The sequence below is a fragment of the Gossypium raimondii genome, chromosome 12 (genome assembly GCF_025698545.1).
Source record: "Gossypium raimondii isolate GPD5lz chromosome 12, ASM2569854v1, whole genome shotgun sequence".
NCBI lineage: Eukaryota > Viridiplantae > Streptophyta > Magnoliopsida > Malvales > Malvaceae > Gossypium > Gossypium raimondii.
This window is the reverse complement of record NC_068576.1, coordinates 42,848,132-42,969,202: the sequence shown is the minus strand read 5'-3', so window position 1 is coordinate 42,969,202 and position 121,071 is coordinate 42,848,132. Positions and strand designations below refer to the sequence as shown.

At 33.3% G+C, this 121,071-nt stretch overlaps 10 protein-coding genes, 1 long non-coding RNA gene and 1 other non-coding gene across 14 annotated transcripts; 8 read left to right on the top strand and 4 right to left on the bottom strand.

The window, feature by feature from the left end:
* The first annotated feature begins 18,492 nt into the window (after nucleotides 1-18,492).
* On the top strand, nucleotides 18,493-19,683 carry LOC128035510 (uncharacterized). The gene has a single exon (XM_052625277.1). The coding sequence runs from the start codon at nucleotides 18,493-18,495 to the stop codon at nucleotides 19,681-19,683; it is 1,191 nt and encodes a 396-aa protein (XP_052481237.1).
* Nucleotides 19,656-20,994, top strand: LOC105762193 (uncharacterized). The gene is made up of 2 exons (XM_012580089.2): nucleotides 19,656-19,788; nucleotides 19,883-20,994. The coding sequence occupies exons 1-2, from the start codon at nucleotides 19,732-19,734 to the stop codon at nucleotides 20,981-20,983; spliced, it is 1,158 nt and encodes a 385-aa protein (XP_012435543.2). The 5' UTR covers nucleotides 19,656-19,731; the 3' UTR covers nucleotides 20,984-20,994.
* Nucleotides 20,995-23,836: 2,842 nt separating this feature from the next.
* LOC105764273 (transcription factor bHLH90) lies at nucleotides 23,837-26,786 on the top strand. Of its 2 annotated transcripts, none has more exons than XM_012582799.2 (8): nucleotides 23,837-24,228; nucleotides 24,303-24,479; nucleotides 24,575-24,662; nucleotides 24,909-24,977; nucleotides 25,072-25,572; nucleotides 25,660-25,884; nucleotides 25,957-26,133; nucleotides 26,534-26,786. In XM_012582799.2, the coding sequence occupies exons 1-8, from the start codon at nucleotides 24,128-24,130 to the stop codon at nucleotides 26,606-26,608; spliced, it is 1,413 nt and encodes a 470-aa protein (XP_012438253.1). In that variant the 5' UTR covers nucleotides 23,837-24,127; the 3' UTR covers nucleotides 26,609-26,786. The 2 variants fall into 2 exon arrangements, with proteins under 2 accessions (XP_012438253.1, XP_012438254.1); XM_012582800.2 differs by having other exon boundaries at nucleotides 26,526-26,786.
* A 1,195-nt stretch (nucleotides 26,787-27,981) lies between these two features.
* On the top strand, nucleotides 27,982-30,055 carry LOC105764272 (probable inactive poly [ADP-ribose] polymerase SRO2). 2 transcript variants are annotated; one of them, XM_012582797.2, is made up of 5 exons: nucleotides 27,982-28,529; nucleotides 28,610-28,854; nucleotides 28,959-29,086; nucleotides 29,168-29,263; nucleotides 29,786-30,055. In XM_012582797.2, exons 1-5 carry the CDS (start codon nucleotides 28,090-28,092, stop codon nucleotides 29,891-29,893), a joined length of 1,017 nt encoding a protein of 338 aa, XP_012438251.2. In that variant the 5' UTR covers nucleotides 27,982-28,089; the 3' UTR covers nucleotides 29,894-30,055. The 2 variants fall into 2 exon arrangements, with proteins under 2 accessions (XP_012438251.2, XP_012438252.1); XM_012582798.2 differs by having other exon boundaries at nucleotides 27,983-28,529; nucleotides 29,770-30,055.
* A 6,619-nt stretch (nucleotides 30,056-36,674) lies between these two features.
* TRNAT-AGU (transfer RNA threonine (anticodon AGU)) lies at nucleotides 36,675-36,748 on the bottom strand. The gene has a single exon. It is a non-coding gene; the product is annotated as a tRNA-Thr (tRNA).
* A 23,337-nt stretch (nucleotides 36,749-60,085) lies between these two features.
* On the top strand, nucleotides 60,086-62,894 carry LOC105764271 (uncharacterized protein At4g28440). The gene is made up of 3 exons (XM_012582796.2): nucleotides 60,086-60,249; nucleotides 60,827-61,057; nucleotides 62,280-62,894. Exons 2-3 carry the CDS (start codon nucleotides 60,838-60,840, stop codon nucleotides 62,468-62,470), a joined length of 411 nt encoding a protein of 136 aa, XP_012438250.1. The 5' UTR covers nucleotides 60,086-60,249; nucleotides 60,827-60,837; the 3' UTR covers nucleotides 62,471-62,894.
* Nucleotides 62,895-64,402: 1,508 nt separating this feature from the next.
* Nucleotides 64,403-69,179, top strand: LOC105764270 (uncharacterized). The gene is made up of 8 exons (XM_012582795.2): nucleotides 64,403-64,766; nucleotides 64,854-64,956; nucleotides 65,140-65,237; nucleotides 66,653-66,783; nucleotides 66,886-66,994; nucleotides 67,687-67,878; nucleotides 68,071-68,207; nucleotides 68,693-69,179. The coding sequence occupies exons 1-8, from the start codon at nucleotides 64,425-64,427 to the stop codon at nucleotides 68,979-68,981; spliced, it is 1,401 nt and encodes a 466-aa protein (XP_012438249.1). The 5' UTR covers nucleotides 64,403-64,424; the 3' UTR covers nucleotides 68,982-69,179.
* Nucleotides 69,180-73,274: 4,095 nt separating this feature from the next.
* Nucleotides 73,275-75,058, top strand: LOC105764269 (uncharacterized). Its single transcript, XR_008192136.1, has 2 exons — nucleotides 73,275-73,772; nucleotides 74,634-75,058. It is a non-coding gene; the product is annotated as an uncharacterized LOC105764269 (long non-coding RNA).
* Nucleotides 75,059-83,217: 8,159 nt separating this feature from the next.
* On the bottom strand, nucleotides 83,218-85,538 carry LOC105764266 (equilibrative nucleotide transporter 1). Its single transcript, XM_012582792.2, is given in 2 exon segments — nucleotides 83,218-84,175; nucleotides 84,936-85,538. Coding segments are annotated over 2 exon segments (1,263 nt in total). The 5' UTR covers nucleotides 85,468-85,538; the 3' UTR covers nucleotides 83,218-83,444.
* A 15,218-nt stretch (nucleotides 85,539-100,756) lies between these two features.
* LOC105764264 (benzaldehyde dehydrogenase, mitochondrial) lies at nucleotides 100,757-104,657 on the bottom strand. The gene is made up of 11 exons (XM_012582791.2): nucleotides 104,450-104,657; nucleotides 104,191-104,328; nucleotides 103,228-103,370; nucleotides 102,993-103,146; nucleotides 102,650-102,879; nucleotides 102,380-102,469; nucleotides 101,957-102,130; nucleotides 101,738-101,875; nucleotides 101,433-101,570; nucleotides 101,284-101,345; nucleotides 100,757-101,190 (listed from the first exon to the last, which is right to left on the bottom strand). Exons 1-11 carry the CDS (start codon nucleotides 104,502-104,504, stop codon nucleotides 100,917-100,919), a joined length of 1,596 nt encoding a protein of 531 aa, XP_012438245.1. The 5' UTR covers nucleotides 104,505-104,657; the 3' UTR covers nucleotides 100,757-100,916.
* A 1,251-nt stretch (nucleotides 104,658-105,908) lies between these two features.
* On the bottom strand, nucleotides 105,909-109,612 carry LOC105764263 (sec-independent protein translocase protein TATC, chloroplastic). The gene is made up of 4 exons (XM_012582790.2): nucleotides 109,255-109,612; nucleotides 107,224-107,525; nucleotides 106,448-106,738; nucleotides 105,909-106,283 (listed from the first exon to the last, which is right to left on the bottom strand). Exons 1-4 carry the CDS (start codon nucleotides 109,526-109,528, stop codon nucleotides 106,074-106,076), a joined length of 1,077 nt encoding a protein of 358 aa, XP_012438244.1. The 5' UTR covers nucleotides 109,529-109,612; the 3' UTR covers nucleotides 105,909-106,073.
* Nucleotides 109,613-110,413: 801 nt separating this feature from the next.
* On the top strand, nucleotides 110,414-115,640 carry LOC105764262 (uncharacterized). Its single transcript, XM_012582786.2, has 7 exons — nucleotides 110,414-110,606; nucleotides 110,920-111,062; nucleotides 111,555-111,604; nucleotides 111,709-112,292; nucleotides 113,411-113,491; nucleotides 114,620-114,682; nucleotides 115,424-115,640. Exons 1-7 carry the CDS (start codon nucleotides 110,553-110,555, stop codon nucleotides 115,478-115,480), a joined length of 1,032 nt encoding a protein of 343 aa, XP_012438240.1. The 5' UTR covers nucleotides 110,414-110,552; the 3' UTR covers nucleotides 115,481-115,640.
* The last annotated feature ends 5,431 nt before the right edge of the window (nucleotides 115,641-121,071 follow it).

Sequence of the window (121,071 nt, the reverse complement as noted above, 5' to 3'; positions counted from 1 at the left end):
GTAATGTTGCCAAACTTCTAATGCCCTTACCAAGGCATACAACTCTTTATCATAGGTCGAATAGTTCAAATGTGCTCCACCAAGTTTCTCACTAAAGTAGGCTAGTGGTTTACTATCTTGCATGAGGACGGCACCTATACCTACACCAGAAGCATCACATTCAATCTCAAAGGTCTTTTCAAAATTAGGTAAAACAAGAATAGGAGCATTACACAATTTATCTTTAAGTTCATTATTTGCTAATTCTTGCTTATCTGTCCAATGAAAAGATACATCATTTTTAATAAGTGCAGTCAAAGGCGAAGCAATTGTGGAAAAGTTACGAACAAACCTGCGGTAGAAACCAGCTAACCCAAGGAAAGACCTTACCTCAGAAACAGTTTTAGGGATAGGCCATTCTTTAATTGCCTTTACCTTCTCCTCATACACATGGATTCCTGTAGAACTTATCACAAAACCCAAAAAAACAAGCTTATCCATACAAAAGGTGCATTTTCCAAGATTAGCAAAGAGTCGTTCATGCCTTAACACATCCAATACTAATTTAACATGCCCAACATGATCATTCAAAGTTTTGCTATAAATCAGTATGTCATCAAAATACACAACAACAAATCTTCCTAAAAAAGGTATAAGTATGTGGTTCATTAATCTCATGAATGTGCTAGGAGCATTAGTTAAGCCAAATGGCATGACTAACCACTCATACAGGCCATACTTAGTCTTAAAAGCAGTTTTCCATTCATCACCTTGTTTCATTCTTATTTGATGGTAACCACTTTTTAAGTCAATTTTAGAGAAAATGCATGCACCATTAAGCTCATCCAACATATCATCTAATCGAGGAATTGGATATCGATACTTTACCGTAATCTTATTGACAGCACGACAATCAACACACATTCTCTAAGAACCATCTTTTTTTGGGACGAGAAGTACAGGGACCGCACAAGGGCTTAGACTCTCACGAATCAACCCTTTCTCTAAGAGATCTTCAACTTGCCTTTGCAACTCCTTAGTTTCTTCAAGATTGCTTCGATAGACTGGTCTATTCGGAATACTCGAACCAGGCACAAATTCAATTTGATGTTCAGTCCCTCGTAAAGGAGGTAATCCCTTAGGCATTTCAGAAGGAAATACATCCTCAAAATCCTGCAAAAGATCAACAAAACAACTAGGCAAATATGTAATAGGGTTAGTCAAAACAAATTTTTCCCTAAACCTAATAATTACAAATGTTTATTTTGTACAAAGAGCAAATTTGATATCTCAAAACCTAGCGAATAAACTCACTCTCTCATCTTGTGACTTGTGTGTGCAATCACTCACCAATGTTGGGCCTTTAAGTTGGCTTTTAACACTAAGGGTCTCTTTACTCTTAGCCTTTTTCAATGATTTTACCTCACTTCCCTTGCCCATCTCACTAGCAAGTTTGAGTTGATCATTGTAGACTTCTTGAGGAGGAAGTGGAGCCAAAGTAAACTTATTTCCAAGGAACACAAAGGTATATTGGTTAAGAAAACCATCATAATTTACTTGTCGATCAAACTGCCATGGCCGTCCAAGTAATATGTGCCCAGCTTGCATTGGAACAACATCACATAAAACTTTATCAGAGTATCTACCAATGTAAAATGAAACTAAGCATTGGTTAGATACTTTTACCTCCCCACTATCATTCAGCCATTGCAAGCGGTATGGCCTTGGATGCTTCACACAAGGTAGGCCAAGTTTCTCAACAAGGGAAGAACTCACCACATTGGTGCAACTTTCACTATCGATGATCAATGAACTAGGTTGTCCACCAATCAAACATCTCGTGTGGAAAATGTTATCTCTTTGTTCGCGCCCTTCCTCTTTAAACTAGACATTTAAAGCCCTTCGAGCAACAAGTGCTTTCTCACCATACTCTAAGTATTATTCATACTCATCATAAGTATGCACATCATCAGCATTTTCCAAAGGAGGCATCTCATCTTCGTTATCAGACTCAAAATCAACCTCGCCATCTTCTCGAATCACCAATGACTTTTTATTAGGGCATTCTCGAGCATAGTGACCCCTTCCTTGGCATTTGAAGCAGGTAATATCTTTTGGCTGCTTAATGGCACTAGGAGAAGTAGAAGAAGAAGATGGAGCTCGATTAGTAGAAGTAGAACATTTAAATGAATTAGGCATACCTCTATCTTTGGAGTAAGTTCTAGGCTCATTTGGCTCGAACCGTGCATCTCTCCCATTCCACAATCTATCATCTTGTTTTTGTCAATTTCCTCTCCAAGCAGGATTAGAAACTGAACTAGCACCACTCGTTGTCCCTTTCTTTCGTAATTGTTTTTCAATGGTGAGTGCGGTTTGAAGCATCTCTTCAACATATATGTAGTGTTGTAACTCAACTCGATTTTCAATCTCAGGCTTTAGGCCGGCAAGGAATCTAACCATAGTCACCTCAGCCTCTTCAACAAGATTGGCTCTAATCTGAATAGTCTCCATCTCTTTGTAGTAGTCATCCACAGATCTATCTCCTTGAACAAGATGTTGGAGTCTTTGATGGAGTTCTCGATAATAGTATGGTGGAACAAACCGTTTTCACAAGATGCGCTTCATTTCAACCCAAGTAGTAACAGGTTGCTCTCGATAAAGAATCTTGCTTTTACATAATTGATTCCACCATGTTAGTGCATAATCAATGAACTCAGCGACAGCGTATGTTACCTTTTTTTCATCAGAGTAATTGTAACAAGCAAAGACTGCTTCCATCTTTTCCTCCCAATCAAGGTAAGCATCAGGATCATTCTTCCCTGAGAAAGAAGGAAATTTTGGTTTAGGGGTGTCATTGTTTCGTTCCAACCTTTCTCTAGGTACATACTCGGACTCAAAGTCATCATCAAAAACATGATCCTCCCTTCGTTTAAATGTTCGATCTTGCGAATTTGATCGGCTTATAAAGGCTTCGTTCAACTTCTTGTAATTATCGGCAATGTATCTCTCTTAAGTTGTAAGTTTTGTATCAAGATACTCCCTTTGCTCTTGTAACATCTGGGTCATGCGATGTTCGAATTGAGTTTGCAACTTTTTCATCTCTTTTTGTAACAACTCGACCAAAGGATCGTTCTCTCTTTTTTGCTCATCCTCTTCATTTTTACTAATTCGGGATCTAGTGAGCGGCATGGTATCTGTGAAAGATCAAACCAACAGGAACAAGAAAGAAAAAATAATAATAACCTCACTCGCTAGCTCTCAAAAGAATAACACTCTGAATGATTCAAAACTTGTAAATATGTTTGGAGAGAGTTACTAATTAAGATCAAATAACGGAGGTGCAAACATCAAAGAAACAATGAAGACCCTAATTGCTCTAAGAGGCCAATAAACTTGACGAGGCAATTTGTAATGGAGGCTACACGGATGAAGGAATTGTACGTGCCTTTAATATCTACTAACATAAGAAGAAACAAAGTGTTAGAAAGCGTAAGAGAAAAAAAAAAAACGTAGACCTGCAACGATCCCTAACTCTAGAGTCAAAGAAAAGCTTTAATAAGAAGAAAACTTAAGAAAACTCTACCCAAATTTAAAAAAAAACAAAAATCGGAAACGTTTGGTGTCTTAAGATTTTCAAAAATTGAAGCTTTAATTATACTTGAGTCAAGAAAAGAAGAAGGAAAAGAAATTCAATTTTGGGAAAAATAAAATTAAAAATAAAAATAATAACAATAATAGGAAAAGAAGAAACTTACGTATGAAAGGTAGGCAACTTTTTTTTTAAACTTGCTCTTTTTTTTTTTTGTTTTTTAGCTTCAAAATAACAATCGAATGGCTGAAATCGATACCAACCGATGCGAAACCGGATCTAGACACAAGAGAAACACAAATTAGAAATAAAACGAGAATAAATAAAATTAGTTAAATAATAATAATAATAATAATAAGAAAAAAAATAGATTTGCCCTATGGAACCCTTGGGTAACTTGTAACCAAAAACGCCAATGATTGAGCAGCTCCCTACGAAACCCCTAGAAGAAGAACCTCTAGAAACACAGATGAACGGGAAAGAAATTTGAATATTTGTAACTCCGAAATATCCTCGAAAGTAACAAACTCCAAACTAAATAGCAAGAGAAGAATCACTCTACTCTCAAAAATTTGCCTCACACAAATTTGGAAGAAAACAAATACTCTCTTTTTATTCGACCTCCCCCCAATGTGTAGAAAGCAAACCTATTTATAGGCAAAATATAAGAGTAATTGAACCCTAATAAAAATCTTTAAAATTATCTAAGAAAATAAATAAATAATAACCTAACAAATAAAATTACTTAACTCATAAGTGATGTGTCCCAACCAATGAGAATTAAGTAAATAATAATAATAAGATACATAAAAGATTAATCCACCAATTTATGGGCTTGCACTATTCCAAGATTGGTCCAGTGAATTGCATTCCCGTATTTGTCAACGTCACGAACATGATGAATTAAATTTGTAGCAACAAAGTCATGGACAAAAGCATTCATCTTTGATTTTAATTGTCGTGCCTTGCTTCGAGTGATTGGACCACTAGGAAAAACAACCCCTTGAGTGTCACCTCCTTGGCTCGTATCAATTTATTTACCGAAGCTAAAACTGGATAGTGTGATGTGGTCTCCCATGACTTTCAATCCGAGCAAGTCTCTGAAACTTTATAAACATAGGAAAAATACACAAAGTAACCTTTGAAAGCTTAGTAAGCCATAAGCAAATAATTTATCACAGTAACATATATAATTCAATTCGAATAGACTGAATTTCATTAATCTCATACACATATACAACCACTTTTCTCATATAATCCATATTGTCACATTACACAACTTCACTTACCTTATTTATCAATGAACATATAAACCATGCTTTAAAATTCAACCATTTCAATCTCATTTATCAATTCAAAATTCAAATGAACTACCATACATCAAAGTCATATCACACATGCTTCATAATTCCACTATTATAACCATACATACTCCTCATTCAAATATATCACATTCGGTCATAAAAATACATAACTAACAATTCAAAACATGCTTATTTAACTCTTTCACATATACATAACATATTTAATAATTTAACCTTATCAATAACATTTATCTAATCATCTTTCAACCCAAACTAGCAACCTCAAAACCATGTTTCATGTTTCATAAATCCCATGTTCGAAACATAGGACCACAATTTCATGGTATTCGAACTCTTGAATATAATTAAGCTTATTTCATTACAATTTCATATAACGAGCATATGTATCACAATGTTCATTTACGTACATTCATTTCATTCATTGTCATGTATTTCATATATCGTCATTTGAAACATACTCACCTTTCATTCTTGCATATCATATACACTTCGTACGTACCTGAATTGGATATACTGTAACACCCCTTACCCGCATTCCTGATCGGAACAGAGTATGAGGTATTACTAAATTTTTTAAAAAAATTTCGACAGCATTTCTGCTTATTTTTGCTTAGACCTCCTGCAAATTTTCAAACACAATTCAATATTCCAACCAAGTTCAGTTGTATAAACATACACAATTTAACCATTAATAAACACTACATTTTAAATTGAACCATAACATATATTTACATGGTGACGCCACATTACATAAGTCGTCTATACATGCCATAATTTTTGGAATACTAGTAGCAAAATACCCAAACGTGGATGATAGTGTAGATGATTGTCTGACTCCGTCCCAATTCCGAGTTAATGGAAATCACTATACTCAAGGGAAAAATAAAAACGAGTAAGCATATAGCTTAGTAAGTAAACATATGACAAATAAATAAATTTCTCACATGACTACACCATAGTATAAATTTATTCACAAATAAATTTCATTGTTTGTGTAATTTCCAGCAAGCTGGTTTTCTGCATTATGACCACTAATTTATTTTTATCCAGATCTACAGGGATCCAAATTGAATTCTGTAAATTTTCCCTAAAACTAGACCCATATATATTTCTATCATAAAATTTTCAGAATTTTTGGTCATGCCAATTAGTACAGTTTATTCTTTAAATCTTCCCCTGTTTCACTGCCCGACTGTCCTGACCTCCCCTTACAAAAATTCACATAACTCTCTGTAAAAATTTCAAACAATGTTCTAGTTTGTTTCTATTAAAAATATACTCAAAAAGGAATCCAGGCATATAGATTTCAAGCCATAATTATTTTTTTATAATTTTTTGTGATTTTCCAAAGTTGGAACAAGGGATTTCGAAATCAATCCAGCCCTGTCTCAAATAAATTCAAATATCCCCAAATATAAAACTCTTTTGCTTGCTCTGTTTCTTTCATATGAAAATATACTCACTCAGATTTAATTTCATATATTATTCAACCTCCAATTCAATTTCCACCATTTATGGTGATTTTTCAAAGTTGCCCAACTGCTATTGTTCAAAACAGTTTTATATTTAATTTGCTCTTTTGTAGTTTTTGATACTTCCTCTTACCTTATACATGGGTTGACTATGTATCAAACCCAATATTCCTCCCATAAATTTGTCCACCATACATAAATATTCACCTTCCCAATTTCCTCGTTGAACACTCGGAAGGTTAACCGTTATCGGTGGATTCAGCACTTAGCAACCACCAGTGATTCGGGGAATCAGCACTTAGCAACCCCTTTCACATTCAAAGATATGGTGGAATCAGCACTTAGCAACCACCAATCATTCGGGGAATCAGCACTTAGCAACCCCTTGGGGGAATCAGCACTTAGCAATCCCCTTCACATTTAAGATACGGTGGAATCAGCACTTAGCAACCACCAATGAATAGGGGAATCAGCACTTAGCAACCCCTCGGGGGAATCAGCACTTAGCAACCCCCTTTCACATTTAAAATACGGTGGAATCAGCACTTAGCAACCACCAATGAATTGGGAAATCAGCACACAGCAACCCCTTTATATGCAATATGCTCCGGCCTATTCCGAGTGTTCAACCAAAAACCGTGTTTTGCAACCCCTTACCACCTTTCCCAATTTAACAACATTTTTGGAATCTTGCCAAACATTTATTTTATATTCAAATAAATCTCAACACATATCAAATAATATCAAAATAATACATTAAGTCACATGTTTACTTACCTCGGTGCAAAATATCGTAATTTTGCAATTCACTCCACTATCTTTTCTTTTCCTCGTTTGAGATAATCTTCCCGTCTCTCTTGATTATTGAGCTTGGAAGCTTAAAAACCCTAACTATGGCTTCCCCCTTGCTGATTTCGTTCACCATGAAGAAGATGAGCACATTTTGCCATCTTTTTTCCCTTTTTAATTCTTTTTATTACTAAATGACTAAAATGCCCCCATTTAAAAAAAATCTATTTCACCCATTTCTTATGTCTATTTTTGTCCATCAATTAACTAATGGTCTAATTACCATATAAGGACCCCCAATTTATAATTTCATAACAATTAGACACTTCTAACATGTAGAACTCAACTTTTGCACTTTTTACAATTTAGTCCTTTTGACTAAATTGAGTGCCCAAACGTCGAAATTTTTGAACGAAATTTTTACGAAAATTTTCCGTAAAATTTTAGACCATGAAAATATAATAATAATCATATTTTCTCTTCGGATTTGTGGTCCCGAAACCACTATTCCGACTAGGCCCAGAATCGGGCTGTTACATATACTTTCACATAGTCATTCATTTCTCGATATTGCCCGTTGAACCGTTCGAAATCAATAAGGATACTCGGATAGCTCAGAAGCTCTTATAATGCCAACATCCCAGACGTGGTCTTACACGTAATCAAATATTGATGCCACTGTCCCTGACAAGGTCTTACACAAAATCGTATACAATGCCGATGTCCCAGACATGGTCTTACACGTAAATCTCAAATCGACGCCAACGTCCCAAACATGGTCTTACAAGATAACTTATATCGGAATCCTATGTCATGACATATGTATCCTATACTATTCCTATGGTTAGTACAGGGCTTTCGGACATCATAATTCGATCGATTCAAGCTCGTAACTAGCTTTTCAATGCTTAATTCATTTCGGCATATACACATATACTTAGTATAATTTAATTCAACACATATAACACACATACTTTCGAATTTAACAACATTTATTTACTTATGAACTTACCTCGTACGGACACGAACGAACTGGACGGTTATTCAAAATTTTTTTATTTTTCCTCGATCCAAATCCAATTTCTTCTTTTCTTGATCTATTTCAATACAAATTTGACTCGCTTAATCATATATTTATTCAAATTTATTCAAAAACACATAAATGAGTAAATTGCATTTTAGCCCCTAACATTTCACATTTCTCAATTTAGTCCATATTTCAAAACAACTCAAAATATTCAAATTTTCAACATACTCTAGGTCGGCCAAATTTACCTTAGGTCCCTAGCAGCCCAATTCTATCGTTTATTTCACATTTTAGTCACATAATTTTAATATTTCCCAATTTAGTCCAAAATTGACATTTTTATCAAAAATTCATTAACAAAACTTACATATCTAACAACAATGATTTATTTTCCATCATTAACTATCAAAATACTCATGCATTCAACAATGGCAACATTCAAATACTTTAACAGTTTTGAAATCGGAGATACGAGCTAGCTAGATTAAGCTGCAACTATCTCAAAAACGTAGGGCAATGAGAGCTTTGCCGAATGTTAAAGCCAACAATTTCTTTCTTCTCATTGAATTCTTGGTGAAGATGAATAGTGGAAGATGACAATGCATTTTTTTTATTTAATTTAACATATAATTGCCTTTTTACTTATTTAACCTTTAATAACATTAATAAATACACCAAATGCCACTTCACTATCATCCACTAACTCATAAATGGGCTATTTTCCACATAAGGATCTTCACTTTTAAGTTCTATAGTTATTTAACACCTTTAACTAATAGAACTCAACTTTTACGCTTTACACAATTTAGTCCTTTTATCAAAATTAAGCATTTAAACGGTAAAATTTTTATACAAAATTTTCACACATATAAATTAACATGTTGTAGACACCAAAAAGAATATTAAAATATTTTTTGACTCGAATTTGTGGTCCTAAAACTACTATTTCGTCTAGGGTCTAAACCTGGCCGTTACATTTATACCTATGAAGTTTATTGAAAATGTCGATAATTTTATAATATAACGTATATTTATATTTTTATCAAGGTGTGTTTGGAAAGGTTAAATGATATTCGTTAACAAGGTACGAGCGCGATATTTATTCCTACAAGATTTAAAATAAGTGTCGGTAAATCTTATATACAATAATACGATTTTTTTACATATGAAAACAAAACACCTGAACTTGATGAATTTTAAAAGCAAACACGGTAATGTATCAACTAAGTCTTGAGGCATCTTTAGCCAAATATTAAAATGTGAGCATACTGTTTGCAATCACTAAAAATTGGCACACAATACGCATAGTACATAACCTTTTCTAGCCTTACAAACCACGTATTTGTGTGCATATATTCCATAACCACTAACACTATAAGCAAATCTCTTCAAAATTTATGATATTCGTTAATATTTCTCACCTTTGCCAACATTGGTTCCTTCTCCAAAGTTCACAACCTTACCAAAATTCATTTTACCAAATTGGATATTTTTCATGTTTTGCTATGTGTATATATAATCATTCACGACCAAATCTTCAATAATATGGGCAACACTCCTTTACTCGACCTAATCGTCAGGTCCGAGTAACAAGATGTCATATTTGTTGTCAGAGCAACTACCGTCAAATACACTGTAAATAAATCAATTAACATTCAACCATGTCATAAACACATTCACATTATGACACACAAGTAAATCCAAGCTTAATTGAGCTTACGAAAGCTCTTTTGTAGACCCTAGCATGAAAAAGGACCAAATTGCAAAGTTTTCAAAATTTTAGATTAGGCATTGATTCTTCTAAAATGGTACGGATACCTCTTTTGAACTTTAAAGTAAGAAAAATCATTCATGTATCATTGGTATTGATACCTATAATATGGTATCGATACTTCTTCTATAAAGTATTGATACTAATTTTAGTACCGATACTAATTAGCGGTTATATTTCTTTTTGTAAAACTAATAAATGTTAAGAGTACCGATACCTTTGTAAAGTATTAGTACCATGAATAGAGTATCGATACTTTAGCCAAGTATCAATACTATTTTGACAATCTGTTTGTTGAAAAACGATTTGAAAAATGCTAGGTACCGATACCTATACCATGGTATCGATACCATAGTGCCAAATATGTAAAAAAATCTCCCATTTTGGTCCCTTATCATTCTTAAATCACAATTGACTCAAATAGTTCCTTTTGGCACATTTAGAACCTGTACAAAATATGCCAAAACACACACCAACATCTTACCATATCATCACCATTCAACCAATTCAAGATATCATATATTGAACTTAAAAACATATCAATTTAGTTTATTGAAATAAACTTCATCTATTATACCTCAATTTGGCACCATATATCAATTCAACCTATTGAATCACAATCAATTCAAACATATAGCTTACATTCAATGTCATCACTTTAACCTTGTCAATTCATTCTCAACTATGCCATTTCTAATGTCATATATATAGCTTAGCATATCACCAAAATATACACACATAAATAAAAACATTAGCCTTCCCAAAATCAAACATTAGCTAGGATTCAACCAAAGGTATCAATACCAAAACATACTCTATCCATTTGTTCAAGCATACATCATATCAAAAGCCACCTACATGTCTCATATGATCATCAATACACACATCAACCTTTATATCAAGAGATACCAATTCAACTAGCTAATATCATTATGCAAATCACACACACATATATATAATATGTTCCAAACCAACATTTACAAGACATCATGTGCATGCCACATAACTAAACTTTTAAATAATCAAAAGACTATGAACCGATATCAAGATAGTGTGAGCTTTGAGGCGATCTGATCAACACGTTCTGCAAGTTGGCAATCTACAAGGAAAGGAAAACAACAGGGTAAGCATTACAAATACTTTGTAAGTTCCACATGTAAGTACACAGGTATTTAAACAACAACTTACCTCAATTACAACTGAATTCGATAAGTCACTAGATTTATGAGTTTGCCTAAACACAACAATCACATATCAACAAGGTGAGTATCAACATATATCGCATCGTATAGTAATTCAAGCTATGACATTCCCAATCATTTATAATCAACATTTATTTAATTCAATATCAATTTCATATCATTTTCCATCTATTATCAACAATAAATCCAATTTCAATATAATGCCATTCACTATCTTGTTTCATTATTTGAATTTCGAATCAAAATCATTAATTCGTCACATTTCCATATCGGTCCTTCGGGCTCGTATAATAAGTTTGCATGATCTTTCATATGATGTTGATATTCATAAATCACAATATGTATGTGTATCACCAAATCACATTATCAATTCAATTTGTATATAATTTATCTCATTTACATTTTATACCCCTGTTAACCTGACTCAGACTCAGACTCGGACTCGAACGGATACATGGATCCAACCAACACAACAATTTGGCACCCAGTGCCTCATTGGACAATACCGAAGTAAATAGTTTGTGCCCAACGCTCATCGATGTGTTTGACACTTAGTGCCTCACCAGTATAACCGAAGTAAAAGTTGTGCCCAACACTCGTCGGCACGTACTCAATGTAACTCGTACTCTAACTATCCTATGACATGCCAATCATATCTGACTCTGCTCAAACAATTAATAGAGTAACAATTACTCCATTTCGAGTTTAACCCAATTCCACATCTCACCATTTTTTTCATCAATCAAATATATATATAGAGAGAGAGAGCATGAATCAACCCAATTCAAAATCAATTTCGCATTTTCATCAAGATTCAATATTTTTAATCCTATTCAATTTAGTCATCTATCTCAATAATTGATCATATTCACACCAATACAATTTGATCAGTAATAATCAACTATTAATTCATCAAATGTCTCAAATTACAAGTCATCATTTTCAATTCATCATTTCTTTATGATTTAGTCAATAGTCAATATCTCACCTTTTGCACCAAATTGCAAACAATTTAAATTACTATTAATCATACACAAATTCATAATTCAAGTATATAACAATATAAATTCAATCACACCATATGAACTTACTAGGAAAAACAACAACCGATCAATTCTTTAAGGACTAATCAATAATTTTGTCTTTTCCCTATTAATTTCGATTTGGGCCAATTCCCAATCTATACAATTATTCAATTTAATTTATCAATTTTAAACATCTTATATCATCATATTATAAAAATATGTTAGTTAAATTTCATTTTCGAATGGCTCTTAAAGTTTTTCATTTTATTAAATTTAGTCCCTAAAATCGAAATTACAATATCTTTCAAATTTGAGCTTCGATTTCAAAACGATCTAAATTTCATCCTTCAATAACCCTCTATTATCTATAAGTATAGAAATTTTACTTCAATTTTAAAATTTATGCACTTTAGTTCCTATGTTAAAAACTAGCAATTAAACTTTACAAACTAGTCCTTTTTTTCATTTCTAAGCTTAAAATTTAACAATTTAATACCAATATCATCAATGGAAGCTTTTGAAAACTTTAAGAGTTTTACAAATAGGTATACGGGCTAGCTAAATCAAGCTCCCAAGACCTCAAAAATATAAATATTACAAGAAAAGGACTTAAAAATGCTTACTATGCAAGGGACTAAATTTGAAACTCCAAACCATTAATTTCTCTTCAAATTTTTGGCCGTGGTAAGAAAGAGATGAAAAAGAAGATGAAAATATATCATCTATCTTGTATTTACCTAATGTACATATTATACTATTATAATTTAAAATTTTAAGATTATTTTAATTAAACCACAACCAAACCATCCACTAGAAACATAAATGGTTTATTTTTCATTTTATGCCTTGGTTTAATTACTATATAAGTCCTTAAGCATTTGGTCCAATTATAACTCTATAATTGTAGAGTTTTACAATTTAGTCCTTATACCGAAATTAACTATCAATTCACCAAAATTACTGGACCAAACTTTAATTAGACTTTCTACTAACCTCGTAAATATTATGAACTTGATCATCAAAAATGGGGTTTCAAAACCACCGTTTCTGACACCTCTAACTTTAGGTCATTACAATATGTATGTAAATCCAAGCTCTATCAATTTTCAATAGTCCATGACCTTATGCCTCACAAACATACATTGGATATACCCTTTATCAATCACTAAAACTTGACACGTCTAACATTGAACACACACAAGCTTCGCCAAAATTATTACCTTAGCCAAATTTCTACCTAGGCCATAATATACCTATTAACTAATTAAATATGCCAACTATTAGGAAAAATCCAATTCGAAAATGGTTTTCTTGCACAGCGAAAAATGAAAATTTTGAAAATCGACCCGGTTTGAGTTATTTATAGCAATAAAGCTTAGACCGAATTCGTACTTGTGTTTTCAGATAGACAGATCCTTGTTGTTCTCGACTTTCAACCAAACAATCTTCTCCTCTGTTCTCGTACCACGAATTGCTTTAAGTGTAGGCTCAAACAAATTGAATCAAACACATAAACTAGAAATAGTTTTTTTTTGTGAAAATGAAAATTTTCTTCTCAAATAAAAACCGACAGAATTGTTATTCCGAAAAAATATATTTAATAGTTGAGAATAAATTCTCTTTATTTTTCAGCAGAGTAATAATATCTTAAAGTGTTGTGTAAATAGCCCTACCAGTGCCATCTATTTATAATGAGAGAATGTAGAATCCTTATTGAATTGTAGAAGTTTATTTCAACTAGAAAAATGAAATCCTAGTTTAACTAGGATGTAGGGGGCAACACTAGGGTTTGTCGTCCCACCTTATAACATGAGGGGCTTTTGGGCTTCTTCCATATTGGGTCCAATTACAAGTACTTCTCAGACTATTAACCCAGTATTTTTATAATTTGATCCAACCCAATATTTTTTTTTCTATTTCTCAAAAATAAACTTCAATATATTTCCAATTAAATAATTTTATCAACTCAATTCTAATTTCGTTAAAATCGTGACGACTTTACCGTAAAAGAATCTATTGGAAAATATATTTAATATTTTTGCATTCAACGGTTCATTATAACCAAATGATTTATTTCCATTTTCGAACTTCATTTAATTCAAAAATAGACTTTTAACCCAGTATTTTTATAATTTGATCCAACCCAATATTTGTTTTTCTATTTCTCAAAAATAAACTTCAATATATTTCCAATTAAATAATTTTATCAACTCAATTCTAATTTCGTTAAAATCGTGACGACTTTACCGTAAAAGAATCTATGAGAAAATATATTTAATATTTTTGCATTCAACGGTTCATTATAACCAAATGATTTATTTCCATTTTCGAACTTCATTTAATTGAAAACATAAATTCATTTTTTCAAGTCATTTTCTTTTCTTTTCTTTTTCTTTTTCATTTTGGAGAAAACCACATTCATTTTCAAATGATTTCATTTCTCCATATTCATTTTCATTTTGGAGAAAACCATAACCATTTTCAAATATTTCCTATTTTTCCATTTCACCATTTCTATTCATTTATGTTCATTTGATTCAACATGCAATTACTTTTTTTGTTTCAATAAGCGAGTGGAGAGACCGATTGGACATATGTAATTAAGGCTCAAATGATGTATAATTAAGTTCCAGATTTTCGCCTATTAATTATAAATTCATTAAGTCATGAAGTCATTCCACTATAGTTTATGGGTATCGATTCCACCAATATAAACCTACGCCTTAATTTGCAAATTATGCAGTATAGGGAGTAGGGCCGATCCCTCAGAGACTGGTTTACTGTAAATTGTTGCTTTCTTGACCAGATTTATGTCGGGGCAGCTGTCGTGCCCAAGAAATTCGGGGGGATAAAATTTGATGACTTGAAATGAACAGAAAAATAACGTAAAAGGTAAAAGTTGAAAACAAGATAATAAAAACAGTGAAATAAATATGAAGAAAAATTAATTAGAATAAGCTCAGCTTTAGGCATGAATTTTCCTCGTCTTTGAACCGATCCTCGAAATTGGATGAACTCCTCTTTTCCAATAAGCTAGTTATAGCTACCAAGGACGCCTCGGACACCAACTCTTCCTTTTGTAAATTAGTTATCGAACGTCCAATAACTAACCCTTACCGATCGAACAACCACGAAACGTTCGTGATTTAGAACTCCGGCAGCTTTGCATTCTAGAAGAACCTAGCTCGAACCAATGCCCTCAATCGCGTGGGACATTTAAATCCAGTTACTACTTCCCTTGACGGAACCAAACAGCAATCTCCACTTAGCACGCCAATGTGTTTACAGAAAACCGATTAGAAACGTTCTTTTCGGAATTCCAACTGTACGTCCAATCACACTAAATCAAATGACGTCTTTTTTGACTTAGTATTGATCTGACTTTCTGAGTTGACAAAATCATACTCTTAATCTGGAGAAGTAATAAGTACTGAAATTTTAGGAGTCAAATGGCTCGGGTTCATACCTCATGGGTTTTGACGAGGCTAATTTCGGCCTAAAGCTGAAAATGGGTTTAGTTGGCTAAGGTTTGGGGCATGTTGGTATTGGAATAATTAAATAAGATTGAATAAATGAAAAAAATGAAAGTGAGTGGTGAAGGTGACGCAATGTTGGAAATTAATTGCTGACAAAAAAAAAGAAAGAAAAGATTGAATTGCAAGAGATAAAAGCTTAATTTAAAAACGAAATGATTAAAAACTGGATGGAAAATTTTATGAAAAAACTTGATGAAAAACTTTAAAAAGAACTTGCTGCAAAACTTGATAAAAAACTTGGTAATTAAAAACTTGATAAAAGAACTAGATGAAAAATACTTGAAGAAAGAAAAACACTTAATGAAAGACTTAATTGAAAGCTTGATTTATGAATTGATGATTAAAATGAACAATGTAGCCTCTATTTATACTAGTGGCCTTGCTAAATTAAGAGCCAACTAGTATAGAAAATCAAGGAAAATATTCCATAATATAAAAAATATCCCAAAATAATCTCCCACTAAGTCAACAATTTCAACTAATTAATCTTGGAAAATTTCTTCTTTGGCCCTCCTTCTTTGCTTCTTTCTTCAATCTAGCCCAATTGTTTCCTTTTTCTTCTTTTTAGCCCCAAATTGTATTCCTGCACAAAATTCAATATAAACATGGGAAAATTAGTGGTGCACTCTCATAAATTAACCAATTTAATTACATAAAATATGTAACTTTAGCATTTAATCAATAGTATCGTGACTAAGCTCTCCTCAATGACATACCATTACGAAATTAACTCGATCGGTGCTTATCCAATGACCTTGTCATAAGTGTGTTACCCTCATAGACTATCCTTAATCTCTTTGGGATAATATCTGTTCTCCTAATATGATCCTATTTTATCTCATGGTAATCATTACATCTTACTTTATGAAAGGTCAATTACTATCAAATAGTAATCAAGTCGTCCATCAGAAAGACAAACGACCTGTGACCATGTTTACTTTTCATCAACCATGTAATTCTAATGAGAGGATATCATTTACCCATGTCTTGGGCTATGAATTTCACTATTGTGAATGGCACTACATATTATAGAAGCCGTACACCTAACACACGATATTTTGATTCCTTATCTATTCGAACTCATGGTTTTACTTACATTAAAGTGTATGAGTCACGCATACATAGTCTGCCATCCACTTATGATTTAGGTATGTCACACGATGAATGTCACAAGTGAATAAATCCATAAACTAATTTAGGATCTATTCTTTTTGGGTCTAGTCTGATGTACTATCAGTCCAGTCAGTCACATCTATGTCTTTATCTTTTGGGAGTCATCCACTCCGATGCCCAAGACAAAGCATCTCCCAAATTAGACTTAATAGTCGACATATTAGTTTTTCAATCGGTTTGCTCATTTTCGATTAGACTAAAGACATGTTTAGGTTCGTCTACTAATATAAGTTGTATTTCTGTATTACGATTCGATCACGTAATACCACTTAGTATTAGTAAAACATCAGATAACCAATGAGCAGCACTTGCTTCTATTTTGCTTTGTGTGCAAAAATTATATGAGGACAATTATACAAAGTATTAATATAATTCATGATTAACTTTATTAACCAATCTATTCGAAAATTTACAAGTGTATTTAATGAAAATGCTACACTTAGGCACCAAATCCAAAACCAACATTAAAGGCGTTTAAGAAACTCAAAATGGCAGTTTTATGAAACCCAAAATGGAAGAAGTTGCAAAAAAAAAAGTTTCATGCTAATTAATCAAGTAGATATATTATATATCAAACAATAGAATCATTCCAGAAAAGCAAAAGGAAAAAGATACATTCCTTAACGTTGTGTCCATTGTCTTTAAAAAGAACATATGCTACTTTCTTTGCGTTATAAATCATAAAGTAAAATTATTTTCTTGTATGATGAGAAATATGCCTACTTTAGAATCCATTCTAAGAAATATAAATTAGTTATATAAAATATTATCTTAATCTAAAAACTCTACCACATATGTGTAAAAACTATGTATTTATTATCTTAAAATTCAAATTCAAATTTGAAAAACTATTTGTACTTTTTAACTATCAATATTTTCTTCGTGTATATATATGAGAGGGATACGTAAGGGTGTATAACACTATAACTACTTTAGAGTTATATCGATGTAAGTGAATCTCTTCCTTATATATATATATGATTAGTTAAAAGTTTTTTTTGTTTGTTTTATGCAAATAAGGTTTCCTAAGTAAAAATTATTTAATTATTATTTTAAATATGATGAGTTAGTTATAATTGAGTTAGAATTGAAAAACTTATTTTTATACTTGAAAAGTTGGTTCCTTGTGTGTTCCTCCATCTCTAGGTAAGCAAAATGCAGGATGGGATTGTTAGGTAATGTTTTGCACTCTGTTACATAGTATATTTAAATATTAATATTATAAAAGTTCATATAGTAATATATCTTCTACTATTTCAAAGAAGATTATAAACTTTTAACCAGTAACTTTCAAACACTAATTATTTTTTTAAAGGCTAATTCTAGTAAAATACATGATAGTTTATATTTAATTAACCGACAGGTTTATATATTATTATGGACAATATTAAGATACATCACCAATAAATTAATAAATAATTATTTGAAAGCTATTAAATATCTTTCAATAAATGGCATTTTATCAATGATAATAATAAAGATTGAAACTGAAGTGTCTATTAATTCCTACATATATACATATATATATATATTACTTACAAATCAAATGTTAACGTTTCTTCCCATATTATCTTTTATCATTTAATCTTATCTTTGTTTGAGATATGGAGATCAAACTTGCCAGTCATGAGCATTCAATGGGCTATCATTGTCTCGATGATGAGACAGATGATAAATGGTGTGATAAATGCAGGGAGACCATCTGTGGTGCAGCCTATGCATGTGTAAGGTGCGAACTCTGGTTGCATGAATTGTGCGCCAAAGCTATACAATATCTGCCTCCAGAGATTACACATCCTCTCCACTCACACCACCATCTTATTTTAGATTGGTCTGGATCCGGTTCTTTCGGATCATTTACCTGTGATCTATGTTTGAAGATTCCTTCGGCCACCTATTACAGTTGTTGTCGGTGCTCCTTCGAGCTCGATTTAGTTTGCGCTTTTGCAAGCAGTGATGATCATGTAGCTAGGAAGAAGAGGCAGAGATCCAATGCAGATAGGGAGAAACAGATAATGCAGCATTACTGCCACATCCATCCGCTGATCCTCTACAAGTATAGCAATGAGGGAGAACATGATTATAATTGTCGTTGGTGTGACAAGCCATTGACGGGCATTTTCTACGGTTGTAAAAGTTGTGGCTTCTTCCTTCATGAATTTTGCAGTGATAAGATACCCAAAACATTGAACCATCCTTTCCATCCATCACACCCTCTTCGCTTGGATTTCGTTGACGCAACTTGCAATGCTTGTACACAACAGATTAAATTGAGTAATAAAGACTTCTCCACCGCTGCCTATGGTTGCCAAATTTGCAATTTCAACCTTGATTTTGGGTGTGCAAAACTATTACCTAACCTTAACCATGAGGGCCACAACCATTGCCTCACTTATGTTGGTCCCACTTTCAGGGATCCAACTAGAAAATATCATTTCCAATGCAGCTCCTGCCGTGAGCTGTGTTTAGACACCTTTTATCGTTGTGTGCAGTGTGATCTCAATCTCCACCTTATTAAATGTGTTCCAGTTCCACCTTTAGCTAAACATAGATATCATAGACATCCACTCCTCCTTAATCAACCAATTAGAGAAGATGAGATTGGAGAGTATTACTGTGATATTTGTGAGAAAGAACGAGATCCAACACATGAAGTTTATTATTGCCAAAAATGCACATATATTGCTCATATTGAATGTGTCTCAATCAGGTCGCACCCTTTCTTTAGTTTGCTTTACTTTTATATATTACTTTATTCCTCGTTTTCTAATAACGGAATGTTTGCTGTACATTAGGAGGAAACATCAACAAAACAGGACTCATCATCCTCCCCTCCCATATCCATGGATCCTAAAGCTTCGGAGCTGAAGGAAATGGAGCAGACTGATGAAACGATTCTGGTTGTTAGTAAACAAAGGAATTATATATATTGTCTTTACATATATTTAACATGATGAATTAACAGGTTTGTTGGTTGTTTATTTACACGTACAGGTCCGACCAGTCCTCCATGAACATCCATTGAAATTTTGCGAGGTAACTGAAAACTTGGGAGAAAGGGTTTGCAATGCTTGTCGTTTAGAACTTAGTGGTCCAGGCTACATCTGTCAAGGATGCCAATATATCCTATATGAAAACTGTGCTAAATTACCCGATAAGATACAACACCCTCTTCATCCTCAACATCATCTCAACCTCTACGCTAGATATACATCGCTGGACGAAAATATATGTGATAAGTGTCAAGAATTTTCTTTCGGTTTCATTTATCTTTGCGAGCAGTGTGATTTCAAGCTCGATCTGAAATGCGCAACTCGAGCACCCTCTGAAAGTGGGCGCACAACGTTGAAAGAGTCGAAGAGGGAAACTGAGCTATTCCATTTCACTGACAAGCACAAGCTACTGTTTTGCAATTTTACTGACTCTGTAGTTGAAAGCCGATGCAATATTTGTCAACTGCAAATCTTTGGTCCAGCATACCATTGCAGGAAATGTGGTTGGGTTCTTCATGAATCTTGTCTTAGGTTACCACAAGAAATGCAAGCACCTATTCATTCCCAACACACTTTGACTCTAAGCTACACGAGATATGGAGGGTGCCATGCATGTTCACTAAAGCTGTTACCATCTGGCTATTTTAAGAGTTATAACTATGGTTGTAAAGATTGTGGCGTCAACTACCATATTGCATGTGCAATTTCCCTAACACGGCCTCTGAAACTTGACTCTCACATGCACCATCTTTATTATTTTGGGACGGACTTTGATCGATTCTTTGCCATGTACCGTGACTTCATTGATCACTATGCTGCACTATTTTGTAGTCACTGTTGTCAAATTTGCAGTGGGCAATCTTTCTATCGTTGTCTTGAGTGTTTCGTCAATTTCCACATAGAATGTCTATCCTTACCTCAAATTATCAAATCCAAATGCCACACCCATTCGTATATCGAAGATGATTCAGAGGAGCATTACTGTGATGAATGTGAAGAAAAAAGACACCCAAGCCATCATGTTTACTATTGTGAAGAATGCCCAGGAATGTTTGTTGCTCATATAGATTGTGCACTTTCTAAGGTAAGTTTTTATATATAAATTTTGTTTTGATGAGGTTAAAAGAATTTTATTATTGCTAAGCGATTGAAATCAAGATGATATTACTAAACTTGTGGAAGGAAAGGTTGATAAAGAGGATATTAGCATGTATCAAACTAAAGGAGTTGTTATCATTCTTGGTTCCTAGGGAGATCATATGAAGAAAATTAAGGAGGAGCTTGACTAGGGGAATTTAACTTTGCATATCTTCTCCTTCATAAAGTATTTCATAATACATTGGACTTCATTGTTTTAATTGATAGTAATTATTAATCATATATATAAATGTCCAAAATCATTTTGGGCCGAATATGTACCCTACATCATTTTAGACACTTTTTACATTTTTATTTTGGTGGTTGACACACTTAGTCATTCTAGTTTGCATCAAATAAACACTTATGATTGATAATGATAAAACCATCTTCGATTTAGCTAATCTAAGAACTGAGGTGTTTCAACTGTACTTGAAACATATATAATTGAATTTCAGTTTAATTTAATTTATAATTCTTTTAATTTTATGATATAAAAATATTTGTTTGACATTTAAAATATTTTGAAAGTTTTCATAAAATATTTTTGGAAGTTATTGATTTTTTATTTGAAATTTTATGTTTTTAAGAAATATTTATGAAAAAACTTGAAAATTTTGTGAAATAATATTCAAAATTAAAAACAAAATTCATTTTCTAAAAAATTAATATGAAGAAATCAAGAATGAAATCCAACCAAATTATGATAAACAATTAAAATTCCAGAAAATGTAAAATAGGTGTGTATATTTGTTTAAAGTTATGTTTTTTTCCTTTCATTTTTAGCAATGGATGGAAAGAAAAGTAATTTTCTTTTCAATTTTCATTTTCCTATCAATCATTTTCAATCTTTCTATTTTCCCACTCTTTTAATTTTCCATCTTTCCAAATTTTCTTTCCACCCTATCAAACAAAGTCTAAGTCTAGCTAAAATTCTATCACACTCATTTGAAAATCATGTATTTAGAATACATATGTTTAAAAATAACATACAATAAATAAAATTAATAATAACACATAAGTAATACATACAAAATTAAAATGAAAATTTTAGTTTAAATATGCAAGAATATAATTTATTTCAAATATGTAAAGGTAGCTTAGTAATTTTTGCAACCAACTTGATGTCCGGTTGACTTGAGATACCAACTCAATCAAGGGTTCAAATAATAGTATAGATGCTAACAATGTGGGTGAAAATCATGGTTATTTGAACCGGACTGAGCCAAGTGATCAAACTAATTGGACCTAGAACCGATCAGGGTATTGGTCTGGAGAAAGGCTTTGGACCAATTGAGTCGGGAATCGATATAGACTGGTTCAACCAACTAAAAAACTTATAGAACTGCCAATTCAATCGATTTTTAATATTTTTATTTTTATAATTTTTAATTGTTTATTTAATTGAATCATCTAAACCAATCAAACTAACAAACCAATGGCCTATCCGGCTTGACTATCGATCCGATTATAAAAAGCTTGGTGAAAACTATTAAAATGAACAAAAATAATAGAAATGAAGCTTTGGTTGTAGTGCTAACGTTGAGGTATTGTGCATGTTAATGGCATAGGTTTGAAGCTTATCATTTTCTATTTTTTATTAGTTTTATTTAAAATATAAAAAGATGGAAGTACCCATATAAAAATATAACTTGTTTCAAATCTGTAAGACTAATTTGGTAATTTCCACAACTGAGTTAGTGTCTGGTTGACTTGTTACAGTAATTCGGTTAGGAGTTTAAATAATAGCATGTATAGATATAAAAATAATATGAGTGAAATAATCAGTACAATAAAGTTGAAATCTATCAAAATTTCAAAATAAAGCTCTAGTTGAAGCGATTAAAAAACTATAGATGTTGACTACATGGATTTAAATCTTAATATATGTTATTTTATTGGTTTTAAATAAGTAAAAGACATAAGTATCCTCATAATAGTATAACTTGTTTAAAATATGTAAGGTTATTTGAGTAATTTTCTTAATTGAGTTGGTATCGAATTATCTCGTGACATCAATTCAGACACATACACATTTAAATAATAATATAAAAGTATATGAAAAATGGAACGTCGGTAATGACAATGTATCGCAAAGAAAAATAGAGAAAAATAAAGAACACACAGATTTTACGTGAAAACCCTTTCGAGAAAAAAATCACAGGCAGGAAAAATAATTCACTATGTCGAATTCGAATGATTACAAGAGGAGTAGACTATGTATATTTATAGGCTTGTAAAATCATATTCTAGCAGGAGTGTAGTAAGATTGAAACACATTATTCTAATCAATATCAAATTGATGGAGCTCAATAAAGTTTAAAAAACCTTATTCTAAAATAAAATAAAAGAAGTGTAGTTTTATATGGATTTTACTTTTATTTATTTTAGCAATATATTTTATTTAAATAATGATTCAATTACTTAATTCTAACAGTATAGATATGCAAACAATGCAGTGAAACAATTTATGTAAAATATATAAAAATATTAGAATAAATTTTATTTAAAATGATAAATAATAAATATTAGAATATAGATACTAATAGCAAATGCAGTCGATATCGAATTGGTAAAATATTTTTTTAGTAATCTTGGCCTTGTCTAGTGTCCGTGTAATGCTGTCTGTTTTCTTCTTACTGATGAAGAAAAAAATATAATGGATATCGAAGTGGTAAAAGACCATCCAAATCTGTAATTGATGTCGATTTCGATTTCATCTTGCACAATATCCTCCCCTTGCTCCTTATTAAGAACAGGGTAATAAAATTGTAGTAGTAATGGAAATGGGATAAAGCGATTGCAGGTACAGGTAGCTGTCACACACACACCATTAGAATGGTAGTTTCAAAGACTCAGGGTTCAGGTCAAGTAGGCTGCCCAAAATAGTTAAAACTGCCTCTGCCAGCTTTTGTACCCGATTAAGATTATCCTTTTTTTCCATCTCTCACTCAGTACCAATTCAAAGCAATAACAACAGTTGGTTACCCTCGTCTTGTACGACAATTCCCTCCAGCTTTTTTCTTGTGGTTATATTATTTATATATATTGCAAGTAAAAAGACTATGGAAATCAAATTTTGGGGTTTGTTGTTGAAAGGAGAGAGACGATGAGAGGTTTTGAGAGAGCAGTGGAATGGCTTAGATCATTTGTTTATAGCAATGCTTGGGATTTCTGCGTTGTTTGGAAATTGGGTGATGATCCGTCTAGGTACTTTCAACCTCCCCTTTTTATTTGGAGCAGATGGATTTGAACTCTAATGAAGCTTTCTTGCTTGTTTGTAGGTTTATTGAATGGAAGGACTGTTGCTGTAGCGGTGGTATAAATGTTAAAGTAGAACAAGATAAACTTCAGCTTCAGGGTCCTCCTCTATGCAGGGATGCTCAGTTCCAGCATTCCATAAGATCAAAGGCTTGTGAAGCCCTCTCCCATTTTCCTTTTGCCGTGTCTCTCTATGCTGGGTACACTTTGATTCTTCTCAAAAACTCTCGTCTTTTCAGTTTTGGACACACATGATAGCCACGGCACAATCATTCTGATTTTTTTTTTTTTACAGTGAAAACAGGATTCATGGAGAGGTGGCTATTTCAAGTCAACCAAAGTGGCTTAACCATGCCAATATCTCCACTTCCCTTTCCTCAGAAGTGAGCATCTCTTTTTCAGTCTCAAATTCTTTTTGTCACCCAGAAATTTTCAAGTTCATGCTTTTGGCTATGATTTTGTTTGCTTAAAAATCCCCCTTTGATGCTTTAGTTTAATCAACTAATTTCTGCGGTGTATGTACACAAATGTGTTTATACAAGACAGTCACATTCATGGTGTATCTTATCATCTAAAAGTGTTACATCACCTGGTTTTCTACTTTGAAATGGTCCATGTTATTTTGACAGGAGACAATGGGAACCCAAGTTCTGATCCCAGTTTTTGGCGGTCTCATCGAGCTCTTTGCTTCAAAGAATGTAAGGTTCCTTTGACTTACGCAGTTTCCATTATTTTGCAATGCAATTTGTGTCTTCCAAGCTTATAAACATGTAAATTTGCCCTTTTGATCAGATACCAAAAGATCAAAACATCGTAGAGTTAATAAGAACTGAATGCAATGCACTTTTAAAAGCAGAAACTACAACAGCAGAAAGCTATAGAAAAGCAAATCTTCACAAATGGTATCTCAACACATTGCAAGAAAAAGACTTGCCATTTTCCATGAGCTTGTCAACCGTGAATCCCAGAATACAATTCATTCCCTCTATTGGACATCCCCCCTTTTCTTCAGCTTCTGCCTATATTTCTCAAGATGAGCAATTGAAACAGCCAATTGGCACATATTATGGAACAAAAAGACTAGGATGCAGCCAAAATGTGTGTGCGCAACAAACAGAAATAGGGCTTGTTTTGGATTGTAAAGTTAATTCTGTAAATGACAAAATGAGAACTGCCAAGCAGCCAGAAAAAGTGAATTACCATTCTAAGAATCTTATCACAGAGAGGAATAGAAGGAAGAAGATAAAAGATGGGCTGTTCAAGTTACGAGCTTTAGTCCCCAAGATATCCAAGGTTGGTTCACAATTTCCGTAACTTATAATACCCAACTTAATTCTTCTTATTTCATATCTCTAATGCTTTTGTTGTTCAATATTGTAGATGGATATAACTGCTATTCTTACAGATGCAATGGAATATATAGGAAATTTACAGGAGGAGGAAAAGAAACTCCGGAATGAGCTCAAGGAAACCGAGGAAGGGGACTGTGGAAAGAGCAATGCAGAACTGAAGTCTGCGAAGTTAGACTGGCTACATAGGAAAAACATGTCTACCATTGAAGAAAACCATATTCCCAGTGGCATATCTGAAATGGCAAAAATTGAGGTAGATGGTTGTGTTGCCCATCGGAGCAATCATCAATGAAACTCTCGACTAATGTGTTGGATCATTTCTCAGGTACATGTAGAGGTGAACCAAATAACCAAAAGAGAGTTTTGGATTAAGCTGTGCTATAAGCACAAGAGAAGTGGGTTTGCAAAGTTGATGGAGGGTATGGATTCTTTGGGACTTGGGGTGATTGATGCTAATATCACAACATTTAATGGAAACGTGCTCAACATTTTCAAAGTCGAGGTAAGACTCACTGAATGGTTGATGTCAATGGAACAATATGAATTCAGTTAGCAGGGCGAAACCAGAAAATTCATTTAGGGATCGAAATTAAATTGTAATTTTTACTATAGTCAAAATGTAATTTTTAAAAGATTAAATTAAAATTTTATCATTTTTAGAGGGATTAAAGTCTAATTTTACCTTTACTAATTTAAAATTTTAAAAATTTTAAAGAGCAGAAAATTTTAGGGGCTGGCAGGCCCTAGGTTCGTCCCTGTCAGTTAGTCCATTTAGCTTTGCAAAATACCAAAAAACAGTAACTGCAAAGATTGCAGACCAGAAATTACTAATAACTTTGTTTATCTGTTGCCATTTTCTTCATAAGCTTATATTGTCTGTTCCACTTGTGCAAGGCAAACAGGGATTTCGAGTCCAGGCAATTGAGAGACTTGTTGACCCACCTAACAAACTAGATAAACAACGTTATACAGTGTAGAAAATGTACAAAGAAAATGGATAGTTCAGCTTCTTACGTATAGCTGCTCCAACAGTCATGTCTCGGAACTTTGGGCTGTAAAATTTTAGTGGGTTTGATGCTGCTTCTTACTTATAGCTCTGGTTTTTACCAAATTCTATATAAAATTGCTAACTCTATGATTACAATGAAGTTTTTGTTTTCATGTTGGTTCTCTTTCTTCGCCTATGTCGGCTATTTCTTCTTTCCCTTCGCTGATAATTGTGTTCGACATGCACAAGCCTAATTAGCCTAGTAAAAACAATGGCAGGTCAAAAGTATTCAACAATATCATAATAGTTGTACTTGTTAAACCTTACAACATGGGTGAAAAAAATTCTAACAAATATATTTATAAAAAATATATAAAAAATTAAATAAGATTTTGGTTAAAATAGTAAAATTAATATGTTGAAAATCATAATTGTATAATACTGATAATAAAAGAAAATATATATATGAGTTGCCAATCATAATGGAATAAATATCAAATTTATATAAGAAACTTTAGTCCAATGGGATAAATGTCAAAATTTTATGTATACATCATAATAGGTCAATCATTGGTTGGTTTTTTTAAAAAAAAATAAAATTAGGTGCCGTTGTTGTCATTGGTGGCACCTGATTAAGTTTGATTATATAAAATGGCTAGAGACTTGATAAGCATCATTAAAGTATGAAGATCTGATAAAGCAATTACCCTTTTTAGATTGGATGAGAGAAGGGATCACTCTCCCAATTAAATTAAATGTATGAAACTCCAAGGAAATATATAAAAGATTCAAAAGATCATTCAAAATTTTATAAAATTCAATTTAATTAGAAATGATGTGGCTTTAAAATATACCCAAACTTATATTAAATCAAATCACCTAAAATTGTGTTAGAATGTTGAGGCTTAATTTTTTCCTTAAAATATCAATTCTAGTTTATTAGGTCGAAAGAAATTATTTTTTTAAAGTTAGAATGCTGTTTTAAAAGAAATTTATATCATCATTTTAATCAGTTGTTAAATATTTGGATTAATTAATATCGTTATAAAATCAGAAAATCAAATTAAAATATAAAACCTAAATCCCAAATGTGAGCATAGAAGAGGGATGTAAACTGAAATTTTACATTTTTCTGATAATGACTAAAAAATAAAAATGTTAGCAACACGAGTCATTGAAAGAAACCTTTATGTATTGAGGTACTTTCGGTAGAAGGTAAGGGTAAATATGTAAATTCGTAATAAAAGATATGATTAATCCGAAACGTTGCCAGGGATACTTGAGCGACACGACCATAGACGGTTTTATACTGCGGCACGAAAGCTGTGTATATTTCTTTATTCCCCCATTAACAATTTTTTTAAAAAAGCTACAAGGGGCGGTCTATAAATAAATAGCTGCACCTTTATTTCGTCTTTGATTTTTACTTTGTTGCTCCTTGCAATCTTTTTCATACCTTTTCCTGAAACAATGAATCAAATTGGTGCAGAAAATCAAACCTCCATAACTATTGATGATGCTATGTCAGAAAGTAACGAGCTTGATTCATGTTACAATTGTTTCCAGCATTTTGTCACAAATGGTTTCTCTAAAATAGATGAATCAAGCTTTGAAGGTGATATAATCAAAACAAGCTTTTTCTCTAGTTTATCGCGAAATCCGCAGATCTCCTATAGGACGAAAATCGTGGCAATCCATAAGAATTCCAACACTAGTCAGTGTTGGAAAATTCGAGCACACAGTTTTGGTGTTTACGCAAAGGCGGTGGCTGATACGCGTGGTGGAGATGCCAATATCAAGTACGCTTGGTACGGTGCTTCCAAAAACGAGATTTGCGAGACTGTGATGTATGGATTTAGTTGGCGTAAACATAGCATCTCCGTGTCTCCTGCAAAGCATGGTTTAGACAGGTTAGCTTTTTAGTTGAATTGTTGGATGAAGTTTTGGGAGCTTTCTATTGAAATAATGAAAATTGATTCATGTGTTGCAGTGTATTGTGTTCAGGAGTGGATGGAAGTGGCGTGAGGCATTTGTTGCTATGCCGAGTTATATTAGGAAAGCAAGAAGTGGTGAGGGAAGATTCTAGTGATCAGTTCCATCCGAGTTCAATGGATTTCGATTCTGCCGTAGATGATATTTCATCTCCTACCAGATATATCATTTGGAATACGCACTTGAATTATAATATCCTCCCCTGTTACATTCTCAGTTTCGAAGCTCCTCCTTACTTAAGCGGTGAGCAGCTTAATTTTAATTGTCATGTGCGACTCTTAATTTGTTAAGATGCATGCAAATTTTTTTCATGTGCTACTGTTAATTTCTTTGTTTTGGCACCAAAGGGTTAACAGAACCAAAAACCATCAAGCCTAAAACGTGGATAACCTTTGGCACATTGATCTCTATACTTTCGCCCTTTCTAGATCATTCACAAAGGGCTTCCCTTGAAGAGCAGTATACAAATTATCTGGTAAGACTAATGATTTTTCATCCGAATTCAAAATTCCCATATGTGATGTGCAACTTGAGTTGTAATCATTTATTGTGGCAGGAAAAAAAGATTACAAGGCCGCAAATGATACAAAGAGTGAGAGCAATAGCTGGAAACCAGTTGTTATCTGCTGTTGTGAAACTGTACACAAACAAGGTGCAATTTTGGACTTAATGGGTTTTTTTTGTTCTTTATTTGCTGCTCCTTCGTTTTGCTCTTCTGTATACGGTACTTTTGCCTTCAACAACTTGGGCTGCAAGATTTGAGCTATATATTTGGTTAGTTGACTTTATATATTTGATAATAATATAGCATGAAAAAGATTGTTTTAAAACATCACGTCAACGTGTGTTATTTTTGCTGTAAAAGCAAACCATTGATGTCAGGGTGGTCCATCAAAGTCTTATCGAAAATTTCCATTTCTTTGTTTGTTTAGTGTAAAAAATGGGGTTTACTTCTTTGCTAAGGACATGAGTTGATTAAGTTTAAACTTCTAACATAAATGGCAGCTCAGGTTTCTTCTTGAGCATAATTTTCCATTTTGTTTAACAGATATAGCTTCCTGATTTTAAATTTATAGTTTTTACTGTAGTACATCTTTAGTCAATACTAAATACTTATTTAAGTTTTTTAAAAATGCATCTTTTATCCTTTTTTTCTAGATCAATTAATATGCAGGAAATTCAAGTTAGCAGCAGCAACAGGGGTGATGCAGCAGGCAGCGAGATTGATGATGCAGCCCGATTGTTGGGAACAATTTATAGTTCGATGATGCAGCCAGCTTAATTATCAAGTTCGAATGATGCAAGCATGATTGCTCGGAACAATTTAATATTTATGATTATGATGGTAATTTTTTCTATTCTGTAAAAGAAATGGTAAATGTAACATCAATTAGAAGTCAAAGTTCATTAAGTTGTGAAATAACTTTGGGAGCCTTTCTCGAGACATCAGCAATAGCTGAGTTGAACTTGTCCATTGAGTACAATACAATACCAATTTGAATTTGAATTTTACTTATAAGAGGCAGCAAATAAATTAGCAATGCTCAAAGAAACCCTATGAATGAACTGGCATTTTCATCATCAGTTGAGTGCTACATCTTACAATGGTAAAAGTAGGACAAGGCGTGGGATGAAACTTAACCGGAAGATTTGCATCCACGTCGATGGCTTCCATTCTCATCACCACTAGATGGTCGGCAACTTGGATTTAATACTAGGACTATTACTTCATCATCAAGAGTTATTTTTCTTTAAAATTCTCACCTAATATAATTATTTATTTATTAGATAAACGTAATGACCAAGTAATCTTTAACGCTGTAAGTGACAATCAGGTTGGCAGCTGCATAATGGATTTCACAACCATGGTATACATCCAGACTTTTCTAGGAAACTTTTGCATCAACAACTCTGCTTTGCTGCTATCTCAGATAAATTTCGCCAATATACCATACCCCACCAAAATAGTTAAAACCCGAATAAGTGAATATACCTTTTCTTTTTACTGATATTATTTTTAATGTATTGATATTTAGACAAAAATTCATATTATATGTATTAATTGAAAAACATTTACAAGTATCAAATGATCGAGAATAAATAAATTTTAAATATAAAATATGAATCAATAAACTTTATTTATATAATCCATATTTCAACAAAAACAAAAATAAATAAGAAAAGAATTGTCTCATAAATGAAACAACAATATCATATCATAAATTGTTCTAGTAAGTTGTTTTACTTGATTATATACTAGCTAGTACATAGCTAAATGGGATAAAACAAACTTACAAGATTGATAAAATTGAATGTTGATGCATGGCTAGGTAAGAGGAGTGGTATTATGGGTTATTGGGTTGTGTTGGGGAATGAGTTGAGGAGGGCAGTTTTTTTGGCTGCTTGAGCTGAAGCACTGCAAGACTTGGGAATACCGATGGTCCGACCCCGGAAGCATTTGTCCTTCTTTATGTGGTGAAATGTTTGGTCGAGGCATATTTGGCTATGTTTGACATAGACACTGATTCTTAGGTCTGATCGGGTTTCTTGCAGGTACTGATTTACCTATGCCTTGCTTGAAGATATCTACAATTTTGTGTGTTAGTTTTACTGGAAAAAAATCATAGAATAGAGTTTATTTAACTAAAAGTTAGCAAATTCAACCGCGTGGTCGTTTAATTTGACTTTGACCGTAGGAAACACCCGGTAGGCGTAGCCTCGTAGGCAGCAATCCCTTTAATCACAATGATGCTGTCCTAAGAAGTCGCAAATCATCCCATCACCATCAACTCAAAACCCAATCGAAGGAACTACAATAATAAATATAGTCTGCGCCACCCAACACCGTACCATTTTCTCCAAGACAAAACGGTCTACGGCCCTTGGAGTCCGTACGAATTGACCGACGAATGCGTGTAGTGAGTCTTTGGTTTTCGATTGGTGGTTCAAGTAAATGTCAGTCATCGTTTTTCTTTATTTACCACGATTACGGATCCGTAGTACAAGCCAATCGCCGAGCTTAGTAGAAACTTAGGACGGCATGGTAAATTTTTAAGTTAATTTTTTATAATTTATAAAATTTTAAATTAATAACGATAAAATCATATTTTAACCTCTTAAAAATAATAAAAATTTAATTTAATCTTTTAAAAGTTATCAACTTAAATGTTTCTCGACCAAAAACAAAAAGGAATATTGATGTTTCTAAAACAAAAATGCTAATGTTAGTATCTCTTTCCTTTTTCCTTTCCTTTTTTCTTATCAGCTTCAACTTTTTTTATCTTCTTTTTTAATTGGAATTCAATTTGACAGATTTGAACGCTTTTTGTAATTTGTATAAAATCTAGCTTTTCTTAACAGAAAGAAGAAGACATGGGAAGTCAGCCATACGAGTAAGAGGAGGCAATTGTTGCTTTATCCAAGCTAATTTCCAGTTATTTAACCCTACTGAGCCTCTCTTTCCGTTCTGTGAGTTAGGTACTTTCACCGAAAATTGTCATCATTGTTTTCTTCTGTTATTACGACGTTGTCTGAAAGTGGGGCCCAGGTTTTGGACCGTTGCCACCCAACAATAACCGTTTTTTTAACTATGGGCGTCCTTGGTTTCAGTGAGAAAATTGATCTAGCAAAAATCAAACAGATAACAACCGAGTTGGAGACAACTGTCGATCCTACTCAGTCCAACCTGGACAGAAGGATCGAAACTAGTTTCTGTCACTTCAAGAAATAGAAATATCAGTATATCTACTGCTACGGCTACCATGTATAATCTTATTTATGACATAATTGTAAAAAAAAACTTCAATGTTTATGGGTTTTAGGGTTTGAGCCCTTAACCTTTTTTTTGGATTAACACCCTCAATGCTATGATTTTTCTAGAAATCAGCCCAATTTTAATGAGAAACATGAGTTAACTGTCAGTCAACCACAGGTAGATGACATGTCAAAGATGTTTGACCAATTTCAAATATGTCTACCCCTTCTCTCATTTCTTTCTTTCTTTTCCTCTACTCTCGTAGTCTACCCATCTCCAACTCTAGGAAGCCCTCTTCGCTTCCCTTTCTCTCCACACGTCCCAACCCCTACCGCCACCGCCGCCTTCCCTCTGCTCCTCACCGTCTCAACCCCCACTACCACTCCCTTCCCTCTCACTCCTCACTGTCAATCTCACCATAAACGTCCCAAAACCTTTTTCATCTCTATTTCCATCTTAATCCTCCTCCTCCTCATCATCATCATCAATGTTCAGTCCATCTCTCTTAACCCTCATCTAGTTTGCCACAACCAAGCCGGAGGCTTAAACGAATACGACGATTGATTGCGACTGTTACATCTGCAATCGGATTTCACAATCACGATCCCAAAACCTCTAGCATCGTCATTGTTGTCAAAGTCTGTAGAACCACTGCCAAAGTCTTTAGGAAGATGTTTAAGGAGAGGAGGGAGCGAGGAGTCATCTTCATTTTCTTCGTCGCCATCCTTGTAAATCATTGTGGCATAAAGGTTCGATATTTTAAGCAATTATGCCTATTTACAAAAGACAATTTCATCAAACACCCAAAATTCTATGAACCCAAAAAAAATAAAGGAAAAGCAAAATGAGGACTCACTGTTATGACCTATTTTTTAGTATAGCTTGCTCTTCTACAATCCAATCCATGGAAATACCAAAATCAAATCAAACTCAGTCAGCATAAATCCACTAATCAATCTCTCTTAGCTCTTCCAAAATGTAACTGAAACCTCCAACAAAGAGAAAACAATGCTCAACAAAGCCTCAAAGCCTCCTCTTTAGAGTTAAGCAAAACTCGATTCGACTCAAAAAAATAAAAAAAATTCGAATTTCGAGTTAAACGAATCGAGTTATTCGAGTTATTCGAGTTAATCGAGTTATTTGAATCAACTCAATTTTTTTTTCAAATTTCGAGTTCGAATCGAGTTGATTTTTCGAATTCGAATAACTCGAATAATTCGAATAATTCGAATATCAAACTATAATGTTTTACATTTTTACCCAAACTCCCAAACCTTTTTACTTTTCCCTCAAAACTTTTACTCCTTCCCACTTTCCCCCCAAAACTTTTACTCCCCTCCCCTCCCCTCCCCTCCCAACCCCCCAATCTACCCAAAATCCATTTCCCACCAAAATTTTACTCTCCCATTTACTTTTTCTCAAAATTTTACTCCCCAAAACCCTCAAAACCTTTTATTTTCCCCCAAAATTTTTACTCCCTCCCATTTTTCCCCTAAAACTTTTATTCTCTTCCCATCCCACCTCTCATCCACCCCAAACCCTCTCCCCTCCAATTTTTTTTAATGTTTTCCCTCCAAAATTCTACTCCACGTATTTACTTTCCCCCAAACTTTTATTCCCCAAAACTTTTTATTTTCCCCCTAAACTTTTACTTCTCACCCTTTACTCTCAAATAAAAAATCAAAATTATCCAAAAAAGAATCACTAAACATAAATAGTAATAATTTTATTTATATCTACTATTTATATTATTAAATTAAATTTCACATTTTATATTATTTATATTATTGAATTGTTTAGTCATATTGAATATTTATATTAAAATTGAATTATTAATTATGCCATAAAATGTTCATGTTAAAATTTTATATTGGTATCAATTTCACATTTTATTTTTAAAATAACTTTTATTAAAAAATCATATTTTTACATTTAATATATTTTTAATTCCAAAATACATAGTGACAAGAATTTGAAGATAATTGAAACAACTAAGCAAGCAAAGAAGCTAACCAGTATATAAAAAATTAATAAATAAATTATGAGGTGATGAAAGTTAATAAAAAATTTGGTTAAGGTGGACAAATTTTATTACTATGGGTGACAGTGGTTACAAGGATCCAAAATTATTTTTTAAAATTTAACTCGAACAAATATATTCGATTCGATTCGAATTCCATCTCACTCGACTTGATTCGAGAAAACTTCAAATAAAGTTAGGATGATAAAATGATATTCGAAAACTCGATTAACTCAAAAATTTTCGATTCGATTCGATTCAATCGAATGCTCACCCCTACTCCTCTCTATCGTTTTGCCTTCTCAAGAGAACCCAAAATGAAAACAAAAGAAAATCGACTTAAATACCTAGATCTAGTAAAAAAAAAAAGAAAGGAAGAAAAGGATTAGAAATCAATGACTCTATTCTCTCTCAAACACTATAATAAATAAGTCAATATGAAAATTTGATCGATCGATGGTTGGACACAACGGTGACAACGATTAGAAGGGAAGAGAGAAAGAGGAGAAGAACAAAGATGGAAACAAAATGAAAAAAAGAAAAGAAAAGAAGAATTTTGTTAAACAATTTTATTTTTATAAATGATGTCATCTATGACCTCGTGCTTATGTGGCATTAGGGGGTGAGTGTTTGACCGAATCGAATTGAATCGAATGAAAAAATTTTAAGTTACTCAAGTTGAAGAATATTATTTTATCATCCTAACTTGATTGGAAATTTTCTCGAATCAAGTCAAGTGAGAAAGAATTCGAATCGAATCGAATATATTTGTTTTAAATTTTAAAAAAATAATTTTGGGTCTTTGTAACCACTGTCACTCGTCATAATCAAATTTGTTATTAACTTTTATCTCTTCATAATTTATTTATTAATCTTTTATATAAGGGTTAGCTTCTTTGCTAGCTTAGTTGCTTCAATTATCTTTTGATTTTTGTCACAATATATTTTAAAATTAAAAATATATTAAATATAAAAATGTGATTTTTTAATAAATCAAATGCATTTCAGTAATTTGTTCATGTGATTGTACTGTGTATGTGATGAATTATCAGTAACTAATAAGGTGATAAGTAAGAAGTTGGAAAAACTTTTTTTTTTTTTTTGGCTTTAGCTCCACATTCTTTGAGGTATGTTTAATGGGGGAATAAAGCAGGGGAACAAGTTCTGTAAATTTGAACTTTCATCTTAATTTAGGATTCTGGAATATACCAATATAAATGTGGATTTCCTTACCATTCTGGTACATGTAAGGTCTTATGCTTGAGTTCATACTTAATATGATTTTCTTACTTTTGAACAGATTGAAGACACTAAAGAAAGTTTATACATAATATGATTGTCTTACTTATGCTTGAGTTTGCAGTGATTTCATAGAAGAGATATGCACCTGCAAAAACCAAGGTGGAGACAGAGCTGAGTTTCTGGGAGCAGTGTACCAATTGTGAAAAGGTGGTTCATGGGTGTACATATCTATTATAACATCTTTTTGCACTCTAACACATTACTATAAGATTGATATATTAATATGGTTTGGAACAAATTGATGCAGGAGGCTGTGAATGAATCTCTGGGGAACCTATTCACATATCCATTTGTGAGAGAGGCAGTGTTGAAGAAAAGCCTTTAGTTGAAGGGTGCACATTATGATTTTGTTAATGGAAACTTTGATCTTTGGAATCTCGACTTCAATCTTACACCCACTCTAGCTCTATGAGTACTTTTGCACTTTCCCCATACCTTCTCTTGCAATGCTGCTTTGTATATTTCTTCATCAATACCATTCCCAGGGAATAAACCGACCTGATTTTGGTCCACTTTGTGTTTAATATCATCTGAGAAAAAAAAACTGAAACATGAATGTTCTGTTTTGATGCACAAAAGAAAAAGCCGACTTTTGCGTTTAGCCCCCCCTCTTTCTTTCTTTCTTTTTGTTTTTTTTTGGTTGACAAAAATCTCGTAAGAACTTACTTTTAAAAAAATATATGGGGTTTAAGCTTATTTCGCAGTGTTTTTCTCAAATTGTAGCTGCTATTGTTGAAGAGTAAATGTGGAAAGAAGGTTGGCAGCAACTTGAGAAACGGAAATGATTGCAAATTAAATGATGGGTTTTGAATGTTTAAGAGATGATATGAACCAACTGAATTAACTCAAAGTTTATATTTCCATGATTCTTCAAAAATTATTACCAAACAACATATGTGAATGGAAGTAGTATGCAATAGGATAGAATTCAGAAATGAGGTTCTTTCCTTTTATTTTCTATTGCAAAAAATAATAATTAATCAGCCTTGCTTTCATTGAGAGTCGAACTCAAGACCTCCCGCTTACTAAACGGGTGCTCTAACCAACTGAGCTATGAAAGCCACGTTGAGGTTTAGAGCTATTTTTTATTTATATATAAATAAGTATAAAGTAAAAAACGGAAGAGAAATAGCAGAAATAGAGGATAAGTGAAAATCTGGACTTCCCTGAGTCTGCTACTGCTACTGTGTACCTCATATTATCAAACTTGGAAACTTCCACACCTCCATATACCCAACCCTGCATTTCATTACTAACTTTGGTGGTGCTCCTCCCTGTGAATACTGCTGCTACGTTTCTCTCTGTTTTCCACACAAAAAACAAGCATGAAGAAAAGGTTACAGAAAATGAAGTGAAGAGTCCGATGTAGTCAGTTGAAATGTGGCTTCCCCTAACTTATGAATTATCCCACCCCAAAACCTCACTGCATTAACTTATTATTTTGTTACGGGAATCATTCAATCTAACTTCAAAGATAATATGTACTCGAAAATTTGAACAAATAAAATAATTTTAAATTTGATTGCGTATAACTTTTATTAAATAATTAATAAAAAATTATAACATAAATCATTAATTTACTTTAATTTATAACCCTGAACCGCGATTGTTTTTCTTTAAAGCTTCCAATAATTCATTAACCAAAGGATACATACTTAAAAGGCACATAAGCCCAAACAAGACCAAACAAGCTAAGCCTAAGGGGAACAAACCTTAGACACCACCACACAACGAGTCGCTGAGGTACCCAGTTCTAGCAAGTCTGTCGACAAGGAGGAACCCAGGTTGTCGTCAACATAACGAAGCTCGTCAAGGGAAAACTCACCAACTGAGCTTTCATTCCAAGCCTTCGAGTGGACGTCAACAACCGAACAGCGAGGGTCTAGTGCAACTTGATTGACATTGCCATGTGTGATCCTTCGAGGACAAACATCAACTATGATCCACCTTTCGCTGGGGTCTTATTAAAATGTTCAAAACATAAGCCAATTATACTAGAACCGATCCATTGGCGGGGAAAAAACAAGTCACCATCTTCCCCCCTCAACGAAGAGTCAAAACAAAAGGGGAGGTGGCGACTTGAGTTATTTTGCCCAAGAGAAAGGCGAAAAGAAAAGACCAACAACCATAGCCAGAGATGTGAGTGGCACCGGCCCGATGGTCGGGTAGGCGCTCATGGAAAAACTAAAACAGTAAAAGACAGGCAGAAGAAAGGATTTTGTTGAGAGCATTTAAGAGAGACTTTTTTATTTCAATTAAGTAAGTAATATAATCTTGTGCCATGGACAGTGATTGTTGTAATTGTAATAGAGCATGCAGGATCTGTCGTAATTTGATATATTAAATTAGGCTCTCTAGAACACTTCATGAGTTTGTTCTCAAGTAATTTACAAGTCTTTTCAATGTTTTTTTTTTGTTGATTTTTAGTTTCTAGTGTTGATTAAATGCTAAAATTACATATTTTATGTAATTAAATTGGTTAATTTATGAGAGTGCACCACTAATTTTTCCATGTTTATATTGAATTTTGTGCAGGGGTGCAATTTGGGACTAAATAGAAGAAAAAAAACAATTGGGCTAGATTGAAGAAAGGAGCAAAGAAGGCGGGCCAAAGCAGAATTTTTCCAAGATTAATTAGTTGAAATTTTATGTTGACTTAGTGGGAGATTATGTATGGATTTTTATATCATGGAATATTTTATTTCCTCGATTTTCTATGGTTAGTGGCTCTTAATTTGGCAAAGCCACTAGTATAAATATGGGCTACTATGTTCATTCATGAATCAAGTCTTGAATCAAGTCAATAATCAAGTTTTTAATTACCAAGTTTTTTTTATTAAGTATCCATTTCAGCTTTAGGCCGGTGTTAACTTCGTCAAGATCCGTGAGTTACGAACCCGGGCAATTTGACTCCTAAATTCCAGTACTTGTTATTTCTCCGGATTAAGAGTATGACTTCGTCAACTCACAAAGTCAAATCAACACTAAGTCAAAAAAGATGTCGTTTGAGTTAGAGTGGTTAGACGTACAGCTGGAATTCCGAAAGGATCGATTGTCTAATCGGTTTTCTGTGAACACATTGGCGTGCCAAGTGGGGATTGCTGTTTGGTTCCGTCAAGGGAAGTAGTAATCGGATTTAAATGTCCCACACGGTTGATGGCATTGATTCGAGCTAGGCTCTTCTAGAACGCAAAGCTGTCGGAGTTTTAAATCACGAACGTTTCGTTGGTTGTTCGATCGGTAAGGGTTAGTTATTGGACGTTCCATAACTAATTTACACAAGGAAGAGTTGGTGTCCGAGGCGTCCTTGGTAGCTATAACTAGCTTATTGGAAAAGAGGAGTTCATCTAATTTCGAGGATTGGTTCAAAGACGAGAAAAACCCGTGCCTAAAGCTGAGCTTAGTTTAATTCATTTTTCTTCAGATTTATTTAACTGCTTTTTATTATTTTATTTTCAGCTTTTACTTTTTACGCATTTTATTTATTTCAAGTTTCAAATTTTATCTCCCCGAACTTCTTGGGCACGACAACTGCCCCGACATAAATCTGGACAATAGAGCAACAATTTGCATTAAACTCAGTCTCTTAGGGATTGACCCTACTCCCTATACTGCTTAAATTGCAAATTAGGCGTAGGTTTATATTGATGGATTCGACACCCATCAGTTTTGGCACCGTTGCCGGGGACTGGCAACACTTACAATTGTTCTCGAGGAGCCTAGAATTGAATAACAGGTCGTCGAGCTAACGACGTTAAACAAAGCGTTGTTGGGAGGCAACCCAAACTTTTCCCTTTATGCAAATAAAATTTTTAGTAAAACGGAAAATAAAAATGCATGTCGAGGATCAGTTCTGTCTAAGGAAAGACTTGGTACTTAAGAATGTCCATTGTGACTCACCTCTCTTTCCTGGAAACTTACTTGGTGCATTTATCACGACTGTTTTACCAAATCCCGTAATCTAGGTTTTTAATAATTTATTTCTCGAGTTTATAGCTTAGCTAATAAATTCAAGAAATAAAAAAAATACACATTTTAATTTTATTTTTTTCTTATTATTTATTTTTATTATTTATTATTTATTTTTATTTTTGTAGGGAGACATTCCAAGAAAAAATTAAATCCCTCATGTCAGCCCACAAAATTCTTTTAATTTCAACCAAGGTCCAATCCACCTACCCACCATTTAACACCGTTGACACACCTACTAGGCAACCCTCCACGACGTTGAAATACATGGGGAGTTTCTTTTTCCTTTCCCTACTTACCTTTACTTTTTATCATTTAATTCAATTCAAATTACATTAGGGACAATGTAAAATAAGTAGAGGGGAAGGGAACATATATTGGTTCTATTTTGCTTATCCGTTGTCACTGTTTTTGCATATTTTCCGTGAAAGGTAACATTTTTCATTTGATAAATTGGGATGGTACACTTATGGTTTGACCTATTTAGCTATTTAGTTCTTTACACATAAACTTTTCAATAGCTTAGACTTAGAGGGTAAGAAATTTTTTTTTTAGGAATTATGAGTTTGACCTACCTTATATCAGATGTCAATTTTTTGTCTTCTCTTTCTAAAACAAACAGAAAAAAAGGAATAAATAAATAATAATACTCCTCTAATACGAATGTTAAGAGTGAAAAATTGGGGTTGTATATCGGGCCGAGTAACCGGAATGTGGTGCTTGGGTTGTCATCACATCTCGTGTAAAAAGGTTCGTGTGACTGTCTAATTTCTTTGCACTCACTCCGTTAACAATCTATCATGAGTAGGGCGAAATAACCCGCTTAGAGACATCCGAATCGAGTAACCGGAACATGGTTCTTGGGTTGTCATCTTGTCTCGCGTAAAAAAATTCGAAAATGTCCTAAGTATACAAAAAATTATTATTATAAATAAAAAATAAATTAGGGGTAGGTCTATCAAGCTCTAATAAATTCTGAAATATATTTACTTACTTCTTAGGCTAGGGTATTTGAGATGTTAATGTGCTAGGATTAAATTGTTGAATTGTGCAAACCATGGGGGTCAAGTCCTATTATGGGGAAATTTTTCCTTTTTCAGATACATACAAAATGCTAGAGGACTAGCATGAACTAAGTAGGGCGATTTGATTAAATGCTAAAGTTACATATTTTATGTAATTAAATTGGTTAATTTATGAGAGTGCACCACTAATTTTTCCATGTTTATATTGAATTTTATGCAGGGTTGCAATTTGGGACTAAATAGAAGAAAAAAGAAACAATTGGGCTAGATTGAAGAAAGGAGCAAAGAAGGCGGGCCAAAGCAGAATTTTTCCAAGATTAATTAGCTGAAATTTTATGTTGACTTAGTGGGAGATTATGTAGGGATTTTTATATCATGGAATATTTTATTTCCTTGATTTTCTATGGTTAGTGGCTCTTAATTTGGCAAAGCCATTAGTATAAATAGGGGCTACTATGTTCATTCATGAATCAAGTCTTGAATCAAGTCATTAATCAAGTTTTTAATTACCATTTTTTTATTAAGTATTTATTTCAGCTTTAGGCCGGTGTTAACTTCATCAAGATCCGTGAGTTACGAACCCGAGCAATTTGACTCCTAAATTCCAGTACTTGTTATTTCTTCGGATTAAGAGTATGACTTCGTCAACTCACAAAGTCAAATCAACACTAAGTCAAAAAAGACGTCGTTTGAGTTAGTGTGGTTAGACGTACAGTTGGAATTCCGAAAGGATCGATTGTCTAATCGGTTTTCTGTGAACACATTGGCGTGCCAAGTGGGGATTGTTGTTTGGTTCCGTCAAGGGAAGTAGTAATCAGATTTAAATGTCCCACGCGGTTGAGGGCATTGGTTCGAGCTAGGCTCTTCTAAAACGCAAAGTTGCCGGAGTTCTAAATCACGAACGTTTCGTTGGTTGTTCGATCGGTAAGGGTTAGTTATTGGACGTTCCATAACTAATTTACACAAGAAAGAGTTGGTGTCCGAGGTGTCCTTGGTAGCTATAACTAGCTTATTGGAAAAGAGGAGTTCATCTAATTTCGAGGATCGGTTCAAAGACGAGAAAAACCCGTGCCTAAAGCTGAGCTTAGTTTAATTCATTTTTCTTCAGATTTATTTAACAGCTTTTTATTATTTTATTTTCAGCTTTTACTTTTTACACATTTTATTTATTTATTTCAGGTTTTAAATTTTATCCCCCCGAACTTCTTGGGCACGACAACTGCCCCGACATAAATCTGGTCAAGAGAGCAACAATTTGCAATAAACCCAGTCTCTGAGGGATCGACCCTACTCCCTACACTGCTTAAATTGCAAATTAGGTGTAGGTTTATATTGGTGGATTCGACACCCATCAAGTGTTTATGGTGGTTTTTCTTACGTTTTGATCCTTTTAATACTCAAATTGGCAAAACTATGACATTAGGAATCTAATGGTTTATTTGAGCTTGTGTACAAAATAACTATGGCCAAATCCTAAAGAAATATCAACTGCTTTGAGTGTCACAACACTGATACATGTATGTCGCAACACTAACCCTCCATCACCTCAAAGGAGCAAAAATTCAACGAAAAACCAACTTGGAGTAGGCTGTCAAGATATTATAACACCAGGTGTGCTATGTCACAACACCAAACCCTGATGTCTCGATTCCAAGCCTTCGAGGTTGCAACTCCACTACTGATGGTTGAAGTGAAGGAGTCAAGGTTGCAATTGAGGGTGTAACGACACCAACTAAGCTATGTCGTGACATCAAGAACCCTCAAGACAAGATTGTGCTTACTACCGAGGATGTTTTGACACCAAAGCTTAGGTGTTGTGTCACTAAAGCTTAACGAGATGAAAAAAACTGTAAGGGCAATTTTGTGTCTAACACCAACTCAAGTCAACTCATGCACTCCAAGGGAATTTTTGTCAAATAATAGGGTTGTAAACTTGAATGTATTAAAGGCACACTTGATGCCAAACATAAAAAAAGCCTTTTTGATCATCTTTTTAGTTATCTCTTTTATTCCTTTAACCATCTTTTAGGTTTTCAGTTTTTCTTAACTTAGTTAGTTAGTAGCTGGTAGTTCTTCATTTTTACTATAGCTTTCACTTCCTTTCAATTAGATACCGAACTTTCTTTTGTTATTTTGATTTCTTTTTAAAGTATCCTATAGATTTTATCTTTGAGAACTTTCAAAAGTGTAAAAATCTCAACTTTGATTGTGCTTTCATTACCATTAGCGTTGCTATCATCTCCAACAAAGAATCTCTCAAGAGTCATTAAGATTTTTTCAACCTTGCCTTTTTATTTTTTCTTTGATGAATCATTTAAGTATGAACTTAACTGATATTTATATGTTAAGATGGATAGTTACTAAATCTTTTGGTGGTTGGTTGATTGAAATGTTGCATGATGAGTTTTTGGGTCAATGACTAAATCGAATAGACTTCAAAACCTAGAACTAAAGTCTCTAGGTAAATATTTAGATAAGTGAGACCGAGATGAGAACCTGTTGCAAAACAATTTGATTGTTCCAATTTAGTTTAGCGAGATCGAGAGATAAACCAGATTAAATTGTCTAATTGGCTAAAATGGTGATCGGAAGGTAAAATTGATCTAATTAGAAGTTTATGGATATCAACCGACCACTTTAGCCCATTGATTTGATATTTGTGCACTTTTGACTATTATGCAATCTAGTCCCTTTAGATGTAGTTTAGTGTAGTTAGTATTTGGATGATTTGTCATAATATGACACTTAGTTGCTTGCATTATCGTGGTTAATCACCTTATCACCCAATATTTTTTTGGGTTCGATCCTTGGAATACTTGAAGTGTTCCGTTGTAATACTTACAAATATTACAATTGGCCTGTCACATTTTTAGTTAAGCCACCTTAATTCTTGATGTTTTGTGTTGATTCTTTGCTCGACATTCATATGTCGTGATACAGCCAATGCACTTAGATTTTAGGCATATGACATTTTTAGCCTTCAAACTATACCTAAAAAATCATTTTAACTCTCTTTTACAATAACAACAATCTCTTCCCTCGTCAGTTCAAATAATGTGTAACAGCCCTTTTTCGATAAAACTTAAACAGTGGTTTTGGGACCACAAATCTGATTTTGGAAGAAAAAAATATTTTTATATTATTTTATGGTCTATAGCATGATAGTAATGTCGTATAAAAATTTCGTAAAGAAATTTTACCGATTACATGTTTAATTTGATAAAGGACCAAATTTGCAAAAGTTGAGTTCTAATAGCTAAAAGGACTAAATAGCTATGAAATTCAAAATTTGAGGTCTTTATATGGCAAATAGACCGATAAAAATGCTTAGTGGTTAAAGATGATGATCCATCCATGGAAAATAAAATAAAGAAAAGGATGAAATTGGAAAGTGAAATAATAAAATATGATAAATGATAAAAATAAATAAAAAATATCATCATTTATATCATCTTTCCCAAATTAAAAGCATGGAAACCCTAGCCATGGAAACCTAAGCTCAAGCCAACTTATTTTGCTTGATTAGGTAAGTATTCTTGCCCGTTTTTAATAATTTTTATAATTCTGATATCATAATAGCTTAATTTAGCTATCTCGAGGGTTAATTTGCAAAGTTATCTAGGTACTAGGGTTTTTTCATGGATGAACATAGATGAATTATGAAGTTTTATGGTAGAAAATGAAAGGTTGTTGATAGATAAACAACTTTTGTAAAGGGAATTTTGATGAAATTATTATTTAGAAACTAAATTGAAAAGATGTAAAATTCATGGAAAAATTCTGAATTTTATGAAATACATGGGCTGTAAATTTTACATGTAAAAATCGGCTAGGCTTGGAATAAGGATTAAATTGCATGAATTTCATTTTTTAAGCGTAGGGACGAAATTGTCATTAATTAAAAGTTTAAGGGTAAAATGATAATTTTTCCTAATATGTGAATTGATTGAAATGAACATGAATTAATGTTAAATTCATTCATATAGATTTAGATAGACCAAATTGAGCTAGAACGAAGAAAGAGAAAATATCATATTAGTAGATTTTACGTACACAAACATTTATCGAGGTAAGTTCGTGTAACTAAATTATGTATATTTATATGCTTGAATTAAATGTTGTGTATGCAAATTGTATAAATGTCGAATATATGAAATTGGTTACATATCTAACAAAACCTGATAAATATTAAATCCCGTTTGAATAATGAAATTCGATGGATACAGGATTTCCCAATTGGTTGTGGTCATGCATGTGTTGCGGATACAACATAGCTCCTACGAGCATCCCATTATAAGCCCTCTCGAGCTTCCCGTTATACAGTTCATGCGAGCATCTTGATCGGTAGTAATCTTGCGGTGTTGCAGACTACCGCAGCTCTTTGTGAGCGTCCTGTTATATGATCAATTGTGATCTTGTATATATTGTAGACACAAACGCAGCTCTTTGTAAGTGTCCTGATATGGCTTGCTTCAACCTCCCGATATATAGCTATCCGGAGCTCCTGATTGAAGGCTCTTCGTGAGCTTCCTGATTAAAAGTTCTTTGTGAACTTATGATTATGGCTTTTATGAGCTTCCTATTATATAGCCTGGCTAAGCTTCCTGATAGGCTCTTTGTGAGCTTTCTGTTATATGGCTTGAGAGAGGATTTCCCGATTATAGAGGTGTTCATTCGGTTAACCGACCAGAAATAACATTAACCGAATTCACCGACCTTTCAAAATTTTTAACCGTTAACCGAACCGAAATTTTTTCAAAAAATTAACCGAACCGAAATTTTTTCGGTTAATTCAGTCTGTTAACCAAATTAATCGAAAATTATATGTTTTTTTATTTTTGGTTAAAAATTAACCGAATTAACTAACTTGCCCGAATTACCCGAATTGAATCACTACATAATTAAATTATTTTTAGACTTTTAGACTTTAGATTTAGTTTTAGTTTTAGAATTTTATTTTTATTTATTGAATTATTTGTAATTTTTATGATTGGGTTGGGTTGGGTAATTGGGTTGGGTTGAATACTTGGGTTTGGATTGGGTTTAGGTGAATAGTGGGCCTATTTATATATTATAATTTTATTTATTAATTTTTCGGTTAAACCGAAAAAATTTGGTTAATCGACTGGTTTCGAACCGAATTAACCGTTAACTGAAAAATCAAAAAATAATTAACCGACCCCGATGAAAAAATTTGGTTAACCGACCGATTAACCGAATTCGGTCGGTTAACCGATTTTTTTGGTTTTACATGAATTTTGCACACCCCTACTCGATTATGTGCTTTAAAGAGCACTACTGAATCTGAATTGATGGATTTCTGATTTGTACACTTCGAGTGTACTACCTGTGTATCCATCAATGTTTTCAATAATTCAATGGACAAAATCCTGACATGAGAAAATATGAACATGAAATGAATTAATGCACGCATCTGCATGAAATACATGAAAATGATGATACATGATATATGGAAATACGAGATGATAATATATATGAACATGAAATTTGTTTGATGAATATGTTCATCCATGATTATAGATTTGTACACCTTAAGTATATTACGCGTGTGACACCGACATTTCAAATGATTTAATAGGCAAAGTTTCGACATGAAATAATCTAAACTCGAGACGAATTATTATGAAAATGTACTTGAAATATAAGGATATGATTTGTATATGTTATATGAATACATGATGTGGAAAGTATATGTACATGGAAATCTAATTATTGTTGAGTCCATACATGTTTCTTGATATTTATATGAAATATATGACTAATTAATAAGGGTGATGAGGATGTGTGTTAGGGTTCGTGATCAAGTTGATTGAATATGCCTTGTATGTTTATATTGAATTTAAATAAGTGGTAAGTTAATTACCATGTTATACGAACTTACTAAGCATTTCATGCTTACTCTGTTTTATTTTCCCCTGTTTTATAGTAATTCGGAGGCTCGTTGGATTGGAAGCTTGGCGGAGATCACTCACACTATCTATCAGCCCATTTCGGTATATATATGGTAAATCAATTATGGTTATAATGGCATGTATAGGTTAATTGGCCAATATCGGCATATAAATGCTTTAAGTGTAACTAGCCATTGGAATGGCCTGTGATGGATACGTTTGGTATGTGTTTGAAATGATTGATTGATAGAAATTATATTGGCATATTGATGATTGAATTAAGTTAGCATATTTGATAAGATATGCATATATGCGAATTTGGTAATTTAAATAAGTGTGTATACTTGATTATATGAGGTATTATATCATGTATAGGACTTGATTTTGAGTTGGGTTAAATGACCTATAATAGCTTGTAAGTGTGTTAAAGTGTTGGTGTAGGAGGATGACAAAATGGGGTGAGAAATATGGCTTGGAAAATAGTAATGCGGTCGTTGAAAGCACCAAAAATATCCTATCCCTAATAAATAATGAAAAGAATAGTAAAAGGGAAGTAAGGTCAAATCCTCAGGGACTGGACTTGCACAATATCATGTTCCGTGAAATGCCAGGCAGAATCTTGGAAGAAAACCTGCATTCCTAAAAAAAATAAAATAACAAAATAACAAAATTAAAGGTTTGGATCTGGAAACAAAATAAAAATAGAATTAAGAATATTGAATCGAAAATTTGAGAAATTAAAAATAGAGTTGAGAGAAAGGAAATTCTTATGGGAGATTCCAGCCTCCAGTTGTCTCGTTCCGCCTTGGGTTCAATCCTCAGCTTTTAGATGATCCTTCCCAAACCGAATAAGCCAGTTATAGTGGAAGAGGACGCCTACGACCACCAGCTCCAAGGATTTAGACTTACGATTTAGTGGAACCTGACTCTAGCCAACAATCGCTTCTGTGGGATCGTCTTATGCTAGATCAACGCTTCTCAATGGCGAATCCCACGCCATTTTGTCTCTTAGGCTCGCCAACCTCTGACGCAGTAAGCTAACGAACCGACTGTGGAACCTTCCCAAAACATACAAAGCGGTCGCCTTTGCATACATTGAAAAGCTTACTTCTTAAGGGACATGGACGGAAGCGTCAGCCTCGTAATGCGGAGAAACGATGAATACTCTTTGAGAAGGCTAAGTACGAATTCTAAGCCTCATGAACCCTTTTGGGGATTTTCGACAACCTTTGGCTAGATGGGTTTACTGGCTCATGGTTGTGGCGGACAAGAAAATAAATATAATAAAAATAGAGATTTTATTGAAAGGAAATATAAGAAGAACAAAAGCCTAGACTTTTGGGTAGAGAGTGTTTACAGAAAAAGATGGATCTCTTTTGAGTTACTTAACCCCCTATTTATAGTGCTAGGGGAGATAGTTTAATCCTACTTAAATTCCCAAAAGATAAATACATTTAATTGAAGATAAATAAAGATAAATAAAATTAAATCCTAAAATTAAATAATCCTTAATAATTATCTTAATATTAATTATCCTAATATAATTAAAATAGAGTCAGATAGAATAAAATCTCTTCTTTTTACATTTCAACCCTTGTATCTTTCATGCTTGCACTTTTGGCATCAACTTTTCCTTGTGTCGCACATTAGCCCATTTTATATCTAAATTCACGCTTTTGGCCCTTAATTTTGCTTTTGCCTCAAATTTAGTCCCTATGAGATAAAAGATCATAAATAGCCCAAATTAGCAGGATCATACTCAGAATAAATACATAATTAATACATAAAAATACGTTATCTTAGAGTGTTATCAAATAGCCTATTTTCATCTACACGGACAGAGACACAGGCATGTGTCTTAGCCATGTGTGACACACGGCCTAGCACATAGGCGTGTGACCTGACCGTGTGTCCCCTGCATCTTTAAAATTTCAAAACAGAATGCCCAAGTATTTACTCATGACATAGCACACGGGCGTGTGGCTTGGCCGTGTGACCCAAGTTAGAGAGTTACATGGCCTGAGACACGGGCGTGTCCCTTGGCCATATAAACCACACGGGCGTGTGACCCCTGCACTAGGAAAAATTTTGAGATTTTGCAAAAAATTCTCTGAGTACCCAGTTTAGTCCCGACTCGTTTCTAATGCATGTTTTGGACCTCGAGGGTTCATATAAGGGACATTATGTTTGATTTTTGACATGAATACTATATATAATGAAATATCTGTTTACTTGATTTGTATATTCCGGTAATACTTTGTAACCCTTTTCTAGCGACGGATAAGGGTTAGGGGTGTTGTAACAGCCCAATTTTCAGTGGTATCGAAAACAATGATTTTGGATCACTACATCCGACAAGTCAGCTTGAAAATTTAATAAATTAATAATTATGGGTCATGTGTGAATTTAGAAGAATTTTTGAATTAGTGAATTTTTTGATTTAAAAAGAATTTAATAGGTAAACCGGATCTAAAATGAGGTATCGAGACCTCGAATCCATAAGTTGACCCATAAATATTTTTATAAATATTTATGGAGTGCCGTTGAGTTAGTATTAAAGCTTCATCAGAAAATTTTAACGTTTTGGCCGTCAATTAATTAAAAAGGACTAAATTGAAAAGATGCAAAACTTGCTAAAGTGATTAAATAGCCTAAAAATTAAATAAGGAAGGACTAAAATATAAAATGGACCAATTTAAGTGGCTGAGGCGGCATACTGTTAAAAAAAATCAAAGATTTTTATGTATTTAAGGACAAAATTGGAATTACAATAAAGTTTATGTGGCCAAAATTTATTTTAAGGATTTCAAAACCATTTCTTCTTGAAATTTCGGTGGAAAACAGCCATGGAAGAGGGTTGAGAGCTGGTATTTCATATTTTAGCTTCAAGTAAGTTCAATTCTTGTTTTTCCCTTGAAATTTTTATATTTTTGGGCTTTTACAATTAGGTCCAACTTAGTATTCTATTAGTTTTTGATTTTGTTGAAAGTTTTGGAGGATACCATTGATAAGTTCATATGATTTTTGTTATTTGGTGATTAAATTGAGATGTTAATGGATGTTTAAAGGTGTTTTATTAAAGAATTTTGGATGAAAACATGTTTTAGGAATTAAATTGAAACGTATTGAATTTGTGGAAAATTTCTGAAATTTTAAGAAATCCATGGGCTGTTATTGATATGTATGAGAATTATTAGGCTTGGATCAAGGCTTAAATTGAAATAATTTCATTTTCCGAGCCTAGGGATAAAATCGTCATGTATTAAAAGTTTAGGGTTAAGATGGTAATCAATTTATTGCACTAAAATAGTTTTGGGCAGCAGCAGTGTTCTAACTTTGAAAAATCACTAAAAATTGTGGGAATCAAATTAGAAGATGATTAAAATATGAAATTAAAACTTATTGAGCCTAGTTTCTCAAAGAAGAAATGGTGTAAGCAATGGAATTGTAAATCATGAGATATAATAAATTTTGTGAGACAGAGTCAGAATAATTTCGGAATCCCCTATTCTGATTTTGTAAAATCATTAAAAATTGTACAAAAATAATTATGAGTTATAGTTTATATGTTTAAAATCCTGAAAGAGTATATTTTCAAGAGAAACAAACGAGAACATCATCCGAACTCTGTACAATGAGATCATTAATTTTTAGTGGAGAGAGGTCGGAACTGTCAAATAGTGAAACAAAGGAGACTTTAAAGAATAAATTGTACTTATTGGCTAAGCCAAAAATTCTGAAAATTTTATGGTAAAAAGATATATGAGACTAGTTTCTGGGAAAATTAACGGATCTTAATTTGGAGCTTCGTATATCGAGATATAAATAATTTAGTGACTCTGACTCGGATAGACAGCTTTAAATTTATATATAAGTAAATCGTGAAAATATAGTTAATGTTATTTAAGCGTGTTATATACATTAAGGATGTGGAATGGAGAGGAGGAGGAGGAAAATTGGAAAATATATGAATGACTTGTGTATGAATTGGTCATATGCCCGATTATAATCGATAAACATTGAATTAGAAATGATATAATGTTTTATTTCAAATAGTTATTATGAAATTATGATCATCATTATGTTACAAAATTTAATTGTAAGTTCATATGGCTGAAATTTAATGATTAAATGTTAATTTCATGAATTATATAATGTATGATGGGATATAATTGTTGATGAATTGAGAATAAAATAACAATGCGAAAACTGAATAAATGATCAAATTGAGTGGAACGTCAGATTTGAGTACTTTTGATCAGTGACGAGTGACAAGTGATATATGATTTCCGTGTAAGACCATATCTGGGATATGGCATCAGTGTGACATGTGTTTCTGTGTAAGACCATAGCTGGGCTAAGGCTTTGGTGTGTGATATGTAACGATGTGCAAGTGTCACGGGGCTAGGCCTTTCGTCTCGCAATCCGTGCGGCCTTAGGCGATCCGTTCGTCCAAACTCGCCCAAGTCAGCCTTAACTCCCAAAAGAGAGGATTCTTTTAGAACTCCTCCAAGGCACCAATTTGTATAGCGGAAGCGATTGTGCCAAAAAAAGCCACAAGAGAACAACAGAAAGCTAAAGAAAGAAAGCACACAAAGTGTTTGAGTAAATGCTCAAGAATTCTATCACTCTTAAGAATTCAAGCTACAATGGATGATTTACAAATAAGGGGGAGGCTCTCTATTTATAGTTGAGCTCCCCCAAAACCGACGGTCAAGATACATTTACATCGACGGACGAGATTCACTATATCCCTTGATTTTAGGGATTTACAAGATTTGCCATATCAAATCTAATCTAATCTTACAAGATATGATTCTATTCTATCTTCTAAGATTAGTTACCAAAATTGCCTAAGTTGCCATGTCTTCATCATTGGGCCAACCAGGCTTCAATCTGATAGGCTTCTTTAGCAGCTCTCTGAATCGGGCCAGTTCTTGTGGGCTAAATGTCCCCCATCTAATCGATAGACCTCCATGGGGCGCATCTTGTGCCATGGTCACGGGCTTTGCACTTTGGCCCGTGACACAAGACCATAGTTATACTATGGCAATGTGGAAACAAAGTACTCAATTTCGTAAGACGTTCTCTAATTTGTCAAATTGTGGTAAGTGTTAAGCAAATTTTATGTGATAAAACATATTGAACAGTGAAATTGAGCTCAATTATGTGATCTCATCATTCAGAGGTTGTGTTTGATAGGTTATGTTAATAAATTATGTGTATGTGAATTTAAGTGATAGAAATTAAACAGCTAATGATATTCAGCTCTTTTACATGAATCTGTCATTTGAAATTGTGGTTGACAGAAAGAAATAGTGAATTGAATATGAAAATGTGAATAGAAAGCACGAACTAAATGGTCATGATATAAATAATGGCTCAATGTGATAGTAAATGATGTTATCTAATGATAGTTAAATTGAATTGTAAATGACTTGAATTATCCGAAAATGTTCTGTAATCTCTGGTAATTCTTCGAAACCCTATTTCGGTGATGGATACGGGTAAGGGGTGTTACATGTGATACATAATGGCATTGTTAGACTCCACTTGTTTCTTCCCTCTTGAAATCCATGATCAGTTCGCTTCAAAAACCATTAAAATCCATGAAAATAAAATCAACTATTGAACTACTCAATCCTCGATCTCTTTTTTTTTCGGTCGCCCAATCATAGCTTGTAATAGCCCGATTTTAGGCCTTGTCGGAACAGTGGTTTTGGGACCACAAATTTGACGAGGAAAAATTTATTTTTATTATATTTTTATGGTCTACAATTTCACGGAATGATTTCATAAAAATTTTGTTCAAAAATTTCGACGTCTGGGCACTCAATTTAGCCAAAAGGACTAAATTGTAAAAATACAAAAGTTGAGTTCTACATTTAGAAGTGTCCAATTGTTATGAAATTTTAAATTGGAGGTCCTTAAATGGTAATTAGACCATTGGTTAACTTTTTGGACAAAAATGGACAAGAGATAAGTGAAATAGGATATTTTTAAGTTGGGGACATTTTGGTCATTTAATAATTAAAAGAATTAAAAAGACCAAAATAGCCAAAAATTTGTCTATCTTCTCCATGATGAACGAAAATAGCAAGGGGGAAGCCATGGTTAGGGTTTTCAAGCTTCCAAGCTCCATAGTAAGTGATTCCAAGCCCCGTTTTTAATGTTCTTTACGTTTTTGAAGTCTCGGAAGCTTAATTTAGCTTATTCTAGCAATAATTTAACCTAGGGTTTATATTTGGAAAAATACTCATAGGTGAAATGTGTTTATTTTGATGTTTTATGGTAGAATATGAAGCTTGAAATTGTGTTAAACGCTTTTTGCTAAGTGATTTTCAGTGAAAACAAGTGAAATGGCATAATTGGTAAAAATTATTATTGTTCATAAGTGCATGTTAGAGCAAGAATTTGATGTTTCCATAGAAGGGAAAAATGTTCAGTATGTCATAAAACATAAGAATAAGAGATGAAGTTTAATTTTCGAGCTTTGGGGCAAAAGTGTAAATATGCAAAAGTTTAGGGGCAAAATTGTAATTTTTCCAAAGTTCGAGTCAAGGACTGTTTTGATGAATGTGAGTGTTAAATAAGTCAAATGTGTTATTATAGATCAAGAAAGAAGTGGAATCGACCTTGATAGGAGAAAAGAAAAGATTAAAGACTAAATTGCTAAATTTATATATTGTTGCACCAAAGTAAGTTATGTGTAAATAATAGCAATATATTTTTATAAATTGTGAATTATATTTGATATGTGAATTAATATTGAATGTGGAAGGAAAATTGTTCATGAATTATTCAAGTGATAAAGTGTTTAAAATAAAGTGTTAAGTGTAAATTCCCGGTTGAACTTAGAAATAGAAGTGGATACAAGTGACATGTCACTAGAGACCAGTGTTACAGTGTTACAGTGAGTCCCGGGTGCTGGGTAATCTAGCATGTGTTGCAGACACTGACGACTTGTGTGAGCGAGCCCATGGACATTTCGGTGTTATTGATCGGTGGTAGCTTGGCTACATTTCATGGTGGTAGCTACGGCTACATATCAGTGGTAGCTTCGGCTATATTACAGTGGTAGCTACGGCTACGTATCAGTGGTAGCTTCGGCTACATATCAGTGTGGCACTTATGTGCTAATTCTCTACGTATCCGTGTATATTCCGAGTGTTCAACGGGAAATTGACTAAGTGAAAATACATGAGATCATGTAACGATTGAGTGTAATTTAATGATGAATATATATGTGGAATTGAATTGAATAGTGGTTGAAAGTGAAAAAGTGAAATTATGAAATAGTAGAATTAGCAACAAAATAGTTTTGGACAGAAACAGTTGTGTGACTTTGAAAAATCACCAAAAATGGTGGAAATCGAATTAGAGAGTGAATAAGATATTAAATGAAAGATTAATGAGTCTATTTTTACATAAAAGAAACAAATCAAGCAAAAGACATATATTTTGAGATATTTTAAGTTTAGTGAGACAGGGTTAGAATGAGTTTGGAATCCCCTGTTCTGAATTTAGAAAATTGTTAAAAATTGTAGAAAAATAATTACGGGCTAAACTTTATATTTTTAGAACTCTGAATGAGTCTATTTTCAAGTGAAATAAACATAAGTACCATCCCAATTCTGTATAGTGAGATAATTAATTTTTAGTGAAGAGAGGTTAGAACTGTCGAGCAGTGAAACAGGGGAAACTTTAAAGAATAAACTGTACTTATTGGCTAAGCCAAAAATTATGAAAATTTTATGGTAAGAATATATGTGAATATAGTTTCAGGGAAAATTAACAGATCTTAATTTGGAGCTCTTTAGATTTAGATAAAAATGATTTAGTGACTCTGACTCAAATAGACAGTTTTGAATTTAAATATAAGTAAATAGTGAAATTATGTATAATGCTATTTGAGCATGTTATATACATAAAGGATGTGGGATGGAGAGGAGGTGGAGGACAATAAAGTATATGAATGAATTGTATATAATTGGTTATATGCCTGATTACAATCGATAAACGTTGAAATAGGAGTGATGTTTACATTGGTGCATTACTGGTCATGGTAAGCTCATAAGAGAAAATTAAAGTTTCATAGCATATGTGTGTGGTATATTTGGCAAGAAGTGATGTCATGAGTGACTCATGAATTAACTCATGTTGGTAAGTTGATGCATAATTATAGTATTCAAATATATACATATTTGTAATATTTTGCTATGTGATTCTTAAAAGGGTAATAAACAACATAATGAAAATCCGACCATGGTGCTAGTTTATGTTAAAGGAATGTTTTATGGCATATCTTAAATAATGGAATGTTATAAATTTTGAGGTTAATTTGCTAGTCAAATAAATGACAAATGAATTGATTGCATATTCGTAATTTTGACATATGCTTGGTATATGAAACGTAATAATATATGCTTGAATAAACTTTAAGTATTCGAATGACATGGATTTGATGGTGATAAGAATCGAACATTGAATTCATGAAGCACAGGTGATGTATTATTGTTGTGTGATAGCTTGGTTCGAAAAATTGATTAGGTAAATGGTAAGTGAAAGCATTTATAGATTTAGAAGAAAATTTGGAATGAACATGAAATTTAGCTCAATTAAATGATTTCATCAATTAAACATTGTGTATACCAGAATGTGTTAGTGAATTACATATTTGAAAATTAAAATTGAAGTTCGGTAAGTGATATATGAAATTAACATGAAAAGATTTATGATTGTTATTAATATTGATTCTAACATAAAGTGGATTCGACATAAAGTGGATTCTTCAATATTGGATTGATTTAACGGATATAATGAGCATATGAATGGGTATGTATTGGGCTTCGTATACCCTAATTAACGACTCGAAGATAATAAATTGAAAGTTTTTAATTTGGATGAAATTTTATAACTCGGTTTAATATGTCTATAAGTGTATTTATTCTAGTAATACCTCGTATCCTATTCTAGCATTGAATACGGGTAAGAGGTGTTACAATGTGACATCACCAGATTCGGCCTTAATGTTTAGGCCGGATTTGGAGTGTTACATAGCTAGCTTCTAATATGTGTTTCCTCTTGTTGAGGTCTCTCCTTTCACAATTTGAATTGTCGAACAAGCACTAGGTGACCCTCCGATACCTAAGTTTAGGTTTTGAGGTATGGGTTTCCCTTATATTTGTCAAAGCATTCACTCCACAATAGTAGTAAAGCGGATCACCTTCACAGTCATAACTCACTATTCTATGGCATGTATACATTTCCTCAACTAAAAGATTAGTCTACTAATTTTTGCATAATATGTAATTTACCATACATAGTGTGTATATCTTATTTGACATACTTTATATACAAATTAATGTAGAAACTAGAAACACCAAAGTTGTTGAATCTCTTAGAACTCTCAATAACATCTTACTTTTTCATTCCACATTCTATAAAAAATTCAAAATTATTTTGACTTTAGTACTTATTCAATTTAGCCAAACCCCAAAAATTACGTAAAATTTTAATACAATTAAAAAAAGCTAAAATATTACATTTATATTTACTCTAATTATCATATATCATAGTAAACTTACATGATAATGGACTTTTCTCCAATTTGCTACCTAAAACTTACAAGAATGATAAATATTATTCCAAATTGCCATGTGATGTCAATATATATTGCCACATCAAACTTTTCAAACGGAGGTAACGACAAAAATAAGACCGAATTTTTAAATTTTCAAAAGTTCAAGTATTAAATTTTAGCAAATTGGAGTAAAGATACTAATTCCTCAAGCTTTGCATAGTGCAAATGTGAAAAACAAAATTTGACCCTGAATAGATTGTAATTACATATGATATTTAAATAAATGGCTTAATTTTATGAATTAGCTCTTGAAGTATACTCGTTTTCTTATTTTAATGCTTAAATATTTTTAGGTTTAATTTAAAGTATATTTTTATTATGATTTTGGTTTAAAACGTAACTAAAGTTAAAAAATATTCAGCCAATAAAGAATGCCACACAATAATTTTATATTTTCATAAGATAATGTTACTTAAATTATTTTTAATTAAAATACATTTATTGTTGTGCGGAAGCGTGTAAAAGAGTAAAATTATTGTACTAAAAAATCACACTAAGTTCAATTCCTAGGAAAGAGAGATGGATCACAAGGATCGCTTAAGTACCAGGTCTTTCCTAGCCAGAATATCCCTCAATCGTAATTTAATAGCACAATAAATCACTACAATCACACACACAATTCATGCAGAATAATACAATAAAGAACACAAGAATTTAACGAGGTTCAGCAAATTTTGCCTACGTCCTCGGGCACTACCAAATATATTTCACTCCAAAATACAAGTGAGAATTTACAAAGAGAGAGAGAGAAAACAATGCCTTAAGTAGAGAATGGCAAGTTTGAGATACAGAATGAGAGATGGTTATGCCTCTTTATAGTTGAGGTTCCGGGATCAACTTGCAAAGTCACTTTACAATTAGGGACCATATATTGCAAATATCTCAGATTTTATTATGCCAATATCTCGATACCCATATCTCTGACTTTCCAATATTTGATACCCATATCTTTGACTTTCCAATATTTGATACCCATATCTTTGACTTTCTATTATTTGATACCCATATCTTTGATTTTCCATAAATATGGATAATTCCCAATATTTATTAAATTAAATTAATAAAAGTTTTTTTTATTCTCTTTCTTTCTCTCTCTCCAACTTCATCTTCTGACTTCTCCCCAACACAAAAATCTTCTTTTTCCATTATCATAGCCATATTCATACCATAGAGATAATCTCTATACAAAAAAAAAAATCGATCCAAATTTTGGCCAAAGCAAGATTGGGTTTTCTTGGGTATTGTTTGCTCGATTTAAACAGGAAAAGCTTATGAAGAAAGGAATAACATACTGAAAATTGAAGATAATTTAATAGTGAAAAAAATCTAGGTTTGATATTAAAGTTTCGATATTTATTTGTAGATTAAAAAAAATTAGCGATTTTTGGTAAAAATAAATGTTAGAAACAAAAAGAAGGGGTAAAAAAGATAAATGATAAAATTTGGACCCAAACAACTACTAATGAACCATGGCTAGCAGTAGAGCATGTGGCCGGTGGTGGCGACCAAAATCTAGAAATTTTTTGTGTTTAGTTTGGGTTTTGATTTGAAAGTTAAAAAAAAAATCTTAAATTTTAATTTAATTAAAGTAAATGTAATCAAACAAAATTCTAGTTAAAGGAAATTGTAAACAATTTTGGATTTTTTTTACATTATAGTTGACAAATATTTAACAGGTCATAATTCTTCTCTATTCTCACTTGAAGAACATGATGAAGAACACCTAGAAGTTTTGTTAGATTTTTGGGTTAAAAATATTTAATTATTTATGAAATTACTGAGTTATTATAAATTTTATTTTCTATTCTTTATAATTTTTATTTACATATATTTTTATTTATTTATTTCTATTTTATAATTTTAAAGTTGATATATAAAAATACGATAAATATATATTTTAATTAAAACGCCTCCTGGCATGTTTATATTGGTCACGTATGTTTTTAAATGGTGTTAAAAATTGGACAAAATATATAACAGAATAATATTTTAGATACTAATTAAATTGGGAAATAAGTGTATTTTAAGTACTAAATTGGGCTGAAAAAATTTAGGCACCAAAATGAAAAATGAAAACTTCGAGAGACAAACCGTGAATTAAGCCTAAATAAAATAATGCCTATAGTATACCTAAAACAATTATTTTAGTTTTTCCCTAATCCATATTATATTTAAGGTTTTTTAGTTAGTGCCACAAGTTAATTTTACATCAACTTAGTTGAGAATTGACTAAAATATACAAAGTAAGTTATATTATTATTAGAGTATTTTTGTCTTTTTATATTTTTGAGTTAATACATAATTTAGTACTTGAGTTTGACATTTTCTTTCTAATGTGGTATCTGTGTTGTTTTTTGGTCCAATGTGGTACTTGTATTTGACAAAATGCATGTATTTTGGTAATTGAAGGTAACATGATTAACTTTTAGTGTTTAATTTAGGTTTTAGAGTTGATTGATGAAAATTCATAATTAGTGATAATATTAGCAATTAGCTTTTAATCAAATCAACCCTAAAACTGAATTAAATCACAATCATCTTATTGTGTTTGACAAATTAATACAAAATTAAAAAAAATTTGCAACTAACACTAAATTTATTCTATTAACAAAATTATGAAAAATTCAAACTTAATTATATTGGCAATTAACTTTCATCAAATCAACCCTAAAAACCCTAATTAAACACTAAAAATTAGCATAGTTACGTTTGGGGTACAAAATGTATACCTTTTGTTAAATATAGGTACCAAATTAGACAAACAAATAATACAAAACCATATTAGAAATAAATGTAAAACTTGAATATCAAATAATATATTAAGCTTACATATATATATATATATATATATTTAAAATCAATAAAAAACTTATGTAAAATTTGAATATAAAATACCATTTCAATTAAAACTTTATTCACTTATTATATAAAATTTAATAAATATATTTATTACGTAATTTTGCACTCACATAACCGACCATAATTTTAGTTTACCTTAATTTCTTCATCAATTTACATAGTTGAATTTGATATTGTAATGCTAAAATAGATAACAAGCCTCAAATTCAACAAATTATTGAGTTATATTGGAATAAGAAAATATTCATTTTTGATATACTATTTGATGGCTTCTAAATATTTAAATTAGAAGATAATAATTATTTAATGTACTAGAATAATAATAGTTTCAGCTCAACTAAACCTCAACTAAAAACATATTCATTCTTAAATTAAAAAATAACTCAATTTTTATATTTATTTTATAATATCGAGTATTTAATTTATATACTTTTTATGTAAATTGATTAAATTGTTAAAAAACTATTTTATTTAGTACCCTAAACTCAAAAAATAAAATACATCTAAAATGTTTTAAATCCAAAATTACTCAAATCAAAATAATTCAAATTAAAAAAGGCTAACAGAAATTATCAAAAAAAAAACTCTTGATAATTGACCCTTAAGTCTGAGTAAAAAATTGACCCAAACCAAAATATTTAAATAATTTATGGAATGTAAGTTCAAAACTGTGATTATTCAAAATCGAATTAAATTGTATTTTTATTTAATATAAACTTAATTTTAATTTTATGATATAAAATAAATATTTTATATTTAAAATAATGAAAATAATTTAAAAGCTCCTGAAAAATTATTGTTTGCTAGAAATATTTAAGAAATAAAAAAACAAAAAACCGAACTCAAATAAAATTAGGAAGAACGATTAAAATATTTAAAAATTCAATCCAACGGAATCAAATCTCCCTCCTCCCACGCCTAGGCTCTAATCAAAGCTTTAATCCAAAGTAAGGAAAGCCAAAAAGTGAAACGACACCGTTAGAGAATAGGTAATTTAGGTATACACAAATACAATCGGAAATCTACGGCTAAAACCTGTTAGATTCAGCCGACTTGAAGTGGAGTGTTTCTTCTCAAACAAATCTTCCTTTCTTTTTTTAACTCTCTTTCTCTCTCAAATCCTCGATTCCACTTCGCTCTCCAGATCTCCCCAGGTAACATTCAAACCTTTCTTATGTTTTTTTTTTCCTATTAATCTTTAAATTTATCATCTTTTTAGTTTGCACTTCTTTCTCGTTTGTATTTCATCTTAAAATTTTAGTATCGTTCGTCACCATTCTGTTAGATGATCAGGAACCAGGATAATCGGACTCTGATTCCTTAGATTCGATTCAACTTATTCTCTCGTATGCCTGTTTTCTTACCAAAATGTAATTATTCCGGGGAAAGTCTGGGATTTTACTGTTCTATCTGAAGTTATTGATTATGATTAGAGTTATGCTTTCTTGTTAGATAGAATTTCAAGTTACAATGATCGAAGTATTGCCTTTGGATGTTAAATCTAGCTGTTTTCATCATTAATTTTGTTCTGACATCAATTGGAATTTCGCAGGTTTTTTTTTTTTCAAAAAAACGATTTAGCTTAATTTAGATTCGAAAACATTTTAAATGTGGAATAATCTGCTGTAATTTGTCCCATGGTTAAGACGCTAGTTCTATGTGGTTTATTTTTTTTGTCAACGCTGGTTTTCTTGTAGTTTTCACCATCTATTTCTCTCGGTATTCTTTCAGAAGTTATTGAAATGGCAGAATCGAAGTCATTGAGGAAACCTGTTTTCACCAAGGTGGACCAACTTCGCCCTGGCACTAGTGGTCACACTCTTACTGTCAAGGTTGTCAGCACAAAGATGGTATTGCAGAAGGGGCGTGCTGATGGTCCTCAAGTTCGTCAAATGCGAATTGCGGAATGCCTGGTAGGAGATGAGACAGGAATGATTATCTTTACTGCTAGAAATGAACAAGGTATGTTCTTCATATTCTTCTCCGGATGCAGGTTTTAATTGGGCAATAGTTTTACTTTTGTTATGGCTAGAGGTTTTACTTGTCATGCATCTTACTGCATTTGGTTAGTTTTATGTTTTATGGTTTTATCTTTCTGGCATTTTATATTTAGTTCTCTTATTCTTTTAGACAATTACTGCAACATTGGTTTCCTATGACGTGATAGTATTTTTTGTGGTAGTAGTGATAGCATTTGTGTTTGTCAAGATTCCTTTAACACGGTTTATCTGAAAAGGTCTATCTTTGGGTTGCTGATAGTGTCGCAGAGTGAAATAAATGCTAGTTGTGGGTCTTATGATTACAAACTATTAGCTTATTGGTAAATTGAGTGTTCAGATGTCATGACTGATGTAAATTCACACACTTTTAAACATTGTGCATCTTCCGATTTTATGAATTTTAACAACAGAAGGTTTTCTATACATAATGATTATTTGATTACTGTATGTTTGATCTTGGCTTTCTGTTGCTAAATATGAATTGGAATAAAATGAATGCTAGTTGTTCATTTGAATCGCAAGAATGAAATAAATGCTAGTTACGGCCTTTAAAAGACTAATTTAGTAATTTGGCTGAATTGAACCCTTATATCATTAGGGAATATAACAGAAGAACTACAAATAGTTTGAATAGAACATTATGAACTGATTAATAATACATTTAAGAGGTATGTTAAAAAAAAAAGGCTCTAGTAGCTGCTAGTCTCTAGTTCCTTGAGAGTTTGGTTGTCCAGAGTGTCGTCTAGGATTGCATTCTGTGCTGTCCATGCAAGTGTAATAAGATTGACTAAGGTGTTTTCCCTTTGAAATTGTTGATCACTCAATTACGCTCAGTTGACCGGCTATCATGTCCTTGCTGTATTAGAGGTCTGTAAAATGCTCTGCCATAACTACACGAAAGAAAAACAATTCCATACAGTCATTACAAAGAATGCAAGTAGTAGAGTTCACGGACCAGACTATTAAAGAAAACTTTACACATGTAACCAAATTCACCAATATGAGCATTGATATCTCATTTATATGAGATCTTATGAGATTATTGATTATGAATATGTTTACTCGATCATTTCAAGATCATGTTTTCATTACATGGAGTTGTTTGATGGTGAAGGCAATAATACATGCTTTTTTGTTGGAAGATTACAGTGTTTCTTAGAGCTAAGACAATCTTTATTTTGTAGTGGACTTAATGAAAGAGGGTGCCACTGTAACTCTCCGCAACGCGAAAATAGACATGTTTAAAGGATCAATGAGGCTTGCAGTGGACAAGTGGGGTCGTGTTGAGGTTGATGAACCTGCCAGTTTCAATGTGAAGGAAGATAACAATCTGTCACTGATAGAGTATGAGCTGGTGAATGTTGTTGAAGAGTGATATTTTGTGGGCAGTGTTTGCTTTGCTTCTGAGCCAAGAATAAAGTCCAGTGCACTTGTTGCCCTAATCTTATGCTACATCTCAATCTTCAAAAGGGTAATGGAAGTGCAATTTTAGGAAGAAGAAATCTGGAAACTAGTGTAGTGCTCAGAGTTGTTTCTCATCGTTGCTGTAAATCCAGCAGAACCATTTGGTTGGATCTCCAAACAGACATTTTAGAGCTAAAAACAGCTAGCTTTTGGTACTTGCTTTCACCTGTTTACTTATTTCTTCTATTCTGGGTAGCAACTGTTTATTGCGTTTAGATTAGACATGAGAAGTTTAATATTATGTAGGCCTGAAGTACTTCATAATCATATATTTCTTGCTGGTCGTATCTTTTCAAGTTATAATGAAGTGATTTGACATAGCCTCTTTTTTTTAATCTTCTTTTTGTTAATTTAGGGGAAATAGTTGCATGCGATTGAGTCATATACTCATGGCAATACCATTCATTTTCTTTGCATTGTTTTATTTAATGGCAGAACTAAATGCCTTAAGGTCACTAGACAATTAAAAACTAGTGGTTTTTCTTGATGAAGGAAAAAAAATTGACTTATTAATCTCAAATAACAATTTGAAATAATGGAAAAATGTTTACTTAAGATCTTGAATTTCAACCCTAACCGCAGCAGATTTAGGGTTTATAGTGGTTGCATATATGTATTTTTTTAATATTTGTATTTATATAATTACTCAAAATTTTAATCTAATATGCATTTAGTTCTACCTTCAAAACAATATGTATTAAAGTCAAATCTTATTAAGTATTTGGATTATGTTTGTTGAGGGGAGATTGATTCAATCGGGAGAAGTTTGTAAAGTGTCAGTTTCCTAACATTGACGAGGGTTTGAGTATTTAAAAAGGTGATGGGTTCATAGAATAAAAATGTTTCATCGGGTGCCTAAATAGGTGAACCATGAGCATGGATATATAGTCACCCATCAATAAAATCTTATATTTGCGCATGGTAGCAAGCTGTAGCTTGATTTGCTCGAAAATATGGGTTCAAATTTCATCAAGTACAAATGAGAGATTTCCTTGATGCTTGTCCATTAACAACTTGTATGGTTCGCCTTCTCAGATACCCTATGAGCACACTTTCACTTTGTGAACCCGCCGTCCCTTTAGACATTTAGGCTCTCACTAGAGTTGGGAGACAAACTCTTCATTGACAATGATATCGGATGTGTTAAGAGGTTCATCGGCTCTAGGTAGACGGTGGTTCGATATTATTTCTGGTGGGGGAATTTCGTATAATAATTGAGTTCAAATCCCGTCAAGTGCAAGTATGAGATTTCCTTGATAAGTGATTATGCGCAAAGTGTATGATTTGCATTATCAAATACTTGATGGGGTACTTCTTATTTTGTGAATCTGTTACCTTTGTTGGCACTTCACAAATTTATTTTAATCAAATCGACCTCCTTTCAAAAAAATAAATAAAAAAATAAAATCAAGTAACTTGGAATAAGTGAATCCATTATTTATTAAAACAAAATAACTTTAGATAATAAATTCGAATGTTTGAACTCGTTATTTGGTAAAGTAAACTAAACTTAAATAATAATAATTTAAGAAGTAATATCATATTTGTTTCAAATTTACTAGAAATAGTGATTATAATCTAAATTCTAATATTATTTGATTTTGTAATATCTTAATTTGCAAGAAATAAATTAGTCTAAATTTCTTCCAGGTGATTAGTCCAAAGTCTGAGATATATTCTAATTATTAAGAAAAGAAAATTAAAAATGGTTCCCCATAAAACGTATCTTACATATTTCATTTCTACTCTAATTTCCATTGGTTTTTTCCCCTAACAAAAAGAGCTACGACGTCGTGTAAGATGATAGTATCGGAAACGAAACCCTGATAAAAACCTGGGATTTTCAGTAAACAACAAAACACAAAATGGAGATGGGTTATATGTGGATGAGGCGAGTCCGATTCGGAGTTAACCCTCTCTCCCTCGCTATGGCTTATTCCTCCTCTGCTACTACACTTCCTTGTTTCCCCCCTCACCCTCTCTTTTCCTTCACTTGTTTCAAACCGCCTCACCTCATTTCCTTACCTTCTTCCCATGGCCCTCGCTCCATTTCTAGTTCCACCCCCTCTTCCTGCTCTTCTGCAGCCTCACTACTTTCCCTCCCAGAAAACCATGATTTCCCTGATTGTGAACGTGGCCAAACCTATACACATCTGCCCAAGGGCTCCAAGGTGCTTCTCAAAGGGCTGAATTATGCCGAATTTCAAGTGGGTATTTATTTTATTTGAACAATTTATGGTCTGAAGTTTGTATTTTGAATCCGTGTCTAATCTTATTGGGGGTTTCTTTTTCAGGAATGGGTTCAATCACATGGATTCAGGCCTGGTCAGGCTTTAATGTTATGGAAGCGTCTCTATGGAGACAATATCTGGGCACATGATATTGATGAGCTAAAAGGTTTTTTTTTTTTTTTCTATCAAGCTTACTTCATCCATTAGAGAACCATGGTTTTCCTTCTTTTTTTTTTGTTCTGTTTTTGCTTTTGTAATCTTGCTAAGGAGCGAACTGATTTAGTTCCCGTGTTATTCCTGTAACTTTTCTTTTGTACTGATTGAACTGATGTGCAATCGTGGCTTTTAGGATTAAACAAAGATTTCAAGAAAATGCTGAGTGAGCATGCTGAACTTAGGGCCTTGTCCTTGAAAGATATTCTCACTGCATCTGATGGCACTAGAAAGGTACGCATAATCTAATCATGTGCAATCTCTTGCAATGTGATTAGACTATTTGTTTTGATTCGGATGCTTTTCATCTCTGTAAAACCTTAAATTTGTATATCCACCTTGGGTCTAGGGGTGAGCATTCGATCGAATCGAATCGAAAATTTTCGAGTTAATCGAGTTTTTGAATCTCATTTTATCATCCTAACTTTATTTGAAGTTTTCTCGAATCGAGTCGAGTGAGATGGAATTCGAATCGAATCGAATTGAATATATTTATTCGAGTTAAATTTTAAAAAATAATTTTGGGTCCTTGTAACTATTGTCACCCATCGTAATAAAATTTGTCCACCTTAATCAAATTTTTTATTAACTTTCATCACTTCATAATTTATTTATTAATTTTTTATATACTGTTTAGCTTCTTTGCTTGCTTAGTTGTTTCAGTTATCTTGATTCTTGTCACTATGTATTTTAGAATTAAAAATATGTTAAATGTAAAAATATGATTTTTAATAAAAGTTATTTTAAAAATAAAATGTGAAATTGATACCAATATAAAAATTTAACACGAATATTTTATGGCATAATTAATAATTTAATTTTAATATAAATATTCAATATGACTAAACAATTCAATAATATAAATAATATAAAATGTGAAATTTAATTTAATAATATAAATAGTAGATATAAATAAAATTATTACTATTTATGTTTAGTGATTTTTTTTTGGATAATTTTGATTTTTTATTTGAGAGTAAAGGGTGAGAAGTAAAAGTTTAGGAGAAAAATAAAAAGTTTTGGGGAATAAAAGTTTGAGGGAAAGTAAATAGGGAAAGTAAAATTTTGGAGGGAAAATATTAAAAAAAATTGGAGGGGGGAGGGTTTGGGATAGATGGGAGATGGGATGGGAAGTGAATAAAAGTTTTAGGGGAAAAGTGGGAGGGAGTAAAAATTTTGGGGGAAAATAAAAGGTTTTGAGGGTTTTTGGGAGTAAAATTTTGAGAAAAAATAAATGGGAGAGTAAAATTTTGGTGGGAAATGAATTTTGGGTAGGTTGGGGGGTTGGGAGGGGAGGGGAGTAAAAGTTTTGGGGGGAAAGTGGGAAGGAGTAAAAGTTTTGAGAGAAAAGTAAAAAGGTTTGGGAGTTTGGGGTAAAAATGTAAAATATTATAGTTTGATATTCGAATTATTCGAATTATTCGAGTTATTCGAATTTGAAAACTCAACTCGATTCGAACTCGAAATTTGAAAAAAAATTCGAGTTGATTCGAATAACTCGATTAACTCGATTCGTTTAACTCGAAATTCGAATTTTTTTTCGATTTTTTCGAGTCGAATCGAATTTTGCTCACCCCTACTTGGGTCAGTTGCTTGCCTTACTTTGAGAAACTTCTCATTGATTTTGAAACTCACACAGGAGGTTGCAGATATTGTTCGCGCTGGATGACGGGTTGGTAATAGAAACAGTTGTGATACCTTGCGATAGGGGCAGGACAACTGTTTGCGTTTCAAGTCAAGTGGGCTGTGCCATGAATTGCCAATTCTGCTATACTGGCAGGTAAATTATATTTTCCTCAATTGGCAATTTAGATAATTTCAGACTCTTAGAAATCTTTTGTCAATAAGGTGCATGCCTTTGATTCATGGATCCATATTGTAGGATGGGTCTGAGGAGGCATTTAACAGCAGCCGAGATTGTAGAGCAAGCAGTATATGCTAGGCGATTGCTCTCTGGTGATGTTGGTTCTATTACAAATGTTGTATTTATGGTATGTTTATTGTAGATTTCTAGTGTTCATTGAGTGTAATGCTTGAGAAAATATAATTGCTCTCTTGCCTGTTGGGATCTGCATACTTTTTCTTCTATCTATTAGAATGTATACTTATATTAATAATTTGGCATGTTGTGTGTCTACTAGATGGAGTTTTGTTGTTCTGGAAGCATCAAACTGGTCTGTAGTCATAAAGTGCTAGTTATTTGAAAGTCAGTTTTTGAGCAAAAATTTTCAGTTCTTTAAGGAATAATTGCAAGAATTCTGTTTTGGCGTTTTGTTATTGCGTGTTTTAATTTTATATAGCAAGTAGAGTTGTCAACCCTTTATATTGTGTGTAGACACTCAAAAGAATTTCCCTTTAAATGAACTATTGTTGTTCCAGTTTTCTTTTCCACATCAGCTTCTTTCAATTAATCTTGTGGCGAACAATGTAATCTTGTGGGTACTTAATCCTGTTTTTACTGTAGTAAACTCAATGGGTTTTGTTAGATTATATGGTAGTTGAGTAGTCAATGGTTTCCTGCTTACCTGTTTTGGTCGTAATAAATGAAAATATTGTGGGAATTTAATCCTCTTTCTATAGAATACTAGTGGGTTCAACAGGGTCGTCTTAGATTATCTGGGAGATGGGTATTCAATGATTTTCAGTGAAACCCTAATCCTATTGTTGCTTCGTGAATTTGTAGGGAATGGGTGAGCCATTTCATAATATTGAAAATGTCATAAAAGCTGCTGATATCTTGGTGGATGAACAAGGCCTTCACTTTAGCCCTCGCAAGGTCACTGTTTCTACAAGTGGACTTGTCCCCCAGCTGAAACGTTTTCTCCATGAATCAAAATGTGCATTAGCTGTTAGTTTGAATGCTACAACTGATGAGGTACTTTATTATCATATATATTCTTATTGCTGCTCCTCTTTCTTACATAAATATACGCAGACATGCACACACACATAAGGGAGAGAGGAGTGCACTTGTGTGGATACTCGCACACCAAAGGAAGGCACAAATAAATGTAGAGGGGGAGATCTAGACAGTGGTAGACTGACATTTTTTTGACAAATCATGCAGGTCAGAAATTGGATCATGCCAATTAATCGGAAGTATAAATTAAGCTTTCTTCTTGAGACCCTTAGGGAGGAACTAAAGTTCAAAAATAACTACAAAGTTCTATTTGAATATGTGATGCTAGCGGGAATCAATGACAGGTTAGATAACCTTTCCCTTTTGAGCAATATTTCATATTGTTTAAGTGTTTGGGTATGCGGAGTTAGATTGTATGCAATCATCCTTTCCCCTAAAATATTGAAACTTGTGGACTGTCGATTAATGTGTGTGTATCAATTTCAAGGGCCAGTTCAAGTGCAACTGAGATTTGGACAATATGATTATATATAACACATTGTGTCTCAAACATTTTGCTTTATCTTTGACCTGAAGTATAGATTTTGGGTCTACAGATTGAATTTCAGTGGGTCTCAATCCGTTTGTCTCTGCAGTGATGTAACCTCAATATCCTACTTGTTGGTCTATTGTAGAACTCTAATCAAGCTATCATAATATCTCTGTTGTTTTTGAATCGTTGATTGCCATATTCTGAAACCACTAAGGTGTTTATTAGTTTTTGCAATTTTAGTTTGAATTGATATAATTCTAACCGCCAATGGGACTTTGATTTAATTTCTATCTGCAGCATTGAAGATGCAAAGAGGTTAATCGATCTTGTGAAGGGTATTCCTTGCAAAATCAATCTTATTTCATTTAATCCTCATTGTGGTTCTCAATTTAGACCGAGCAGCGATGAGAAGATGATCGAGTTTAGAAATATTTTAGCAGAAGGTGGTTGCATTGTTTTTATGCGCTTCAGTAGAGGCGATGATCAGATGGCTGCCTGTGGTCAGCTGGGGAAGCCCGGATCAAGTCAAGCACCATTGCTCCGTGTTCCGGAGCAATTCCGGGTGGCTCTAAACTTGGGCATGTGATTTCTTGGATTATAAACAATCTGGATTTGCTTAATCTTTCTTAAAAGATGAAACAAAAATGAGGGGACGGTAATCATTTCTCAAGCCTCAGATTAGGGGAGTAGGAACGAAGGCATGTTAGAGCCTATTGTATTTTTTCTATTCTTCTTCTCGTCGTATACAAAGTGGATTGGTTTAATGAAATGTGCTTTTTCTTTATGGGGTTAAATTTAATTTTACATTTTCCTTGGTAGTATTTTAATGGTGGATTGAACAGGTAAGCTAGAATAGACATTTTTCAAGTACTTTGACCTAAAATATATGAACATGATATGGGATTATATGATGAATTGTTGGGTTTAGACAATAATGCTAAATGCTAATATCTTGGTGTAAAAAAAATTCTAATTCTATCTACGACCAAGAAAAAAACCAACTAAAAGAAGAGCTTTTTGAAGATCGAAGAGGAACATAAGATTGTTTTAAATCCTTGAGGGGCTTCTTCAATGAAAAGGTCCATGAAGTAAACAAAGAGCTCAGAATTTTATGATCATTGTTTGCTGGGGAGCCTGCACGGCAAGCATCGACATAAAACCTAAGGTAAAAGCGAAGCATGTGCGACCATGTCCACATATATGCTCCTGCTAGATTGATTGTTTTAAGCATAACTAGGCCCACAAGTACGCGTAGCTCTTTTTTGCTCTTCGCTTTCTTATCCTTGTTTCCTCGTAAGACTTTCTCGTTTTAAGTGAGACTATTAAACATGATAAAACCTGCTGGAGGTTGAGACTGAAATATACTTTTTGCTGTTGGAGATATGGTAAAGAATGGGATGAGTTGCAGGAAGCATGTGGTTTGGGATAAGAAGACAGGGGTGACATAGTAGCAACACCTTTGGTTTGGATCAATAATAAAGCATTCCATCAAAAATTCTTCTCTAACATTGGCATGTCTTCCTAAGTGTTTAGTGACTCTTCCCTCAAAAGTTTGTCTCTTTAAATCCTCTCCATACAGTCAATGCACCACTTTCCTGGCAATTGATTCAAGAGACATGTAATATCTTGTACCTCAAAAACCCAAACCTGTATCTTTTATCTCATATTGTTTAATTAATCCAAAATTGACAATCTTTAGAGGAGCTAAACCAATACCATGTTTAGATCAGAATGAACGAGCCTTTTTGTGATGAATAAGCCCTTCAAGTATCACCTGGATGTAGCACTGTACATCCATTTCTAGTGTTTTACCACCATACTTATTCATCAAGCCTAGTAGACTTCCTCCTCGAGCATATACAAGAAACCTATTATAAATCTCCTAGCTCAACACTAGGCTTTGAACAATATTAACAAATTGTAGAAGGATTTCTTCTTCCCTTCCTTAGAGAAGAAGAGTATTCATTATTGGCAGACATCAAGCCATAAATTTGATTATAACAATTTTCACCATTTGGAAAAGGGTATTATTACTTGATGATAAAGTGAAGATAAAAAAGATGAATTAAGAGACGAAGCCAGTTTAAACTTTTTTTTTGGTAAGGACAATTTATTTATTTTTAATTAATATCATAATTTGTATAAAAATAATGTTGTTATATAATATTTACAAACCCGAAATTCGGTCCGCATGTAATAGCCCATTTTTGAATGATTTTGGGACCATAATTTCGATGAGTGAGTTCGTAAATATTATTTAATATTTACCAGTTAAATATAGTGTTATTGTGAGTTTTGATTTGATAGATTTTATTAATTGGTCAGTTAGTCAAAGTACAAGTGGTTTATATTGAAGGTTAGTGGTTTTGGAAAATGAGGTATCGGGATAAGATACAATTGACATGCCAATAGGGTTGACTGCGCGCTAGTAGGGGATATGTGTAAAAGATGATGTGGAGTAAAAGATTTGACGGAGATATCACAATTTATGCCGGAATCCTGCATTTGTTGTGGAATACCGAGCTTTGCACTATGGTGCCTTGGTGTGGTGTAGTTAACGCTCTTTTGAGCCATTTGGTGTGGTGGAGGGATGAAATATATTACATGATAGGATATTTATGCATACGAGCTTTGCACTACGATGCCTTGATGTGGTGTAGTTAACTCTTTTTTGAGCCATTTGGTGTAGTGGAGGGATGGAATATATTACATGATAGGATATTTGTGCCTACGGGCTTTACATTACGGTGTTTGAGTGTGGTGTAGTTATCACTCTATTGAGCTATCTAGTGTGGTGGAGTTACCCGCGTATCTATATCTTATTATTTAGTTCATCGGGCTAACTGTTTAAAAGAAAGAGTATTGATTGATTCCATGAGATACATGGAAATTGATATGTTTGAAATGCATGAAAAATGGATATGTTTATATTGTTATTAAAATGTTATATGATTGAATTGAACAAATGATGAGTAATATGTTTAACAGTTACTTAGAAATGATATCGAAATGAATGGATAGATAATAGTTTATATGTATGAAATGCTCACATTGTAAATGTGATATGTTGTGACAGAGTTAAATTAGTTAAATTCAGTATACATTGATATGATCTGAGGTAAGTTATTGTTTTAATCCTATGAACTTACTAAGCTTATTTAAAGTTTACTCTGTTTCATTTTCTGTTTTTGTAGTTGATATTTTGCGAAACTCGACAAATCGAATCATCCTGAACATCACACTATCCAACCCTTGTTTTGGTAGACCTTTAATCGTTCAACTCAGTTATGTGGCATGTAAAGAAGAGTTGAATTTTATTTATGTGTTGGATTGAAAGTTAAGTGTTTAATAGTATTATATAAACTATGTGTGCTTGTTGGCATGTGGATACGATATCTTATGGCTTGGAAATGGTATTTTGAATGTAATTGTTAAGTATGTGAAAGGATGTATATATTACCATGGGGGTTTTGGTAGGTTTGATGATGATATGGAATGATAGAAAATGTGAGATTTTGTTGGTGGCTATGGTATAAAATTTTGATGGTCAAATTAGATGTTATTAGTATTACATGTGAGCTTATGCCTGTTGTCAAATGATAGGTTATTAGATTGACATTATGATCAATTTTTAGATGATAGAAAATTGGTTTGTTGATTACATATAAGACACATGAGTGGCTATGTTCTAATTTGGCATGAAATGGGAATGTACTTTAGAATTGGTTAATTTTGTACGATGATGCCTTGAGGGATATTGGTTAGAAGTAGGAAATGGTTTTGTGCATTTTGAACAGATATAAGGAATGCTTAAGTGCATACTCATGATATAGTTAAAGGTTTGGTGGTATATATTTGCACATACGATTTATCACATGGCTCAATTTAAGCTCGAAATTGTATGCAAAACATGTATGTTGAATGATTGAGATATGATGAATGTTTTGTTAAAGTTTTGAATCAAATTCACATGTTCCTGTTCTATTTATTACTGTAGCATCTCGTAATCTGATACTGGCGACAGAGACTGGTGAGGGGTGTTACACAGTCCGGGTGATTCGGATCTTAACCTAATCAAGGAAAGGATGTCATTCAGCTTGACACCCCGCTAGCTCGCCACCCCGCTAGCTCGCCACCCCACTAGTTTGCCACTCTGCTTGCTTGCCACTCTGCTCCCAGCTTGCCACCTCCCCCAACTCCCATGTTTGCCAGCTAGTTGATCTGCAGTTCGTCACCTCCCTGTTCGTCGGCTAGTTTGTTCACCATTCTCTAGCTCCACCTCCTAACTCGCCTACTCATGAGAAGGCCTCTTCAGAGATACCTTTGAGGTTATATGTCAAACCTAGAGGGGTAACATGTCATTATGCATGACACCTAGTTGTTTCCTAACATGTCCCATCAAGGAACTGTGCCTTATAAATATGAAATTAGCTTCCATGGGAAGGGGACCAAAGGAAAAAGCCCTCAACAGATTTAAGTTAAACTGTGCCTTATTTTGCTTTGCATTTACCTTAAATCTTCTTTTTTTTTTTGAAATAAAGACTGGGTATTTATTATATATATAATAAAACAAACCAAACAACCCAAGTCAATGGGCCCAAAACAAAAAAACAATCAAAAAAAGAAACCGCATAATCCGGCCTAAACGAAACAGAAATGAAAACCTCTTAGAAAAAAACAACTATCTAGTAACTTACTAACTTAAAGGGGAAAACAAAAAGCATTTAATGAAAATAAAAACCGATTGAAAAACCTACCCCAGTAAATTCAAAACAGCTGGATACCATAAAGGCTGTTGAAAAGTCATTTTCAAAGTCCCATCTGTTATATCGATAGCTCTTCCCAAGGGATTTAACATAATTAAGCTATCTGTATTGAATACTGCTCCTTCAACCATTTCTTCAATCCGGATTCCTTTGCCAGTTTCCTCCCGAGACTAAAACATGGCATTCCAGTTATTCTCCCATCAAGTAAGTGCTTTTTTCTTTAACTAGAGCTTTCTTTGCGAGACTATGTGCATGTATGTTCTCTGATCTGTGGATGTGCTGAAAAGTAAGTTCTTGAAAACAGGATTTCTTAGTCTAAATATCTCTAATAATGGCACCGATCACAGATTTGTCTGTTGAAGTCGCCTGGCTCTTTTTTATAACTGTTTTAGAGTCCCCTATGATTCTAACTGATTGAGTTCTTAGTGCAATCCCTAATTTTGTGCCTTCTAAACATGCATATGCCTCTGCTGCGAATGGTGAGGGGATATTTCTATGGATAACCGTCTTTAACACCAGTAAGTCCCCCCTCATATCCCAACCTACTAAGCCAATCGCTGATTTAAAGGTTCTACTGTCCAGCGCTACATCAAATTGGATCGTTATTCTAGGTATGTCCTCCTGAATTCTGTAGCCACTATAAATTCTCTCAATCTTCTTTACGACTTTTATTCCTTCACATTCTGCCATGTGTCTTTGAATATTCTGAGCTAACCCACTTCCAGTTGTATTTCTCCCCTCGTGAATGAATTTATTTCTAAAGGACCATATCAACCATAGCGCATAACAAAAGAGCTAACATTTGTTGTTGTTGCTACTCTTGAATCACTAAAGAAGGGTTTCTATTTATTGCCTTAGTTTGAAAAATACCATACCCTAACGCTAGTGTACATTGTGCCTAATTCAAGTTTTTACTTATTAAATTGCTAAAATAATCCCTCGAAAAATTAACACTATTATTTACCTGTTTCAATTACTTTGATAAAAAAATTAAAATATTCTAAAAAATAAAATAAATTAGAAAATCAAATTGAAGCTTAAGAATCAATCTGACGATTACTTCTACGAGGTTGTAGATTTTTAATTAATTAAGAATAAATTTTAATTTAAAATATAAATTTATTAAAATAAAATTTATTTATTTAAAAAGTCATCTTTAAATTATAATGATATATATGATATATTGTTTTTTTAAGAAAACAAAATTCATCAATCGATATAAACAAATATTACATATAAAGACCAAACTTACCCTAACTAACAGGCTAAACCCCGTACACCCAAGCCTTAGAACCCTTCTACAGTGGTTACATTGTGACATCATCCATGACAATATCACGTAAGCACAGAGGAATAGTTGCATGCACAAGCGAGTTAGCATGGAAGGAAGTCACCCGACCCAACTAATGAGCAACCTGATTAATGACTCACTTGACCCAAGAGAAACTGACATGTTAAAATTAAACTTGCAGCATTCGACAATCATTAACCACAAAGCTGAATTACGAGAGGTTTTCATTGTTTGAACGAAGGGCAAGCACAACTTCCCTACAATCGGTTTCCACGACAATATTGTCCATGCCCTGGTCTTTAAGCCATTAAAAGGCTTCCTGAATAGACATGAATTTAGCGAGGCAAGCATCACAAGAAATGAGGATGAAGCCCGATAAAGCTTGTACAACACCCCATGCTTGTTCCAAACCACCACAACAAAGTGAATAGTCTGCCGATCCAAAGGGATTGCATCGATGTTACATTTGCAGATACCAACTGGAGGAGGTGACCAAGCAGTAGTAGCTTCAGGTCGAGGAGGAGTATGCTACTGCACTAGACAATAAGTTGAATGAGAGGCATGCAACCTTGGAGGTATTGATAAAAAAGTTATAAATTTGTGTCATTGTAGCTTGCTCGTTCTTCTAAATGGATAGATTCCGGAAATAGCATAAGCTCCACAACAACACTCCCACAATAGATATCATCCCTTCTTCGCCATCCTATACCACCAAAGTGAGCCAGCCAAGTACTGTTGACAACGGGGGCACAATCCCGGCCTTGTCCCAAACACCCATCGCCTCCATGCACGACAACAACATATGATCCAACCCCTTCAAATCCCTACAACAAATGCAATTGATTAGGACTAAACACCCTTTCTCGGCTAGTTAACAATGTGTCGGAACAAAGTTCCTATTACACCGCCAAAGAAAATCCTTTACTTTCGGCTATAGGGAAACATTCCAAATGCTCAGCCATGGTCCCTCAAAGTTAAAATAATTAGTACTATTCATCAAATTGAATACAACCTGATAGGTGAATTTAATAATATATATCCATGATTTTCCATGATGCTAAATTACTTTGTCCGGGCGTGGGAAAGGACATTCGAGAGTTGGAGAATGTGGGTGACACCTATAGGAGCCAAAAAACCGTCGATGAGCTCCTTGTCCCAAATTATGCCAGTCTCATTAAGAAGATCACAAGCCCGCAACATATCCAAGCCCAACAAAGAAGTGGGTTCAATGAAAAAGTTAGATGTGTCATCCAACCATGGGTCCGTGAAAACATGAATAGAACGACTACCCCCAAACCTCCACCGGATACCTTGAACCATCAACTCCTTGGCTTTATAGATTCTTCACCAAACCAATGAGAGATTAGTACCCTCTGAAGTATATCACAACACTTCCCTCGAAAAATATCTTGCTTTGAGGATGTGATTGGGAAGAGAATCCAGAATGGAGAGAATCCTCCAACTTAAAACAATAGAGGTTCTGAAAGCCCATACCATCATATTTTTTTACACACAAAGTCTATCTCATAATGCCCAATGCGTGATACCCCACACCTGGTCCATCGACAGACTTGAATACAAGACATCACATCCGTTGTCGGAACAATTCAAACTAATTTGAATGCAAATCTATTAACATTAAACTTATCATTATCATGAAATTTCAATTAATGATTATTCATAGTCATTTGCACATATTATAGATGTGTATTGACTTCATTTATTCATTTTAGTTCCTTGAATTTCACTTATCATGCATTTCATAAACTAGCCATGAAATTAATTTATTTCCTCAATTTAAACACTAATTATTTCTTTCATTGTACTTATTCTTTCTCTTATCACTTATCCATCATTTGACACTTAACTAACTTAACCCTTTATACAAGATCATTTGATCATACATATCAATACACTTCATTTATTATTCAATTTAGTCATTAAAGATTACAAATGAATTTCCTTGCATCTTCTCTTCACATACTATAATTCATATCACTTTCTCTACATGGTTTACAATATTTCCACTACTTTCTTTTCACTCTCACTTCATAATTTTAACGACCCGATTTCTAGTGGTACCGAAAATTATGGGTTCGAGACCCCATTTTCGTAAATCAAGTCTGTAAATATTAAATAAAGATAATTATAGACTTATCATATAGGTGATTTGAATTTGTATAGGTAACTTAGGCGAATTAGCGATTAATTAAGGTTTAAGGACTAAATTATAAAGTCCAATCGCTATAGATTTTTAATTAGAAAATGGCTTAAGGTCTAAAATAGCAATTAGACCATGTCAAAGTGGGTGTTAGTGGCTGGTGATGTTAATAGCGGATTGATTAAATAAATTAAATTTAAGTAAATTGTAATTACTCGGAAGTTAGTAGTATCGAAAAATACAATTTCGAATCCTGTTTCCATAAATCAAGTCAATAAATAATAAATGTTAATATTTATGAGGTTAAACAGAAATATATTAAATTTTGGTATAGTAATTTTGTCGAATTGATAGTTAATTAAGATACAAGGACTAAATCATTAAAGTTCAATTGTTATAGATTTTAAATTGATTTAGGACCAAAAGAGAAATTTAACCACTTTTAGTTATGAGATAGTGGAATTGGATGTTTTCATCCACTAATGTTAAATAATTAAGGTTAAGGTTAGTTAATTAAGTTTAAACTAGTAATTTAAGATTAATTTAATTTTAATTATGGTTTAAAGTTTAAAAGGTAGTGGAATGGAAGAAAAAGTTATCATCGTACTCATCCATTCACCTCCCATGGCCTAAACTTGAAGGAAAGAAATCTTTGAAAAACTTTCACCATTCATTCTTCAATTGCTAAGGTATTTCAAGTATTTTTCTTGTAAATTTTATGTTTTTGAGATCGTGGGAGATGGATTTAGCTGACCCGTGTACTATTTTGTAAAACTATTAAAGTTTCTAAAAGTTTCCATTGATGAATGCTTGACAAAATTGATACTAAATTGTTAGATTTTAAGCTTAGAAGTGAAAAAAAGATTAGATTGTAAAGTTAAATTGCTAGTTTTTGAACATAGGGACTAAAGTACATAAATGTAAAAATTAGTGTAATATTTATGAAATTATAGATAATAGAGGGCTATAGAAGGATGTAATTGAGATCGGTTATAAGATCGAAACTCAAATTTGAAAGATATGGCTATATCGGTTTTAGAGACTAAATTGAATAATGTTCAAAATATGTATGACTTTGTAATTGAATGTGATTTGGATTGATATTATACTATTATAGATTATTATTTATTATTCGTAGCTAAAAATGATGCAGGATCATTGAAAGGAAAAGAGAAGACGAGAGTCGACAACGAGTGACACGAGCTTTTTTATTTCTATAATTCGAACCACTTCAATTGTTGCATATAAATATATTGTTTTGCATGTTAAGATTATGAGGTGAACATAATTTGATAACTCGAGTGAATTGATGCAATTTGATTATTATTTGAGATAGAGGACTAAATTGAATAGATTTGAAAATATCGTATATTGATGTAAATGTAAAATTGACTTCATATTGGGATGATTTATGCTGGTAATTATATATATTGATAATTGGTTGATGAAATGAAAATGTTGAATTTGAAATTGAGCTATATTCGGAATTGTTCAATAAGGCATTTAGTGCCAAATTTGATTTGTTGGTTGAATCTGTGTATCTGTGTAAGTCCGAGTCAGGTTAATAGGGAATTAAAATGTAAAACAGTATAATAACACATGAGATGAAATAAAATGATGATTGGCTATGTTCATCAGATTGTAAGGCCGGGAAATTAAAATGAATAATGTGGCAATCAACCGTTGTGAGTTTTTAAATATGTTATGAAATGGACTATGTTCTTATGCTAGTAAATTGAATATGAATGAGATAATTAATTATGAGGAAGTGGTAAAACATGACATAACGATTTATATTTGAACATTTGACTGATGATTCATATATTTACATTATTTATATTATGTTATAATGTTCAACTATAGAAATACCACTAAGTTATACTCAGTGTACAATTTTGTTCTCCGTGCGTAAGTTAGGTTTTGTTCATGCTTTCAGACTGTGGATCAGCATCCAAACATCAATCCTAAACTCAACAAATTTTGTTTCATGTCTACTTTGTATTAAAAAGGGAATATACCTAAGTTATGTCATTTTGGTATGATTTATGTGTTTATAAACATGTTTCACTAATGATATATGCTTTTGGTCAAATGCAAGTAAAATGCTAGTAGGTAGTATGTGATTGGAATTTGGTAGTTGGATGGAATGGAAATGTTGAATGGCCTACTCAAGGCAAAGCCCAATGAAATGTTAAAGCATGAAAATAGCTTTATTAGTTTGGACATTGCAGTTGAACATGACTTGGATTGCTAATTGCTTACTAATTGAGTTGTGCTTGTGACAAATAAATTATTGGCAGATGAATAGGTATGTGTTAGTTGTGTTGAAATGTTTTGGTAATGTTAGTAGGTACATAGGTATGACAATGATGATTGAAATAGGTTAATAAGTTACATATAATTGATGGAAGTGAAATGGATATGCATTTGGTATGTTTATGCTAACATGAATATGGTTTGAACTTGATAGATATGGATTGGTAAGTGTTTGGAGAATGAATGTGAATCATCCATGTTTAGACAATGTTTGAAGTGTTTAATGTAGGTAATCAGTCTTGACTTAGGCATGAAATTGTAATTGGAAGGTGGAATAGTATTGAGTACCCTTTTGATACACCTTTTTGCCAAAACAACAGGTGACGTCGTTCGAACGTCGTCACGACGAGAAGGCCACGTTGCGATGTCAAATATGAGTCGTTGGGATGAGATTGTGCTCCAAGTCATGGTGCAGTGAGGAACCCTGTCGCCGTGACAAAACTAATACAGTGAATCATGTCGTGACGAGGAATTCCCTCACATCATGCGTCGACCTTGAAATTTTGAAACTTTTCATTTTAGTCCTTTAGTGATTTAATTTTAACTTTAGAGCTTTAGTAAGCTTGTATAAAACTCGATAATGATTATATTTCATGTTGAATATATATAATTGTTTGATTTTAGCATTAAATTACATAGTTTAATCGTGAATTGATCATAGTTGCTTCGGCAATAAATGTGACACACTGTAGCTTAGGCTCGACGATCGGTTCGGGTATCGGGGTGTTACAATGAACACATTAAAACATAATTAAATTATATATTAGAAATCACTTTCTTATGTCTTTAGGTTCCTACTTTCTCATTTGTTTCATGATTTGTCCATGAAACTTAATATTCTTTAGCTATCTTTTCTCCTCCTCCTCTCCATTCCACATCTTATATGTACATGTATATATATGAGAACCTTTGGCTTTTAGCATAGCATGCTTGTATGTAATATTAATTATTCTTTCATTAATTACATTTATACTCTTAACAAGACTGTTTACATAAGTAACAATCCTAAATTATTTATACCTTAAACTATAGAATTCAAAATTAAGATACGCTTGTTGTTTTGAAACTAGACTAAATGAACTTTTTATCATAAAAAATTCCAAATTTTGACAGAAACCAATTAATGCAGTATTTTCTTTAAATCTTCCCCTGTTCTGCTACTAGTTAGCTTTGACCCTTCTCTACTAAAATTTTTTTATCTTTCAGTACAGAATTCGTTAATGTTATCGTTTGCTTATTTTGAAAATAGGATCGTTAAGCTTTTAGAAATATATATTTTATCTCCTAAATAATTTTTTTTCAATTTTTAATGATTTTTTAAAGTCGAAATAGGAGAACCGGACTCAGTAGGCTTAAATTTATTTTTAATGATTTTATTTTTACAATCGACATTGTCTTACTTAGATTTATTTATCTCATAATATACATTTTCATTACTTACACCATTTCTTCTATACAAAACTAGACTCAATAGGCTTCAATTTAATATTTGATTCAACCTCTAACTCGATTTATATAATTTTTTTGTGAATTTTCAAAGTTAAGACACAGTCACTATTTTTTTTCAAACAACTTACATTCTTAAAAAATTGTTTTTCAATTTCTAGAACTAAGTATTAATCATTACCACTTTAGTCCATCCTTTTATAACATACCAATAAACTTAACTTATAAAATAGTTGACTTTAATCCTTTAAAAATAACAAGAAATCTTTTTAAGTACTTATCTTTTTTTAGCTAGAATTTTCACATTAGCAAATTTTATTTAATCAATTTAATAAGTCCATAATTCATACCGTCCACTAGCATGAATATTAGTATGGTCTAATTGTTGTTTTAGACCTTAGGTTAATTGCAATTTATTTCTTAATTAAAAATCAGTAGCGATTAGACTTATAGTTTAGTCTCGAACCCTAATTAAACATAATTTCGATTAAATTAACTATCCAAATTTCAGGTCACATATATAATAACTCTGTAAATATTTTATTAAATATTTACGAACTTACACAAAAATGGGGTACCAAAATCACATTTTCCAACACTCTGGAAATCAAATTGTTGCATTAGTCCCTATATACAAAACTAACAATTTAATATTACAATCTAGTCTTTTTTCATAATCTAAGCTTAAAATCTTTCGATTTCACTCCAAATTCTTTAAGAAATAAAAATGAAAACTTTCAAAAACTTTAATAGTTTTACAAATTAGTACATGAGCTAACTAAATCAAGCTCCTATAACCTCAAAATTATAAAAATTACAAGAAAAATAATTAAATTTGTTTACCTAATAATAACCGAATGATGAAAGCTTTAAAAAATTTTCTCCTTTCCTTCATTTGAATTTTCGGCCAAGGAAGGATGAAAATGATGAATGTTTCTCTTTCCTTCCACTATTTCAACTATTTATATGATAATTAAAACTTAATTAAGTTACTAATCATGTTTAGCTTAATTAACTAATAATTAAAATGCTTAATTTATATGCCAACATCTTCCACTATATTATGTTATAAAATGGTTTATTTACCATTTAGAACCTCTGGTTAATTACCATTTAAGGCTTCAAGCCTTTTGGTCAATTAAAACCCTATAACAATTGGAATTTTACAATTTAGTCCTTGTAACCTAATTAAGTAATGAATAGATAAAATTGATGTGCCAAACATCAATATTATTTTATACCAACCCCATAAATATTCATATTTAATATTTACAGGTCCGGTTTACATAAATGGAATTCCGAAATCGCCATTTCCAACACTACTGAAAATCAAGTTGTTACAATATAAGCATTATCTATATGTTTGTTTCTTCCCTTATATGCTAAATTTTGAATAATGTTGATCGAGTTAGAGCCCTCTCTCACGAAAGTACCACCTCCCTCCTCTACAGCACCGTGTTTGACCGAGCTTGACATCGAGCTTCCACCCAAATTTCCTCTGGCCAACCCTGCTAGATTTTTTACTTCAGAAACTCAATAAGCTTGATGCTATTCGACTTGCCATGGCCAATGGTCTTGCAAATATAACAAATGAGCGGTAGCTGCTCATAACTAAATGAGGCTTCAGGAGGTTCACCACCAGCCTTTTCAAGCTTTTTCTGCCACATAAAAGGAGTAAGAATGTTCAAACGAACTTGGATCCGTTTATAGTTATTCATATTGTTGCATCGGTTGGTAGTGTCATAATTGAGGAACTTACCCATAAGGTTGCCCATTACACGCCAAGCTCTCCGATGCGAAATCGGGAGGCAAGTCATGTACATGTACCCAAAAATCGGCATGACGAAACTCAATATGCTTTGGATTCTCCCCTTGGATAGTTGATGTATAAGAAAGAAACAGTTGTTGAAAGACCACGAACCCCCCCGAAACCATCTTCCCAGATCCACCGCATGGTAAAACTGTATCAAGTAGAGGTGATCATGGTGGCCCAGAAAAAATTTCGGCCTGCATCCCAGGCCTGGCCTGGCCCGAAATATGGGCCTGAAATTTTGTCCAGACCCGGTCCGAGAAAAAATTTCTAAGCTCGAGCCCGGCCCGGCCCATTTTTTTAATAAACACCAAAAATTTATTTTAAAAATAAAAAATAAAAAAAGTATTTTAAAAATATTTTAAAATTAAAAAAATAAAAATATATTTATTTATTATATTCGGGCCGGGCCGGGCCAAAAAAGTGGTGCCCGAGGCACGGCCCGTTTTCTAAACGGGCCTCATTTTTTTGCCCAAACTCATATTTCGGGCCTATATTTTTACCTGAACCCTCCCATATTTTGGACCGGGCCATCGGGCCGCCCGGCCCATGATCACCTCTAGTATCAAGTACAGGCCCATATCCCCAATCGGTTTGATCATTGCCCTTTAAAGCAGTCTCCAACAACAAAGTTCTTTCCCTTGCCGGGAAATTAATGGTCCGCTTCTTGAGAAACTTCCTCACCAGACAAAGCTCATAGATGATATCATCCTCAAGATTGACGTTCAACTCTACCACTAATTTCGTGTCCTCCTTCTCAGCCAAGGAAAGATTACTAGAATCCAACTCCATGACAAAACACCACCCAAAAGAACAATGAAGCCTGAACAACTCATTCCGGCAAACTAAGAAAAGAGGAAAGAGAGAGAGAGACTGTTGTTATAATTTACAAAAGAATTTTTTTTTTTCAAAATTTTATAAGTTTACGTTTTATTTCTTGTTTTACTTAAAACGTAAACTTAAGTTTATTACATGACATGCAAAGAAAGTTTAGCTACGAAATGCCAAATATATTGCAACTCCGAAAAAATCTATAAAAAGCAGATAATAGCCAAATGTTTCCATTTTTTCTTTTTCATGTTTTTAAGATACAGGCATACATTGAGAGCAGATATGCACACTTCAGGCACAGTATTCATCATACAATTTGAAGATAAACACTGCTACAAACGACGGCTTTTAGATAAACTTTACAAAGGTAAAAACATCATTAGCACAAATTCATAGCGGCCACCTGTTGGAGAGATCTTGGCTGATGATCAGATGACCCAGAACCAAGCTATGACTGATCCTGATGCCAGACCAACTACTAGAAACAACACCATAACGATGCCAGAAGTCTCTGCGTGTTGTATCTGGACAGATTTGGGAGCCATGATCATTAACACACTTGTCAAGTAGCCATTAGTTAGACCTAGAAGGCAAGTCAGTAACGAGACTGGAAACTCTGTTCGGAAGAGCTGAGGGCCGTGCAAGCAACCTATGAAGAGAGGAAAGAACAGTAACCTCACAACACAAGCGGAAATAGCAACCTTTGCATTTTCAAGGAGATAGACTGCAGTCAACGATTTGCCAACCAGGTCAAACACATTGTAGCCTGTTATAAGGAGGACCAGATACCAGTCCTTGAGAACCAATGAGTGCACATCCTCTGTGATGTATCCTGGAAATATTGATAAAGTCACAACATATATGAGGACGATCCCAAATCCATACCACTTGACTGTTCCTACTATATTCTACAAGGTTGCTCTCCAAACAGGCCCGGTCATGGGACCTTTCTCTGCTTTTTCCTCCTTAACAGCCTCAGCCTTTAACTCCTCATAGTACTGCATAATCGGAAGTTTGTGTGCCACATTGTACAAGACTATGCATATGACCATAAACACAATGCTAGTAAAAAAGTAAAGGTAGGCACTCTTTCTCAGGCCATCAGCATCTTGTGGAAATACAGCTTTGGTTAGGATCCTTAGCATTGAAACAAGGACCCCTGCGCCCAACAATTTGACAAATTAAAATTTCATTAGACGAGGAAGCAGCACAGTTCTTCATATAATATGATTCAATACAAAAGATAAAAAATGAAAGAAATGAATTTTGTATCCAGGAATATTCAAGTGAAACTACTGACCACATGGGTACTAATAGTAACTAAGGTTTAATTTCTATTACACCATATAAAAAGCATAGCCATAGACCATATGTGGTAGAGGAAAAATGTTACAAGTGGTTCAAGATTCAGAGTTCATAGTGTCATCAAGAGCTTTATTACATACCTGGCGAATCAAGGCAACTTTCAAGCTGTTAAAGCAAAACATACCTTGAAAACAACTAACATATAATTAAGCTATCCTTGAGTCAAACCACTGGTTGGGCTACTTCAGCTATAATAATTAGTATTTACTGAACAGCTCGATGCCCTTAAGCAAAGTCTTGAATTTGAATCTTATGGATGGAGAAAACCGCATAGAGGGAGCTTGCCCCCAAAAATGGAGTCAGACCTGGGTCAACTCTGGACTTAGCCGAGGCTCTTGTTGGTACCGGAAACCGGAGGTCACAGACCAGAACAATACTAAACAGCTAAATTTCTGAGCCTTCAAATAATGAAGAACAAGTTCCTTAGAAATAGACCAATGACTCCTTTAAGTACCAATCTTATAAACTTCACCAACTTTCAAGAATTCATGGATCAACAAAATTAAATTAACATCCATATCTACAGTTAGTCAAAAAGTTGTTCGTTAAATTACCAGAACCGCCGGATCCCGCAACGATAGCCTGCATGTAGCGTTCAGGCAATTCCCCAGCCGCTCCAATGAGCCCACCTTGAACAAGCGCATCGCCTATACCCGCCAGAGCGAGAAGACCGACAGTGACGTAGAATCCGTCATACAATCCGACCCGACCCTTAATATAAACCGCATCCATAACAGGCACGACGACCAGGGAAACCACGAAAATGCCCAAACCAACATTGATCCGCATGTAAGCTTCACTCTTGTGAGCATAAAATACAATGACCAAGAGGCAAGCGAGGCCGACGACCATGTAAACGACGGCGAAAACACGGTCGACGGAAGCTTCCGGGTAGAGGTAGGAAAAGTAATCGACGGCAGTGATGAAGCTATTCCATGGGAGGAGAAAGCCAACGCCCAAAGTGAAGTAGATGATGTAGCCCAAATTAAATTTGTCTTCTGGTTTTAGGGATGTGCGGAGGAGGAGGGCGGATTCAGAGTCGGGTTCCGGGCCTCCGCCGATTGCGGATGCATCGGGGAAACCCATTTCTGTTTTTGCTTGGTTTGTTTTGTTTTTCAAAATGCAACTAAAATTGGAACGTCGGGTTACCCTTAATCCCAATAAACAGGTTTGGTTTGATATGTTGGTTGGCGGAGATTTTTCTTGCGTGGCAAATATGATGTCGTTTTTCTTTCTTTTTCTTTTGGGTAAACTATCAAAATAGTCATTTTTTGTTTGTCTCAAGTTATATTTTAGTCACTTATATTTGAAATGCTTCGTTTTAGCCACTTACGTTATCGTGTTGTAACATTTTAGTCACTGAGCCATTAATTATCGTTAACGGTGTGATAGTAAGCTGACATAGTACGTTAAATCATCGTTTCAAATAAAAATTTTAATTTAAATTCTACAATTGGTCCTCATATTTTTTTTCATTTTGAGCAATTTAATTTTTTCTTTTATATTCTTTTAACTTTCCTTTTTTTCATTATCTTTTGTTTCTCCATCTGTTTTCCTTATTTCTTCATTTCTTTTATCATAGTTTTCTATGTTTTCTATTTGTTAAAACTAATCCATAAGCTTGCCTCACTCGAAAAAAATAAATTGTTCAAAAAATAAAAGCATAGGGACTACTTTTAACAAATGGAAAAAATAGAAAAAATACGTTAAAAGAAATGGAGAAAGGAGGAAAACAGAGGGAGAAGCAGAAGAAAATAGAAAATAAAGAAAAAAAATGTTAAAAGAACATAAAAGGAAAAAATTAAATTGCTCAAAACGAAAAAAATATAGGGACCGATTGTATAAATTAACCTAAAATTTATGTTTAAAATGATGATTTAACATGCCACATCAGCTTACCGTTACACCGTTAATGACAATTAACGGCTCAGTGACTAAAATGTTACAACGTGATAACGTAAGTGACTAAAACATAACATTTCAAACATAAGTGACTAAAATGTAACCTGAGGTAAACAAATGTGGTTATTTTAATAGTTTACCCTTTTCTTTTTTGCTTTTTAACATAATTACATAGGATTAGGGGTGAATATTCGATCGGATAAAGTAAAATTTTTTTGATTTAATCGAGTTGATGAGTCCTATTTTATCATCATAACTCAATTTGAAAATTTTTCAAATCGAATCGAGTGAAATGAAATTTGAGTCTAGTCGAATCAAGTGAAATTGTTCGAGTTAAATTAAAAAATTAAGCATGTAAAATTCAAATTTTATTACAAGATAATTATTTCTATGTTAGAGCACATAAATTTGAAACCATATATATTTGAAAACTTTTTCAAAGCAAATTAAAAAAATACTTTAGTATGATAAACTTGAATTATTAATTAATTTATTTTTATCCCAAATTATTTTTTAGAGAATTTTAACATTCTTTATATATTCTTTAGATTTTCTAAAAAATTAAAATGTAAAATTTAGAATTTTTATAAATATTTTGAATTTTAAAAATTATTTTGAATATTTGAAAATTATTTTGAATTTTTTGTAATTTCATTGAGAGAGATACCAATTTGCTCATTTTTAAAATTGACAGGGACCAAAGAGGTATTTACACCAATATATTATACGAATTATTCGAGTTATTTGAATTGTAAAATTCAACTTAACTCAAACTCGAATTAATTACTCAGGTTGACTCGAATAATGTAAATAACTCGAACAACTCAATTCGATGAACTCGAAATTTAAAAAAAAAATTTGATTTTTTCGAATTGAATCGAGTTTTGCTCACGCTTAATTGGGATAAGACATAATTAATAATGAAAGCATATTTTATTTTTAATTAAGTGTTTATCATGTGCCTAAAATTTAATTAAACTTTTAGTAATGAGTTGATATTATAAAATTTTGATATGTTAGTAAAAACGCAGTATTGAATATAATTATATAGTTTGATAAAATAAATTTTAATTTTTAAAAATGATTTATTTTATAATTTTAATATATTATTTAATATTATTTTGAATAGTTTTAGATAAAAATTAAATAAATATGAGTTTTAATGGTGTCATTCTATCCTCCTCCCCAATGTTGTAAGGATAAAAAAAAAGTTAAATATAATGAGTTTTTTTTATAAAAATAATATAAAACAATTAATCATGAAATTGATATTGAATCTTGATTATTTACGAAAATGAAGTGTTTTCAACAATAGTTTTGCGTGCCGCCTAATAAGTGGTTGGCTAAGCCATTCTAAATTTTCCCTCACTCATCAACCAATCATGATGCTCTAAAAAATAAGTTTTTAAGTAGTGTTGTCTAACACATTGGTAGCACAGATATTAATTTTTAAAAAATTACTTGTATTTTCTCTTAACTACAATACAAAAATAAACGACAAAAAATATGTTTTTATTGTGCCACCTGACACATTAATGACACCAATGTAATTTTTTATAATAAAAAAAGTAATAAAAAGGGGAAAAAAAACCTGAAAAGGCGAAAAAAAATGCTAACATAAAGATTTATCTTTTCTCTACTTCACCTCAATTTTTTCCTAGATAATTAAATTACCTCATGTTTATTAAATTTTCTTCTTCAAAAGCATTTAAGAAACATCATGTCAATTTTCTTCAAAAAAAAGAAAATGTATTTATGATTAGACCTGTTTATGTGTCGGGCCGCTCAAAAAAATGGAAGAGTTTGGGTAAAAATATAGACTCAAAAAATGGGTTTGGACAAAAAAATAAGACCCGTTTAGAGAACGGGTTGGGCCTCAGGTAAGGCTTTTTTGGCCTGGGCCCAACTTGAATATGCAAAAAAAAAACCTTTTTTTACTATTTTCTTGTTATTTTTTACTGTTTTGTTGTTATTTTGTTGTTGGTTTTTTTTTCACTATTTTGCTATTATTTCACAATTATGTTACTACTATTTTGTTGTTATTGTTTGGATATTGTATAACTATTGTTTTATTTGTTAATTTTGTTACTATTTTAGCGGCATTTGCTTGTTAAGTTACACATATCTTAGTCTTATTTAAGTATAAATAAATTTTTTTTATTTATTTTCAATTTATTGGAAAATATTTATTTTAATGTTTTTAGTATTTTTGATGGATTATTTTAAAAAAAATTAATACGGGCGGGTCGAATCTAGGTTTTAGCATTTTTATCCGAATTGGGCTTGGACAAAATTTGAGGTCCATTTTTCGGGCGGGGGCCCGGACCTAGCAAACAGGTCTAAACTTTTGGTTAGGTTTAGCCCATGGACACCTCTATTCATGATTACCATTATGTCAATTTTCCTAAAAAAAGAAAAGGTATTCATTGTTACATTATGTCAATTTTCTTCAAAAAAGGTATTCATGGTTACTACGAAAATAATAAAGGGTTGGATATTCTATCATATTTTGATTTGACTTTTAGAAATCTACGATGGTATCGATGTATTTTCTCCCTGCTTTTTTTTCACTTTTTTTTTATTATAGACACTTTTTTAAAAAAATTCATTGCGACACCATTAAAAATTTATCGTATTTCATTTCTATCATATAAATTAGAAAATACATGTATTTTTTTAAAAATTTATACCGATGCTGCTAATATGTTAGGCAACACCACTTAAAAAAGTATTTATTTTAACTGTATGATTGGTTAAAGATGGGGAAAAAATGAGGGTGGTGCCGCCAACGTATTAGGCGGCACCTAGTGTTACTATAGAAAACACTCCATTTTCATAAATAGTCTAGATTCAATACCATTTTTATAATTAATCATTTTTATATCATTTTAATAAAACCCAAATATACCATTTTATTTTTAACAAAAAAAATTATATATCTAAAGTATGATTTAAAAAAAACTTAAAATTTGAAAAAAACATCTTTTTAAATGAAAAGAATATTTTCAATGATTTTTCAAACACATCTTTATTTAAATTTATGATAAGTTACTAGATTTTAAATTGTTTATAGGATAAATTGAAGTCTTTTTCATTTTGAGTCATGACACTTATCCTTTATTCAATTTTTTTTATATGGCTATTGTTGGGAGTTTTTTTACTTGGTCATTCCATGTTCTGTTAAAGCGAGAATGAATTTTTTGCTTGGGTTGTGGGCTGTTTCGACCTCATGGGTGTTTGACGTTTTTTGGCTTATTAAGGAGTGACATGTTTGATAAAACAACAGTTGGTTTTCAGCTAGGATTCTTTAGTTCTTTAACTAGTCAAATTGAAAAGTTTAAAGTGAAGATAATATTTATCATTATCCTTATCTCTTGAGAGAGTTTTGGTGCAGTTCAAAGACTGATTTACGAAGACTTTTATTTGATAAATACCCAGGATAATTTATGAGATAATTTCAGGTTATAAATAGGAGTTTAAAGCTTATTAAAACTCTATTGGATGGACTCTTATATCAGCCTATAAATAGGTTGCTTGTGGCATCACTTAGAGAGTAGTTTTTTAGTGTATTTGTTGACAACTTTAATGTGTTCTTATGGTTATTTTGTGATATTCTTTTAGGTATTCTTTGGAGGGTTTTATTGGTTGTATTGTGAGGTATTTGGGAGAATTATTTGTAATGGATTGTAAATACCAGTGTGTGTAAAAGGTAGTTTGGGATTTAACCAATAGTTGTACCAGACAAATTGTTGAATCAAATCACTCTTTGAGTGAGGCTCTATAGATGTAGGATTTTTGTGTTTGAATTGTACTAACAAACATTGCATGTTATCTCTCCTTACTTTGCTCCTTACGTTACTTTGCATTTAACCTTTTTGTTCGTTTATGTTCTAATAACAGTTGGAATGAAACTAGTTTTCAAGCACAAACTAGAGTTTTTTTTTTCTATTGGTATCAAAGCAGGCTTCAAGAGTTGTTTAAAGGTGATCCTGTGTTTGGTTTGCAACTATGGAATTCATGAGAGAAAGTAGTTTGATTACTCGACAGCCATTGCTACTTGGTTCTAAAAACCATGCATATTGGAAGGCTCGTATGAGAGCTTTCATCATGTCTAGTAATGAAGTTGCTTAGGAAGCTATTGAAGATGGGTGGAGTCAACCTATTGTGACGGCTGTTGATTGCACCATACGTCCAAAAGATAGAAGCAAATACATTGCTTAATAAAGAAAGGCTTCTCACGAAACCTCACAAGCTCTAAATGAGATATTTAGTAAAGTTTACATGGAACAATTTAAGATGATTTCTACTTGTGAATGAGCAAAAGAAGTATGAATTATTTTCAGGAATTTTGTTGTCCAAATGTCGAAATTGCAAATTTTGATAACCAAGGTCAAAAATTTAAAAATGTTTGAAAATGAAATCATTTCTAAGTTTTATGCAAGATTATGTGAGATTTCTAATGAGGCTTTCTGTTCTGGTGATCATTTTTCTAAGGATAAATTGGTTCGTAAAGTATTGAGGTCTCTACCAGAATAGTTCGACATTAAAGTCATAGCAATAGATGAGGCAAAAGATATTACCACTCTCAAGTTGGATGAGTTAATAGGCTCACTTCAAACCTTTGAGCTAAATCTAAAAGAAGGAAATCATAATAAATTGACACCTGAAAAGGACATTGCCGTCAATATTCAATCTGTTGTTCAAATAGGAAAGCGGACTGGGGAAGCTATTAATGAGATTAAAAAAAATTAACCTTGCTCACAAAAAGCATGAAAATATATTCTAAGAAAGGAAATAAATCATGTTTTAGTGGGACAATGAAGACTCAGATGAAGAGGGAGAATTCACAATAAAAAAATAAGACTATTCAGTGTTTTGAGTGCAAATAGTTTGGCCATATTAAGTTAGAATGTGCAAACACTAAGAGAAAATAGAAAACTTTGGTCACCACTGAGTGTGATGAAGTGTCAGATTTAGAGGAAAAGGCAAGTCACAACGTGGCGTTTACTGTCAAAGTTGATGATAATGAAGAAGATGATGATGATATAAGCTCCATTGAACATGCATATTTTCAATTACTAAAGAATATGGAATTGCTTTGCGAAATCAACGAAAATATACATGGGGAAGTGTGTATTCTCAAAAGTGAAAAAGAAGATTTTGAAAAAGTTTTTAAAAAATATCAAATTATCAACAAGGCCAACAAGGAGCCAGATGAATCCAAAATGACTTTTAAGAAGTTTAGGGGACAAAGTACAAAGCTGTATAAGATATTAGCTACTCAAAGATTTGAACCATGCCATAATGGACTTGGCAACATCAGTTAAGGTAAAGAACTTAAAACTCCTAAAAGTTATATTAAAACTAAAGAAGTGAGTTCTTCTTCTTTTGAGACAGACAAAAAGAAGAATCAAAATCATATTTGTTATCATTATGGAAAGGGTACATATTAGATCTCATTGTTACTAGTTGTAGGATAATCAAAGGAGAAATGCGAAGCATGTTGCAACATTTAATAAAACAATAACTAGATGGCAACACAAAGGTAACGTGATGAAAGGAAAGCCCTTATGTATTTACTATGGGAAAGCTAACCATATCGGACCCCATTGGTTTAAAATAATGATGGATTGGAAGAAGTTCAAATATGCTGCACAACTTGTTAGAAAAATGAATGGAACAAAAAGACCACAGAAAAAGTTTATTTGGGTAAGAAAGGATTGAACACATTTGAGTAATAAAGATTAACATTTGATTTTGTTCTCGTGTGAAACAAGAAGTCAACTCATGATACCATGTTAAAGATCTATCGAGGATTGGAGAAATGTCATCTAGGTTTCTTGGAAAAGATTATTGTTGTTCCATAAGCTATAACTTTTCTTGTTGATAAGGTATAATTTGAGCCCATCCCCATTAAACAACTTGATGGAAGCTGATAGTGGATGAATAGAGTGAAGGGGAGTAATAATGCTAATTTGGTGATTCTGTTTAATTTGATTTCACTTAAAGTTGATTTTTTATGGTTGCACTTTTAACATACTTGTCAAAAAAGGGGAGAAAATGGTAGCAACAAATGAAATATTTTGTTATTAGTTATGGTTCCTACATTTCACTTTGTCAAAAGGAGAAATGATACTGATTTTTTAAAAAGATGATGCTGAGATGTTATTATTTGTTTATGACATTGGTGTATACTTAATTGATTATGTGATCAAGTATGATTCTACCTCTTAGGGGGAGATATATTCTAACTCCTTTGTTATATGACTTGTTTGGCTTGTGGGCTAACCATTTGCTGTAGGGTTTTGTCAAAAATTCCAAGGGGGATTGTTGGGGGGGTTTGAACCTACTCGTTCCATGTTATGTTAGAACGAGAATTGAATTTTCTACTTAGGTTGTTGGCTGTTCTTGGCCCATAGGTGTTTGACTTTTTTTTTCCTACTAAAGAGTGGCATGTTAGACAAAACAATAGTTGGTTTTCGCCTAGGACTTTTCAGCTTTTTAATTGGTCATATTGAAAAGTTTAAAATGAAGACAATATTTATCATTATCCTTGTCTCTTGAGAGAGTTTTGGAGCAGTTGAAATACTGATTTATAAAGACTTTTATTTGATAAATACTCAGGATAATTAATGAGACAATTTCATCTTTTAAATAAGAGTTTAAAGCTTATCAAAACTCTGTTGGATGGACTCTTATATCATCCTATAAATAGGCTGCTTGTGTTGTCACTTAGAGAGTAGTTTTTGAGTATCTTTGCTGAAAACTTTATTGTGTTCTTATGGTTATTTTATGACACTCTTTTAGGCATTTCTTAGAAAGTTTTGTTGGTTGTATTGTGAGGTATTTGAAAGAGTGATTTGTAATGATTTGGGTTGAACTTTGGGGATACAAATATTCGTGTGTGTAAAGGGTAGTTTAAGCTTTAGTCAATAGTTGTACCAGATGAATTGTTGAATTAAATCATGCTCTAAGTGAGGCTCTACAGATGTAGGATTGTTGTGTCTGAACTACGTTAACAAACATTGTATGTTATCTCTCATTACTTTGCTTATTGCATTACTTTGCATTTAACTTTTTTGTTGTTTTCTATTCTAACAACAGTTGGAATGAAACTATTTTTCAAGTGCAAATTAAATGCTTTTTCAGCTACAAATACTCACTTAGATTTTTCAATAAACATTATTTTTCATTCATTCCATTATGTGTTTTATATTCGCATATGATAACCACATATGGTAACTAAAGTGTAAAACCTCCTACGAGTCAGATTTTAACCTTTTATACCTCTTTCTTCTCCATGCATTTTCAATGGTTGTTTTAAGCATTGTACTTAATGTCGACAACACCACTTGCACCACTAGCGTGCAATTCAATCTTACCATACAATTACACATTAAACTTATTGTCTCCCAAAACTTTATAACATAGAAAGATGGAATTTCTATGTTTATGAACAATCACAATTTATTTAGTCATCTTGATGGCTCTTCCTTTGCCTTCTCCAAAACCATAATATATAATAACCAAAATGTACCTAATCCAAATTATTGAACTTAGTTCCGCGATACCAGCTCATCTAGAATACTTTATTAACATCAATTGAACCAACCTTTACTTTTATGGTTGTTATTGCCTTGTTTGTTAACCAAGCTTGGATAACACTAACACTATGTTTGTTAATAAATCACAAACTAGACTTTTCAATCTTCACGATTAATAGCTCGAATTTAAAAAGATGTTCAATCTATTGTTGACTATCTTTGAGATTTTTGCTCCTTGCCAAATGAACTTGCCACTACTAATGCCCTTATCAGCAATGATGAACTCAAAGTAAAGATCTTAAGTGGTCTTAGCCTTGAGTTCTATGATATTTTTGTTACCATTCACTCTTACAACACACTTTTTATTGGAAAAAATTCGGTTCGAAAATGGTTTTCTTGCACAGAGAAAAATAAAATTTTGAAAATTGACATGATTTGTGATATTTATAGCAAGAAACCCTAGACCAAATTCGCACTTGTGTTTTCAGATAGGTGGGTCCTCATTGTTCTCATCTTTCAACCAAACGATCTTCTTCGCTATTCTTGTACCACAAAATTCTTCGAGTGTGGGCTCAAACGATTCGAATCAAAACATAGAACTAGAAATAGTTTTATTTTCTTTAGTGTGAAAACAAAAAATCTCTTATCAAATAGAAACTGGTAGAATTTGTTATTCCAAAAAATAGATTCAATAGTTGAGAATATTTTTTCTCTATTTTCGGGAAAAGTAACAACATCTTAAAATTGTGTAAATATCCCTATCGGTGCCATCTATTTACCGGGAGAGAAGGTGGAACCCTTGTTAAATTGTAAAAGTTTATTTCAACTAGAAAAACAAATTCCTAGAACTAGAAGTATAGGTGGCGGCAACCCTGATTAATATTACTAGGGTTTGTAGTCCACCCCTTTTAACATAAGGGACTTTTAAGCCTTTCCCATATCGGGTCTAATTACAAGTACTTTCTGGGGTTTTAACCTAATATTTTATAATTTGATCCAACCCAATATTTATTTTTCTATTTCCCAAAATAAACATCTCAATATATTTCCAATTAAATAATTTTCTCAACTCAATTCTAATTACGTCAAAATCATGATGACTTTACGGTAAAAGAATCTATGAGAAAATATATTTATTTTTCTGTATTCAACGGTTCACTTGACCAAATGATTTATTTTCATTTTTTAGCTTCATTTAATTCGAAAAACATAAATTCAATTTTCAAGTCTTTTTCATTTTTCATTTTCATTTTGGAGAAAATCACAATCATTTCCAAATGATTCCATTTCTCTATTTCCATTTTCATTTTGGAGAAAACCATAATCATTTTAAAATGTTTCTCATTGCTTCATTTTCACCGTTTCTATTCATTTGATTCAACATACAATTCATTTCTGATTTCAATGAGCTAACGAAGGGAGCAATTAGGCATATGCAATTGAGACTCAAATGATTTATAATTAAGTTTCAATTTTTATTAATTATAAATTCATTTAGTCACGAAGTCATTCCACTAAGTATCGTAACTGAGCTCTCCACAACAACATACCATTATGAAAGTAACTCGATCAGTGTTCGTCCAACGATATTGTCATAAGTGTGTTACCATCATAGGATATCCTTAATCTCTTTGATATAATATCCGTTCTCTCAATATGATCATATTTTATCTCATGGTAATCATTACATTTGCATTCATGAAAATTCAATTACTATCAAATGGTAATTAAGTTATTCATCACAAATACGAACCACATTTACTTTTTATCAATCATGTAATGCCAATGAGAGGCTATCATTTACCCATGTTTCGGGTTATGAATTCCATTGTTGTGAATGACGCTACATATTACAGATGTTGTATACTTAATGCACCAGTTTTTGGTTCCTTATCTATTTGAAATCAAGTTTTTACTTACATCAAAGTATACAAGTAACACATACATAGTCCGTCATCCACTTAGGATTTAGGTATGTCAAACTATGAATGTCACAAGTGAATAAATTCATAAAAAAATTCAAGATCTATTCTCTTTAGGTCCTGTCATATATACTGTTAGTCCAGTCAATCACATCTATGTCTCTATCTTCTAGGAGTCATCCACTTCGATGCTCAAGACAAAACATCTCTTAAATTGGACTTGATAGACGACATATTAGTCTTTCAATTAGTTTGCTCATTTTTTATTAGATTAAGGACATGTTTAGGTTCGTCTACTAATATAAGTTGTATTTTTTGTATTATGATCCGATCATGTAATATCTCTTAGTATTAGTTAAACATTAGACAACCAATGAGTAACATTTGATTCTATTTTGCTTTGCGTGCAAAAACCATATGAGGAAAATTATACATAGTATATTAATGTAATCAATGAATTTTTTATTAACCAATTTGTTTGAAAAATTACAACTTTACAAACGAATATACTACACTCAAGGCACCAGATCCAACATTTTTCACATACGGAGAACTTTATGAAAAGTTAATTGATCGTGAACTTTTCTTAAAACATGAAGAAGCCTACAAGCTAACATTAACTCCTATCACTATAGCTGTTGTACAGAGGGATCACAATTCTTTCTTAACGGGATAATGATCTCAAGCAGAATTACAAATGCCTATGAAAGCAATTAGCCGTGGTTTTCTAAAAGAAAATTTGAGCAACAATCTTTCACTTAAACTCTCTCCGTTGCGAATAATGTGATCATCCTAGTCACTTTGCCAAACTTTGTTGCATGTGTCATGCAATCATCTACAAACCCATGTAAACTTTGTTTTCTACCTAATGCAATAATTAAACCCCTTTTTTAGGTGGCAACCAGACCCTTAGTCATTGGCACATAGGCTACTCATCAAAATGCCTTCGATGCTTAAAGCCTAATAGTTATGCATGTCTACTGTTTGTTGGGATGTCAGAGCATCGAACGTAATAGAAAATAAAAATCTAACTATCTTACACCATGAAATCATATGCGAGATAACGAATCTGGGATAAAAAAGAGTTTGACATACCTTTCTATATCTAAGTAGACAAAGTTCAAACCTTTAGTTGATCCGAATGGATAATTTTGTTCCTAGTAGTATGCTCATAATGCAGATGTAGAACTGCAATCACAATTTTTCACTTTTCAACCTCTACGAAATGTTGGAAAAAATTTGGTTCGAAAATAATTTTCTTGCTCGTCAAAAAATAAAAATTTTGAAAGTCGAGTCAGTTTGTTATATTTACAGTAAGAAACCATTTACCAAAATTGCACATAGGCTAGATGGATCCTTCTCATTCTTGGCTTTCAACCGAACAGCCTTCTCCACTATTCTCGTAACACAAACTGCTTTGAGTGTGGGCTTGAACGATTCGAATCAAGTACAAAACTAGAAATAGTTTTCTTTACTTTTGGTTTGAAAACAAAATTTTCTTTTCAATAGAAATCAACAAAATTGTTATTTCGAAAAATATATTTAATTCTTAAAGAATAAGCTTTCACTATTTTCGGGTAGAATAACAATATCTTAAAGTTGTGTATTTTGTCCTATTGGTGCCATCTATTTATAGGGAGAAGAAGTAAAACCCTTGTTGAATTGTAGAAGTTTATTTCAAATAGAAAAATGAATTCCTAGTCGAACTAGAATTATAGGGGGTGACAACCCTAGTTAACAAAACTAGGGTTTATTGCCCCTCTCTTTTAATATGATGGGCTTTTGGGCCTCTCTCATATCAGATCCTATTAAAAGTATTTTCTGGATTTCTAACCTAATACTTTATAATTCAACCCAACCCGATATTTATTTTTCTATTTCCCAAAATAAACATCTCAATTAAATTCTTAAGTAAATGATAGACTGTATCATAGACCTGCCATGTTGGAAAAATGGAGTTCGTTGATAGCACCCCGGGTTAAAATAAATCTTGATGCCACTTATCAGAAACACGCGAAGATGTCTTGCTTTAGAATTGTGAGTCGAACGACTGAGGGGGATGTGGTAGAATCGAGAACCATCATCAACAGACATATTGAATCCGCTTTCGCAGCAGAGGTGCTCGCATGCATATAGGCAGTGCAGATGGGCCTGGATCTGAGGAGTAGAGAGGTGATAATAGAAGGGGACTCCCTTACCGTTGTGAAAAAAAGTTAACAGTTGGTGTTTCTTTAATTTGATTTTCTATTTTGTTCTCAAAATATAGGGTACCTGGTGTTTCTTCATTAATTGGAATCCAACTAACGATTAATTAAAAAAACTAATATTAAGCGGTATTACGTGGTTGGATCATAATACAGAAAGATGACTTATATTAGTAAATGAACCTAAACATGTCTTTAGTCTAATTGAAAATGAGCAAATCGATTGAAAGACTAATATGTCATCTATCAAGTCCAACTAGGGAGATATTTTATTTTGAGCATCAAAGTGGATGACTCCTGGAAGATAAGTGACATAGATATGACTGACTGGATTGACAATTCATCACACATGACCCAAGTAGAATAGATCCTAAATTCGTTTGTGGATTTATTCATTTGTGACATTCATAGTGTGATATACTTTAATCCTGAATGGATGGACTATGTATGCGTGACCTGTAATATGTAACATCATTCAAATAAATTTGAGATTTTAAATTTTCATACAATTAATCCACAATGGAAGTGTCTAGGAGAGAGGCCATTATTAAATAGAAGCTAGTCATGAATTTCTTTGGAATTTTTTAACAGATGAGGTGAAGGTAGCTGAACAATGGTTTTAGGTCAACAACGGGTTTTCGTTGTGTTACAGATTTGCCCTTTATTTAGAAAAAAAATCGTTTGGTTTTTGAATTGTGCAGGTGAAGAAAATGGGTTAGTTGAATAATATGAGCTTTTTTTTACCTCAATATTATATTTTAAAAAATTAAATACTGAAATGGGGTGCCAATACCATTATTTACCAAAATGGGGTGTTTCAAATAGTTCAAATAGTTTCAAATAGTCAAGTTTTAATATTAAGGGTTTTCAAATCATTACATAAATTCTTTAATCCATTTCTCTTCCCAATTATTTTTTGTTAAGTAAAAAATTTATAATATTTTTATCAATATAATAATAAATTTCTTTACTACCAAATGGTTGATAAAGGTGATACGGATTTCTTTTATAAGCATTTGAATCATGATCAAAATTTGAAGTCATATTTATTAAGAGGGTTTTACCTCTTGGCTTGAATAAAATTACTAATGACGCCAATGATTAAAATAAATATTTTTAATTATAAAATAAAAGGATTAAATCTTAAATTTTACTAAAATACGGGGACTAGAAACAAAATTTAACCTTTTGTTTTATTTGATACCGAAGGAAATGGAGAAGGAGAGAAGGGAATTTGACAAAAATGAAGACATGGATCCCACGTGGGGAGATTTATATCTAATTCAATTGATTCTTTCCCCGAAATTCCAAATATTCTTTCTTTATTTTATTATTAAAGAATTTATTTCGTTTCTTCGTCCACTTTCTATTTTTATATCTCTTTTATTCCAACTGAAGCACTAAACTCACCCATCTTGCTTCCTTCTATCTTTTTATATCTGGGATCAAGAATTGCAGTTAACATTACAGATTTATAATTTATTTTCATAAATAATATAAACGAAAATTATGTAGTAAGGTAAGGTATGAAATTGGATTTAATTGAGGTTGAGCTACAAAATCTTCAATATTTGAAAAATTGGATTCTTTATACTCGATGGGTCTGTGTCTTTGTGTATTCTTTTTAGCTATATACATTCATTTTCAGAATAACAAATAGATTGAATTCCTTTTTTTGTTTATGAATGAACAATGATCAAGTACTGTGAATGAGATGAAAATATATTCAAGTTTTAATTTGTTTTGAAATTCATTTGCTTCCTAAATAAAACACCATTTTTCATTTCATATGAAAAAGTCCTTTCACAAAGCTGCCAGCCGAGATAGTAGATGCATCTAACCATCTTGACAATATAAATAGATGGGGTACCTCATATGGACTTAAAAGATACTTATCGTATAAGCAAAGGGCTTTCCTTTTCTTTAGAGAAAAAAATTATGCCTCACAATTAAAAATGAAATAGGTGTCACATGGTATTTGATGTTGACTATGAGACTTTATTTAGATTAGTTTAAAGGAAATTTTGGAGTGGAACCATAGGTTATAACTGGGAAATCCTTTTACATTCTTGTCTATTTTTGTTAAAATGTTTATCTTTAATGTAATTTTAGGCTGAACAAAATAATTGCATTCAGGATCCCATTTCAAATGTAAGTCAGGATGGTTGTTTAGCCAACTAGGCAAGGGGATATAAGAAGCGATGGTTTTCAAGGATTCTGGATGTTAAAAGAGAGGAGTTCTTTCAACCTTATCATACAGAAAATGCAGCAAAATTTAGTGTTTGGAAATCCAGGTATCCCCCACCTTCATTCTTTTATATGCCTTGTCATGTGTCAGAGCACCTACTATTAAAATTGATAAATTGTTCCTACTCTTTGGTGGGGGCATGACAAGGATCAAAGAAACTTAATATGTGTAGTTGGATGCAATTATGCAAACCATGAGATAGAAGCTGCTTAGGATTTAGGCGACTTGATTGCTTAATGCACCATTTGCATGTTGCTAGCGGAGTATTATCGTAGTCAATACTTTCTGGATATATTCAATCCAAGGGATCGATTTCCTGAATACGGTTAAGTATCTTTAAAAGTATGTAAGAATGGTTTGGAAAGATCGTGGTTTGCTGGAGTGAGCTAAGAACACCAAGTTTCTCCGGATTGATTTGTGTGGAAACATGACTATTCCCTGTTAAAGCTGCATATGGTTTTCTATGGGAATATTGTGTTTTAAAGGGGGAATGAAAATTGCATAAAAAAAATAAAGAAGCCTAATTCGAAGCCTTGGGTTGACGACTGGACAAGCTGACAAGAATTATAGTTTTTTTTTCCGTCACAATCAACATTTCACCACTCCATTCCATAAATCTATGATAAAATAACAATTCCTCAATCATCTTTATTCCTGCAATATTCACTAATCAACGAAACAGATGTAGCATTGTAAACGATAGCTTGAAGGAATTTTAAATCCATGCAGGGTCCTTCAAGGGAGTGACAACGGCCTTCACTTGCAAGTAATTGCTGAGACAGTGAATACCCTTTTCTCTGCCTTGTCCACTCATCTTGTACCCACCAAATGGGATCGCTGCATCAAACACATCATAGCAGTTTATCCACACTGTTCCCACTTTCAGTGCTCGTGTCAAGGTGTTTGCTGTGTCTATGTCCTGCGTAAACACACCCGCTGCCAGTCCATATGATGTCGTATTTGCCCTCCGAATAGCCTCGTTGATGTCCCTGCAGTTAAGGAATGTGTTATTACCATCACCCTCCAATTCCCTTACCATTAACATATGCACCATAATAAGCCAAGGCTGATGATTTGCTCACTTGAATTTCAGGATAGACTGAACTGGACCAAATATCTCATCCTTTGCAATCAACATGTCCTCCTAATAACATCAAATAAAGAGTTCTATTAATGAGCAGTTTATCTACATTATCATGTTTTTCCATTCAAGTTGTGAATGTAATAATACCTTCACGTTGGAGAAAACTGTGGGTTGAATATAGAAGCCCTTGTTCCCTATCCTCTCCCCTCCGGTTTCTAGAGTTGCTCCACTTTCAACACCTGATCTTATGTACCTCATGATCTTTTCAAACTGTTCTGAATCAATCTGGTTCAAGTATGGGTCCGTATATCAGTATAACTAGCTACCATGGAATATTGGGGGTGCTTGAAAATGTTTCAGCATTGTTCTATACAATGACTGATTACATGCAGAAACAATTAACTTGGATGAGGTCACAAATTGAAGGCTCTATATGTTGGTGGTTGATTTACCTGAGGACCTTGTTCAATGCCTGCTACAAATGGATCGCCAACACTACGTTTCAATGCACGTGCCTTTGCCTTCTCTAAAAATTCATCATACACACTCTCATGTACGTATGTACGAGAGCCAGCACAGCAACATTGTCCCTACAAAATGGTTTAGAACTATAGTCAATAAAAAGGAACCCAATTTTGAAACTGACTTTGGCACATTTTCTCGGACATTACTTGATTGAAGAACAAAGCAAAGTGGGCAAGCTCAACCGCCTTGTCGACATCAGCATCCTTGCAAACAATAAAAGGCGATTTTCCTCCGAGCTCCAATGTTACGGGCTTAAGGTTGCTTTTTGCAGCCAACTCAAGGACAATTTTTCCCGTTTCAGTTGATCCAGTGAAAGCAAGCTGTAAATGGTTACCATTGATCTCTTAGGTTCACTATAAGAGTGATGTAATGAAATATATATTTCGTTGACTACTCGTATTGCGTTCAACTGAATCTGACAGAATATATAGAAATTTTAGCACACCAGTTCAATTAAATTTTCTTATTTGACTAAGCTATGTCTGCCAAGATCTTTAAAGTTACAGGCAGAACAGGGACTGACTAGAGTTAGTGTAGGAGTAACTAGTTGTTTTAATGATGTAAGGTACCTTGTCAACTTGCATATGACTAGCAAGAGCAGCACCAGCAGTTGGACCAAACCCTGAAACCACATTGAGAACACCTGGAGGAAGTCCAGCCTGTTAAAATGTTTCCAAGTGAGATTGAGAATTCAATAATCACGTTATAAAGAAACTGGGTTAACATCCTTAATTATATAATAACAACATTTGCAGACACCTCAAGGTTGTGCCATGGATGAAATCTAAAAGAAAATTATGAGGTACTAAAAACCTCAAGGTGAATAGGAAAAAATCTACCTCGTGAAGTAGCTTGGCAGCATAAAGAGCAGACAATGGTGTCTGCTCAGCTGTCTTAATAACGACAGTATTACCACATGCCAAGGCAGGTCCAACCTTCCAAGCAAACATTAGAACAGGAAAATTCCACGGAATAATTTGACCAGCAACACCAATTGGTTCATGTATGGTTTGCACAAGGTGTGGACTATCTGCTGGAACTGTAAGACCATGAATCTTGTCCGCCCAACCTATATAACCCATAGACTACAGTGTCAAACATTGCATAAAAAGCAGACAAGATACTAGTAAATTATACTTGAGATGGAAAATTGCTAAGTGCATTTTCAGTAGTTTTACTGACCAGCATAGTACCGAATAAGACGTGAGATCATGGGTAGTTCAATCTTAGCAGCTTGTTCGTATGGCTTTCCGTTATCCCAAGTCTCAAGTGTTGCAAGTTCTTCAGTATGTTGGTCAATAAGATCAGCAAATCGGAATAATACCCTTGATCTTTCCTGGAATACAATAGCCAAATTTCAAGGGGGTTGAAGATATTTTAATATATATGACAAAGGAAGTAAAAAGTATGAAGTTACATAAGCAGTCATCTTTGGCCAGGGTCCTTCATCAAACGCTTTTCGAGCAGCAGAAACTGCTCGATTTATATCTTCAGCATCACCTTCAGCTACATGAGCAATCACATCTCCTGTCCTGGGGTCATATGTTGGGAAAGTTTTGCCTGTTGGATTGGGAGATTTGGTGAACAACTGCCTCAATAATAACTATCATAACATGCCTACTCGGCACATACATGCACAATTATTAACCTGGTTTTTTAAGTGTACTTTTCAAATCAAATTCTTCTAAGACTTGTGTTTACTTCTCAAACCAAAGCCTGTTATAAGTCCATTTGTTATATTTTAATGAAAACTAAATATTTTTTTGACTAAAAAAAAAAAAGAAGAGTGTAACAATAACGGTTTTGACAAAATAGGAATTAATTTGAAAATGTTTATGTCAAAATTTCTTTTCATCCTCCTTAAAGTACATAGGGAAAATTTCTTTTCCACCCTTTCTGCAACTGAAACTATGATTCGGACCTCCCCTCCTTTGGCAATCGTACGACAGAGTAATGTTTTCAGTGGTTCCAAAATGCTTAAAAAGATTAGTTATCAAAATCTGCTGAGGACAAGTACTATTTAACTCCACTCGTTTGATTGTCAACAAACCATGAGACTGATTGAGATGCAACACTTGTAAATCTTGGGAACCGAGGGTCATAAGAGGGGGTTGAGTCTGCCACATGAATGTTGAGGGAAAACATTCAATTGGAGAAGAAGAAGAGTTGAATGGAGAGAGAGAGAGGAGGAAGAAGATGAAGGAAATGAATTTTAATTGAACTTTTGCCACGTGTAATAATTCTATTTGTTTATCTTAATAAAAAAGTTGCTCCATTTTTAAGAGAGAAAAAAGAGAGTAGTTCATCCTAGTATTGATTTATTTCACCAAGGGGATAAAAACAAACAAGAATGTAAAATGGTAAAAGAAGGAAAGCAGACCTGAAGCAGAATCAACAAAGTTGCCATTAATTAAAAGCTTGGTGTAGTTGACGTTGATGGAAGGAGTGATTGGTTTCTCTAAAGCAGCAGCGGTGGTGTAGCTACAAACCACTGATCTGCCCACTCCACAGATCCTCCCTGTTATCAACATTTCATGATTTCAACAACTACAGCTATGGATAAATACTAGTATCCAGTAAATGACATATGAAATTGTTTCCATTTGAAAGAAGTGCTGAATTCGAATAAAAAAGAATACCTTTAGAGAGGAGAGAACGAGAAAGCAAGGAAGAAATTCGGGAAGCCGCTGCCATGGTCGATACAAATGATGTACAATGGGTAAGGAGATGGCGCAAGGAGGTTTAAGTAAGGGAAGGGTGAGAGAAGAATATTATAGTTTGAGAGGGAGGTGACAGTTGGATCACATTTCTCAGAGTCTCTTGGACATGTATTTGGTGCCACGTTAAGGTCGTAGCTCACATTAATTTCCCAGCTTTAACTAAAATATAAATAAAAAACTGCAAATCTCCATAAAAGTTGCAATTAGAAAATGTGTTTGAGATCTGCAGGGGCGTGCGTTGAATGATTCAGTAGAGTGAAAAAGGTAAAAATCTACATATAGTCCTTGTAATTAAGTGGAAATTTTGAATTTAATCCTTAGGGAATAACTAAATATATTTTTTAAGTTGATTATATAAATAAATATCTTGGTTATAAAATGCTATTTTATGTTTGGAAATCATTTCAATTAAAAGTTGTGAATGTAGTTGTTCAAAATTTATTTTTCTGTGGAATCCATCGTTACTTTTATTAACTTGAGAAACACATTGTCCATAATTTATAACTATATCCTCCCGTGATTCATTAATGAAACTCAAAAAGAAACATTGGTAGATCACAGTTTTTGGGGGGCCAAAATTGATCTTTTCCCATAGCAATGGGCTTCATCATTTAATTAATAATAAAAAGAAGTTTTAAACATTTATTATTTTATATGTGAGGAGACACAATCCCGAGTATCAAGAAAATTGTCAGTATCGGAATAAAATCGTAGGACAAGTGGGTGAGCTTATCTAAATGTTCAGATGTTATTTAATTCTTATTAGTTCAAAAAAAAAGAAAAAAGAAGAGTTTATTTCACCAGTTTTAAAAATATAATAAAAAGAATAAAATTAATTGTTTATCCCTTGATCTTCGCTGTTTAATATAGGATAATATGAAGTTCTGATGATTAGATTACAACCTCTATCTGCTCTTCTTTTATTCAAAGCAAAGCTTCATTTAAATACGTTTGAGCTCTACTCACTCTGAAACATTCTCCTCTTCCCACTTTGGTTCAACCATTCAGCTGAGCCTTTATGTTTTAAAACACCTGCTTTTTAGTTCCAGCCATTGGATGTGCAAGACTCATATATCGCCGTTAGATCAACTGACTATTTGCTTTGACTCATTTCTGTATGTTACGCAGTCTTGGTAGTGACCATTGTAGCGGGAATCCCTCCACAAGTGTGACCACCATTGGGCTAGCAATAAACGAAGACAGCAGCTTCGGAACCCCTGGAGCAAGCAGTCTGGAGATATTAATTTTTTGTGAGGATGGGTTGCTTGTTTCTGAAACAGACTAATACTTGACCCACACCATTGCTTGTTTTCCTAAGCTACAAACTCCACATGTCACACAATCCTAAATTTGTGGAGAAAATATCAAATACAATCACTGATAAAATAAAAAATATATAATGATACAAATTCGATACAAAGAATTTATTGGCTGATCTTGCAGTCATCGTTATGACTATTTTTTAACAATATACAAAACGAGCATGCTTGCCATGCACTGGCTGCTAGACCAATCCCAACTTAAGTTTTGAATGATGTAGTGATCACCGTCCAGTAAGCTTAACAACCCATGCACCGCCTAAGTAAAGTCCCAAAAGTGGTGCTGCCAGAAGCATCTGTGTAAGAGGATCCGTTGATGGTGTGAGTACAGCTGCTGCAATAACTGCACCAACCACTACATACCTCCAAATGGAAAGCATCTGGTCCCCAGACACAAGACCAAGTTGTCCAAGAAGAAATTGTATGACGGGAACCTGCAGGATAAATCACATGCAACCATCTTAGCTTCAAGGTTAACTTCTGCTCTCACCATGAGACAGTATCAGTGTAGGTTCCCCTAAGAGTAGTAGGAAGGGAATATGCAAGGTGGATAATATCTGGTCAAGTGTTACCCCCAATACAAGTAGGAAGGAAATACCTGGAAAGACAAGCCTGTGCTGAACATGAGCACTAGTACAAACTCAAAGTACTGATCAATGGACCACAAAGATTCCACAACCCCTTCCGCGTAAGTAACAAAGAAATTTAAGGCTGCTGGAGTCAGAACCAAGTAGGAGAAAGCAATACCAGCATAGAAAAGAACTGAGGAGCCCAACACAATAGGCCCCAGAAACCTTCTCTCTGCTCTGGTTAAGCCTGGAAGAACAAAGGCTATGATCTCATACAGAATTACAGGGCTTCCTAAAAGAAGGCCACAATATCCTGACACCTGCAGAATGCCATGAACTAAATCAGTTGTTATGAGTAGTCCGACTTTTTCTTTATTTCTTTCTTTGAACTCAGTCCCTTCTCTTTCCCCCACCTCCCCCATTTTGTCTTTTGTAAGTTTTACGTGCAAGGTAATGACCAACTGGTTTATCTAATCAAAGTTGAAAATATTAATAAAGCAAGCAAGCTGCAGGTTAAAGTTAATCGGGGAGGATAGGATCAAAACTGGAATTGCAATGTCACATTCTTGCACATGTAACACTCTATAGTAATTAATCCAAAAATTTTAAAGCTTTCCTTAATATAAGAGCACATCATTCCAAACGCATCTCCTATGGTGCTGTTTTAGTTCCAAAAATAAATAAACATGAAATAAAACAGAGAGAGAGAAGTTAGTACTCAAGACATGTTAAGGTATTACTATAAACTTTGCAACCAATAACTAGCATTCATAGTGTGAAAACAAAATAAACCATTCAATCTAACCTTTAAAGTTGTGAAGAAAAACTCTCCAGGAGCTAGTTGCAGAAATCGTACACCCTGTACTTTAACAGGAGCTTCAAGAAACACTATCAGTTCTTTTGAAAATGCAAAGCATCCCAATATAGCAGCTCCAACAGCCAATACAGACACAAATATCCTCTGTCGTAACTCTTCAAGATGATCAAATATGGTCATTTCTTTATCATCTGGGAGGAGATCTTTATCGGGATAAAGAAAATTATAAAGCGAACTTCCTTCATTATTCTGCTCAAATGGTGCTTCTTCTGGTGAGATATTAACCACATCTATATCATAATCAAAGAAGTGATGTCAACATTTTTTTATCTAAAAGCATGAACTTCTATTCAGATCCTGAAAGAACTATCATCAAGAATTAGATAAAGAAAACGATATAATTCCCAAACAATCTAACTGATGCAGCTAATGCCTTTCTAATGATTTGAAATTAAATATGTCAAGAACATGTATCACACTAGAAGAAGGGGAAAACAGTGTTTTGGTAGAATTTGCTAATATTTTTTTGTCCTAAATAAAACTACTAAAGTCCCCACCTCCTCCCCTCTTCTTCTGGTGTGCGTTTGCACAGCCATTCTTTGTTTTCACAAAAACTCTTAATCAGGTAGAAACTAAAACAGAATGGGTACAGCAGATTATGGGAACACAGAAACAAGCTATTTTTCCACAAATGGCAAATATGGCAGGGTCGTCACTCCAAAAATTTCTATCATCTATATTTCTCTTGAAAATAAGATATTAGTTCAAACGAGACAGTCAAAATTTCTTTTATATCTCATATCATTAACTTTGGAGTTTGCAGCAAGTAGCCATATATTATTGGTTGGGTAAATCCACCCATTATCAACCAGCTTTCTGGTAGTATTTCTTGCTACAGTATGCAATCCAAACCTTGGTTTGTTACTTCCCTGCTTGCAAAATTCACACGCAGGCCTATTGGCTTTAAGCTGTTCCACTAGACCTATATGTGACCAAAGTGTATTGATTGCTGGTATCCCAGATCAGTTATTTGAGATATATAGTGGCCTTGTATTGCCTTACAATCTGTCACCTCACTGCAGTTTGGTTATTAATTGGATGCCTTTAACAAAAAGCTCTATGTGAGTAAAGCATATTCTACAAGAAAGTAAAAAACAGCTGTGCCAGAAATAGTTTAATGAAGCGTAGTATTATAAATTCCCAAGGTGTAATCATTCATTTATCCTCTCTGGCATTTAGAATTACTAAAGAATCAAACAAACTACACTCTTATTAATGCCACCTTCTATGCTTCAAATATAAAAAAATGAGGTGGCGTTCTACTGATTTAGTATCATCTTTGGCAGAAGGATTTTATTTAGATTAAAAAAAGAACTTATATAATTGGCATCACCTAAGAAAAGGGTGTGAAAGAAATTCATTTCCTGCAGTATTCTCATGATTGCAACCAAGTTGCTTATAATCCCTACTAGCATGACGAAACTCATGTCCAAGCACATAATTAGTTAACTCTTCCTCTCCCACTAATAGCCCCTATGCTGAAACAAACCGCATCTTTAAAATGTTATACATCAATAATCTAATCCATGAGCATCAGCAGTTAACATTCATCCAAAAGCAAGACTTATTTAACAATTTGATGGTGGCCAAACCAAGCATGAGTTATTTAAGAAATTTCCCCTAAAACACCAACCTTCTCTGCCAACATATATTTCCAATAAAATCTCCAATTCATGAATGAACACGCAGTTACACTCCATAACAGGATGCCCAATCCCTCTTGCAAATTCCAATTCCATATATATATATATATATATATATATATATATATATATATAGTAAAATATCTAACTTGAGCCCAAACATTCAATTTTATTTAAACAGTAACCAAGCTAAAGTTTCATTTCAGAAAAAGAGAGGAGCAATTCAGCCTTAAAGAAACAAAAACAATAAGGAACAAAGAAACCAGGCTTTAAATTACCAAGAGCAATTAGGAAATTAAAAAAATTAGGTTGATACCAGGCCTATCTTCAGTGGCAGAGGCGCTTCTGGTTTCACTGAAGACTTGTTGCCGATTCTCTTTGACATCATCGTCAACGGCAGCGAAACAAACGGCTGTTCTAAAACCTTTCCCGCGCCGGGAAGCAGCGAATTCCAGCTTCCCTCTCCTTGAATGCCTGAATTTGAGAGAGTTGAACTCGAGCTGGGTCCTGGTTGACTCAACGAGTTTGAAGCAGCATCTGTTGAGCTGCAAATGGGAGATTAGAGCAGCGCTGGTGCTTGCGCTTCCCATCGTCAGATATTTCTTTATGTCTTTTTGGCCAATGCTTTTTCTCCTTAATGGTTGGTTTTTTCTTGTAATTTCTAAATTGCTTCCCCTACCATACGTAATAAATTTTATTTATTTAAATATGTGTCAATATATAAACTATATAAATTAATGAGTAAACTACATCATTAGTCACTAAACTATGGATAAATATTCATTTTGGTCACTTTACTAAAAGAAATTATAATTTAATCATTAAAGTTTTCGAAATTATTTTTGGTCACGATATTTTTTAATAGTTCTCAATTTTCATACTTTCTATCAAACCCTGATTATATATAAAATAATAATACTCAATTATTCAAAAATAAAAAAAATATTTTTCTTGTCTTATAAAAGAAAAGTCATATCTAAATAGAAGAGGTAAAAATAGAGGATGTCAATTTCTCTTATGTATTTTTGAAGAATGAGTATTGAATATTTCTATACAGATAATACAGAGAGAAAATTTGGAAAGTTTAAAATTTTTCCCTCATTTTCACTTTATTTATTTTGAAATTTTTATTTATTTTAATTTTAATTTTATAGTTTTCTAAATATTTTAAAAGAATTTTAATTTTTTATCATTTATATATAATTAGGTTAAATTGATAGAAAGTATAAAAATTAAGGACTAAAATTATTGTTATTGACAGAAAGGACTAAAATTACTATTATAACAACTAAAAGTGTCGCTTAACAGCGGGTGAAAAAAACAATTTCAAAAACTTCTGTGACCAGATTGTAACTTTTTAGTTAAATGACCAAAACAAACACTTACTCATGTTTGATGACTAATGGTGCAATTTACCCTTTAAAGGTGACCACTTACAGATCCCTTACGATCCATGTTTAAAATCTCTCATTGAGGAGTTTTAGGGTTTCTGTTTTTCGACGCTTTACTTTCTTTGAAAAGGCGATGATAAGCATCATTTTCGTTGATCCGTCAGAAGTTATAACCGAAAGAACCGATTAGTCGATTTTTAACTTGTCTAGGGTTTTTTTTTTCATGGCAGATGCTTCGCGGGGCCGTGTTACTATTACTCTCGGCCGTACCGGCCAGGTATTTTTATTGTACTTCATTTTCCTCTTAATAGTTTTTTTCTTTCTTTTTCGCTATTTTTGGTGATGTTGCTGAAGTATGTATGGTTGCCGCTGAAATTTAAGACATTAGCTTGAAATTAGTAGGATTTTATCCTTTGAACATAAATTGTATCCAGTCTGACTTCGAACGATTCAGTTTAGCATGGTAGGTTTCTCCTTGTTATTCATTAAAGTCTTAAGCTTGTTCTTCAAAAAAATAATTGTTGGTGTAGTTCCCCTAATTTTTTGTTGGCTTGTTGTGAGTCTGAACTTGATCGATTATGTTGACGTAGGTGGTGAAGAGGGCTGGCCCTGCATCCGGTGTTGATCTTTCTGATTCTCATCCTGTTTCTGGAAGTAAGCGATCTGTAAGGGATAGGTTAGGAGGCAACGCAGATAGCTCTTCGTTGCATGGAAGTCAGCTAAACAACAAACGGTATGTTTTAAAGAATTTTACTGTCGTTTTCTGAGCATTTCTGAGTCTTGCTTTGCTATGTTGGTGCTTGCGCAATGGTAAGTAATGTTCTGTATATCCTTGTGGAATTTAATGGTGCTGCTGTTATCATATCAGATGCAGCTAGCATATTTACTTTAGGTGTTTGTTTAACTGATAAAATGTGTTCTGTTGTATGGGTGGACTTGAGAGTGACTATTAGACATGAATGTGTTTAATTCCTTTTTTCTTCAATAGTTTTGGTATAATTCGGAGTTCAGGACTGCATCCTGTTTCCATTTTGACTGTTGGATATGTGTTTGACTAGGATTCTCTAAGAAAAATAAGTGATGCTGCTACATAGGCCGTGAGAAGTAATACGTTGCCCTACCTTTGGCATTTATTTTCTATGTTTGTGAACTTTCAACCCTATTAGTTTATCAATGAAGTTTACTTGGGTTAAAAAGTTATTGAGCTGGTTTGCCTTTTCTACAGACAAAGAGGAGATGGTTATACTACAAGTTTGAATGACAATGGCTTGAATGGTAGTGAACTTTTGCCTGTGTGTTGCAACATCTTGTTTTCATGATTTATGAATTGTTTGTGAGATTATTAACGTCACTTCTTTTGGGAAATTTTTTAAAAAAAGCTGTTCACATTGGTAAAGATGACCTCCGATTTAAACTCATGCAAAAGAATGTGTTTAGACGGGCTCTGAGTGATGAAAACAGGAAGGACATGGACCTTCGTGAAAAGTTGTCAAGAATGGGACAGCCTTACGAGACACATCAAACATCTGAGTCAAGGGAGCGAATACCTGAACCAAGGGAGCAAGTGCTAGAGTCTAGGGAAACTAGCATCTTGGGCAGAATTCCTTCCACAAGAAGTGTGGATGATTTGCCTCGTGTTACCACTTCAAGAAGTTCTTATTCTCCTTGGACTTTAGATCATTTAAGGCAACGATTTCCAGACAGAGTAATGGGTTCTTCTAGGGGTTTATCTCCCCCAAGAAATGCTGAAGAGTTTCAGAGAAGGCAGGTAAACAGGACATATGATGATGTCAGACCAGTTTCATACATGGGAAAAGATGTTATTGATGCTCCAGGGGTGAGTACAACATCTTTTGTTACAAAGTCCAGATTGCCAACCACTTCAGCAAAGCCCATGCCACCGGGCCCCCAAATTCCAAGTCCAATTCCTCCAAGCAGCATTGTACAAAAAAATTCGTACTCTGTATGTGCTATTTGCCATCTACATTTCATGCTACCAGTGAATTGTGCAACTAACAAGTTTTACATCTATTTTTTTTTTACTATATTCTCTTGTGAACATCTGCTGCTTATGCTCATAAGTTCAGTCTGTTCTTTACTGTAACTCCTGGTGTACTTTGTATGATAATTTATCATGTTCACATTTTTGAAATGGTCAAAATGTTTTAATCTTATTCTTAGAGCCCCATGCTTGGCAGCTCAAGACCCATCCTAAAATATTTCTATTTGAGGTGGATAAGAATATGGTAATGTGTCTGGATCCTTTCATTTTCAGTTGGCTATGGGAAGTACCCTCTATCTTTCTGTTTGTTATCCAAATTGTCTTTTGGAAACTGTAACATTACCTTTTTTAGGTGACATGCATGTTCTTGATCTCATTCTTAGAAGTTTCTGCCAACTGTTGGTAGCTATTTGTGTGGTTACTCTTGGTTCTGAGCAAGTGGCAGTTCTGAACCCTCTTATCTTTCTGTATGTTTTCCAAATTGTCCTTTGGAAACTGTACCATCGCATTTTTTAGGTGACATGAATGTTCTTGATCTCATTCTTAGAAATTTCTGTTAACTGTTGGTAGCTATTGGTGTGGGCCATGTGGTTGCTTTTGGGTATGAACAAGTAGCAGTTGAGGTTTCTTTCTGATTGTATATAAGATGCCGAAGATAGTGTTCTTACAACTACGAAATTTCCAGTAGTAGGTGCTACATGTTCTTTTCAAACCCCTCTTAACTCTATCCCTTTTAACTACCTCTTCTTTCAATATAAACAAAGAATCTTCTCTAAGGAAGCATTATTTATTTCTTTTCCATTTTCTCATCAAATCTGGATCATAATGTCTGCCCCCTCTCTTCTTCCTCTATGCCACTACCTTTGCTTTCTTCACTGCCTTGATTCTCACAATATTTTTGCTAAACTTCCAACCCCGTTTTATCAAGCGCTCAATGTTGTTTGCTTTACTGGTCATGCATAAAATTGTGTTTTCCTGAGGACTTTTCTTTTAAAATAGTTATACGTGGACCTTGGTTTATAAAGAGCAGTGTTTAGATGAATTTTCTTACCTTTTTGTTTTGGCTGGCTGCCATATAGGGTGCTGAACAACAAACTGTTGAAGGCTTGCTACATTCATTGGGGCTTGGAAAGTATACAATTACCTTCAAGGCAGAAGAAGTAAGTAATCTGGGTCCTTAGATTCTCTGCGTAAGGATAAATTGTTTTCCTTTTTTTGAAAGGAAAATGGTGTTCAGAGATGCTTTGGAAGACTAATCAGCTAAGAACAAAGATGCATTTTCATTTGATATGTTATTTCTTCATAGTAATTTGTTGCTTGTTCTTTGTTCTTTGCTAATTTCTGTATGTCATTAGCATAGTGCAAATGCAAGATCCTAGGATGTTTCTTTCATCTTCACGTAATTGCAGATTTGGTAGCATCCGGGATTTCGCATCAATTTTAATCCTTAAATATATCACTTTCAGGTCATATATTTCTAGCTTGATTCTGGCAGAGGTGGTTATTAATGTAAAGATGTCTTCACATGCTTGTCCAAATAAAAGTCAACATGGAATTTTATAGAAGCAAAGATTAATCTGTATGTTTTATGGCCCAAAACTGGAAATCCAGTGATTAAATCTAGAGACTTTCAGCATGGAGCTTACAAGTTTAAGCTTAGGATGAGTAATGAAGTTTATCAGCTGAAAGATTTACATCTTATTATGTAACATTCTTTATGAGTTCCTTTTGTATTTAAAAGAAATAAAGGATGATTCATGTACCCTCATATCCCTCCCCATACCAGATTGACAACCCTCTTCCCAAAATGATGGGAAGGGTAATAGGATATGAAAAACCAGTATTTTATTATACCTTGATAGTAGGCAATTGATGCTTGGATTTTGTGCTGCAGAGATGCAGGAACATATTTTTATTGATTTTACTTTGAATAAAATATCAAAATCTACTTTTACTTGACAAATGTCGGATATGGTTATTCTGCCAACTATGGCTGGTGTTAGTGTTTTAAATGATTGCAAATTTGGTATTGGTGTTAAACTTGTGAATGTCTTATAAAACAATTGTAAGTATCTTCAAGGCGTTTGAGTATTGATGTTTCCAAACAGATTGTACATAGAGAAATTTCCTGTATGGTGTTGCTGCAACTGTTCTATCTTCCAAAATCTGAAGATTTACTTAATAGTTTTAGGTTTCTGAAATATTATGGACAGATGTGATTTTGATTGGTGAATTGCTTTGTTTTTATCTGTAGCTCAGCTGATCTTTAGGTTTGATATTTTACTCAGGTGGATATGACTGCATTGAAGCAGATGGGTGAAAATGACCTTAAAGAGCTAGGAATACCTATGGTAATTTAGCTTCTTTTATGTATTTTTATGTTGTTTATTGTTACTTTTTTGTACTTTATATTCTTAATTGATGTGCTCAAATTAATAACCGATGCGAATATGGAAAACAGGTTTCTGATGTTGAAATTTCTAGCATGTCTTATACGTTCTTCATTAATTTCAGAACACATTTTAAGTGATCTTTAGCATAGGCACAGAGCTTTGACTGATTCGAGCACCCAAGTACACATTGCCTAGATATTTTGCTTGAATTTTGCTTACCTGCTGCCTAGGCCAAATTCATTCTAACTGAAGACATTCAGTTTTGTTCTGGCAACATGGTTGCCCAAGAATATAAAGCTTCCTATTAAGTTGATTGGATGGATTGTAGTTGAACATTTTCAGAAAGCACTATGAATCAGCGATTTTCCTTGCTGATAATTTGTAGTTCTACTACCTGCTTAATTGCAGAGGAGCCTGCTAATGATTGCTTTGACTTTGAAACGGCTGCAGTATCCAGGTGCTTACCATGTTACAGATGAGAAGATTTACAATCTGTCTGCTAACAATAAATTTAGGGGATTCAGTAAAATGGGCTGTGATCAGGGTGTCTTCTAGATTCAAACCCATAATCATCATCTTTTTATGTGAATATATTGTTTGGAAACTGTTTGCCGTTCCCTCTTACGTGGGTGCAAAATGAAATCTTTAAGTTTACATAATATCCTGAATTGTAACTAATGAAGGTGATTTGATTGGCAGGGCCCTAGGAAGAAGATACTTCTGGCTCTGCTGCCCCGTTCCAAAAGGCAGCCATGATTTTTACTTTAATGTATTCAAAGGAAAACCATTGTATCTGTATTTGGTGGGTTAAGGAGTGCACATTTTGTAAGGTTGATCAATCTATTTGTAAGTGGTGGCAAGGAATTTGAGATGCCTAGAAAGTATTCATCGTCAATATCAAAATATTTTTAGCGTCTCTAACATGCTACCTGCTATTAAGTTTTATTACTACTACTTGCGGGTACCATACCAGTGTTTGATCAAAGACAAAATGAATTGTCTTCACTGGAAACAATAATAGAAATGCGGTTCTCCGCAGTGGTAACTCACAGTTTATAGAAGCTTTGTTACCAGAAATGAATTGATTCGTATCATTTCCATCAAGGAATTGCCATCTTAAAAGTGTTAGTACGTATAATTTGAATCAATTTAGCAATATAAAGAAAACCCGAGAGAATAAGAGTAAAAAATTCACACCAATTAATAAAAGCACGAGCTCATAAGTTGCTTGCAGCTACCAGCATGAATAAACTATATTCTAATTTTGGTGGTGAGACTGAGTTGAGTTGAATGGGAGGTTGGGTGAAGGGTTCACGAACCTGGTTTCCATAGCTTTGCTTTCTCTAATCTTTCAATACCGTGAATTTTGGTAATTTCAGCATGCTTTGATGATTGAGACTGGTTATTGGCCAAAGCTTGAAGTAAGTATCATGTCTTTATCATCAGTTAAGTAAATAAATTATTTCCTCAAAAGCCCTGTCCTTTATCTCAGTTTATTTTGGTCAATATTGCAGTGCTGATAGTGATGGAAATTTTGGAATTCAACTTTGAATCCCAAGTTGTTTAGTTCACTGAATTGTTAGCACATTTGGTTTAAAAATTTTAAAAACAAATTCTAATTGCTTTTGTACTCTTTAATTGATGAAGCATTTAATTAATTAATTTTATATCTAAAAAAAGTATCATTAAATTGAATACAATTTTTTATTGAATATTTAATTAAATCATATTCTTAATTATTTTGATTAGAGTATTTATCGATCAATTTAATTGGACTGACATTTAATTTTTAACTTTGCTCCTACTGCATTGTTTTTGTCTTGTTGAAGTGGTCTATACTGTAGTACTTTTGACTTTATTTATGACAAAATAATCAACATGTTTTGACATTTCTGTACGAACCAAACATAAAAAATCTCAAAAAATCAGGGCCACCTTGTTTTACTAGGTAAGAGCTTAATTGTATCTTTTTCAATGCTTTAATATTCTCACAATTACTTTTAATTGTATCTTTTTCCCTTGTTTTATTCTATTTTGGATGGCATAATTATACTTAGTTTTATACCCTATATTTGAATAAGGACACATGATAAGTTGGAAGGTCGCCCTAGCAGCAAACTCGCCAATGGTCAATCGGATGGTCACCCTTAAGCTTTACCTTTTGGCCCAACCATCCAAAAAAGTAAGAACCATTTGTTGCTCTAGACCCTAGGCTTCTGTTAAGAACATAATATTGTTGGTCATCAAGCCTCATGTGGGTTCAACTGCTCTGTATCGCCAAGTCAGAATGAATGACAAGGTCTGTCCCATCATAGACATCCTCGTCTAACCGAAGACATTCACTCTACGCGTTCCGCAATGATGACCAGATACCATTCTACTCAAGATCCCCTCCTATAAATATCTCTGGGAACAATGAAGAAAAAATTGACTCTCCAAGCATACTAAGCCTAGCATACTCCTTGTTTCACGGGACTAAACCTTTCGTCTCGCAATCCATGATGCCTTAAGTGATTCTATCGTTTTAAATGGGCCTAAGTCAGTTTAACTCTAACAAAGTGAGGATTCTCGCAAAATTCCTCCAAGGCACAAATTTATATAGCAAAAGCAACACAAGCCAAAAGAATGCTCAAAAGAACATAATAGCCATAGAAAAAGAATGCACGAGAGGTGTTTGAGTAAATGCTCTTAATTTAGTATTCTCTCTCAAAGAATACAAAACAATGGGTGATTTGCAACTAAGGGGGAGACTCTCTATTTATAGTTGAGCTCCCCAAAATCCAACGATTTAGCTAAATTTATATCGACGGATGAGATGGAGCCTATGCTTACAATTAAGGGATTTACAAGATTTACATAATCAAATCAAATTTAATCTTATCATATATGATTCCCCTAAATCTTCTAAGATTAGTTTCCCTATTTACCAAGGTAGTTTAACTTTCCATATTTGCTTTATTGGGCCACCTGGGCTTCAAATAGACAAACTTCTCCATCAGTTCTTTAAACCGGACCAGTTTTGTGGGTTAAATGATCCCCATCTAACCAATAAACCTCCATGGGATGCATTTTGTGCAATGGTCACAGGTTTTGCACCTTGGCCCATGACATTCTCCCCCACCCATTCTCCCAGCACCCTCATTGCACTCTTTGAATAGCACTAACTTGATTCGCCTCGAAACTTTCTCGACGCCTTAGCTTTTTCCCGACTAGCCTCATTATCGGGTTCTCCCACCCTTCAAAAATTCTGCCTCGACTTTCGTTGCCCCTTAGCTTTCTTCATTTCACTCGTTGGTACATCTCGTTGGCAAGAAGTCATCGCTCTCACTTGCCCCAATTCTGACTTGCCTCGATCAAGATCCGCTTGATCTACACAACTAGGCTTCCGTATACTCACGTTGGATATTGGGTTAACCTTGAGTTTTCCCAACAACTTCAGTCTATATGCCCCTTAACTTCCCCACTTCAGAACTATGAAAAGGCCCTTATAGTCTCGCCAAGCCAACAAGTCATAATACAAAAAACTACCAAAGTGTTTGAAATGTACGTTACTCGTAGTATTTACTCACCTCGACTATCTAGTTTGCATCATTATTTTTTCCTCAAAGTTTGATACACAACCCGTGTCAATGTCCCTCCCATACGAGACATCCTCGGCTAGTTGGATTGTCAAAAACACATTGGCCCCAACTTTCATATCTTGATTCACTCGCACAACAATTCATGATAACAAACCATCAACGATATGAATTTGATTGGCCTAAGGAAAAAAAACCCGCCTTAATCCTGTCAAGAAAGTTTAAGCCAAACATAAAATCGTAATCATCTAACTAGATTACCTCAAAATCTTCCTTGCCCTTCCATTTGTCGATTTGTAGCTCCAAGCCTCGAGCTACTCCCACAGTTGGGGCCTCCTCAGAATTTACTATCTTGATCTTCTTATTCAATTTCCTAATCGAAAGACCAATTTTCCTCGTAGCTTTTTTTTATATGAATAAGTTTGATGCTCTCGTATCAACAAGAGCACTCCTTTTTTGGCCTGTAATGTTGATGTTCACAAACATCAACCCTACCTCACTGATATTCATCTTTGCAAGAGTGAGTACCATTGAATTAAGCTTCGATGCCTTCCTCTCATCAGGCTATGCTTTTTACCCTTTACAGGTCACGGAAGACTTAACTCGCTCTGGAAAATTCCGCATCCTATGCGAACCACTAAGAAAGAAGTACTTTAATGGTTTCTTCTCGCTCTCATTAGTCCTCTTAGCATCGTTTCTACTCATGATCACACCAAGATTCATGGGTGCTTCCTCTGGCTTATCATTCCTTTTGATAGCCAAAAACAAAGATATCTTCGGCCAGTTCTTAATCATATGTGACCCATTGAGGTAGCATATTATCTTGATCCCCTTTTTCTTTCGGGTTGTTGGGTTTACGCTTCCCATTTCGTGGTTCCCATTACCACCGTCACTTCTACTATTGTTGCCATCATTGCTATGTCCCTCTTCATCTTCCTCATGGTCTACCCTACCATTTTCCTTTCCATTGAACTTGGAAGACTCGAACCTATCTTTCATTGGAACAAGTTCAACTAAGGACTCCGTTACCATCATGGCTTTGGTAAGTTCCTGGACTCTTCGATGTTGTAACTTTTGATTCACCCATGGCTTCAACCTATCCATAAAGGAGAAAAATGTCCCATTCTCGCTCAAATCAGAAATCTAGATCATAGTTCACTAACCTCCTGCACATACTCCCTAACCGTGCCTCGTTGTATAAGCCGTTGCAACTTTTCTCGAGCTTCATCTTTGGCATACTTTGGGTAAAAATATCCTTTCAACTAATGCTAGAACTCTTCCCAAGTCCCAATCTCACTATGCCTTTTATTTGTTGACCTGTTCCGCCACCATAAAATCACAAAATCAGTAAGAAACATGGTAGTAATATTTACCTTAGTAGCATCATCTATGATGTCTTTGGCATAGAAGTATTGTTTCAGCCTCCACAAAAAGTTATCCACATCGCATACAGATCTTGTCATCGCAAACTCTTTCAACTTTGGAACGTCTATCTCGCAATTGACTATTGTACTTGACACTCCATTACCTATGGCTGCTCGACACAAGGCAAGCTCTCCCTCAAGCTCCTCTATTCTTGTGCTCAAAGTTTTTTTTGTGGTTATTGTTTCCTCCTTCAAAGCTATCACCATGGCCTCGAGAGTAGCATTCCTCTCTGTCAATGTATTCTTTGTGGAATTGAGTACCTCATGCACCTTTTCTTCATTGGTCTCGTGACTTAAACACAAACTCTTTGAGTTGATCCTTCATTGAATCAAACCCATCGGTGCGTCCCACGACCACCTTAAGCGTCTACTCACACTTCTCGAAATTGACCACTCATTCCTCTAAAGCCAACAACACGTCCTAAATAGGATTGGTTTTTTGGCCCATCCGCGAGTCTCCCTTAGCTCACTCTGATTGGCAACTTCTTTCGACATCTCTACAGTGCCTTCGTAACTCTAGCTCGGATACCAACTATCACGGGGCTAGACCTTTTGTCTCGTAATCCATGTGGCCTTAGGCGATTCTATCGTTTCAAATGCGCCTAAGTCAGCTTAACTCCAACAAAGTGAGGATTTTGCAGAATTCCTCCAAGACACCAATTTATATAGCAGAAGCAACACAAGCGAAAAGAGTGCTCAAAATAATAGAATAACTACAAAAAAATAATGCACAGGATATGTTTGAGTAAATGCTCTCAATTTAGTACTCATTCTCAAAGAATAGAAAACAATGAGTGATTTACAACTGAGGGAGAGGCTCTCTATTTATAGTTGAGCTCCCCCAAATCCAACGGTCTAGCTAAATTTACATTGACAGATGAGATGGAGCCTATCCCTACAATTAAATGATTTACAAGATTTACATAATTAAATCAAATATAATCTTATCAGATATTATTCTCCTCAATCTTTTAAAATTAGTTTTCCTATTTACCAAGGTAGCCTAACTTTTCATATCTGCTTTATTGAGCCACCCAGGCTTCAAATAGACAGGCTTTTCCATTAGTTCTTTGAATCAAGCCAATTCTTATGAGCCAAATGATCCCCATCTAACTGATAGACCTCCATGGGATGCATTTTGTGCAATAGTCACATGCTTTGCACCTTGGCCCGTGACCCTTGCACTTAGTTTTCATACTTTCTTCTCCCTTACTCTTTGTAACCTCTGGCTCTCCGCCTCGACTGGTGAATCGACTTTCGTAATAACCACCACATCTTCTTCCATACCTCTTCCTTGTTGCATTGTATCAATACTTAGTTAAGCTCATCTAGCTCGAAATATGAG

Coding starts and splice junctions, on each gene's coding strand:
- LOC128035510 (XM_052625277.1), top strand. CDS start 18,493: ATGGAGATCAAACTTGCCAGTCATGAGCATTCAATGGGCTATCATTGT.
- LOC105762193 (XM_012580089.2), top strand. CDS start 19,732: ATGGATCCTAAAGCTTCGGAGCTGAAGGAAATGGAGCAGACTGATGAA. Junction 19,789..19,882: donor AGACTGATGAAACGATTCTG/GTTGTTAGTAAA, acceptor TTACACGTACAG/GTCCGACCAGTCCTCCATGA.
- LOC105764273 (XM_012582799.2), top strand. CDS start 24,128: ATGAGAGGTTTTGAGAGAGCAGTGGAATGGCTTAGATCATTTGTTTAT. Junction 24,978..25,071: donor AGCTCTTTGCTTCAAAGAAT/GTAAGGTTCCTT, acceptor CCTTTTGATCAG/ATACCAAAAGATCAAAACAT. Junction 25,573..25,659: donor TAGTCCCCAAGATATCCAAG/GTTGGTTCACAA, acceptor TCAATATTGTAG/ATGGATATAACTGCTATTCT.
- LOC105764272 (XM_012582797.2), top strand. CDS start 28,090: ATGAATCAAATTGGTGCAGAAAATCAAACCTCCATAACTATTGATGAT. Junction 28,530..28,609: donor GCAAAGCATGGTTTAGACAG/GTTAGCTTTTTA, acceptor CATGTGTTGCAG/TGTATTGTGTTCAGGAGTGG. Junction 29,087..29,167: donor AGCAGTATACAAATTATCTG/GTAAGACTAATG, acceptor TTATTGTGGCAG/GAAAAAAAGATTACAAGGCC.
- LOC105764271 (XM_012582796.2), top strand. CDS start 60,838: ATGGCAGAATCGAAGTCATTGAGGAAACCTGTTTTCACCAAGGTGGAC. Junction 61,058..62,279: donor TACTGCTAGAAATGAACAAG/GTATGTTCTTCA, acceptor TTTATTTTGTAG/TGGACTTAATGAAAGAGGGT.
- LOC105764270 (XM_012582795.2), top strand. CDS start 64,425: ATGGAGATGGGTTATATGTGGATGAGGCGAGTCCGATTCGGAGTTAAC. Junction 66,784..66,885: donor CAATTCTGCTATACTGGCAG/GTAAATTATATT, acceptor TCCATATTGTAG/GATGGGTCTGAGGAGGCATT. Junction 67,879..68,070: donor TGAATGCTACAACTGATGAG/GTACTTTATTAT, acceptor CAAATCATGCAG/GTCAGAAATTGGATCATGCC.
- LOC105764264 (XM_012582791.2), bottom strand. CDS start 104,504: ATGGCAGCGGCTTCCCGAATTTCTTCCTTGCTTTCTCGTTCTCTCCTC. Junction 103,371..104,190: donor CTTTGTTGATTCTGCTTCAG/GTCTGCTTTCCT, acceptor CCAATCCAACAG/GCAAAACTTTCCCAACATAT. Junction 101,346..101,432: donor CAGTTTTCTCCAACGTGAAG/GTATTATTACAT, acceptor TGATGTTATTAG/GAGGACATGTTGATTGCAAA.
- LOC105764263 (XM_012582790.2), bottom strand. CDS start 109,528: ATGGGAAGCGCAAGCACCAGCGCTGCTCTAATCTCCCATTTGCAGCTC. Junction 106,739..107,223: donor TTTTCTTCACAACTTTAAAG/GTTAGATTGAAT, acceptor GGCATTCTGCAG/GTGTCAGGATATTGTGGCCT. Junction 106,284..106,447: donor GCACAGGCTTGTCTTTCCAG/GTATTTCCTTCC, acceptor TTTATCCTGCAG/GTTCCCGTCATACAATTTCT.
- LOC105764262 (XM_012582786.2), top strand. CDS start 110,553: ATGGCAGATGCTTCGCGGGGCCGTGTTACTATTACTCTCGGCCGTACC. Junction 111,605..111,708: donor GAATGACAATGGCTTGAATG/GTAGTGAACTTT, acceptor TTTTAAAAAAAG/CTGTTCACATTGGTAAAGAT. Junction 112,293..113,410: donor TACAAAAAAATTCGTACTCT/GTATGTGCTATT, acceptor GCTGCCATATAG/GGTGCTGAACAACAAACTGT.